Genomic DNA, 144,179 nt, shown 5'->3' with positions numbered 1-144,179 from the left:
GATGGCTCAGAGCCTGGAGCCTGTTTCCGATCCTGTGTCTCCCTCTCTCTCTGCCCGTCCCCCGTTCATGCTCTGTCTCTCTCTGTCTCAAAAATAAATAAACGTTAAAAAAAAAATTAAAAAAAAATAAAATAAAATAAACCATTTTCTGAGAAGACTGTGTGGAGCGGGTGTTATTTGACTCACGGGGCACATAAAGAAGATCATAAAGGGAGGGTGAGTCAAGCAAAAGAGGTGCCAATTGAGCGTGGCCTCTCCTGAGATGACAGTGGCCCCTTTGGTGCTCCCTTGGGAACTTCAAAGCACATCTCAGCCTTACCTTCAAAAGCACTCAGTGTGTATACCATCATGGAGCGCTCATCTTCCTCTAAAGCACAATAAAAAAAGAATGAGTGTACACCCTAAACTAGAAACAGCTCTCTTATGAATGTGTGCGCCTTCTGATGAAGAGGAGGAGAATAGACACTCACAGAATACTTTCCATGTGACATTTCCATTTTAAGACTTTTATATATCTTATCTCATTTAATCATCACAACAACTTTATGAAATAAGTACTATTATTATCCCCGTTTTTCAGATAAGGAAAAGTAAGAGAGAAGGTGTAAGCTTTTCTAAAGTCCCATAGCTTGTAAGATTAAAATCTGGGAAATAGGGTGCCAGATCTCCATTCGTAATACTGGCATGCTGGTCAATGCTGGTCTCATTGTGGGGTCCACCCTTTTCCAGGCACAGGCTCTCTGTGGGTGCCTCAGGCTACCATATTGATGGCAGCTTCAAGTCTGTGGCAGTTTGGTGGGAGCGCCAGGATTCACTCATCACAGAAGCTTGTTCTCAGAAGAAGAAGCTTGTTCTGGAGAAAGGTAATCACCTCTGCTTATCTAAAACTCTGGAAAGTGGCTGGCATTCAGAGACCTTAACTGCCATTTTAATTCCCCATCTACACTTGCATGGGTTGGGCCAATCAACTGAAAAGGACCCATGTTCTTGAACTCCACCTCCCTGCTGTGGAAGGAAACAGCTTTCTCTTATTCCCTCTTTTTTCACCAGCCTCACTATCTGGGAGAAGTTTGGAAAAGGAGTGAGTTCAGTCAGGTTAAACTTTGCACAAGAAAGATGCCCATCTTTTCTCCGGCCCACACTTGTGCGAAGTAGGTCAGCTCCACTTTTTCCTCAGGCTTCGACGGCAGGTTCCTTTACAACAGTCTGCAAACTTAACTATAAATATAGCCAGCTTTCCCTAACTTTCTGGCAACACTTAGGAGGTTTGCCTACCACATTCTCTGGATTGAAGCCCCTGAAACCAGTTCTCGAACCTTCAACCACAGTCACTGACACATTAATTCAGAGCACTTGTGGCCTCCTCAGATTGACCTTATGAGACATTCCATAGATCATGTTTTTCCTGCCAGCTCAGTATTAGCTCTATCAAGGGTACAACTGTCTTTTCTCTTGGGATGGAAATTGTATCTCCTCAAAACACTCTCAGTTTCTGGTAATCATTCCCATCACAAGCCAACTGGCCTTTCCTTAGCTCTCTCATCTGCTCCAACATGGTAAACCATGCCTCAAATGGCAGGCCCGGGCTTGGAGAATAATTTTCACCTTGTATCCGGGATTCTGACAATACAGCTCCTCAATCTTCAAGCAGTGGTTTAATTTTTAATAATTTTTTTTCTGAAATGAAAATCTTGAAACAATTGTTGGGCAGAGTTGCATTTATCCTAATTTCCTTCATCATCTTCTGGACAATCTTATATGTAGAATTGTGTAGTAATTTTCAAACTCTGACTCATTATAGCCCGCTAGACATAAATCACAAAGGATTTCTGAGTATACACCAGAGAATACTTGGTATACACAGAGTGTATTATATTTCTGAGTATATTACCAAAGTAATAAGTTGGTTGGTCAAGTACCTGATTTTACTGGGACTGAGGCATTGCCCAGGATGTGGGACTTTCACTGTTAAAATTTCAAAATAATTTGGCTTTAGTGCAAGGAGCTATAATCTATCATAGCTCTGATATGGACTGTACAAGATAATTCAGGGGGTGGGGGAAGCAACATATAAGGATTATGAGTCCACATATTTAGGTATGGGGGGGAAGTCACCTAACACATTATCAAGTGTTCTGGTAGAAATGGGGCGCCTGGGTGGCTCAGTCAGTTAAGCAGCTGACTTCGGCTCAGATCATGATCTCACAGTCTGTGAGTTCGAGCCTCACCTAAGGGCTCTGTGCTGACAGCCTGGAGCCTGCTTCTGTTTCTATGTCTCCCTCTCTCTTTGCCCCTCCCCCATTTGTGCTCTGTCTCTCTCTGTCTTTCAAAAATGAATAAATGCTAAAAAAAAAAAATTTTTTTTAAAAGATGGCATGATAAAAAGTAATTGAGAAAGATTTAACAAAGAAACTACTTAAAATGTTTAGGTAGGATTAAGGGAAATCAATGAGAAATATTTCAGAATCTCCACCCGCCCCCCACCTCCACCCCGCCCCCAACGCTGCCCTCATCCTGGGCTAACAAGAATGGGGAAGTTTCTAAAGATCTTAAGCTTGAGGGAGTAAGGGGAAGGAATGGTTGCCAGAATCCAACCCAGAGAGCCACCAGATGGGATCCGCTGCCTTCAGTAAAGAGATTGTCACCCCATAAGGAGGGATCCTTGGAAATAAATACCCCAATTCATTTTCCTCTCTTCCTCTGATCTCCTGCCAGTGCCTCCCGATGGCTGGACACAACTGGAATCCAGGGGCCAAGAAATCTATAGAAGCTGCCTAGAAAGGTTAGCCCCCTTGGGCACAGAACAGGGAAAAGAAAGGTGGAGAATAGATCCAAGGGATAAACAAAAATACAAGTAATCTTATCTGAAGGACCTATCCCATCAAAGTTGTAAGAGATTCCATCATTAGTGGAATTCACACAGAAGTTCATCGTTAACCTGCCTCCCCTCCTCACTCATGTCCGTCCCACCCAAGACCTTTATTACACAAAGCAAACTTTAGTCTACATTGTTTTCATGGTTGCTGCTGGGATGGGCATTGTCCAAGTTTGCCAGAACTTCCAACCCTCCCTTTGGCTGAGTTGTACCAATCTTGGGAGTTTTTACCAGAGTTGAGAACACAGACGAAAATGATGCTACCCAAATGTGCTCACCCTACAGAAGGCTACCACACTGCCAAGTCCTTCCAGAGGGCACTAGAGGGGGAAGGTCCCAGTGCCAGCTACCCACAGTACACTATCGTCCCTTTCCCAGGCTTGAGAATCTTCTTGCCTTGGCTCCTGCTTTTACATATCTTTTTACAAGTATACTAGCTCTTCTCCTCTTCCAGTGGAAACACCTTCACACATTTTCTTTAGCGGATTTGTGTTTTTACAATATAAAGAGAGGGCTTCCCGAGACAGCTTCTGTTGTCAGTCTTGCAGACTGGTAACTACCAAAATCTTGGCTTTCTTCTTGGAACAAGGAAGAAAAATATCACAGAAACAAACCCAGTTTGTCAGAATTCTCCCTGATTCTTCCATTGCAACGTAAGTAACATGCAGCTTGATTTACATAAATCATGCTGGAAATTAAAATTGTGTTGGGGTACTAGAGCCGAAGGGGAAATTGAGATTAATCCTACCATGTAAGATAAAAACCAGAAAAAAATATGTAAATAAAGGAAATCAGTATATAAAAAGACCGAAAAAACAGCCATGGCCTAGTCACTTATTTCACTCCCCATGTATTCTCTCTCTCTCCTCACTTTCATGTGTCTGAGCCTCTGAGTTTGATAGAAATGGAGGCATATGGGATGATAAAAGTAACCATATAGTGACATGGCTTCAACTATGATTTTCAAACAAACTTGCCTCTCCGAATGAACGTCAGATTACTTTCTGGAGCTGGTAGCCTCACACAAGCGACACAGATAAGAGCTGGAAGGAGCATCACGGCAGAGTTGAAGAGATGGGTCTGGCTTTAGACCCTGGAAGACTGAGTTTGAGTCTCTGTTCTATGACCCACTAGGTCTACGACTGCTCTTCAGTTTTGGTTTCTTCATCTGTAAAATTAAGATAACAATACCAACCTTATGGAGCTGGTGCAGGGATTAGAAATGATGAAGATGAGGCCGCCGTTGAGTTCCTAGACTATGGTCTATACCGAATAAATGATGCCTCCTAATAGTATTCAAGTAATTGTGCCACCATCACTGCTACAGATTACAAACGAAAGAAATATCTGAGAATGTGATGGATTAAAAAATGACCTGGACTAGAGGCAAGACCAAATGAAATTATAAGAATGGAAAAGGGCCAAAAAAAAAAAAAAAAAAAAAAAAAGGGAAAGGGAAAGGTCCACTGAAGGGAATAAAAAGTCTCTACCTGGGAGTATTTTTGTCTCTTCTTTCCAGTTTTTGTCTGAGTGGGGAATGGGAGGGATCCTGATCACAAAACTGACTCTCAATATGATTTTGGTCCCCATCTGGAGGAATAGCCATCAATAATCCCAATTCAGCATCTTCTTGACAGACTTGTATTTCAAACAACACTGTGGCCTATTTTTGGAGGTATGTATAGCTTGCTTAGGAGTATCCGTCGTAACAGAGGTCGAGAAAGTGCCAACTAATCTTAAGGGACCAGAATACATTGAGATCAGAAACTAAGGCTAAGGTGTGCCCAGTCCTACTTGTTGAGCAGCCATAATGATCTTATTTCCTGAGTTATAACGAGTGATGAGAGTAATGAGAGTTGAGTGATGGAGTGAAGTGTACATTACCTTCCAAGCAGATTCCTGCTCCTGTCTGGGTAATAAATCTGGGTAATAAAATGCCAGTTAAGCACATCTCCATGGGCCCTTCACAGAAGTCAAGACTCTATCCAACTCCCAAACAACCTCTTGCCCACAAAGATTGTCTTTAGAACCCTCCCAAACAGGAACACCTCAAAGTCATTTTGTCACATGATTAAATTTCTCACCATCTCAGGGTTAGATACCATGAAACCGAGATCCTTCTTGGTACAACTTCACTTGTGTTCTTTGGTTTACTCTTGTTAGAGATTAAAAAAAAAAAAAGCTGCCTACTATTTTTATACATTAATGAAATACAAATAAAATGCCATTATTCTTCTTTCGTAGAACCTGATAATGGGTTCCTTTAAAAGTCAGGTTCTGGGGCAACTGACTGGCTCATTTGCTTAAGCATCCAACTCTTGATCTTAGCCCAGGTCTTGATCTCAGAGTGGTGAGTTCAGGCCCTGTGTTGGGTTCCACGCTGGGTGTGGAGCCTACTTAAAAAATAAATAAAATAAAATAAAATAAAATAAAATAAAATAAAATAAAAGTCAAGTTCCATTCTTTAGCTTTAGGACAACATTTAATTTCATTATACTTATAGATTATGAACGTTGAATCTGAATAGAAAGTCCTAGAATTAAGACACAGGAGAATAGGCATAACCATAGACAAACAGCATAACATATGCCTTTACCATAACATACTTCTTCATATTGACAATCATCTCAAAGACATGTTTTTAGCTTAGCAGTGTGGTTTTTTTTCTTTCACAATGGCAAAATAATAATTATTATAATACATATACACACATACACACAAATCATCACCCCCAACCACCGCCAAAACAAAAGTAATTTCCTCAGAAAACAAACAAAACCTCTCCACTTAATTCTTGCAATATATATTTTTTTTAATTAGCCTACCTGAATTTGAGTTCTTTCTATTGATACTTCATATCTCTGAGTTTTGTTTTGTTTTGTTTTTTTTCATTTTCCATGTAACTCTCACTGTGGGGACTCCTAGTCTGGTATAACTTTACATTCTAAAACTTCAGCTTTCATCTTAAAAAACTCTAAAATTACTCCATCTTTACCAATGAAACCACTTGTTTACTTAATACTCCTTTTCATGTTAAATGGCATAAAAAGCCAAAGAGAAGAAGAAACTAGATTGAGAGCCAAGATGTTGAAAATCACTGTAAGTTGCTTAACCAGGAATACAAATAAAGGAAAGATTATTTTATGAAAACTATTTTTGAAAATATATTTCATGACTCAAAGTAAAACAGTATTAGGTGGATGTGTTTCTGGAAATTTGCAATAAGCTTGTGTGTAATTGTATATTATAGTAAAATACTATCTAGTTAGGACACAGTTATCCTGTCATAATAGAGTAGAACCTTGGTTTGCAAGCATAATTCTTTCCGGAAACATGCTTGTAATCCAAAGCACTTGTATACCAAAGCGAATATCGAGAACTATTGGCTCGGTTGTGATCATGTGGCTTTCAGCATCATGTACTACTCCCGTTGCAAGACATCGCTCATTTATCAAGTTAAAATTTGTTAGAAATGTTTGCTCGTCTTGCAGAACTCTCGCAGAACAACTTACAATCCAAGGTTTTACTGTACTTATTTTTGTTCAAATTTAACCATGTGACAAAACGACTTTGAGGTGTCCCTACTTGGGAATGTTCTAAAGACAACCTTTGTGGGCAGGAAGCTGGTGGTTAGATAGAATCTTGACTTATTGTGAAAGGCCCATAGGGAAATGCTTAACTGGTGTTTTATTACCTGGATTTACCTGGAACAGAAGTCCTCTCTGGAGTGTGTGCTCTGCCCACACTTCGCTCCATCACTCAACTCTTTGTTGTAGCTCAAGTTCACATTCCCCCACATCCTATGCTGAATAAAAGACTAAGACGAATAGTGATGGATGCAAAGAATTCAGGTAAAGGCAGAATTAAAAGGAGACTAGATGGGGTGCCTGGCTGGCTCGGTTGGTAGAGCATGTAACTCTTGATCTCGTGGTTGTGAGTTTGGGCTCTACTTTGGCTACAGAGATTACCTGAAAAAGCAAAAGAAAGCAGAGGACCAGAAGCAGTTTGCTCAGGGTGCAGTCAGATTTCTAGAGATCTAAATGTTTGGAAGAGGTAGCTATTACTCTCCTTGCTTATAAGTTTAGTTCATAATATCAAACTAAGTATACGCTCAGATCTACACTAGCAAACATTGCTCCTTCATGGTAATTTTGTGTATAGACATGTTTTTTTTTTCTTCTTTAACACTGTGAACTTATCATATGGAAGTCAAAAGTCTGATGGTGTGTGACTAGTCTTCCTCTCTTGTGGTTTCATTACAAGCTAGGTTTTTATCATTTTTGTTTTGTTTTGTTTTGAGAGAGAGAGAGTGTGTGTGCAGGTGCACGCACAAGTGGGGAAGGGGCAGAGAGAGAGGAGAGAGAATCCCAAGCAGGGTCCATGTTTAGCGTGGAGCTTGATGGCGGGGCTCAATCTCACGACTGTGAGATCATAACCCTAGTTGAAAGCAAGAGTTGGTTCTTAACCGACTGAGCCATCCAGGCGTCCCTAGTTTTTTCTGTACCCTCACAAATCTTCTCGTTCTTGTTCTCTATACCAAAGTTCCCACGTTGGGGGAGTATCACAGTAAAATTAAGCTGGTGTCTCCAAAAATGAAATAGACCTGGGGTACCTGGGTGGTGAAGTTGGTTATGCGTCTGACTCTTGATTTTGGCTCAGGCCAATGTCTCACTCTTTGTGAGATTGAGCCATGAGTCAGGTTCTGTGCTGACATCCTGACATCACGGAGCCTGCTTGGGATTCTCTCTCTCTCCCTCTCTCTCTCTCTCTCTCTGTCTTTTCCCCTCCCTACCTTGTGGGTGTGCGGGAACACATGTGTGCTCTCTCTCTCTCTCTCTCTCTGCCTCTCTCAAAATAAATAAATAAATTTAAAACAAATAAATAACAAAAATGAAATAGATCATTACAGGGAGCAGTTACAGATGCTAATGGTGTCTGACCAAGAGGAAGAATTTAAATTAAAGAGGAGAGGAGAAGGGGTTTTGAAAAGCAAAAACTGAGGAAGAGATCTATAGTGTACTTTCCCTTTTTTTCTTTTACTGGTTGAGGATTTATTTCCCAGAACTGTCATATCTACCAAAAACCAACACCAAAACCAAAAACAAAAACAAACCACCACCAACAAAAAAACAAAACCAAAAACAAACAAAAAACACCCCCCCAAAAAACAAAACAAAACAAAACAACAACAACCCCAAAATAAAAAACCATAAGGTATTAGGTCTCCTAGACAAGAGTTTAGATTAGATATCCCATGAGACTTCATTTCTTTCTTTTTAAAATTTTAATAATGTTTATTCATTTTTTTAAGTTTATTTATTTATTTTGAGAGAGAGTGCAAGCTTGAGCCATGGCCATGAGACTTAATTTCTGAATGACATACATTTTTTTTTGTTTTTTGCTTTGTTTTGTTTTTTATTTTTTGTGTTGCTTTTGAACAAGTAAAGATATAAAGGGAAGTAATGAAGAAGATGAAAAGGAATGGAGGAAGTCATTAAAACAGGAAAAAAAGAAAAGTAATCTGTGTGGAAAGAGACAGAAGAAAGCTTTTTCAGGAAGACGAGAATATATTTCATGCATAGTTTTAGAGAGTTAGTTCCAAACACTATAAACTAAAATTGCACACAGCTGTTTGGTTTCCTCTCTAGGGGTTCCCACCGGAAAGATGCACATCTTCTAGTGGCCAGAGAGCCTTCTCAGTTGATTTTTTTTTTTTTAAGTAAGTACCACGCCCAACATGGGGGCTTGAAACGGGGACATCAAGAGTTGTATGGTCTACTGACTGAGCCAGTCAGGTACCCCATTAGTTGATTCCATTTCTTTTTTTTTTTTTTTAATTTTTTAAATCTTTATTTATTTTGAGAGAGAGAGAGAGTGACAGAGCATGAGCAAGGGAGGGGCAGAGAGAGAGGGAGACGGAGAATCTGAAGCAGACAGCGAGAACTCACAGACAGCGAGATCATGACCTGAGCCGAAGTCGGAGGCTTAACCAACTGAGCCACCCAGGTGCCCCAAGCTGATTCCGTTTCTGAGGTGAATTCAGAGTGTTTACAGATTTTTATGCATGCTTCTTACATTTTACCAGATTCTAATTCTTAATCAAAGAGGAGAGTTGAAACTCTCCTCCATTAGCCCCAGTGTCAGAGCAATGGAGATTTTTTTTTTTTTTCAACCAGAATTGTGTAGTAGAAAGAGTACTTGACTAGTATAAAGAGACTCAGGTTTTGATTTTAGTTTCACCACTTACTAGGTGAATTAGTTTGAGAAAGTTGGTTAATACCTCTGATTCTCATTTGTAAAATGAGTGGGGTTGAAATGATTAATTTCTTTAAAAAAATTTTTTTTAAATGTTTATTTATTTTTGAGAGAGAGAGAGAGAGACAGAGCATGAGCCTGGGAGGGGCAGAGAGAGAGAGACAGAGACACAGAAGCTGAGGCAGGCTCCAGGCTCTGAGCTGTCAGCACAGAGCCCAACGTGGGGCTGGAACTCACGAACTATGAGAACATGACCTGAGTCGAAGTCGGGTGCTTAACTGACTGAGCCACCCAGGTGCCCCTGAAATGAATACTTTCTAATATTTATTTCCAGTTCTTATTTATTTATCAGACGATCTGTTTAAGTTCTTCAACCAAAAGTATACCAATTTGCTAATCTTTAGAGAAACATTAAGAATTTATCCCAATAGTTAAAGAGTAGTTTAGAAAAAAACAACAGAAGCAAACAAATGCAACAAAGTCTTTGAGAAGCTGTCACTTTTATACAAAAAGAGTATGTTGTAAGTAAACTTATTTTTATGAAAAAGTAAGTTTTTTATTAAAAAAAACTATTTTTTATATAAAAAAGTATGTTGAAATAATCAGGTTTTTTTAAACTTGCTTTTTCCATTTCTCAGTAATTGCTTCTCCCCTCTCAATAATCTCACATCTAGAGGAGCAACATTTTCCAAATCCTAAGTCCAGTTTCCCTTAGGAGAGGGTAAAGGCAATTCCCTACCTTACCCTTAGTTCTCTTAATGAAAAAGAAGAAATCCTAAACTATATCTTCACCTTGGTATGCCAATATACATTTTAAAAGAAGAGTGCAGGGGTGCCTGGATGGATCAGTCAGTTGAGTGTCTCACTTTGGCTCAGGTCATGATCTCCTGGTTCATGAGTTCAAGCCCCACATCGGGCTCACTGTTGTCAACACGGAGCCCGCTTCAGATCCTCTGTCCCCCTGTCTCTGCTCCTCCCCCCATTCATGATCTCTCTCTCTCTCTCTTTCTCAAAAATAAATAAACATTAAAAAAAAGATAAGAGTGCGTGTTTACAAGAGCAGTGGTGGCAAGGAAAGGATCTTGTAAATTAACTTTATTTACGTGCTCTAGAACTTATCAGTGACACTGTCATAGAACTATTCAGAATCATGAAGTTATGGTTCACATAAATTCTTTGGGTATTCTATGTCATAAGGAAGCTCAAGGGAGCCTGATAGGTAACATTATCTTAATGGGTTACCACAGACAGATGCATGGTCCAGAGTTCAAGGCCAGGATTTTTTTATACTAGCCTTCTGGAGAATTATTCAGGCTAAACTTCTCCTTGTCTAGGGGCACCTGGTTGGCTCGGTCGGAAAAGCATGCAACTCTTGATCTCAGGGTTGTGAGTTTGAGCCCCACATTGGGTGTAGAGATTACAAAAATTAAATACATAAACTTGAAAAAAAAAAAAAAAAGAAAAACTTCTCCTTGCCTAGAATACTTGCATCCACTAGCCACACTGAGTACTTTATTGTTTTTTTAAATGTCAATTTATTTCTTTTGGGGGGCGGGCAGAGAGAGGGAGACAGCAGACAGCCCCTTGCAGGGCTTGAACTCACAAATTGTGAGATCATGACCTGAGCCAAAGTTGGATGATTAACCAACTGAGCCGCCTGGGCACCCCCACCCTGAGTACTTTAACTGAGGCAAGTCCAAATTGAGAAGTGCTTTGAGTTTAAAATACACACCATAGTTTGAAGACAGTAACAAAGGGGGGAAAAAAACAGTAAAATAGAGAATTAATAATGTTATGTTGGTTAAATGTTGAAATAAAAATACATATTTTGGATATATCAGGTTAAGTAAAATGTATTAACATCAATCTAATGTTTCTTTTTACTTGCTTTGTGTGTGTGTGTGTGTGTGGCTGCCAGAAAATTTAAAATATATACATGCCTCATATTTGGGGCTCAAATTATATTTCAGTGGTACAGTGCTGGTCTAGCCCAACAGCTCCTTGGAATACAGGGGCCCTTGTGGTATTGATTTGCACCCTAGCTCCTAATGGGAACAGTCAGTAAATGTATGAAGGTACTAGTGAATGCCAAAGAGAGTCAGGGTATCTCCTCCCCTGGAAGGAGAACACTGCTGGAGACCAAGAAGAATCTTTGCTCTCAGAGAGCCTGGGTGACTCAGTTGGTTAAATGGCCAACTTCAGCTCAGGTCATGATCTCACCGTTCGTGGGTTTGAGCCCCGCATCGGGGTCTGTGCTGACAGCTCGGAGCCTGAAGCCTGCTTTGGATTCTGGGTCTCCCTCGCTCTCTGCCCCTCCTCTGCTCATGTTGTGTCTCTCTCTGTCGCTCAAAAAATGAATAAAAATTTAAAAAAAAAGAAGAATCTTTGCTCTCTGATTCATCTACTTTTTTATTCCAAACTGACCATTTCCCCCCCTCATCAGGTTTAGATGAGCACTTCACTGTTTTTCTGGTGTCAGATGTGCTAATATATCAATGCTTACATACTTTAAAGCTCTAGTTCCTTGAATGGCTTAAACTCTCCTTAATCTCCTTTAGTCAATTGATCGTATTTTCCTCCCTAGGGTGATATGCGGGATAGTCTCTTGGCAACCCAGCATTATTCTGAGCCTTTTCAAAGGCAGGAACTACATTTCCCAGAATTACCTTCTCTGAATGGTTCCAGGTTAGAATCTGTCAATGAGACTAGTTCAAGATTTAGTTCAAGACTGAGAAGGCAGAAGAGAAGGATGCCACTGTTTTCCAAAGTTAGTTACAGGAAGATGCATGGACAGATGGAAGTTCAAAGCTGCTTACACCTAAACTTGAACTCCAGCATCTATATTGCTGATTAAGACAGGTAGTATGGGTGGACACACTTTGAAGCTAATAAAGTCGAGACCGAAGGGCTCCTTTCTTGCATGGGCCCATTCTAAGATACTGAGGGTGGCTTTAGCAAATTCGCGTTCATTATTTTTTTCTTAAAGAGAGCTGTCTAAATTGCGTAAGCTTTACGGCTCCCCAAACCTGGCTGTAGCCTTGAATGGCTGAGCACCTCCTAGAGATCTTGTGACTCCAGTGACTTTGCAAGAGTTCCCAAGAATCACTGGCTTTCAGGCTGGATTCTGAGATCTTCAATGGAGCCTCTCAGATTTTCCCTCTCACCCCCCCAACGCTTCAGCCCTTCCGAAAGTTGTGGAAGTTCTAAGTCCCTTCATACTAGGAACAGAGTGGCTTTTATTTTCATGATCGAGACAGTCATTGCTTAAAAATGATTGCTGTCAACAATTAGATCACAATTCAGTTTTTGTTTGTTCCACTTATTCTCAAATTTTAAAAAAATGACATTTTCTTACAAAGGAAATGATAGTGAAAGAAATTATTTAACATCACATGAAAGAAAACCTTAGTGTAAACTTCATTTTGGTCAACACTGGAAACTCATAATGTAGCACTTTGTCTGTCATAGTGTGTGCTTAGAAAATATGTGCTAAGTGAGTATGGGAATTAACGAGTGAGTGAAGGAATGAAAGATTATGTGCATCTGAACCAAGCTGGTCTCTAGTTATGACTATTTAAAATTTTTTTTTAAAGTTTTATTTTATTTTTGAGAGAGGGAGAGAGAGAGAGAGAATTCAAAGCAGGCTCCAGCTCTGAGCTGTCAGCACAGAGCCCGATGTGGGGATCGAACCCATGAGCCGCGAGATTATGACCTAAGCTGAAGTCAGACACTTAACTGACTAAGCCACCCCGCACCCCTCTCTAGTTATGATTATTAAAACAACATAGATCGTTTGTTCTAAATCATTCTCTCTAGATTTATTTAGCACAATACCAAGAATTACCAGCTGCTCACTGCTTTCCTTGGATGAAAATGATGAGCAGTTTTGGGAGCCATGCCCGCACAGAATCTAGGAAATCCCAGGATGCATCTGTAAGTACGTATCCAATCTTCAGAGGTTGAGACCATACCTGTTCATTAGGAATTATTTTCCAGGGGTGAATATACACATACAGGTTTCCCCCGCTATCAGAATGTAGAGTGTTTCTATGAAAGCAAAATGGCGTAAAGTAGAGACACAATTATCCTTTATTTATACGGAAAACTTTTTGAGCATTCCTAGACCCAAAAAACAGCCTCTCTTGGGCTTTTATGATACTTTAGGACACATCTTGCTAACAGATGCGCAAAATAAATCAAGACAAAACACAGATGCTCACAGAAACAATTCAAAGCTATGGCAACCTAATACCGAGATGTTGAGTCCAGTTTTCAGGGAAGGAGCTTAGCAGGACCACTCTCCCTGCTTGGGGTGCATTCTGCCTCTACAATGACTTGTGCAAAACAAGCGCTGAATACTATCTTTGCTTTTCACCTTCTTTCACAGAAGCGAAATCCTCTTTGGATTTCTTCCTGTTAGTGAAAACAGGTACTAATGTACGTCTTTCGTAGAAGGCAAATGGCTTTAATATGAACATTTGCGAGTTGGGGATACTTGCATATATATATTTTTAAAATTTTTTTTAACGTTTATTTTATTTTTGAGACAGGGAGAGACAGAGCATGAACAGGGGAGGGTCAGAGAGAGGGAGACACAGAATATGAAGCAGGCTCCAGGCTCTGAGCTGTCAGCACAGAGCCCGACACGGGGCTAGAACTCATGGACCGCGAGATCATGACCTGAGCCGAAGTCAGCCACCTAACCGACCGAGCCACCCAGGCGCCCCTCTTGCATATATTTTAAGAAAGGGCTTTAGGATGAATTAGACTGGAGTTTGAAGAGCTCAAGCCCTCTCATCTTTTTTCTTGCAATCCATTTCTACATGGTAAATGGCAATGATAATCATTTTGTTGGGTAAGGAAGTCAATGGCCAGTCTTCGCCAGAATAAGTCCTCCTTGTGACTTAAAGACTAGAGTCTTTAAAATTAAGAAATACTTTAGTCATGCTTAGTATTTGACCAGGATTTTTTCAAACACACGCATTAACAATACCGAATGCTACATACTGAAGTCAAACCAAAATATGAATCTAACATTTAGATGTTTGTTATTTTTAAAATATAGCAGTACATGGAAAAGTAAAAAATTCCATATTCTGCTATTTTTCTAAGAATTCATTTTCTTTAATTTGTATGTTTTTCATGAATGGAGTAAGAAAGAAACAAGGCAGGGTATTTTCACAATTATGGATAATGCACGTGTTGATAGGTTTGGGAAAATTTGGTCTTTTTGTTTGTTTTCATTTAGTAAACATTCACTGTGTTCTAGCTCTGTTCTAGGCGCCGTGTTAGCCCTCAGGGATACAATGGCGAATCACACTCGCCAGCAACCGTCTTGATGTAGCCACAAAACAGACAATTCCGGGGAGAACCATTGGTAAATGATTCAGGAGATTAGGAACTGAAGAAAATGAGCTTTTGTTGGACTAGACATGAGAGTTACATAGGATAATCTCAACTACTTCCCAGAGTGCCTTTGAGAAACTCCCTCAGAGGAGGAAATGCACTCTGTGACTCTGCATACCTAGTCCAAGTAAACTCCCTCAAGAAAGAGCAGTACTAGAATGTGGACCTAGGTGTGCCTGCATCCTATAGGCCCAGAACACGAAATACTCCTAAATTCCAAATAGGCGCCGGGTCCAGGTCATTGTCCCTCTGGCCGTGTGTTTAGCCTGATTCTCTAAAAGCCAGGGGGACTCCTCAAACTGGGAATATCGTTTATTGGGTGATCTGTTTCTCCGTACCTCTCATCCCTGAGACTAAGAGGGCTCAGTTGCTTAAGCTTTCGCCAGCTGAGGGTTGCAATTGGAACAGACGGTAGGATGTGAATTTATTCAGTCTTCCCCAAGTATAGTATTAAACACATTTCAGCGGCTCGTTACTTATTGCCATGAAATTGGTGTACGCTCTGATATGGACACCGATTCTCTGACGTTTGCACCTCAGTTTCCTCACCTGGGGATTGCAGGTGCAATTATCCCTAAGCTATTTTCCAGGGGTAAACGGCCAGAGTTTTTTGTTTCAGTTCTGTATTGTCGTGTCGGAAATAGTTCCTGGTGCTTCATAAACGCCGGATGAATACACAGCAAGGGCTTAAAAGCAAGGGTTTGGGGGACGAGAAGCGCAGCGAAACGTGGAAGCCGCGTTTTCCTTCGCGCAGGGGTCAGTTTCAGGCGTCAAGATGCTGCGGGGGCGGGGCTCCGCTGTCCGGCTCCAACAAAGGGCCGGCGGCGCGTGCTCCTCGGAAAAGTCCAGCCTGCCGTGCAAGGCGCGGAGTTAGCCTGGCTTTCCTGGACTCCTCAACTCGGCCCCTGCGCTCCCGTCCCGGGCGGATTGGTGGCTCGGAAAGGGCATCGGGCGCCTTTAAATGCTAATGAGAGTCGTGCCCAACTCCGAGGCCAACTTTCCCCACCCTCTTCCCTCCCCGGCCGGTGCGCCGCCTAGAAAAACTTGTGCGGGGCCATTTTTGGGGCAGTAAGATCGAGCGAGGAGCCCAAGAGCGAGCGCGCAGCCCGAGAGCTCGAGCCGCCTCCGCCGCGAGACCCCACCTCGGCCGCCGCCGCCTGCGCCGCGAGAGCCGCCACCGGCCTCCCAGAGAGCGAGCCCCGGCCGCCGCGACCTCCAGCCGCGCCAACCGCCGACCAACCGCCACCGAGGTGCCCGAGTGAGAGCAGAGGAGGCGGCATGAGCGAGGCGGGCGAGGCCACCACCACCACCTCCACCAGCACCACCCTCCCGCAGGCTCCGGCGGAGGCGGCCGCCGCGGCCCCCCAGGACCCCGCGCCCAAGAGCCCGGTGGGCAGCGGCGCGCCCCAGGCCGCGGCCCCGGCGCCCGCCGCCCTCGTCGCAGGAAACCCCGGTGGGGACGCGGCCCCCGCAGCCACGGGCACCGCGGCCCCCGCCTCTTCAGCCCCCGCCGGCAGTGAAGACGCGGAGAAAAAAGTTCTCGGTGAGTCAGGCCCCGGAGGGTGGGGACCGCTCCGAGTGGGGCGGGCGGCCGGGCACGTGCGGGCAGCGCCCGCCGCGTTTCCCACCGGGGGCGCCGGAGTGACAGCAGGGGGTCCCCAGCGCCCGGGGCCGCAGCCCGCCCGCCCTGTGGGGCTCCCGGGTGCGCGCGCGCCGCCCTGCGCTCCTCCCCGCCCGGTGCGCGCCTCTCCCGGTCCCGGGCCGGCGAGCTGGGGTCTTGACTTTTGTCACCTTAGGCGCAGGCATTGTGGCACCTTCCCGTAGTGGGGGGGGGCTACCTCGGTCCAAAGAGGAAAGGAGTGGCGGTCTGGGAGCGAGGACGCAGGGCAGGGATGGCCGTGGATGGAGGGGAGGGACAGACACGTGGGACGGGCACCGTGGAGCCCTCGCTGGGGATCGGGGGTGAGGGGAGGATTTCCCCCGGGGGGGGGGGACGGGGTAAGTGGGGGCCGGGGGACGGGCAGGGCAAGGTGGAAAGGCTTCTTGCTGAGAAGGCTCAGGTGTCTGTCCCTGACGCCCTTCCCACATGGGCACGGGAAAGACGCCATGCTTCTGTCGGCCACATGCCGGCGAAGGGGTGTTGCAATCCTCTCCGGGAAACTTGGGTCTCGGTCCCACGTCCTCCTCCCTCCCTGTGCCCACTGCTGCGCTCACCAATCGCTCACGCGTATTCTTCTTCCCGGACTGTGGGAACGCGCTCGGTGCAGCAGCTGAAAAAACTTGGTCGATAGCGTGGGTATGACGTTTGTTCAGAACACCCTTATCTTGGGACTTGTAACTTAGCAGAGCAGGTGGGAAGAGGTCTCGTTCAGGTTTGTGCGGGCAGAGCCTTCGAATGGTTTTCTGTGGTCCTTGTTGGCTTCGTCGTCTTACTTCAGCGTTTTCAGCCCTTCTGGAACGCCCTGTGAGGCCTTAAGCGTGTTTATGAAGCAGGTGGGTGGTGAAGAAACCCTCCAAAGGGTGCGTGTCTATGTCAGTCGCTCTTTTAAACAGGAAAGTTAAGAGATGGTGTCGGATGCTTCGGAGACATTTCCAGTGTTTGGGGCGGGGCGGGTTTGATCTGTCTGAGCCTTGCCTGCCCAATTTCGTGGGAAGAAAAGCGAATAATGTGAAGAGCGTGTAATACAACAGTTCCATGTTCCCTACCTTGAGAGGCCGGTTTCCTTGTTTTTTTTTTTTTTGTTTTTTTTTTTTTTTTTTCCCGGGGCTTTTTCTCAGTTGCTGGGGAGCGGCATGCTAAAACTAACCTGTGTAGGTTAAGAGAGAAACTTGCCCTCCTCTGCGCTGACAGCCTGGAACCTGCTTGGGATTCTTTCTCTCTCCCTCTCTCTCTGCCCCTCCCCTGCGCACGCGCGCGCACGCTCTCTCTCTCTCTCTCTCTCTCTCTCTCAGAAAAAATAAATAATAGTAATTAAAAAAAAAACAAAACAAAAAAACCCCCCACAACTTGCTCTTATTTTGCTGGACTAAAGGGGTACTTCAGTCTAGTCAGTATTCTGATTATTGTTTCCAACAAATGTTTCTGGGAGCACTTCTGTACAGAGTGAGAGAGACAGCCTCCCGTTTTCCAAAGCAGAGTTAAGATATACTCTTAACGGTGACTTATTTTGTGGACAGGAACTTTTGCAGGTTTTCCCTTGATCCTTGTACCCTTCTGGATCTCAACTGAACTGCTGGATTTTAAACTAAAGCAGGCATCTTGAAAGATGAAAGGAACAGAGAAATTAGTTCTCTTAACCACCAACTGCTATTAAGCCTCTCCCGCATCCCAGGTGATGAGTCTGGAGGTCTTGTATCTTTCTGCTGTAACTCCCAACTCTTAAAATGAAGGATGGCCTTCTACATGACATTTCAACACTGGCTGTCCCTGCCCAGAGTGTCCTGCCATCTCCTTCCCTCTGCCAGGCAAACACAGGGGTGCCTAAAATGTGCCAGGCACAGTGCTGACTGAAATGGAATTCTGGTTTTGGAGTCTTCCATTTGAGTTCCTACAAACAGTCCTTAGCCTCAGTGGATAGCCGTAGGCCGGAGAAAGTGGTTTCCCCGGGTGAAAGAAAACTTTCCTTCTAATAAACATTATGGAAGCCATATGGTCTTCCTCTGTCCCCCCTTCCTCCTTGTGTATGTGACGTGAAGGTATGGTTTTAAAGCAAGAAGTGTGCATGAATGTGTTTGACCCTGTGAAATTGTTGGGAGTGTTGGTGGAATTAGGAAAATTTAAAAATCTACACTGAGGAGTCAAAATAGCCTTCAGCCTGGTTTGAAGTTAGACTTGAAAACCATTTTTCATCTTTTTTTTGCTGTTCTGTTAGTGCTGCCTTTCTAATCAAGATTATTCCTTTAAAAGAGTTCCTGTCTTTATATTGTCCTAGGTCATTAATTTTGGGGCAAATGACAGGAGGCACAAAAACTCTATCACTTGAAATAACTTAAAAGTGTGACATAAAAGCCTATGGTTTATCAAAAATGGGCCTCTTCTGTGTGTACATTTAGATCTAAAACATAAATTTTTTTTTTCTTCCTTGACCTTCAAATTTCTAATTAAATGGTTTAAAACCGAACATTCCAAAGGTTCAGTCTCTTTGTTGGAAAGATCTTCCTCACTTGGAATTAGAGCTGGAGATTGCTCAGTCAGTGATGGGCTCTGAATGACTTTGGAGGCATAGATAGAGCTGGGTTGTTTTTTTTTTTCTTTCCTTTTTTTTTTTTTTTTCTTTTTACAAAGAGAGCTAAAATACTTCCTTAAGCATATCAATATAGCAAAACTCAGAACTGGCTCTGTCCACAACAAAACGAGTCCTAATTACTATTTTAGTCTTAAATTTGAAAACTGAATCCTCATTGTTTATCCTTGGAAGTTATAAAGTTTGTATCTCATAGAGAAGCAGCCCTAGTAACAGTTAATGCTGTTGCTTTCATTCTCTTCTAAGCGTTTTTTTTTTTTTTTTTTTTTTTTTTGGTTAGGTACTGTATTGTCAGATTTCCCGTTTCACTGAGTCTTGATAATCGCTTTATGCATTTCCTGAATTTAGACATAGGCATTTCCTAGAGGTTCTGAATTTGACATTCACAAGTGATTCAAAGGAGTCTTCTCAAATCATACTCGACGGCTGACATAAATATGAATGTACAAAGTACAAGTTCCAGGACCATCCTGTTCATTTAGATTCCTTCTCTTCAATTCTGTTGAAGTCTGGCATGGTACAGAAAGGGCCCTACTCAGCGATGGAAAGTAGAGACATTCAAGTTAAAGAGGGAGATTTTGTAAAAACAAAAACAAAACCCAAAAAAGGATGAGTTTGATTCTCCCCAACTGCAGGGAGCAGGGTAAACAATGAAACAGAAGCCCAAATTCATCACTATGGTTTGGAAAGGCCTGTTACCTCCTGTCTTGGGGTGGTGAGTACAGAACGGGTTGAGACAGCCTCAGTTCTATTATTACTCTTGACTCCTCTGATCGGCCCCCATCTGGCGGCTGGACAAGCTACTTTACGTCTTTGTAGATTAGCTAGTAACAGGGAGCTACTATTTCACTTACTAAAGTTTGCCCAATCTCAAAGTGCAAAAGTGATGTGTTAGGGTCATTGGTACTTGACCTTGTTTGTCTGCCTACATTCTCATTTCATTAGACCCTTCTTTGGCACCGGCAAAACTTTTCCATGCGAAAACTTTAATCGTAAAGAACGTTGTTTGTTTTTTCCGTGATGTCTTTCAATTGGAGTTATTGCAGAAATGTATAGACTTTCCGACCACTCCTTATGACTGTACTGAAACGTTTAACGAGGAAGAAAGCTGTAGGCTTCTGGAAAGCATTTTCCTATGGTGTCTTCCCTTGCTCCATTTTCTTTTCCTAATATATTTTAGAATTAAGCCTTTAATGGTTTCCTCCGGTATGTTTAGGCTTTATATAATGCTATCAAGACCTTAGCGATATGAGCTTTATCTCTTTGTAGGTCAGATACTAATTTATCTGCTTAATCTTATTTTAGCCACCAAAGTCCTTGGCACTGTTAAATGGTTCAACGTCAGAAATGGATATGGATTCATAAATCGGTACGTGCTTGTATCTCCGTACATGTTTTAAATGCATGCTTGCTTTGTGGCACCAGCAGTTTATAGATCCTTGACCAGACTTTTTAAATGGCTTATGTAAGTTTTTTTGTTCATTTTGTTTTCAGTTGATGGCTGGAGTAAGTTTTAAGATTTGTAAGCACTGTGACCATTCTCCTTTCTAAGCTAGTGGTTATTAAATATTAATTAAAATACACTTCCAGAGTATGGATAAATGACATGTTTTTAAACATCCAGTCATTAAAAGAAAATTGAAGGTGAGGGAGATAAAAGAGACATGGCAAGGGCCTTAGGACAATTGAGACCCTATCTGTAATTTCACAGATGGAGAAATGGAGTCTTAGACTGGTTAAGCAACTTTCCCAGGGTCACACAACTAGTGAGTAATTGAGCTAGATCTGTAACCCAGGTCTGGCCCAAGTCCTGCGTAGAAAGTGTAGTGTTTTCTTTAAACGACGGTAGCTTCTAACCCTATAGGAAGGAGAACGCAGCTGTAGACTGTTGGCAGTCTGGTGATGTTTTTACGTGATACAGTCATTCGCTTTGCCCGCACCGCCCCCCCCCCTTAAAAATTCCTTAATTTCTTCCTTAACTGATTTGGTGGGGGGGTGGGGTGAGTTAGGGCAGGGTGGTGGGGAGGGTGCTGTTTTAGGTTTCAGTGTAAGGAGAGCCTAATTCACAGCTGTGCCCTGTCCTTTTACTGTCTTGCTTTGCTTTTTACTGGGAAGGAAATCTCGGGCTCTGATTACATTCCACGTGATTTAGGAGGTGATGAGAGGGAAGGGATGTTTCTGTAGATTCTGTACACTTGGATCTAAGCACTGTGGTAATATGGAGGAGTATGACAGGGATCTTGCAGGTTTGGAAGTTTTTATCAGGGACCGATTCTGGGCTTCTAGGTTGAGGAGAAACAAAGATGTTATGTTGCCTTTTTGAGGTCTTGGGATCTAAACTCATAAAACATCTGTTCTTTTAAGTTTTTCCCCATATCTAGTACTTTCATTTGTGAACTTTTTGTCTTCTAACAGAAATGACACCAAAGAAGATGTGTTTGTACATCAGGTAAGAGGGATAATAAATGCTACATTTGCTGTGTGAAGAGACGGGTGTCTGTGACCTGCTCGTGTCCCTTTTCCAAGATGAAGTCCTGTAAACCATCATTCCACTCTAAACTCTTTGCATGGTTTTATTCTGGCAAGAGAGCACACTTGCACATTTTAAGATCGGCAGATAAACTCTTCTGTCCCATCATTTTAGCCTTTTATTTTTGCAGTCGAACGAAGTAATACTCAGACCAGTTGCTAATTTTTAAAGCCTTTGACTCCTTAGCAGAACTCTGTTCCCGTGTTACCATCTTATTTTCCTGATCTTGTGGTTCCCCTTCCGTGTTTGGCTGGAACTGATGTGGCTTTTGCCTGGGTGGGTGTTGGTTAAAGCTCTTCTCCCCGAGTGGCTCTGACTTGAAGTAAATAGCGCAGCAAAGCAGATGGTTAGGGTGTGTGTAGCCAGGACATGAGAAAACTCCCCAATGCCCAGGATAATCCTCACTCCTGTAAAAATGAGGCATGGTTAGCACATGTCCGGGTCAAAAGGTCCACATCCCTTTGGATTCGGAGATGTAGGAGATGGGTAAAATATGGGAACCATGGGCTTCTTGGCTACTGATGTCTTTGTCTTTCTTTACATTCCTGGCCTAGGATGCTCTTTATTTCATTATGCAGCCTGGACTTGTTTTACAATACAGGTTAAAAGAAGAGACGCCTGCCCTCGTTGTTCTTTTTGTATATTTATTTAATTTCCAGCCAATTGTCTCATATCTGTGGGGAGCTTAGTGTGTAACAGGAAAATACAGAGTCAGGTACTAAGACCAGTACCTACCTGCAGGGCTCTGTGAAGCAGCATCTGGTTTTCTTTGGTTTTGTTTCCTTCTGTTTTGGGTCGTGGGCGAATTGGAGTGGGAGTGGTGACTGGGGAGAGTAATATCTAAGATTAAGCTCTCTATTGTGGTTTCTGCTGTTTACGTTTCTGCTTGACTGGATGTATTTCAGTTGTGCCTAGATAATTTGAGATTTGTTGTTGTTGTTGTTGAGACCCAGTGACCTTTAAAGTTAAAACAGACTGAAAGAAAGTGTTTCTTCTCATACCTAGAGGTTAACAGGTAGACCTTTGGGGTTAAGCAGTCTGTGTTTGACAGCTACATTATAGGGACCTCACAAGTTTGTGTCCTGGTGGCCAGCATCATTAGCCTGCAAGTCTGTGACCTGATTCCAGCCCCCATGAGGTTGCGTGGTGAGTCACCTCCATGTGTTGAGGCCTGCCCCGTTGAACAGGAAAAAGGGAACGAGCCGGCAGGGAGGGGCTGTTTTTGGAATGGCTGAATGTGCTAACTGCGCGCAGATATCCTGCCCTGAGCCGCCTTTCTTCCTCCGTGGGTGAGGTCTCTGTGGCATTGGCTCCTCTTTTTCCCTCCTCCCTCCCACTCAGAGTAAGGGAAGGGCTGGATTACACATGCCTAATCGCTTTATAAAATAAGGTTGACCTAGTTCCATAGAAACTCAGAGCCCCTTTAACTATTTAGAGATACCAGCTAAAGAAATGGAAATTCTTTGCAGGAATTATTCTCCCCGCCACTGACCGAAAAGGGGAGGCCTTTTCATATGCAGATACTGAGGTGCTGGTGTTTCATGCAGCAGAACATCTCCATTAAACTTTTAATGTATTATCACAGAATGTGCAGGGATGAGTGAGATATGAATGGTGTGATGGGGAAAGTATTGGATAAATATCATATGGATACAGTGCAGGGATATGGATTCCCCCTACCCACCCTGCCTACCCGCCCCCCCAACCCATGCAGGCTGTATCTTTATGTCTTCAGCAAAATCCCTTACCAGCTTCATTGTTTTCCTTCTCCATAAAATGGAGGAAGGGGGAAAAGAGGCCAGATTATGATTATCAGTAACGTTTCGTTCCTGAGGTAATTTTGTGTGTTCCATCAGGTGTATTTATCCCCCCTGGCATTTTAAAATTCCTTTTCTCTAGTCTTCATCATCCCTCCTCTCCTTCGCTTCTTTTAAAATTCTTTTTGAGATTCTCTTGTCTGTAGATAGTTTCTCCACCTAAAAAGAAAAATAAATAAATAAAAAAATAAAATAAAATAAAATAAAAAATATATGTGTGTTTAAGCAGGACTTCATGAAGGCATCCCCCCTTTCCCCTCACCCATAGAGGTACAGTCTAAATCTTAGATGCCTGATAGCTTGAGGGAACTAATATTTCCAATTTCATGATCAGGCTGTAACGGAGGTGGGTAGTAACTGCACATCCTGTTGAATCCACCTACCAAGATGAATTTCAAAGGATACCACAAATTAAGAAAATGCGGAACATAGTTTTGCCGTGTTTTTGTTTTGTTTTGTTTTGTTTTTTATTACTGTTTTGAAGATCCAGGTGAGTGGGAGAGTAATTTCAAAAAACAATAACGTATGCAGTAAACTTGCGAGATGAAATCTGTGGCCAATATTGACATACTCTTCATTTAGAATTTTCTGTTCTCTTGACAGACTGCCATCAAGAAGAACAACCCACGGAAGTACCTGCGCAGTGTAGGAGATGGAGAAACTGTAGAGTTTGATGTGGTTGAGGGGGAGAAGGTGAGACTATTGTGGCTGGGTATCGAAGTGTGCTAGCACACGGTTTTCTTGCATAGTGAGTGGTCTCGCAGCCCCTTATGAATTAACATTATTTTGGATTTTTGACAGAAGTGACTTTTAAGTAGAAAATTTTTGATTACTGAATACCGCTATAAATGTTCTTTGATTGATTATAAGAGGAGGTTGTAATTTCTCAATAAATGATGAAGAGCCCTATTTAGTTATAGAGGGAGAAGCTAATTTTTTAAAAGTTAAAGGACGTATTTTATTTCGGTACCAAATGTATATTCCAGTGTAGATTAAAATTTTTATAGTATTTTTTTAATCCCTGCACCCAACATGGGGCTCCAACTCATGACCCTGAGATCAAGAGTCAAATGCTCCACAGACTGAGCCAGCCAGGTGCCCCATAACACTTATAGTATTAAATAGATAAAAGTTGCTTTGGGGAAAAAGATATCTTTTTTAAAGTTTACTTATTTATTTTGAAAGAGCACGAGTGGGGCGGGGTGGGGGGTGGGGGGAGAGACGGAGGGAATATCCCAAGCAGGCTCCACGATGAAAGTGCAGAAAGAGAGATCACATGACCTGAGCCAAAATCAAGAGTCGGATGCTTAACCGACTGAGCCACCCAGGCTCCACATTTATTTAATACAGAAACTTAAATGATTTCTTTACTAATGTGATCTCTCAGCTGTGTTGCAAACCTGGAGTCAAATCATCCACCAGCAAATGCTGACCTATAATGATCTCTGTTATCCCATCCAACTCTTAAAATTTTGTATTGCCAGGTTAATTTCACCTTCATATGTTTTCAGAACTTGAGGTTTTACAAATAGATGTTGAATGTGAAATATATTCTTTTGAATCTCTTTTGTCTGATTTTTTTTTTTATGTTTTTGAAGCATTATTTTATCTTTTATCTCCTTGTCCGTAAGAGAATAAGAACGCTGAGTGTGTTTGAAGGATACTAAGACGGTCTAAAGCAGCACTACATTTGTGGAAACGATGTCTTCTTACTCAATCCAGGACTCTTGTGTTGCTGCCGAGATGGAAGAAGTTTCCCTCTCAATAGCTCAGTGCTGGACAGAGCCACTCGAGCCCATGAAGAGCTGTTCTCTTAGTGCCTCTTAGAATAATCTAGGTTTCAGTGTTGTTCTAGGAAGATAACATCTCATTTTTTTTTCCCATGGAGAAATATTCTTCCTGGTCTAGCATTACTTCTTTCACAGTCGCATTACATTTACCGGTGTGTGTTCTTTAAAGAGGTACATACCGTTTTTGAACTTAGCATAACCAAACAAGAAGGGAGAGTTTAGGTTATGTGAGCAAAGAAACTACATTTATAATCAGGACACCAAGCACCTTGCTGATCTTATTAAGACTTGGGTGTGTATTTGAGATCACAGTAGGAATTGTGGGTACGTTCTGCCAGCTTTAACATTCTGACTGTCCCAGGCTGGTTTTTTATGGGGGGCAGGGGTGAAAGGGGTTAGTTGAGTTAGCTTCTTTTGATTTTGAGGCCGTCTTTGTTTGTCTTCTTTCTCAGGGTGCAGAAGCAGCCAATGTGACTGGACCGGATGGCGTTCCCGTGGAAGGGAGCCGTTATGCTGCTGATCGGCGCCGTTACAGACGTGGCTACTATGGCAGACGCCGTGGGCCTCCCCGTAATGTATGTTGTCTCAGTGCCTGAAAGAGTTCCCACGTGTAAAACGAAGTATACATACCTGCAGCAGATAAATGTATCTCCTTCCGGAGGCACAGAATGATTTGGTTTGGGAAGGGAAATTTGTAGTGCCCAGAATTCATCCATAGCCACGGGTCTCTTTGGAAACTGGCCATTCAGAAGTTGTATCAGTTTGTACGTATTTGGCTGCAAGTAACAGACAACTATCTTTTAAGAGGAAGGGCTTAATTAAGATAGGCTGTGCCAGGGTCGTCAAAAGGGCTTTCTCTTTATTTGGCTCTTTTATCTGGCCAGAACCTGGTCATGTGGCATTCACTGGCAAAGGGGAACGGGATTTCCATGATTGGCCTAAAGCTGTTCATCTCTTGGCATGAGCACTGTTGACCTCTAAGAAAAGAAGTGTTTGGTTGGCAAGGAGAATGGGGGATAGCTCAGGAATAGGCAAAAAACCCAGCACTGACCGCAAAAGTATTAATTTACCTCGATTAAGTAGCTGGTTTATTCAGCGTAGCATTTTCCCATTATTTTAATTTTTTTTTTTTCAACGTTTTTTATTTATTTTTGGGACAGAGAAAGACAGAGCATGAACGGGGGAGGGGCAGAGAGAGAGGGAGACACAGAATCGGAAACAGGCTCCAGGCTCCGAGCCATCAGCCCAGAGCCTGACGCGGGGCTCGAACTCACAGACCGCGAGATCGTGACCTGGCTGAAGTCGGACGCTTAACCGACTGCGCCACCCAGGCGCCCCCCATTATTTTAAAGTAAAGAAGCAGTAAGTGATACTCCAGATTTTTAGTTCTCTAGATTGGTAACAATCCAGGCGAAAGGGTTTACAACCGGGTCTGTCTGGAGCTTACTTAGAAGGCTCAGTTTGAAGCACACTCAAGGCACCCAAAAAGAATCCCATTCATTTGTGGTCATGAGGAGCCTGTTAAATTTGAATCATTTTTTGAGGTTTCTAGAATTAGTACTTGGGATTGGCACTTACAGAATAAGACTCGAGATGCTTTGTGAGCCCTAGACTATGACTTTGTGTATCATCCGAGGAAACCTTTTGAAAAATCCCACCAGAAAAGAAAGTCTGCAAAATGAGAATGATTTATTGTTATGCTTTCATAGATTTATATCTTTCCACTTACCTTAATGCTTTCCCTCTTCATTCTGTCATCTTCACACCCTGCCTAAGTTGATTTTTTTTAATGTTTATTTATTTACTTTTGAGAGAGTGTGCACACATGCAAATGAGTCAGGGAGGGGCAGAGAGAGAGGGAGACAGAAATCCCAAGTAGGCTCCATCCTGTCAGGGAAGAACCTGACACGGGGCTCGATCTCATGAATTGTGAGATCATGATGTGAGCTGAAATCAAGAGTTGGATGTTTAACCAACTGAGCCACCCAGGCGCCCCCCCCACCCCCCCGCCCGCCCTCCAGATTGGTTTTTTATCAGCTACCTGATGACCTCTTATTTTTCTTTCTGTATTTTTCTTTTTTTATTTTACTGCTATTTTATTTTTATTCTTTTTAAGTTTCTATTTTGATTCCCGTTAGTTAACATAGGTGTTACATTAACATGTTTCAGGTGTATCATCTAGTAATCCAACAGATACATACATCACCCTGTGCTCATCGTGACAAGTGCCCTCCTTCATCCCCATCACCTATTTTACCCATCTTCCCATCCCCTCATCTAGTTTTGTATTTTTCATACCCGTGTTTTGCTTATCTTACTGATTTTTTTTTTAAAGTTTATTTATTTTTGAGAGAGCACACACATGCGTGGGGACAGGGCAGAGGGAGAGAGAATCTTAAGCAGGCTCCACACTCAGTGAAGAGTCCAACGTGAGGAGTCCAAGGTGGGGCTGGATCCCACGACCCTGGGATCATGACCTGAACGGAGTTGGACGCTTAACCGACGAGCCATCCAGGTGCCCCCCTTATCCTGTTTGATTGTTTTTTGTTTTTTGTTTTTTTTAGCATTTATTTATTTTTGAGACAGAGAGAGAGAGCATGAACAGGGAGGGTCAGAGAAAGAGGGAGACACAGAATCCGAAACAGGCTCCAGGCTCCAAGCTGTCAGCACAGAGCCCGACGTGGGGCTCGAACCCACAGACTGCGAGAACCCACAGACTGACCTGAGCCGAAGTCGGACACTTAACCGACTGAGCCACCCAGGCATCCCGGGGCTCGAACCCACAGACTGCGAGAACCCACAGACTGACCTGAGCCGAAGTCGGACACTTAACCGACTGAGCCACCCAGGCATCCCTCCTGTTTGATTGTTAATAAAAACCTGTGCTGGAGGTGGCGAGTAGGAATGAGCTACTGTAGCATTTATTATATAGCATGTTAACTTTTCCAAGTTCATCAGATTCACAGAACTCTGGTTGTGATGGCAGTCGACCCTTGAATAACACGTGTTTGAATTGTGTGGGTCCACTGACAGCAGGTGTTTTTTGGTAAATACAGTACATGAATATAAATGTATTTTCCTTATGATTTTCTGAATAACATTGTCTTTTCTGTGGCCTAATTTGCTGTAAGAATACAGTGTATCATACACGTAACATACAAAATAAGTGTTAATTGACTGTATGTTGTCAGTAGGCTTCCAGGAAACAGTAGGCTTTTAGTTGTTACATTTTGGGGGAGTTTGAACACATGGGTTTTTGACAGCATTGGTGCCCCTAACCTTCTCGTTGTTCAAGGGGCAATTGTATTTTGATTATTACGTGAATTCAGAAGTAAAAGCGGTAGAAAAACGTTAGCAGTTTTTCCTTAAAGACTTTCCTCCTCAGCTGGAAATTGCAAAGTCCTGCGTGTGAAAGCTCCTTAGAAAGAAAACTTTCAAAATTCTGAAAGTATGTGTAAATGAAGGTTTTTTTGTTTTTGTTTTTGTTTTTTTTATTGGGATGTCCTGACATCCTGACAGCTTATTGACTCTCTCTCAAGAGCATGTTTGGCAAGGGTGGTGCCATTATACCTGTTTGGAAAGGTAATTAATGAAAGATTTGGCTGTATAAAACTCAAAAAGATAGAGAATAGCCTAAAAAGAAGAATAATGCAGTCTCACACTTAGTATTTTGGTGTATGATTTCTATGCTAATGTTTCTTTTTTACTTTTTTATGCCAATGTGTTACGTAGTTGTCAATTGTAGCTGGTACAGGTTTTATGAAGTGTACAATGGCTGGATTTTTCTGAAATTACTGGAGGTGGTAGCTGAAACTTTCACCTTTTGGGAATTTAGTTGCCTGTGTGGCTGATTCTGGAGTGTTCTAAATCTTAAATACCCTCACCCCCAAAAGAAATGGGTCATTATTTTATTAGTTTTTAATTTATTCATTTTTGAAAACTATAATTACTTCTCTTGACTGCCTTCTGTATTCGCATATCTATATCCTTTAGTGTGAGATTTGAAATAAATTCTTTGAGGGATGTTTGGCTATTTATATTTTTATATAAAATATTAGTATGTGATATATAGTAGCTTAAATATAGGAAAATGTGGGGTCGGTAGTTTCCTTTGTTAATAAGGCCTATATTTAGAAACTGCCTGTGTCTATTACTTACTACTATAAAAGTGCAATTAAAACTTTATTCCAAAGCCTATAAAGAAAATCATGCTGTAAGTCAGTGGTTCTCAAACTTACTGGTTTTTGGACCCATTTATATGTTTAATTATTATCGATGATACCAGAGGTTTTATGTGTGTTTATATCTGTTAGCAATTAGAGCAGACATTTAAGAGATATTTAATTGATTGTAAATAAGCTCATTACACATAAATATAAATAACATTTTTAATGAAAACTAGGCTTTTATTTTTATTTATTTTTTGATATTTTTAACGTTCATTTCTGAGAGAAAGAGAGCAAGGGAGGGGCAGAGAGAGGGACAGAGGATCTGAAGCAGCACAGCCCAATGCAGGGCTCAAACCCACGGACCGTGAGATCATGACCTGTGTTCAAGTCAGACACTTAACCGACGGAGCCACCTAGGCGCCCCTGAAAACTAGGTTTTTAAATTGAGTGAGAAGAGTGGTGTTGCTTCATATTTTTGCAGATCTCTACTTGGTTTAATAGAAGCCAGCTGGGCTTTCGTATCTCCTTCTGCATTCAGTCAGCTAAGAGGCTCTGTGTCCCTTTGGCTGTTTGGAGCTTCCATATACCCATGAGAGAATAAGAGTGGAAAGGGCAAATAGTATCCTTGCACCATTATAAGAATCGTTTGAACTGGGTACCCGCCCCCCACCTCTGAAAGGTTTTTGGAGACCCCAGCCACACTTTGAGAACGGCTCTAGGAAGTAGGACTCTTAGGACAAAACTGTTAATGCCACACAATGTTTTTTTTTCTTGCTTTGCCCTGACTCTGCCCCATTGGATGGCAGATGTTGGGAGACACACATTAGCTGGAGCTATTAAACTGTTAACAACCTTGCACATGTTTTCTTTGGTTGTTCAACTGATGATTCACCAATTCTTTTTTTGAGAGAGAGAGAGTGAGAGCATGCGTGGGGGAGAGGACAGAGGGAGAGAGAGACAAGAGGGGGAGGGAGGAAGGGAGGGAGAACGTGAGGCAGGCTCCACGCTCAGCACAGAGACTTACGTGGGGCTCAATCTCAGGACTCTGGGATCATGACCTAAGCCAAAGTCAGGAGCAGGGCGCTCAACCGAGCCACCCAGACACCCTCCCCAGCCCCACCGTTATTCACCAATTCTAATGAGATGACTCGTCAATTCATTATAGATTGATTGCTTTTGCTTTTCTGCTTCTTAATATTTTATCTGCCCAGATCTACTTTAATCTTAATGTAGTTTATCCCAGGTAATCACACGATAACCTGGGTTAAATGCATTTTGTCCGTATAATAGAGGGGATTATTCCCTTTGGGGGAGATTTTGTTTTTCCTTTGGTGATATTCATCCTGAGCAGTATTCTTTGGTTCTGTCCTTGCTGAAACTTCTTCTGAATCTCTGTTTCTTTGCTTGCTAGTACGCTGGGGAGGAGGAGGAGGAAGGGAGCGGCAGCAGTGAAGGATTTGACCCCCCTGCCACTGACGGGCAGTTCTCTGGGGCCCGGAGTCAGCTGCGCCGCCCCCAGTATCGCCCTCAGTACCGGAGGCGGTTCCCGCCTTACCACGTGGGACAGACCTTTGACCGTCGCTCACGGGTCTTTCCCCATCCCAACAGAATGCAGGTAAAATTGCACCTGGGACTTTTCTTCAGCCGTCCTCACCCCTCCGTCCTTCCTCTTCCTCCTCCTCCTCCTCCAACACCAGCCGCTGGAAATCAGACCTTGCTTGTGGCTTCCTGATGCTCCAAAAGCTGTGAGGCGAGGCCTTTAGTCTGTTCTTTCGGAGCAGCCATTCTAGTGACATTTTCAAAAGCATAACCACAGGAGCCATGCCCGTAATTGGGCACCCTGGGGACCACGGGACAGTTTAAAGTAGAGAGACAGGTGGTTATGCGTTTTAAGACTTTGAACTCTGAAGTCAGCAGACTTGGATTTGAATCTTGTCTCTGCCAACTTGAGTCTGTGAGCTTTTGCAAAAACTAAGTTAATTCTCATCCATTGAACGGGCATAATAACGTGCCTCTTCCATGGGGTCATGGTGATTAAATCAAAGGCGAAGATATTTAGCTCGGTGTCTTAGGATAGAGGAAATCTATAGAGTTTTTAATTTGCATGACATGGTGTTAGTAAGAAAAGCTATTGTAGATGGGGATTGTTGATGAGTTATTATTCCCCTTTTTTGCTGAAAAATACTGACAGAGCTATTGTGAACCTGACCTATAATCGATAAACATTGTAACACCTCTGCAGTTCCCCAAGAAACTTGGAAAACTTGGCATAGGACGTGATTTTTTGTTACCACTAGCTATAACTTTTTCCTCTTAGTGTCCTTGGTTTTTGTTTTCTGTTTTTCCACGAAGTGTTTTGACTGAACGTTATGTTCAGTCTGTTCTTTGCTACCCATCTCTTATCCCATCATGCATGACTATGTTCTTTCTACATTGCTTCTTGTTATTTCTCTTCTACTCTTTAACAGCTGTCCCTGACGAATGTGCTAAAAATAACGAGTAGACTTGCATATATGGAGAGACTGGGTACATGGGGCATAGTAGGTTTCTTTAGGGCAGCACTCTGGGCTTCTAGGAAATGAGAACAGGAAGAGTCAGGGAGATTGTAATACACATTTATTTTTAGGGCATTAGTAGTACTTTCCTGAAATAATCTTTCTTAGTATTTTGCACATCCGCACGTATCTTTTTTTGAGAACACGATTCTTTTCTATGTGGTTTAAAGTAAAGTATATTTTACCTTAGGAATTGAAGGTTCAGAGCAAAGGGATTCTTTAGTGCTATGTAGAACATCGTTTGCAGAAGCTGGTTGAAAACTAGTTTTGAAACACATGTGCTTATTCTGATAATCGCATGGAGTTGTTTTAACTTGAGCTGACTATCTTACCCATTCCATATATGAAATAAAAGCTGTCCTTAGATTCCTTCAGTATTTTTAGAATCTTTCTAATACATCCCATGCTTGGATGTTCAGACACTAAAGAAGTCTGCTTAAGGCAATCAGTAGCATCAAATGAAAATCCCTAAAACTCTCTTCCATAATAGCTAGGCTAATGGTTTAAAAGTATAGTGAGATCTCTAGGATGTTAAATATTGAGGTCAAATAGAAAAGTCTTTGGAAACATTTTTTACTGTATAAAAACCGAAACTGACACAACAGGGGAAAAAAATGATAATATACAGACCAATAGAATTTCCCTTCTGTACAAAGGACATGATATAGCATGATACATCAGTGACCACACGACTTCTGGTTTTTCAAAGATAATACCTATCTAGCTTAATTTGAATTTAATTTCTGCTTGGAAATTAAGTCGAATCGGTTACTGAACTAATAGCAGTATTTTGCCGTCTCTGAGAAAAGAACTGTATGATAGAGAAAAGGGAGCGAGCATGAATTATTTGGCACTGATGAAGTGGCAGACGTTTGAAATCCGTTCTCATTCAGTCTTCCCTGTAGCTTTATGAAATTGGCAGTGGTTTCCATATTTTTGTTGGTGTTGTCACAAATGAAGAGATTTGCATATTCTAAAAAATGGGCAACTTGTACCTAAGGTCCTGCGGCAGAAAGTTGTAGAACTGGATTCAAACTCAGCCTCTGCTAATGCTCTTCCCGTTCCAAAGTTCTAGTAAACTCTAGCCCTTCACACATGCTAATTGCTTTTCCTGTCTGCTTTTTGTGGATCAAGGTTCCTGAGGAAGCAGCAGCTTGGCCTGTTCGGAGAACTAAAGGGAGGCTCCTGTGGTGACAGTGTGGGCGAGGCCGAGGGGGGTAGGACGTGAGATTAGGGCGATGTCTTAGAGCAGATAGAGCATGTCTGGTAGACTGATAAGGACTGCTGACCTACTCCAAATGTGATGAGAAGCCAGTGAAGGGATCTCAACAGGGAAGACACATATTTAGGAGCCCATCGGACTATTTATGGAAGCTAGACCACAGGAGGCAGCAGTGGACGTGGGAGAGACCGGCTGCTATAATCCCCTGTGCGGAGATGGTCCTGCCGTGGATGAGAGTACTAGCAGTGGGGGTGTGCTCAGTGGTCACATTCTGGCAATATTTTAAACCTAGACGTGACGGCATCTGATGATGGAGTGAATGTGTGGTGTGAGGCGTAAAAGATACCCCGGTGGTTTTTGATTTAAGCAAATACGGGAAAACAATAAAGATTGGGTTTAGGGGAAAGGTGAAAACCATCTGGAGATCTTCCCTTCCCCTCTGCCCCCCCCCGCCACCCCACCCCCCCCCCCCACGTTAAATTTTACCTCCGAGTGGAGATGTGAAGTAAGTAGGCAGAAAAATAAAACGCAGCCAAGAGGGAATATGTGGCTCGAGTTAGGAAGGTGTAATTTTAGATAAGGTGGCTACAAAGTCTTTGGGCTCATGTTTGAGAAGAGGCCTACGTGAAGCGAGGGAGCGAGTGTTTTAGGTCCTGGGAGAAGCCACGAATGGCCGAGGGAAGGGCAGGGACAGGGGCCAAAGGGAGCCTGAGGAGGGGAGACGGGACCAGGTGCGAGTTTGAAAGGTCTGGCGCAGGATGGGATGAACTCCAAAGTGGGTGTAGGTGGAACACTGATCCTAGGACTGAGTCCTGGGCATACCAGCTTCCTCCAAGATGAGGAAGATGAAGAGTCTGGGATGATGAGAAGGAGCAGATAGGGAGAACATATTTCCAGAAGGAGATGCCGTGTCAAGTACTGAGGAGGAGAGGAGGGAGTTAGACTGCGAGTGGATTCCTGTTGTTGGTAACTTGGGAGTTAGTGGTCCGGTAAGGGCAAGTCTGATTAGCATGAGTTCAAGAGAGGGAGAAGAGGTCTCCTATTCTCCTTTGAGGAGGTTTCTGTGGTGGTTAGTTAGTGGTGGTGGTTTTCCTTTCGTCTGTCTGTAAAGGAACTCAAATGGGGCAGTAGCTGGGAGGAGGCTGTGGGGTCAGAGCAGGGTTTTTGTTTTTGTTTGGTTTTGAGATGTAGTGAGTTCTCTCCTGGCCTCCCAAGCCCTCTCTTCACCAACAACTTTGTGAAAGCCGTTATAGGTGGACAGATCAAGTATGCTCTACGTGCACACACATATACCCACGTTTATATATGTGGAACTCATGCTGTGTGTGTACATATATGTATTTGTGTATGTGTGTTCCTTATTTCTGTCTCCAGAAATGGCCTGAAATCAGTGACTCCTTAATAACATTGAGCATACCTGTCCTCCAGTGTTTTGTCTCTAAATACCATTCTCCAATAAAAAGAAGCTCTCTTGGAGAAGTGGCTGATTTCAGAGCTGGGCCAGAGAAAGTACAATATGAGCCCAGAACATCTTGTTGTGCCAAAACGCAAGAAAGTACTCAAAGAATGTTGGAGACATGTCAGAGGGACAGGAGCCAGTTTGAAAGGGTTCCCATTGGCCAGTAATGATAGTAACAGATTATAACTCATTGAATAAAATAGAAAACCATGAGTCTATGCAGATATAAATACATAAATGGATATATTGAGAACTTGATGAGGAATGAAACATTTACACACTCTGAACGTACTGCTCCAAATCCTCACTAATTACAAAGAGGAGAAGAGTAAACGTACAGCAGAGTAGGCTTGCCAGATACTACCTTAACTACTTCTGAACTTGAACGTTGTCAGTAACGGCACAAATTGAAACCATCTGCCGCCCAACGGGATGCGATGCGAAGGGTGCGGTGTGACTTTATGGCTTCCCTGCCAGATACACAGGAGCTAAATCATGAGGAAACACCAAACAACCCCCAAGCTGAAGGATAGCGTATAAAATAACTGGCCTCTAATTTTTAACAGCCTCAAGGTCACGAAAGCCAAGGAAATGTCAAAGAACTGTTTCAGGCAAAGAGTTAAATTCAAGGCATGGTTCTGAATGGGTCTTGGCCATCAGGGACATTACTGGGACAACTGGTGATACTTGAACTGGGCCTGAGGATTAGATCTTGTACTTCCAACTGTTTTGTAAGTTTGTGATTGTATTGTAAGAATTGCAAAAGATGGGTGCCCTTTCAGCATGTTTATGCACCTGGATGGAAATGATGGAATAGAGAAGGGGGGAAAAGTACACAGTGAAGGGGAGGAGGGATAGAGAGTTTAAGTGTTCTAGGAGGTGAGAGAGGGGTTGGCTTTGGATATGAGCATAGACCACTTACGCAGGGTTAGGAGAGAGAAGAAAATGACAGCAAACACGTAGGTGGGTAGATTTGAGAGTGAAAGAATGTGGAAATCCTTTGCTGATGGCTTTTCTTTTCCTGGTGTAACATGGAGAAGTAAAGGATGTTAGTGTTGAGAAAAAAAGGTTAAGATGTGGCTGTGTTATAAAGAATTTTGGAGATGTCTGGTGGGTTTTCTTGTTTGTTTTTAGTTGTCTTTTCCTTTGGAAGTTGCACAGTAAATAAATTTTGTACCCCCAGTTTGAAAGAAGTTTATCATCAAGGAAGTATGATTTTGTTTTTTAAAAGATTATAATTAAATGCAAAGAGACGGAAGGAAGCAGTCAGAAGCGAAGGTGTTAAGAGGTGTGGGAGAACGTTTAAACGTAGAAACCATTAATGGTTGAAGGGATACCCTGTTCATAGAATTAGTGGATCTGAGTTTGAAAGGGGGAAGAGATTCTCATTGCTCAAATGTAGCATATCATTCTCTTTCTTTCTTTTTTTTTATTTAAAAAAAAAATTTTTTTTTAACGTTTATTTATTTTTGAGACAGAGACAGAGCATGAACGGGGGAGGGTCAGAGAGAGAGGGAGACACAGAATCCGAAGCAGGCTCCAGGCTGTGAGCTGTCAGCACAGAGTGCGACGCAGGGCTCGAACCCACAAACCATGAGATCATGACCTGAGCTGAGGTCGGACGCCCAGCCGACTGAGCCACCCAGGCGCCCCCCCCCCCTTTTTTTAATGTTGTATTTATTTTTGAGACAGAGAGACAGAGCATGAGCAGGGGAGGGGCAGAGAGAGAGAGCGAGACACAGAATCCGAAGCAGCTCCAGGCTCTGAGACGTCAGCACAGAGCCTGATGCGGGGCTCGAACCCACAAACCGCGAGATTATGACCTGAGCCGAAGTCAGACGCTTAACTGACTGAGCCACCCAAGCGCCCCTCATTCTCTTTTCTTTTATAATAATGGGTCCTTTTTTCTTTTTTTTCATGGTAAGAGATGAATGGAACATTTCAAAGTGTTTAAATTAGTATTATCAAATAAGACTAAGAGCTCTGTGATACACAAAAGTCTGTTGTAGTAGAAATAAGTTTTTCTTTCCTATCATTCACAAAGATCTAAATCATTGAACAGTTCACTGTTAAAGTTGAGGGTTCTCGGCTTGATTATGAAGCATTTTACTTTTTACTTAAAAAAAAAAAATCTGATGGGACACCTGGGTGGTTCAGTCGTCTAAGTGTCCGACTTCGGCTCAGGTCATGGTCTCGTGGTTCGTGGGTTCGAGCCCCGCGTAGGGCTCTGCGCTGACAGCTCAGAGCCTGGAGCCTGCTTCGGATTCTGTGCCTCCCTCATCCTCTGCCCCTCCCCCACTCACTCTCTGTCTCTCTCAAAAATAAGGAAACATTAAAAAAAATTTTTAAAAAAATCTGAATGCAACTGTGTGCTCTGTGTCTCTTCTGTCTGGTCGTATGACATTGACTTTCAGCTCTGACTGCCTTCTTGTAGGCTGGTGAAATTGGAGAGATGAAGGAGGGAGTCCCAGAGGGAACACAACTTCAGGGACCGGTTCATCGAAACCCAACTTACCGCCCAAGGTACCGGAGGTATGTGACATTGTTCCCTAACAGCCAGTTGAAGGACTTGAGAGAGACAGCATAATGGATGAGACTGTTGGGGGCCTGTTGTATGGATCTATTATTGGAAGATCCATTGGAAGAAGTGGCTGCTTCGACTGGAGGTCTAAGGATTAGAGGGACTCTGCAGTGTGTTTTCCAACGGCCATGGGACATGTCCCCCCTATTTAACAAAATATTTTGGTATCCTTGTGCAAAACCATTGGTTTGTATGGTTAGCTGTGATATGATATAGATGAATACTTAATTTTTTTGTTCTATTGAATGAAACAAACAAAATTAATTGATGGGTCGTTGTTCAGTGGCTGTGCCAGAGAAAGGAGGAAGTGAGTGCCAGCCAGCGTGTGGGGTACTGAATAGTCCCATCACGAAGGCAGTCTGGGGGTTAAGTCAGGCTACAGATCAAATTGTGTGTATGTTCCCACCTTGAAGTTAGTAGCTGTGTCTCCTTTGGGAGGTTCCTGGACTCTTAAGACTTACTTACCAGGTCTATAAAAATGGACATTAAGGAATATTTTACAGTTTTTAAAAGTACTAACGAATCTAAGCTAACGGTACCTGATATATATATAGTAAGCCCTCAGTAAATATTAGATACTGTTACTACACCACCAATGGTATTCATATTAGTGAAGGAGTAGGTTTTTGTGCTTCATGCCTTGTGAAAACTGAATTGAGCTCGACTCCCTCAGAACCTTTTAAAGCTCTTTGTATCATAAGCCTTCCTATTCCTTTTCCTGGTCCTTGATGTAAGTGAAGAAAGTAGACCTTCACTCCTGATCGATATTTATACGACCTGGAGGTTTGGCAACATGGGTTTATTGAAAGGAGAATATATTATTTTGGGAAAGGATTTATGCCAGTCTGTGTCCTTTTCCTCACAGGATTCATTCCAGTTGTAGACATAATGACTCTTAACGATTAAATACTAAGAACTTCCAAAATAAGAGGTTTCACAGAAGTGCCTTAACAAAAACAGAAAGGAGACAGTGGTTCCAGCCCGGTCAATCCCTGGCTGTGTGATCTTGGGAAAGTTACATTTGACTTTTTTCGACCTGTAAAAAGCAGCATTTCTCTATGGTCCAACCAAATACTTAACCTCTCAACACCTCTTGATTTTTCTCACTAGAAATCCAATGTACAGAATTAGCATTGAAATTAAATGTTTAACCCAAAAACATACCAGCACAGACTCTGGCACAAAGTTATGTTAGAGTTCCTTCCGTGTTTAATCCCTCCAGGCTCCACTAAACTCAGTTCATGGAGGGCAGGTACCAGGAGCCACTCTTCTTTTATAATTTTACTATCTGTGCCTATCAAGTGCCTGGCAGGACCATGATATGTGTCCAGAGTATGTTTATTCACTACAAATAGGTATTCAGGTGAAGAGGGAAAATGGTGGAAAAATAGGGTTTTTTCCACAAAATCTCTGCTCCATTTGCTGCAGTAGCCTGTGTATAATTCTTTTTCTTTTGTTTGTTTAATGTTTATTTTTGAAAGAAAAAGTGTGAGCGGGGGAGGGGCAGAGAAAGAGGGAGACACAGAATCCTAAGCAGGCTCCAGGCTCTGAGCCGTCAGCACAGAACCTGATATGGGGCTCGAACCCACGAACCGTGAGATCATGACCTGAGCCAAAATAGGGAGGCTTAACCGACTGAGCCACCCAGGCGCCCCAAGCCTGTGTATTCTAGCAATAAATACCGATCACTTGACTTTTTAACCTTCAAAAATAAAGATTATTCTTGTGGCCCCCTGTCCTGTTGCACTGTTGTCTTTTCTTTTGCATTCTTTTCTCTAGAGGCCCTCCTCGCCCCCGACCTGCCCCAGCTGTTGGAGAGGCTGAAGATAAAGAGAACCAACAAGCGGCCAATGGTTCAAACCAGCCATCTGCTCGCCGTGGATACCGGCGCCCATACAACTACAGGCGTCGCCCCCGTCCTCCTAATGCTCCTTCACAAGATGGCAAAGAGGTAAATCCAACCAGCCGGAAGGGGATGTTGCCACATCGTCCTTAATCACGTCAAACTTTATTTAGTGTTCCATCCTAAGTGTGGTTTGATAACCTGCCAACTGGCAATCATATAACATTTTATGTTATCATTATATTACATATGTATTTATATTTACAAATCATATAAATGTTTATATATTAAGGTAATATGTATATAGCATTTATAGGTATTCTATATATAATCTGTATATGAAAGGTAATATAATATTTTTAATATTTTAGTTAAGATCTATGCATCTATATATTATGGAGAAAGAATGCCCTGTACATAACATAAACAAACATTTGAGTTCAACTAGTTATTCTCTGAAAGGATTATGCATACTAATGGAGATTCAGAATTAAAATGTTGAAGGCTCTCCGAACGTAGGACAGCATGTACAGAGAGGAAGCTCTCTCTAAGCAAGTATTAAAAGCAATTGTGTATCAGAGACTTTGTTGCGGAGAGTGGTGGTGTTTAATTGCCATTTATTGGCCATTCTTCTCTGACACTAAATTTTCACTCCCACTTACGAATAGTTAATTTTGCAGAGTGATTTACCTTCGTAAGCAGGAAGATCCTAACTTTTGAGACCTTTTAGTCTTGAACTTTCCATTGTCACCTGGGTCGATTAATTTCCGGACTGTGGTTTTGTTTCGTGTCTTACTTAGACCAAGGCAGGCGAAGCGCCATCTGAGAACCCCGCTCCAGCCACCGAGCAGAGCAGTGCTGAGTAACACCAGGCTCCCCAGGCACCTTCACCATCAGCAGGTAAGAGCTCGGGCAGCCCGGGCCTTGAGTCGATTTTTTTTTTTTTTTTTTAATGTTTATTCATTTTTGGGAGAGAGAATCAGCATGAGCGAGAGAAGGGGAAAGAAAGAGGCAGACACAGAGACCAAAGCAGGCTCCAAGCTCTGAGCTGTCGGCACAGAGCCTGGCACGGGCCTCGAACTCACGAGCCATGAGTTCATGACCTGAGCTTAATGACGTGAGTCGGACGCTTAACCCACTGAGTCACCCAGGCGCCCCTGATATTTTAAGTATTGTTGATTTCAGTCTGAGCCAGTTCTGTGGTTCATCTGGATCAGCCATCATCTCCTTTAGGACTCCGGAGAAAGAGCAGTTTTAGTGGTTAAATATGGGATTTGACCTTACTTTGCTAGGTTTTGGGGGGCATAAGCATTTGACAGTTATTGATGGTCATTTTTTTTCTCTAGACATAATTTTTAATATTAATACCTCTTAACTTTTGAAAGTTTTACTTTTGTGACACCTAGTGGCCAGTTTGAACAGGAGACTGATCTACAGAATAAACTAGAGTATTTTTTTCCTTCCCTTCTCCCTTTGATAACTAACACAATTGATTTTGAGGCCGTGCAGTATAACGAGCGAGAGCCAAGAGGTTTATGTACTCAGTGCGGGAGCCACTACTCATTTGCTGGGTGATACTGAGCAGTTTGTTTATTCTCTGCCCCAGCAATGTCTGCTGCTGGTAAAACAGGGATACCAACTAGACTTACTCACCAAGTGTTGTTGCAAAGATTTAGTGAGATAACATGTGTAAGGTGCTTAATCAGGGCGTGGTGAAGCATAACCTCCCCGTACAGGTTAGCTTGTCTTTATTGATGTTTCCTGCATTTCTGTTTTCTTGGTAAAGATCTTAGAAACTTTCAGTATAGAGGTAGAAATAGAACTAGACTGACCCAATTGTAGAGCCACTCCTAAAGGAATTTATAAGCCATAGTTGTTTTCTTTCTGGGTTTTTCACCTACTAACTCCTGGGGCTTAAATTTTTGAATATTTTTTGGTTGTTGTCCTTTGCATTAAATAAAAAATACGCTTTTAGTTAAAAGAGGCTGTAAAACTCACAGCCTTCCATCAGGTAGACATTTGCTGTGCTGGGAATATTCAGTTTTATCTCTAGGTTGTGTGGACAGTATCATAGAAATAAACTCCCTATTTAAATTTGCTTGCATTAACTGACTTAGAATTATGTATCAGTCATTTGGCTATAACCTTCTACTTAGTAATGTTATTTCTGGGTATTGCTTCTAAGGTAATAATCCAAAGTACAGGGCAACAAATATTTGTACTATTTATAACTTGTCTAACGTTGGGAAGTGGCTCAGTGTTGGGTTTGTTCACGTTAGGAGATATCATGCAACCACCAAAATAATTATGAAGAATTATGGATGCCGTAGTATCATTTATTTGAAAAGGCGTCCTGATGGTAATTTTCTTTTATATAATTTTAAAAGAAATGTTGGAGAGAGAGAGAGTGCACATGAGCAGGGGAGGGGTGGAGAGAGAGGGTGAGAGAGAGAATCCCAAGCAGGCTCTGCGCTGTTAGCCTGATTCGGGGCTCAGTCTCATGAACTGTGACATCATGACCTGAGCCGAAGTCAAGAGTCAGATGCCTAACTGATTGAGCCCCTCAGACACTCGCTTTCATATAATTCTATAAAATTTTTACTATGTACTGAATGTTCTGGTTTACACAAATGTTGTATTAAATGTGTAGGGTTACAGATCTGTAGATGTGAGAATAGATTATGTGTAGACCTTCTGAAATACTGTCTCTTGAATTACATGAAAAGCATACTTTTTGCCTTTTTATTCTTAAACTCTTGGTCATTTTGTCACTCTGAGTTTGGTTTCATTTTTTTTCCAGGTGACCTAAGGAAATTAATGACCATTAGAAAAAGAAAGCACAGAGCAGACCGTGACCTTACCAACACCAAAGAGACATGCAAGCAATAATGTGGAAGAGTCATGACCAAGATGTGGACATTAGAACGTTTACTATTCTTTATGAAACAGACAACTATGAAAGGGAAATGTCAGCCAAGTTTCCTAGCCAGCTGAGATCCGGGAATGCCTGCACACAAGACGAGAGAGCAACCTCCCCAGTTTCAGCAACCACTAGGTTTATATTTTTTTTCCTGGTTTTTACTGTTTTGGTAATATGAATTCAAAGAAGAAATATTAATACCACATGGGGAGAACCCCAACCAAAGAAATCTGAAATATATAGTAAATGCTTTTTTTCCCCCCTTTTTTGTTCATTTTGGATGCTGGTGCTAAACTTCCAAGTGTCGTGATTTAAAAAGAAATTTTATGCCCTTCTTATTTATTTCTAGGATGAGGGGAGGATAACATTTTTGCTTTCTTACGTGACTTGCTAAAAATGTGCAGTATGGAGTTCCTCAAAAATAAAATTTTTACCCTTGAAAGGAAATGATGTATAATTGGAGTACGTTTTCCTGTGTTGGCATATGTTTTGTCTTCCCCCCACTTGACTCATGTAATAGTAAACTCCGCCAAACGGAAAGGTGCGTTAGTGCCATTTGGTAAATGTAGGCAATGAGCTTGAGATCGTGAGATTCCTCCTTGAATGTACAGCCGGGAATGAACAAGTTCACGTTGGGGTTTGGCAGTAGGCGTGCTTTGTTTGGTACTTTACCTCTTGAGTAATCTTCATTGAGGTGACCTGATGGCATTTAGGTTAACAGTTTTCTTTATATAAATGAAGGAATGGGTAGTTCTAACCTTGAACTCCCAGCCCGAGGTTTTCAACACCCAACTGCTGTGTTGTATGTTTGTAGGTCTTTCAGAAGAGAGGAAGAGGGGCTCTTTCCAACCGCATTACAGATTTCTTCCCGCAGGGGAATATGGTGCCTTCAAGTTGAGAAATGTTACACTATGTCAATCAGTGCTATGCAATTACTTCTTAGATACACTGCACAAATTACGGATCCTTTACATCAGGTACATTTGGAGCCCCAGGTTTGTGCCAAGCACTATTCTAATGGCTGGGAGGGAACAAACCAACAAGAGATTCTAATTTCCACGTGCTTGCATTTTAGCGATACAGGGAATAAACCAATATGTAAACGTGAAATAGAATGTCAGGTGGCAATAAATATTGTAAAAGAAAAAAACACGAGAAAGGGATAAGGATTGGCGTAATTGCCGGAGGCACCTTTATTTCAAACGAGAAGGTCTCTAAATAATGAGAGAATATGAAAATGGTTTCGTGAGGTAGGAGAGCAGTAACCATTTGAATGTCTAGGGAGAAGAATCCAGGCAGAGAGCAGATGTAAAGACCGCAGGGAGGGAGCATACTTTGGCCTGTTTCAGAAATGGCAAGTAAGGGGAAGTGGATAGTTCAAGAACCTTGGATTGCCTTGCAAGTTTAAAAAAAAAAAGTTGGTAATAGACACAAAAATGACAATATTCAAAGGTATAAGAAAGTATTTTATGGAAAAACATTATCCAAGTTCTGATTCCCTCAAGGCAATCAGGTAGTATTGTTGTTGTTTTTTTTAAATCTCTTTCCGATTTGTGTGTGTGTGTGTGATTGGCAAACTGATGCAAATTCAGGGAAGGGGGGAAGGCATTGTTTTTACTCTAACAACAACCATTAGGTAATGTCTTTTTTAAACCCTATGGGTAAGTTTACTGCCCAGCTGGTGCTCTTGTATAACTTTCCCCTCTGCTCCTGCTCATTTTAAACAATTTTATGATGGAGTCTTTCAAACATTTTTTAAATGTCTTAAAAAACACTACGCACTCCCTGGGTTGCCTGGGTGGCCCGGTCGGTGGAGCGGGTCCAACTTCGGCTCAGGTCACGATGTCACAGCTCGTGAGTTTGAGTCCCGTGTCCGGCTCTGTGCTGACAGCTCAGAGCCTGGAGCCTGCTTCGGATTCTGTGGCTCTGTCCCTCTTTGCCGCTCCTCCGCTCATGCTCTGTCTCTCTCTGTCTCAAAAGTAAATAAGTATTCAAAACCAAAAAACACTCTATACTTCCCGGCACTGAGATTTTTTGCCCATCTGGTATCTTTACTGTTATTCCTTTATCAGTATAGGTAGAGTCCTCTCATTTGTACTGGCTATTCAACGCTTCAGTTATATAGTATCCATAATTTTGTCAGCCTTCTTACTGGATATTGAAGCTTTTTTTAAAATTGCAATTATACTTTATCTCATAGTTCTAACATCCTTACCTCTAAACACTGTCGGTTTCCGGGTTACATTTATCCTATCGCTAGAGGGAAAAAACAATAACAACGAATGCCGAAGAGTTGGAAAGTCTTTAGCAGTGGACATAAGTACGACCCTAAGACACTGGTTGAAGGTACAGAAGAAAGAATACGAATTGGATGGGCCTGAAGTAGGTTTGTTTTGTTTTGTTTTGTTTTTGTTCCTTTACAGCAAGGGATCCGGGACTTGAATTGCTTTATCAAGAGACAGAGGCTATCTGGGTGAGAACATAGCCAGAGGTTAACTAGAAGGCTATCATCCGGTGGTCACACATTAGCTGTAATTGGTATAAGGCTCATGAGTTTTGCATGTTTGATAGAACAGCACCTGTTGAGAAAATCCTACACCCGAAATACTTGCATGCTTTTCATTTGCCAAGAGTGATGCTATGACAAATAGCTCAATTGACACGTTGTAAGGGGCTCCTGCATTTATTGCAAGGGTGCAATTTTTGAAAGTACTTTTGCTCTTAGTAGAATGGAAAAATGTATTTATACAGACTAATCCTTTGAGATTTTTGAATAAAGTTCATAAATCTCTAATAATGCTAAATAAAAAAGTTCTTTAAATCTTGGAGCCAATGCAGATTGAAACTTCTGGGAGCTTGTACTTGGTTTCAGTTGAAAAGGGGAGAAGACAAAATCTCTTGACTTCAGAGGAGTGATTTTGTATATTATGGCATAAGTGTCTTTTTTGTTTAATAGGAAAAATCTAGAAAGGAAATTGGCTGATATAAATCTCTATAAGTTAGGTAATCTCATCCAGCAAAGGTAAGACTTCATTAGTTTCATCATTCTCTTAGGGTGAAAGCAATTCATCTGACAAACGAGCTCCAGAACCACCCAAATTTTCACTATTAATAGGGCCACTAAACTGTAACGGGACTGAAATCCACACTGGGAATGTGACACATGTTGCCTACTTTGTTGATCCCTCCCTACCCTTCTGTGGTTTGGTGGGCAGTATTCTATTGAAAGGATTGTAGAATGGAGGCATTGTGATAAAAGAAGGAGAAATCACTGCTTTGTTATTACCATAGTATCTTTCCTTTCCTGCACCGATCTCACTGTTTAATTCATAGAAGATTTCACACTGGTGGGGTTTGAAATGACTCCTGTGCCTCCCGGGTGTACGGGACACCACTGGTGAAAGTCCCTTTCATCAGTTGAGGCAGAGCTTCTCGAGCAATAAAAATACTGGGAAAGTGTGTGGGTGTGTGTGTGTGTGTGTGTGCGCGTGTGCGTGTGTGTGAAGAAATTCTTAAACTATGAAGAAATTCTTAAACTATTTTCCGGAATGGCTGTTGCTGAATTGTGTCCCTCTCAAATTTATGTTGAAGTTCTAACCCCCCAGTAGCTCAGAGTGTAACCATATTTGGAGATTTGGTCTTTAAAGAGGTGATTAAGTTAAAATGAGGCCGTCAGGGTAGGGTCCAAAAGAACTGGTGCTCTTACAAAAAGAGACACATAGGGTTTGCGGGCACAGAGGGATGACCACGTGAAGAGGCAGCAAGAGGGCAGCGGTCTGCAAGCCAACAGAGGCCTCCAGAGAAACCAAATCTGCTGGCACCTTGACCTTGGACTTCCACCTCCAGGAATGTGAGAAAATAAATTTTGATTGTATAAGCCACTCCATCTGCGATATTTTGTTGCGGCAGCCTTTGCAAACTGATACCATTTTAATTTGAAACAGCAATGTATGAGCATTTCTCTACATCCTTGTCAGCATCTGGTGTTGTCCCTTTAAAAATTTTAACACTTCTATAGTACGTGTGTGGTGATATTCATTTTGGTTTTCACTTACATTTCCCTAATAGCTAATGATGTTGAACATATTTTCATTTGCCTGTTTGTCGTGTATTTATGCGCTGGAAAATGTCTCTGTGTCTTTTATAAAATTTTTTATTGCACTTTGTTTTTGCTTAAACTGTCTAAATTTTGAGAGTTCTTTATGTAATCTAGATATGAGTCCTTTGTCAAATATCTGATTTGTAAATGATTTTCTCTCAGTTTGTGGCTGGTCTTTTCACCCTCCTTAACACCACATTTTGCAGAGCAAAAGGTTTTAATTCTGATGAATTCCAATTTATTATTTTTTCTTTAGGGATTATGGTTTTAGTGTCGTACATAAGAACTCTTCACCTAGCCTAAGCCTTGAAGATTTTTTTTTTCCGTTTTCCTCTCAAGATAATTTTTGTATGAGATGTAAGATTTAGGGTGAGTTTTGATTTTTTTGCCTATGGATTTCCAATCATCCCAGAAACATTTCTTGAAAAGACTATTTAATTGCACTGCTTTTATAACTTTGCTAAAACCCAGTTGACCTTACTCATGTGAGTTTAGTTCTGGTGTCTTTCTTCTGTTCCACTGGTCTAGTTTGTCTTTCCCTCCACCAACCACACATTGCCTTGAGTACTGTAAATCTTACAATCAGGTAGCCTTCCTCCCACTTGATTCTTTTTTTTCAAAATTATTTTAGCCATTCTAGTTTTTTTTGCCTCTCCATGTACATTTTGGAATAATCTTATCTATTTCCACAAAAAGTCTTGCTGGGATTTTGGTAAGAAATGTATTAAACCCATAGATCAATTTGAAGAGAATTGACATTGAGTCTTCTAATCCATGAACATGGTATGTATCCGTTTCTTCAGAGCTTTGATTTCTTTCATCAGTATTTTGGTTTTTAGCATACAAAAAGAACATTCTTAGTGAATGTTCTATGGGCTTCTAAAAATAATTTTGTTATTTTTGGGTGGAGTGTTCTATAAATGTCAACTAGATCCTGTTGATGGATGGTGTTGTTAAATTTTTCTATATTTTTTGCACTGAGGGAACATCTAACTGGGACCTGTGGCTTCTGCTCCATGAACATGATACTGCTGAGTTTGGGGGGAGACAAAAGAAATCTGGGGCCCTTTAGTAACTGAGTTTGTCAAAAGACTTATGAGCCAGGCTGTGTGAAGTAAGGGCATGATCTTAGTACCTCTCCCTCTTTGAAACCTCCGTTATGGACTCATTAGACCTGACTTAAACCTATCTTAACTCCTTCAAATGTTCAAGAAACTGGGTGAGACAAAACACAAGATCATAAAAATTTTGTGAAAAAAAGTTAAGAAATTATAGTATCATTAACTTAAAAACTTTAAAGTTTCTTGCATAAATGAAGAATATGTTAAGTACCAACATTCTCATTGTTTTGGACCTTCACAATAATCCTGGCTAGTAGTTTTTTGTTTTTTGTTTTTTGTTTTTTAAGTAGGCTCCATGCCCAGTGTGGACTTGAACTCACAACCCTGAGATCAAGAGTCACATGTGCTACTGACTGAGCCATCCAAGAGCCCCCTGGAAACTTTTGTTGCTATTTAGTAAGGGCGTTGTGGATCTAGGTCACACAAATTTATTTATAAGGCTCAAACTCACAGAAATGGAGGCTACAGAGAGAAAAGCCTGGAAGTGAGTAGATGCAGGTTCAAGTCCAAAGCTGTCACAATCTTTAACCTCAGGCTACTCATCCAACATCATGGTCTCAAGGTGTTTGCCTGAAAAGAAGGAGTCGTATGGATCAGAGGTTTTCAACCGGTGGTCAGAGTGAGGTCATTTAAGAATTATCCTCGAGGCGCCTGGGTGGCTCAGTCGGTTAAGTGTCCGACTTCGGCTCAGGTCATGATCTCGCGGTCCGTGAGTTCGAGCCCCGCATCGGGCTCTGGGCTGGCGGCTCAGAGCCTAGAGCCTGCTTCCGATTCTGTGTCTCCCTCTCTCTCTCTGACCCTCCCCCGTTCATGCTCTGTCTCTCTCTGTCTCAAAAATAAATAAATGTTAAAAAAAAAAAAAGAAGAATTATCCTCAGCCCTCCCTCCACTCAAATATGCCATTGTTCTTTGCGTGTTACTCTGCCAAGGTCACACCTAGGGATGGCACGAAAGAATTGTATTTCACTGGCTGAGATTTGTAATCTATAGCTGTACGTAATTGAAGGACGAAGGCTCGTGGAGACAACAGTCAATGTAGAGTGTTCCCGGTGTGTGGGAACATTGTGCAGTAAGTATAACTCCAATAAGGGAGAGGCTGAGCAAGGACTGGACACCTTGCCTTCTCTGCTCACTTAGTGTCTCTTTAGAATACTGTGTTTAGATTGTAATGAGAGCCTTTCTGACAAGTATAGTTTGAGGTAACCCTGAAGTCATTCAAAAGAAAACATACTAGTAAAGGTTAAAAATCACTGAAGTCGTTTTCTTTTCTTTTTTTTTTTTTTAATTTTTAAAAAGGTTTGTTTACTTATTTGAGAGCAAGCGAGTGAGCAGGGGAGGGGAAGCGAGGGAGGGAGAGAGAGAACCCCAATCAGACTCTGAGCTGACAACCCCTGACACGGGGCTCCATCGATGCAGGGCTCAATCTCACGAACCGTGAGATCATGACCTCAGCCAAGATCAAGAGTCAGACGCTTAACAAGACTGAGCCACCCAGACACCCAAAATTCCCTTGACGGAGCTGAACTTTTCAGGCCTTTCCTTCTTTGCTTCTCTGTTTAGTCTTTTCCTTTTCTTTCTTCTTAGATATTCACTTTAGGAGTAAATTACTGCTCGTGCTGTGTGCAATTGCTGGTCATTCCCATCATCCCAAACAAGCAGCAATCAATGGATATTGAGATAGTGATTTAATTATAGCAGTACCATCTTCCCTTACATATATGACCCCAGTTCAAAGGTTGTAGACAAAACCCAGGAAGATTTTTCTAGCGCTTCGACTCTGCACTTCCCTTCCCGATCTCACTCCTCAGTGCCCATTTGTGTACTTCTAACGTAGAGTGTGCAGGTGGGGGGTGGGGGTGGGGTGGGGGGAGAGGGGTTCCCTGCCACAACTCTCAGGAATAAGTTCCCTGAAGTTCATGAACAGAAGACTCAGTTGTACAGTTTTTCTCATGATATTTTGCTAGTGATTCTAAGCAGAGCTATCTACATTTTAGATATACCATCGAGAGCAGTCATCTCTCTGTGCTTTTAATCATTCATTCTAATTAAAAAATCAATTTGAGGGGCACCGGGGTGGCTCAGTCCGTGAAGCCTCCGACTTGGGCTCAAGTCATGATCTCATGGTTCTCGAGCTCGAGCCCCGCTTGGCCTCTTTGCTGACAGCTCGGAGCCTGGAGCCTGCTTCAGACTCTGTCTCCTTCTCTCTGCCCCTCCCCCACTCCCACTGTCTCTCAAAAATAAATAAACATTAAAAAAATTTTTAAAAATCAGTTTGAATCCATTTTTTATTTTATTGTTTTCAAATTCTTTTTTTATTTGGGGGGGGGGGAGAGACTGTGAGCGGGGAAGGGGCAGAGAGACAGAGGGAAAGAGAATCCCAAGCATGGAGCCTGATGTGGAGCTTAATCCCATGAACCGTGAGATCGTGACCTGAGCCAAAATCAAGAGTCAAATGTTTAACCGACTGAGCCACCCAGGCGCCCCTGAATCCATTTTTTAAAGTAAGCATATACCCTGGTACATATATATTTTGAGTATACAAACCCCATGTGTGTACATATGAGTATCCACTCACAGCATGTGTTATAAAACAAAAAACAAAATTGAAAGATGAAATATTTTGCAAATATTTTATTAATGTAACAAACTTCTTACCAAAGTACTTTAATATTAATCAGTATAGTGATTTAAATGTTTCATTATTTATAAATGTGTCTACTTAATCTACTTTTTTGTTCAGTTTAATTTGATAGTTGATTTCGACGGTTGTAACAGCAGAAAAGAATATACAGTTTCGAATGGAAGAAAGTATTTTGGCCCCGTCATACGTATTTTTTTACTTCATCGACCAATTATTTAAATGTTTTTGTTGAAATTTATATAACTTCCATTTCCCTTGTATCAAAATAGTTTATGTAAACCAGTTAGAAATTGTTACATAACTTCCAAAATAAATGGAAACCACTTAGAATAATTTGCAGAATTTAGAAAATTCTTTTAAGTTTTATAATATGTAAATATGAGAGTATGCTATGCGAGACATTTTTTACTTCAGCAACAAAAACACCAGATGATGAATAGTGACATTTCCAAAAACCTATTTTGAACCCAGCAAAGGTTCTTTTCAAAGAAATTCCATTTTCACTCACCGCGAAGAATTTTGCTCACTGTAAAAAATCACTTTCCCTTTGAAGATGTTCATTTTTTTCTAAAACTATCTGCTAGGTAGCATATTCCTGCCAGTCACTTATCATAGAAAAGAATAAATTTAGGAAACCTGACTTTATGTAAAAAGAAAATAGTTAATATTTTATTTTATTTTTTAAAGTTTATTTATTTTCAGATAGAGAGACCATGTGCGTGCGTGCACGTGCGAGTGCAGGAAGGATGGTGGGGGGTGGGGGGATGAGAGAATCCCAAGCAGGCTCCATGTTCCCAGCAGAGTCCGATGTGGGGCTTGAACGCTCGAACTGTGAGATCATGACCTGAGCAGAAACAAGAGTTGGATGCTTAACCGACTGAGCCACCCCGGTGCCCCAGGAAAATGCATAATATTTTAAATGTGACAATTCTCTTAAGTACTTTGACAGTTGTTTAACACTAAGCACCTGGGTGGGACAATTTTTTTTTCTTTATTTTCCTTTTTTTAATTTGGAATTTCCTTTTAAGTCTGGTTGACATCCAGCGTTGCACTAGGTTCGGGTGTGCTTCACGGTGATTCAAGTTCTTTATGCCATGCTCACCCTAGGACAGTTTTAGGTATTAGTCCCCTTCTTATTTCAAAGTATTGCTCTGTTTATACCATTTAGTGGTTTGGGTTTTATAAAACAAACCACATTGATACCACAGGCGGCATCTTGTTAAACCCGCACGAACACATCCATCTTGCAAATGATCGACTCCGTTCTTTCATGCATAGCCCTCCTTTGCGTCGGGATGCCTCATCTTCCATATGCACTAACACGGACGCTGTGACACACAGACGCGGAGGGTGCCGTCATCGCTCTTCTATATGAAAACGGAGTGAATGTTAGTGAAAGGCTGGCCTTCACGTGTTTCAGGATAAAAACACAAGCAAATCTTGGTATTTTCCTCCTAACTTAGATAGCTTTCACTAATGTAACCTCGGCACCCAGCATTGTAAATCTGTGGTCTTCTACCTTTATTTCAAGACATACTATTCCCCATGTGAACAGTGGCTCTGGAAAGTTGGAGGTGCAGAGACATGTACTGTGGGTCCCGCATGATGTACCAGTAACGACACATGCTCACGTCATCTGATCAAGGCGTATTTCCCCCTAGGTTCCTGCTAGCTGCTATAACGACCAGTCTGAAATTTCAGTGGCTTGATAGATTACATTTTTTCCTTGCAGATGTGCTTGGGTGGGTGGCTCCCCTGGGCAGTTTTCCTCCCAGGGGCTCCTTAGGAAGAGTATCCTCCCATGCCATGGTGCTGTCATCTTTAATATGTGGTCTCAGCTTGTCCCACTGTCATCCAGCAGGTAGATGGGGAAGTGAGAGGAGAAGTCTGTTTTGGATCGTAAGGGAAACATCACTGATGCTTAGTCCATGGTCCAAGAGCTAGTTACGTGGCTGTGCCTAGATTTAAGAGGGCTGAGCAAGGCCTTAACTGCATCGGGAGAGAGGAAATGGTTTAGGTGAGCAGATCTGACCATAATCTCTGCCCCAATTCCAAAGCGTGATGTGTTAGGAGATGAATCTGGGCTTTAATCATGGTCTGATTGACTATAAGATCTATGCTTTTCTCTTTATGCTATGTTGCCCTGCAAAGCAAAGGAAGGACCAACAAAAAAGACTAGTTGGTTCTTCGTGCTGCACTTGGTAGGGGCCTAGTCAGGTCCTCAGCTCTGCTCCCTCATAAACCTTCTACTTGTTAGCTCACCAAGCATTGTTTATTGCTGTGTTTACAAAATATGATTTGTTACAAATGACATTTTAATAATCTAAACCTAAAAACTTCCTTAGGCTTAGTGATATTTTTCTCCTCCCTATTCTAAGATGAATTACAATGATATATGACACAAAAAGATCAAATCAGTGAAACATTGAGAAGAGAACGAGGTGAAGGACTGATGAGGTTCGATTCAAGACTGAAGCAGAATTCAGTACGTTAGCCATGAAATCATATACATAATAGGGCAGACAACGAATTTGGTTCTAAGATTTGTAGCAACTATGGTTCTAAGATGGAAACACAAATAGTTATAGGGTGCACTGAATCTATGAGAAGAATTAAATCATTTGCTTCAAAAACATGTACAACCACAATAAATATTCAAACCAGAAGAAAATATAACCCATGGAATGTTGGTTCATCCATTCATCTATTTCATGATGGATGAATACTTATCGAGTGACTACTATGTGTCAGATACTATTTTAGTTCTGGGGATACATCTGTGCAAAGAATAAAATTCTGGCCTTATGTAATTAAGGAAGAGAGATGACAAATAAATGATGTTTTAGTACGTGTGGGGCTGCTAAGTCCTAAGAGGGGGAAATGGTAAGGGGGATAGAGGTACCAAGATGGAGTGCGTGGAATGGTCATGAAAGGCTTCACTGACCAGATGACATGTGAACAGAGAACCGAAGGAAGTGAGGTGATTAGCTGTGCAAAAATCTGGAACGTTCTAGAAGCAGTAAATGGCAAGGACACTGGTCTGGGAACATGTTTAGAGTTTTTGAAAGTAGGAAGCTGGGGAGGTGCAGTCAGAGAGGTACTATGGATCTTGCATGATGTAACAGTCACAACATGTTCACATCATCTGATCAAGGCATATTTTCCCCTAGGTGATGCTGAACGCACTTGACAAATTTCACTCGTTGGTTTTTCTTTTTCTCTACTCTACTTAGACCACTGCATTGGTATAACATAAATGAGTCCTTAACAGGATTTGGGTTTCCTAATCTCAATGCATTTCTTAATCACTTCTTAGAGACTTTAGATATTTATATATATTTTAAAGTTGAGTTTTTTAATGTTTATTTTTGAGGGAGACAGAGTGCGAGTGGGGGAGGGGCAGAGAGTGAGGGAGACACAGAATCCGAAGCAGGCTCCAGGTTCTGAGCTGTCAGCACAGAGCCCGAAGTGGGGTTCAAACCCATGAATGGTGAGATCATGACCTGAGCAAAAGTCAGACGCTTGACTGAGCCACCCAGGTGCCCCTAAAGTTGAGTTTTATTAATTTTCAGATATTTAAGTACAAGTATGTACTTAATAAAGCATTTAATTTGGAAAGAGATCTTGGTTCGGATCCTGACTCGGAAGCTGACTTTCTGTAACCATGGAGGAGCCACAATTACCGGGTCTCAATTACTCTACAGTAAAGAAATACACGTTCGAGGCACCTGCGTGGCTCAGTCAGGTATGCGTCCGACTTCGGCTCAGGTCATGATCTCACTGTTCATGGGTTCGAGCCCCAAATTGGAATTCGTGCTGACAGTGCAGAGCCTGCTTAGGATTCTCTCTCTCTCTCTGCTCCTCCCTGACTCATGCTCTCTCTGTATCTCAAAATTAATAAACTAAAAAAAAAAAAAGAAATACGTGTTCTTCACAGTATCCATCTTCTCTGCCCCATAAAGCTGTTCTAGGGATCGAAGAAGATGATGAATCTCAAAGTATGTTGAGACTTGAGTTTAAGACCGTTACTTCTTCTGATCTGCTTCCCCTATTCGATAAACCTGTGCCAGATATTTTGCTAGGGTCTAGATATAGTGATAAATTGTGGTGTCTGCTCTCAGGGGGAATATAGCCTAATAGAAGAAATAAAGAAACTTCTAGCAATGAAAAGCATTCTGGATGCTAAGAAGATGGAGAAGGACAGTCTGTGTAGGAGAGGATTCGAAGTGAAGGTTGGGAACACTTCTCAGAGGTGAGCTGAATCCTAAAGAACCAGGAAGAATTGTTAGAAACGTTAGGAGAGGAAGGGCAGTGCAGGCATAGGGACCAGAGCGTGCAAATGATTGTGGGGTCAGAGGACGTAGTACTTCTCATTTATTTTTTCTTATGGTAGGGAATGTGAACAGTATGACTGAAGGTTATTGAGGCTGAGGAAGAAAGAAGGTGTTTATGGAGATGTGTAATCAGTAAGAGATTTCATTCTTCAATAGTGTCAAGATTCCAGATGGGAAGAGGTGTTCCATGGCAAAACTTGCTTGTTGGAGAAATCATTCTGGCAGCAATACGAAAGATGAGAGGGTGGTGAGGCTGAGGGATGGAGACTCGTTAGAAGACTTACAGAGATTCAGGCAAGAGAAGAGGGGGTGAACTCAGTGGAAAGGGGAAAGAGGAATGATAGAGATGTATAGGTAGGACTGTCCTTGGTGCCATCTGTTGAGCTGGAATGGGGTAGAAAGAGTGATAAGCCTCAACGCAGCATTTCCCAGCTTAAAATTTGCACAGTTAAGTGGATTTGGTACTCTAAACTTGAAGCTTCTTAGAGAGACCGGTAGCTTTTTGGAAAATCATATCCAGAGAGTGTTATCAACTAATTGGGGTCAACCTTTAGAGAATTATTTAATGGCAGGTTTTAAAACCCTGTTCTTTTACTGTTATCAGTGAGGTACATAGAAATATATATATATATAAAATATATATACAGTCAGCACAGAGCTCAATATATAAATATTTATAAACATATATATATATTTCTATGTACTTCACTGATATATATGTATATACATGTATATGTATATGATATATATATACCTCACTGTATATATATGTATGTGTATATATATATATATATATATATATTTTTTTTTTTTTTTTAAGTAGGCTATACACCCCATGTAGAGCTTGAACAACTCCAGGATCAAGAGTCGCACATTATACTGACTGAGCCAGCCACGGGGCTCTCCAGGTACGTAGAAATTTTTAAATATTTATTTATTTAGAGGGCACAAGTGAGCTAGGGGCAGGGAGAGAGAGAGAGACGGAGCTCACCTGAAGCGGGGTTCATGTATTTTTTCCTTGAAGCAGGGCTTGTGTTCACCTGGTGTGGGACTTGAACTCATGAACCACAGGATCATGATCTGAGTCAAAGTCAGATGCTTAACTGACTGAGCCACCCAAGCACCCCTCATTTTTTTTTTTAAATCTTTTTCAACGTTTTTTATTTATTTTTGGGACAGAGAGAGACAGAGCATGAACGGGGGAGGGGCAGAGAGAGAGGGAGACACAGAATCGGAAACAGGCTCCAGGCTCCGAGCCATCAGCCCAGAGCCTGACGCGGGGCTCGAACTCACAGACCGCAAGATCGTGACCTGGCTGAAGTCGGACGCTTAACCGACTGCGCCACCCAGGCGCCCCTCATTTTTTTTTTAAATCAACTTGTAGTTGACCATGTCTCAATGATACAGCCAGAAAAGTGTAAGTCGGAGATTTGATTCAGGATTATTTTTAATGTTTTGCATGAAGGGGACTGAAATAAGATAAAATTTAAAACAACAACAACAACAGCAACAAATGTACAGCCCATCAGAGCTTGCACAAGTAGAGGTTAATAAAAATCTAGATTGTTAATACTATCAGATAGTATTAGTTAATATTTATATAGTGCTCTTGATTTTTGAGTACTTTCAAGTGTATTTTCTTTCTTTCTTTCTTTCTCTTTCTTTCTTTCTTTCTTTCTTTCTTTCTTCCTTTCTTTCGAGACAGAGACAGCATGAGCAAGGAAGGGGCAGAGAGAGAGGGAGACAGAGAATCCCTAGCAGGATCTGAAGTCAGCACAGAGCTCAACAGCTAGAACTCAGGAACCATGAGATCATGACCTGAGCCAAAATCAAGAGTCTGATGCTTAATCTACTGAGCCACCAAGGTGCCCCTCAAATATATTTTCTTTCTTTTCCTTTTTTTAATGTTTATTTATTTATGAGAGAGAGAGAGCAAGAGAGAGTGAGAGAATGTGATAAGGAGAGGGACAGAGAGAGAGGGAGACACAGAATCTGAAGCAGGCTCCAAGGCTCTGAGCTGTCTGCACAGAGCCCGGCCCGGAGCTTGAACCCACAGACCGTGAGATCATGACCTGAGCCAAAGTCGGACACCCAACCGACTGAGCCACCCAGGCGCCCCTCAGAGAGCTCACCTGCAGTAGAGAAGCCTCTAGAGAACTAAAGAACCTCAGTGTGTAAATTTATTGTACCCATATTACATTGCCCCTACCTTCTTTCTGTTCAGGTACCCCTTTCTGTTTGATATGCTATCGGTCCTCAACAAACTGGTCCCCTATTTCAGTTATCTGTGACCCGCGTTTCTTTACCAGAACTTGTATTAAGTGTTAGTATCCAATTTGGAATTACTTCAGCTGTGTATTTTCTTCAGTGTTTCCTGTGATTATAAATGCCACGTGGGCAGGTCATAGAACTACTTCTGTTTATGCTACGTCCCTAGAAGAGAGCCCAGAATGTATTTAGACAGTATGTGCTAATGACCGATTACCTACTAATGACAGTTTTGTTTCCACTTATTCCTTCGCGATTTCCCAGCAAAGGCTTGAGGTGGAGATTATCCCAGGAGAGGACTCATCAAGCTCAAATTGTCCTCGAATCCGGACTATTGCGAGCACCGACGAAGGCTGCTGCTATGAGGTCGGACATGAGGTGGCGCTGTTGCGCTTTATCATGACTTTTTTTTTTTTTTTTTTTTTTTTTCCTGGGCTGCCGTCTCCTTCACAACGGACCGTGTAGCGATCTCTAGAGGAGGAACACAGTAAGCAGACCAGCAGCAAGTGCAGCTTTTACAGCTTCGGCAGAGGTTTCCTGCTGGCTGGTGCACGGTGAGTCCCGGAAACCTCAGTTGCCCGCAGACTTCCCCTTGTGGGGAGCCCGCCCCAACTCCATCCTTTGCGGGCAGCCACGCCCCACAGTGGGAAGGAGGGACTGAAAAGCATTTCCTTGAGGCTGGCACACCTTGTCACATCCAAACCGATCATTTTCTAACCCCCCTGGCTGGGCCGGTTCCATCTGAGAGCAGAGTGGCCGGAGGAGGGACACGGTAGTGAACTGGGGTTCAGGGGTAGGGGGGGTGGGAGGTGGATAGCTTGGGCGTTTGGGAGGGAAAGGGGGGAGAAGGCCAAGAGTGGGAAGGTTGTGAGAGGCGGTTCGAATTTTATCTGAACGGGCAATGATCACCAGGTGAACGAACCTGTATTTCTTTGGAAGGAACATCTTGTGGATTTTGACTTTTATGTTTTTATGATTGTACGATGTGATATGCTGTTCGGTGTTGACCGGATTTTTGCTTTCTTCTGAATTTGTCTTCTCTTTTTCTGTGTCTCTTTCCCTCCTACCTACCTGTCAATGTCATCCCCATTTGTCTCCTTTTTCCCGTTCATTTCTTTTTTGAAAAAAGATTTTTTAACATTTATTATTGAGAGACAGAGAGACACAGAGCACGAGCAGGGAAGGGGTAGAGAAAGGGGGAGACACAGAATCTGAAGCAGGGTCCAGGCTCCGAGCTGTCAGCACAGTGCCCAACGCCGGGCTCGAGCTCACCAACCCTGAGATTGTGATCTGAGCTGAAGTCCCTCGCTTAACTGACTGAGCCACCCAGGCGACCCTTTGGTTTCTGTGACTGTGGCGTCTTTCTGTTAGGAATCCCCATGCCATCTGAGTTTCTCAGACGTTTCAGACCAAGCTTTCTTCTTGCTACTTAGCGAGAACCATCAGTGGTTGTGGAAATCAAGCACCAGAGCTCCTGTAATGTGCAGCTCACACACACAGTGAAATGCACCTGGAAATGGTGACTTCGACCTGATTGACCCTCCTCAGTACTCCTAACACTCAGCGAGGGGCCATCTGGGTCTTTCAGTGAGACATGGGGAGATACCATTGATCCTTGAACATCCCGGGTTTAAGTTAGGTGGGTCCACTTATGCATGGATTTTTTCAATAAGTACAGTACAGTACTGTAAATGTGTTTTCTCTTCCTTATGATTTTCTTAATGGTGCTTTCTTTTCTTTAGCTGACTTCATTCTAAGAATCCACTGTATAATACGTATGATATGCAAAATATCGTATGCATACAGTGTTGCTCGATTGTTTATGTTATTGGTAAGGTCGACTGTAGGCTATTAGTAGTTAAGTTTTGGGGGAGTCAGAAGTTTTACCCCTGTTTTCTGCTGCACAGGGGATCGGTGTCGCTAAACCCTGTGTTGTTCAAGGGTCAACTCTACGGGCATACTTTGGAGATATTGTGGGTTTGCCTTCAGACCACTGCATTAAAGTGGAATTAATATTGGAATGAAGTGAGTCAGATGAAATTTTTGGTTTTCCAGTGCAAACAAAAGTTATGTTTAGTCTGTACTGTAGCCCGTTAAGTGTGTAATATGCCTACAAAAGTCATGTGTATACCTTAATTAAAAATTCTTTCTTTCTTTCTTTCAAAATGTTGATTTATTTTTGAGAGACAGAGACAGAGTGTGAGCAGGAGAGGGGCAGAGAGAGAGGGAGACACAGAATCTGAAGCAGGTGCCAGGCTTTGAGCTGTCAGCACAGAACCTGACGCGGGGCTCGAACTTAACCGCGAAATCACAACCTGAGCTGAAGTTGGACGCTTAACTGAGTGAGCCACCCAGGCGCCCCCCCAAATACTTTTTTTTTCTAAAAAAGGCTGTCATCTGAGCTTCCAGAGAGTCATAATCGTTGATGGCAGACCACTGTAATGAATACAATAATAATAAAAAAGTTTGAAATATTGTGAGAATTAGCCAAAATGTGACCCAGAGACACGAAATGAACAAGTGTTCTTGAAAAAAAAAATGCAAAGTTGCTACAAACCTGCCATTTGCAACAAAACAAAACAAAACAACCTGCAATACCTGTGAAGCGCAACAAAACAAAATGCTTTAGGACCACACGCCTGTGTTGCTTCTGTGAAAATCATACACTCTTTCTTTAGTGCCTTCACTATTAGCTTGCTAGGGCTGCTCTAACAAATGGCCACAAATCGAGTGGCTTAAGCAACAGAAATGTATTGTCTCACAGTTCTGGAGGCTGAAAGTCTAAAATCAACAGCCATGTTGCTTCTCTCTGAGCGCTGGGAGGGAAGGATCTATTCCAGACCCTTTTCTTTGGCTTGTAGATGGCTGTCTTTATGTTGGTATGGCATTCTCCCTGCATATGAGTCTGTCTTCAAATTTCTTTCTTTTTATTTATTTATGTATTTATAATGTTTATTTTGAGAGCACGTGTGCGTAATTGCAAGTGGGGGAGGGGCAGAGAGAGGGAGAAAGAGAGAGTCCCAAGAAGGTTCCGAGCCACCTTTTGAGACAAAGAGAGGGAGAGAGACAATCCCAAGCAGGCTCTGTGCTGTTAGTGGAGAGCCCGAGGCAGGGCTTGAACCCACAAACCGTGAGATCATGACCTGAGCCAAAACCAAGAGGCCAACGCTCAACCGAGCCACCCAGGTGTCTCCAAATTTCCCCCTTTTTAAAGGACATTGGTCATATTGGATTAGTGCCCACTTTAATGACCTCCTTTTATGTCTCTATTCCCTCTGTTAAAGACTATTTCCAAGTAAGGTCACGATCTGCGGTATTGGAAGCTAGGACTTCAGTGTATGAACTTTGGGGTGCACACTTCGATCTGTAACAGTTCCTTGTTCTTTCATTATGTACATACTCAGAGTGAGTTGAGTGTCACATAGGGAGTTTTGTGATTCTACGGCTCTGTTTTTGTTTTGTTGTTTTTTTTTTTTAATGTTTATTTCTGAGACAGAGAGAGACAGAACATGAATGGGGGAGGGTCAGAGAGAGAGGGAGACACAGAATCTGAAGCAGGCTCCAGGCTCTGAGCTGTCAGCACAGAGCCCGATGCGGGGCTCGAACTCACAGACTGTGAGATCAGGACCTGAGCCGAAGTCTGAGGCTCAACCGACTGAGCCACCCAGGCACCCCACTACGGCTCTGTTTTAAACTGAGGGTGTTAGTTTCCTATTGCTGCGGTAACAAATCACCCCACATTTGGTGGCTTAAACCAACACATGTTTTTCTCTTACAGTTCTGGAAGTCAGAAGTCCAAAAGGGGTTTGCATGCCTTCTGGAGGCTCTAGGAGAGAATCCCTTTGCTTGCCTTTTTTTCAGCTTCTAGACACTGCTTGCATTCCTTGGCTCAGGACTCTCTTCCTCTATCTTCAAAGCCACGTCAAGTGTTTCTCACAGTTCATTTGCCGGCAGTGACACTTGTGCCTTTTTCTTCCATATTCAGGGTCTTTATGATTACATCAGACTCACGGGCTAATCTAGAATAATCTCCTCATTTTAAGGTCAGTGGGTTAATTCCATCTGCAATCTTAATTTCCTTTTGCTATTCTAACACTATTACAAACTAACATATTCGGGGCACCTGGGTGGCTCAGTCGGTTAAGCATCCGACTTTGGCTCAGGTCATGATCTTGCCGTTCCCGAGTTTGAGCCCCACATCAGGCTCTGTGCTGACAGCTCAGAGCCTGGAGCCTGTTTCAGATTCTGTGTCTCCCTATCTCGCTCTGCCCTTCCCCCACTCACTCTTTGTCTCTCTCTCAAAAATAAATAAACATTAAAAAATTTAAAAAAAGAAACTAATATATTCATAGTTCTGGAGATTTGGACATAGATGTGTTTGAGGGGCCACTGACAGCCACACTGAGCTTTGAATAACTGGGTTTTCTTTATTGGGTTTATTGTCCTGTTTTCACTCTGAGGGATCAGTGTTTTGCTTGCTATGTGTAGCAAGGAACTTTATATCCCTTTTATAAGAGAAAACCAGCATCCTGTCTAGTGATAGAGCTAAAAATGTGTTCCCATTGAGCAGAAACCTGGGTAGCATGATGCTTCTATCGAATACTATTAAAAACGACTCCCCATCCCTTGTACTTTTAGCATTACAGCTTAATTCTTTATACCCAATTAATTTGTATAGGTTATTTTTTTGATAAAAGTGTCTTTCTAGGGGCGCGTAGGTGGCTCCAGGCAGTTAAGCGTCCCGACTCTTGGTTTCAGCTCAGGCTATGACCTCACAGTTCGTGGGTTCAAGCCCCTCCCTGGGCTCTGCGCTCAGTCTCTTTGCCTCTCAAAATAAATAAATAAACTTAAAAATAATTTCTTTCACCTCCAATGTTATTTTTATAGGTGAATTTAGCTGTGTATTTATCGAACAGCCGTATGAATTTTGACATGTGGGCGGACGCTGCTTTAGGCAGAAGAGACATAGCAATGCAGAAAGGAGCTGGGGTCCTTAAATTCTTGTTGTTGTGAAGGTGTCCCTCTCACTCCCTTCTCATCCTTCCCCCAGTCTCAATTCCCCACCACATCCCTGGCTTTAGATGTGGCTACTGCTCTGTGCCTATGTCTGGGCTGTACTAACGAAGGACCTAAGGAAGGAAATTGCCATGCCCTCAAGGAAACTACCAACTGTTTGGGAAGAAGCAGATAATAATAAGCAAGCCAATGAAGCACTGAGTCAGCTGGTTCAATGCTCTATATTAGCATATCACCTCTTGGACATGGTTTCTAACTGGGAAAAATGAAAGTAGAAGGGAATGAGCACACACATACCAAAAAAAAAAAAAAAAAAAAAAGTGGCTGCTTGCACAGACATCAGCGTAGACCGGAATGAGTCCTGTCCCGAGTCCAGGGACCTGAAATCTGGTTTAAGCTCTTGCACTCTTTTTGCAAGCAAAGAACAAGGGACTTACTTCAGTGTCCTTCATTATTATTATTATTTTGTTATTATTATTGTTATTATTTCCTCTCTTAACAAATGAAGGGTTGAGGTAGACTGGGAAACCTCCGGGGAGTCTTCCAGGCTTAAAACAAAATGAGTCTTTTATTTTTGAATTTCTCACAATTTCTCTGAGTTTCTGAAGCAGAATAATAATGAGGGGACAGGTTCGAATTCAGCTGGGGAGATGGTCACCTCTGGGCCAGAAAGGAAACTGGGGATGGGGTGCAGGGGTTTCTATCCATCCCTTGACTTCAGCCTCCTTTCCTGAAGGTACTCTTACCCGCTCAGCTCAGGTGGCCTTCACTACTTTTCTCCTGTCTACAAGGCCAGCTGAATTGGGCGGTGTAGATTCCTGTCGCCTCATGTTGTGAACGCCATTTCCTAAGGGTGAGTTTTCAGGGAACGGAAGGATCTCCCTAGGCTCATGCCTCCTTTAACCCTCATCAGTCTCTGTTGTGGCCCGACTTCTAAGAATCGTCGCCACCCACAACTCAGCCAACCATCAAGTCAATACAGCTAATTCTCAGTAATGGCCATGATCAAATCAACTTGAAGACAGTGATTGCATGTTTCAAACCTGCACTTTTAAGATTTTTATGAACTAAATTACTGGCAAGAATTATAAATGAGAAAGGAAACCTGTTTTAATTTTCCTTCTGTTATAGCCTCAGCCATAGTAAACTGCCCCATCAGTATATATTTGTAGAGCAGTGGTTTTCAATGTTGGCAGGTAACAAAATAGAAATATGGTGCTATTTCCAGAATACTGATCTAAATTAAAATTATGACATGTATATAATTCTAGGCTCTGTCAGAAATCTACTAAGAACAAATTGTAGCAGATGCTGTAGGGTAAGGAAAAAAAATATGTTTCAAACTGTACATTGTGGCCATAGGTAAATTTCAATAATACACATTTACACAAAATACACAATACACAATACACAATTACATTTACACAAAATACACAATACACAATTACATTTACACAAAATACACAATACACAATTACACAAAATACACAATAATACACAAAATAATACTCATATTTTAAGCCAATTAGCTTTCTAGAGAACTCTTCCAAGTTATTACCTTGTGTGTCATCAGTTTTTTTTTGTTTTTGTTTTTTTAGTGTTTATTTATTTTTGACACAGAGAGAGAGAGACAGAGCATGAGCAGGGGAGGGGCAGAGAGAGGAGGAGACACAGAATCTGAAGCAGGCTCCAGGCTCCAAGCTGTCAGCACAGAGCCCAATGCAGGGCTCGAACTCACAGACCGTGAGATCATGACCCGAGCTGAAGCCAGACGCTCAACCGACTGAGCCACCCAGGTGCCCCATTGTCTCATCAGTTTTGAGTGATTTAGCCAAATGCACTGTATTGTTGGGTAAATGCAGAGTTTTGTGTTGAACAACTCTAGGAGACACCATTTATTTTCTATTCATATTATGCTATCGACTCAATGTTGAAAAACATCTGCCAAAGACGATAATTTGGAGTTTGGAGAAATTGATCCCAAGCTCTTCTTTTCTGACAGAACTCTCTATCCAAGCCACCCCCGGTTTGTGTCCTTTGGGTCAACTTCTCCAAAGTCCCTCTTACGTCAGATGGGGCTGTCTTGCCTAAGTGCTCAGTCCAGGCCTCAATCTAGTGCTCCTTCTGGCCAGTTAGAGACTAAAGCAGCAGGAAAGGACTTGATTTATCTGAGTAGTAGAAGTGACAGGCTTGCTTCTGGTTCAAGGAAGGAGGAGGAGGCGTAAGAGAATGCCAAATATTTACCTCCATTACCTTGTTTTCCATCAGATACATAATCAGATTCCACAAATCCAGCCAGTCTGGTCTGAAGCTGTCCTGCGTCCTACCTCTGTGGTCCTTCCTCGTAGGTCTCCATGCCCGATTCCTTTAGCGTTGCTGGGGGCTGATCATTAAGTGTGCGTCAAAATGAATTCCGGCAGAGGAAGAAGAAAGAAGCAGAGTATCCCCTAAAATATTCATAAAGCCTGGAAGTGCCAACAATTAAAAACACAGCCAGAATGGGAAGTCTCGAGTCTTCAACTTGGGGCATGCATGGGGTAGAGATTTCCAGAGGCTCGTCCAGACACATAAAGAGCCCAAAGACCTGGCAGGCAGAAGAAACTATGAAAGCGTATGCACATTATGAACTGTACAAACTGGGATCTTTTTCCTTACCCTCATCCCTCCAAACCCCAACTGGAAAAAAGGGGGATCAAATATCCAGCCAGCCTTATGAAGGGTGGAAAATTGTAGGGAAGGAGCACTAGGTGGAGATTCAAGACACATGAGAGTAGTCTTAGCCTGAGTGTTAACTGGCTGTTGGAAGATACCTCAAACTGTGCCTGAGTTTGCTCATCCATAAGTTATGGAGCTGAGGGGTTTTTTTTGTTGTTGAGTTCAAAGGGCTCTTCCGGTTGTTTAGGATTCTGTGGCATTGGTGGAGCACGTGTTGCATTTCAGAGTGTGCTTGTCAGGCAGAATAAGCAATGGAAGGCAGGGTTGCTGTTTTCATTGTTTCTGTAGCAGCGAGTATGGCCCAGAGGAAACAGCAGTGGTTACTTAATTTGCAGCATGGGAATAGAATGGCTTTTGGGGGGCGCCTGGGTGGCTCAGTGGGTTAAGTGTCCAACTGCAGCTCAGGTCATGATCTCACACTCCGTGAGGTCGAGCCCCGCGTCGGGCTCTGTGCTGACAACTTGGAGCCTGGAGCCTGCTTCAGATTCTGTGTCTCCTCCTCTCTCTGCCCCTCCCCTGCTCATGCTCTGTCTCTCTCGGTCTCAAAAATAAATAAAAACATTAAAAAAAATGGCTTTTTGATATTGAGAGTCGAGATTGTTGTATCTTCATCCCTTCTTGAAGCCCAGCCATCTCTGCTACCACCAAGTGACCTTGATTTCACTCCTTGTCCTTGTCCTTGTCCTCACCCACATTCCACTCTTAGGATGAGTTAATAATGGATTCATGATGAAGGGGTTTCATATCCAATTAGGTCTCTGATTTATCTTCTGACCCTAAGCGAGTCCCCTTTCCACTCAGACCTTAGTTTCCACATAATGGAGTTGCTAAGGTAGCCATGGATTATTCTGCACTGGTTTTCTATTATAAAAATGAAGATGGGGCACCTGGCACTTAACTCACTTGATTAAGCGTCCGACTTCAGCTCAGGTCATGATCTCGCGGTTTGTGGGTTTGAGCCCCACGTCTGGCTCTGTGCTGACAGCTTGGAGCCTGGAGCCTGCTTCAGATTCTGTGTCTCCCTCTCTCTCTGCCCCTCCCCTGCTCATGCTCTCTCTCTGTCTCAAAAATAAATAAACATCAAAAAAAAAAATTTTTTTTTTAATGAAGATGGGGCACCTGAGTGGCTCAGTCGGGTAGGCGTCTGACTCTTGATTTTGGCTCAGGTTATGATCTCATGGTTTGTCAGTTCGAGCCTCGTGTCGGGCTCTGCACAGACGGAATGGAGCCTGCATGGGATTCGCTCTCCATTTCTCTCTCTGCCCCTCCCCCATTTGTATGTTCTCTCTCTCTCTCAGAATGAATAAACTTTAAAATCTATCTATCGATATATATAGATATATATCTATATAACTATATAACTATCTATATAACCATATAACTATATATAACTATATATCTATATAACTATATCTATCTATCTATCTATCTATCGATATATAGATATATATCTGTATAACTATATAACTATCTATATAACTATATCTATATAACGATCTATAGATAGTTATCTATCTATCGATATATATACATATCTATATATATCGATAGATAGATAACTTTGAGAAATATACCAACTCTATAGGATTGGGAAGAAAGAAATATTAATAAGCCAAATGTGACTTTATAATTATCTGTAAAGCATCACTTCTTCAGCACATCACATTTATCTTTCCAAGTCTGCTCTCCTTGGGCTGATATTGAAATTGATTGTTTTTAATTCACTGAGTTAGCACTGACCATGGAATGGAGGCAAGCTGATTTCAAAACCAAAGTATGAGCTTACGTTATCTACAAACAGATGGGCAATAAAGATTTGATAGTATCAGCAAGGTTGCAGGTTGTGGGTTTATAGGTATTCAAAAACTATGTGAGATAAGTCACTCACCAAAAGGAGTTGAACGCTGGGCTAGAACTCTCTGTGCTAGATGGAGGTCCTTATAGTTTTACATGTGAGTTACAGGATTTAATAGTGGTATTAGGGACTGCTCCTTTGCGCCTTTCATTTAAGCTCAATCAATAACATTTAGGGTGCCCAGGGAACAGTGTTCTCTATAGGTTTGATGTGAAGAAGCATTTATGGATAGGAATTTAGAGATGTGACTCTGGGTACCAGAGTCCCACCAAATTCATGGCAATGTGAAGAATCAGATGAACTCGGGCCCGTCAAAGAAAATAAACTGGGTGCTGATGCTAAGAACTACAAAATGTGCTCTATGGTGTGTGCCTTTATCCAAACATGAGGAGGATCAGAAGTGGCCTTTTAGTATGCTATGGTACCATATATAAATAGCATGCTTGGCCAGACTCTAGGAGGCATGTATTGTCCAACCTGTTCTAGAATGGATCTTCTCAGAGACAGAGCATTCTGTGACATTGCCGAATCATACACAAATTCTGGTTTAACCTTTAGAGGCCATGGAACTGTTTGTCATCATCAACAACAAATGAGACTTGCACACTGAAAACTACAAAATATCATTGAAAAAATTAAAGAGGATCTAAGAAGACTTAATATCGTTAAGATGGTAGTACCCTCTCAATTGATCTGTATAGTCAATGTAATCTCTACCCCAATTTTTTTTACAGAAATGGCCAAGCTGATTCTAAAATGCACATCGTAACATAAGTGTCTTAAAATATCCAAAACAGTCAAAAAGAGAACAAAGATGGAGGAGTCATGTCTAATGATTTAAAAACTCACTAAGTTTTTTTTTTTTTTTTAATTTTTAATGTTTATTTACTTTTGAGAGACAGAGCATGAACGGGAGGGGCAGAGAGAGAGGGAGACACAGAATCCAAAACAAGCTCCAGGCTCCGAGCTGTCAGCACAGAGCCCCACGCGGGGCTCGAGTTCACGAACCGTGTGATCATGACTTGAGCCCTAGTCAGATGCTTAACTAACTGAGCCACCCAGGTGCCCCTAAAAACTCACTAAGTTTTAAAACTAAGTAATTAAGACTGTGTACTATTGGCATAAAGATAGACATATAGACCAATGGAACAGAATTGAGGGTCCTGAAATAAACTCATACCTATGGCCATTTGATTTTCTTTTTTATTAAAAAAAATTTTTTTTTAATTATTTTTCTTTATTTTTGAGAGGCAGAGAGACACAGTGTGTGTGGGGGAAGGGCAGAGAGAGAGGGAGACACAGAATCCAAAGCAGGTTCCAGGCTCTGAGCTGTCAGCACAGAGCCCGATGCGGGGCCCAAACTCATGAACCATGAGATCATGACCAGAGCCAAAGTTGGATGGATGCTCAACCGACTGAGCCACCCAGCCGCCCGGGCCATTTGACTTTCTATATAGTGCCAACACAATTCATTGTGCAGATGCACTGGATATTAACATGCAAAAGAATGAAATTGATTGCCTACTTCACAACATTTGCAGAAATTAACTCAAAATAGGTCAAAGATCTAAATGTAAGATCTAAAATCATTATTCAGCCATAAAAATGAATGAAGTACTGATTTATGCTATAACATGGATGGGATGGTTAATTTTTTTAAAAAAATTTTAATGTTTTTATTTTTGAGAGAGAGAGAGAGAGAGAGAGAGCAAGCAGGGGAGGGGCAGAGAGAGAGGGAGACGCAGAATCTGAAGCAGGCTCCAGGCTCCGAGCTGTCAGTACGGAGCTGATGTGGGGCCTGAACTCATGAGCTGTGAGATCATGACCTGAGCCGAAGCCGGACGCTTAACTGACTGAGCCAGCCAGGTGCCCCAGGATGGTTAGTTTTATGTGTCAGTTTGACTGGGCTGAGGAATGTCCAGATGTTGAGGAAACATGATTTCTGGGTGCCTCTGTGAGGATGTTTCTGGAAAAGATTAGCATTTGAATCAGTGGACTGAGTAAAGGAGATCTGCCCTTGCCAGTGTGGGTGGACATTATCCAGCCTGCTGAGGGCTTGAGGAAAGCAAAAAGATGGAGGAAGGGTGAATTTTCTCTCTCTTGAGATGGGACACCCATCTTCTCCTGCCCTCCACCATCGGAACTCCTGGTTCTCCGGCCCTTGGGCTCTAGGACTTACGCCCATGGTCCCCCGCTCTCAAGCCTTCAGCCTCACACTGAATTGTACTACCAGCTTTCCTGATTTTCCAGCTTGCAGACAGCAGGTTGGGGGACTTCTCGGCCTCTGTAATCTCATGAGCTAATTCCCATAATAAATGTCCTCCTATATATTTGTCTATATATCTACATCTTTATATCTTATTCGTTCAGTTTCTCTAGAGAACTCTGATTAATACAATGGGTGATCTTAAATGCATGCTAAGTGAAAGAAACCAGACACAAAGCTACAGATTGTATGATTCAATTCGTATGAAATGTTCAAAATAGGTAAATCCAGAGACAGAAAATAGGTGATTGCCAGGCGCTGGGGAGAGTGGGCATTGGGGAGTGACTACTATTGGTACAGATTTCTTGGAGGGGATGATGAAAATATTCTAAAATTAGATAGCAGTGATGGTTGTACGATTTTGTGACTATAAAAACCACTGATAATACACTTTAAAAAGGGTGAGTTCTTGGGGCCCCTGGGTGGCTCAGTTGGTTAAGTGTTGGACTTCAGCTCAGGTCATGATCTCACGGTTTGTGAGTTGGAACCCCACATCGGGCTCTGTGCTGGCAGCTCAGAGCTTGGAGCCTGCTTTGGATTCTGTGACTCCCCCTCTCTCTGCCCCTCCGCTGCTCACACTCTGTCTCTCTTTGTCTCTCAAAAATTAAATAAACGTGAAAACAAATTTTTTTAAAGGGTGAGTTCTCTGGTATGTGAATTATATCTCAGTCAAAAAGAAAGCAATATTGAACGTAATTCTAATTTTGAAAAAAAAAAAAAGAAAAAGGAAAGAAAAGAAAAGAAAAAAAAGGTTTTCCAGAATCTGCTAGGAAGATGATATAATGTCAGAAAATAGATTCCATAGCCATACAACCTGGGAGTTCCAAATCCCTGTTACTAGCTGAGTGGTCCAGAGCAAGTTACTTTACGTCTCTGTGACCCAGAGGTCATTGGTGCCATTGTAACTATATGCCTACTAGGCTGTAATGGGAAGCAAAAACCAGTATGAAGGAAGCTGTGCTGCATGTAAGTGACGGTTAAAGAGGGGCAGAGCAGGGCAGGGTCCAAAGCAGATTGCTTCATTGGTTTATTGTCTGAACTCTGCTCCAGGCTGACTCACGGAAAGACACTGGGTGTAGTGGAAAAGGAGGAAGAGATAATATGGATCCAAGATACCATATCTATATTTAACCTTTCCTGGCCCTGGAAAAGATCCAGAACTATGTTAGGAGAGACACATAGAGGAGGGCACCAGAGCCAGGGATGATGAAAAGTATTGGATAAATTTTTTGTTGCTCAGTTTAAATAAATATTAGACAAAAATGTTGAGGGTTTTCCTCTGGTTTCAGACAATAAACTTAAGATTTTGTTCTCTTGTCCAGTCTCTACTGGGACCTTGCTTCATCTTTCAATTCAAAATGAGATCAGACAGGGGCACTTGGGTGGCTCAGTCAGTTAAGTATCTGACTCTTGATTTCGTCTCAGGTCATGAGCTCATGGTTTGTGAGTTCAAGCCCCGCATTGGGCTCTGTGCAGAAAGCATGGAGCCTGCCTGGGATTCTCTCTCTGTCTCTTTCTGTCCCTCTCCTGCTCATGCACTCTCTCTCTCTCAAAATAAATAAATAACCTTTTAACAACAACAAAAAAAGATCAAACAAATCTTTAAAGTTCATGTCACTGCCACATTTTTATTCCCAGGACAGATCAAGAAGCTAGGACAGTGGCAGGTGTTTGTAGCAAGATTCACATTCCTTTGTTTTTTTAATTAATTAATTAACTAATTAATCAAAGTTTTATTTAATTGTAGTTAGTTAACATATTTGCAATATTGGTTTCAGGAGTAAAATTCAGTGATTCATCACTTAAATACAACACCCAGTGTTCATCATAACAAGAGCCCTCCCTAATACCCATCACCCATCTAGCCCATCCCCCTCCCACCTCCCTCCATTGACCCTCAGTGTGTTCCCTATCTTTAAGAGTCTCTTACCGTGTCTCTCTCTCTCTTTCCTCCTCCCATGTGTTCATCTGTTTTGTTTCTTAAACTCTACATATGCATGAAATCATATGGTATTTGTCTTTCTCTGATTTATTTCGCTTAGTGTAATACATCTAGCTCCATCCACGTTATTGCAAATGGCAAGATTTCATTCTTTTTGACCACATCCCTTTGTTTTAAACTGCTTTCTGCATCTTTGTAAGATGCACTTCCCATTCATGACTTTTCTTTAGATCTCACTCTTTCTGTCAACATACAGCAAAGAAGGACTATATTACATAGCCATTTTGAGGGAATGATAGAAAGGTGTCACATTTCTTACTTAAAAAAAATAGAGAAAAACTCTGTTGTTGACCTTTCCTCTGGTTTCACACTTCTGAATTCTCTTCTTTATGTGAGTATATGTTATATATCCTTGGTTTCATCATCGTTTTCCTTTCTTGGATTCTAAATAAATAATTATAATGCCTTGTATTTTTACTCTATATATTTCATGGTGTTTTACATACAAACCTCAGACCAAGACATGTTAATTAGCTTGCTTAAGGTCACACACAAGATGGTGCTAACCCAGTGTCATAACTGAGATCTCACGTCTCCTTTGCCTGTATTAGGAGAGGGTTCTTTCTTTTCATTCTACATTTCTCCTAGAACTTTCCACTGAGAAATAATCTAGGTGAGGAAAATATAACCAATTCCAGGGCAGAAGGCAGCTGAAGCCAACGTGAAGATCAGTGCTGGGGCCTCATTATACTGGAGTCCATGCTAGTGTAGAAATAGTGTTATTTAAAGTTCATTTGATCACAGGGTTTTCTCCAAAGTGCATCTCATATCTGCATTAATCTCTGTCTTCCTCAAAATCACTGGTATTGATATATGAGAGGAGAAAGAGTATGATTAGCAAATGATAGAGCAATAAGTTAGTAGAACTGGCTTGAAATTCTCTGAAATACCAAAGCCTTAACACCAGCTTAACAGATCTCCAAATCATTTACTATAGAAATGCTTTAATGGTGGGAAGCAAGGTACATCAGAAAAGAGGGCAGTGGACCTGTGGGGGCAGGGGAGAGGGAGAACGTGGTAATACGACCTTGGATTTCTGAATTTCATCAATTTCTTTTATTCTAAGACTTTAAAGTCTTGTCCTATGTTTTATCTTATTTGTCTTGCCAGAATGTCTGATTAGGCAGTTCAAGGATTATGATCCATTACTTTATGGATCAGGAATTAAAACCCAGAGATGTGATAACACCTGCTCCAAATGATAGCGACAGAAAGGGAGAGAGAAACAGAGATAATGTTAAGATATGGCTGCCAATTTAGAACTGTATTAAACTAGATCCTGATGAATTTTAAATCTGCTTATATCACTTTACCTATGAACATAAGAAAAACCCCTTTATTAAAAACTTTCATGAACGTAAAATTGATACATTTATTCTATTGTATAGCTGTATAAAAATTTGGCAGTCCTCTTTGCATTAGAGTTTTCCAGAGAAATAGAGCCAACAGGATGTTTGTGTGTCTATGTATGTATGTATATGCATGTATGTATGCCTATATGTATGTATGTATCGTCTATTGAGATCTAGTTTGAAGAATAGATCTGAGCCTGGATGGCTCAGTTGGCTAAGCATCCGACTCTTGATTTTGGCTCAGGATATGATCTCACGGTTTGTGAGATTGAGCCCTGTGTTGGGCTCTGCACCGGCAGTGCAGGGTCTGCTTGGGATTCTCTCTCTCTCTCTCTCTCTGCCCCTCCACTGTTTGTTCTCTCTCTTTCAAAATAAATAAATAAGCATTAACAAAAATTAAGAATCTGTGGATAGTTGGGAAGTCCAAAGTCTTCAAGGTAGACCAGCAGGCTGGAGACCCAGTGAAGTGATGCAGTTTAAGTCCAAAGGCAGTGTGCTGGCATAATTTCCTCTTCTGGGGAGGTCAGTCCTTTTCTATTAAGACCTTCAACTGATTAGATGGGCCATACCCACATTACGGAGGGTAATGTGCTTTCTTCAAAGTTCCCTGACTTAATTGTTAATCTCATTTTAAAAATGCCTTCACAGAAATATCTAGAATAACGTTTGATCAATTATCTGGGTACCATGGCCTAGCCAAGTTGACACATAAAATTACCCATCACACACCTCTTCATGAAAATTTAATTTTATTTCTACTTTTAATTTTAATACAATTTGCATAATTGTATAATTATAATAGCAATTTAAAAACAATCATTATTTATTAATAATTATTATTAATCAATAATAATAACAATCAATTATTATAATTATTAAATAAAATGATAATTTTTTTTGCATGTTCAGAAACATCTTCCATTAAAAAAATCCTTTTATGGGGTGCCTGGTTGGCTCAGTCAGTGGAGCCTGCGACTCTTGGTCTCAGGGTTGTGAGTTTGAGCCCCATGTTGGGTGTAGAGATTACTTAAAAATAATATCTCTTAAAAAATCCTTTTATAATTGAGTCTTAGGAGAGAAATTACTGGGTCAAAATTATGAACATCATTCAGACTCTTTTCTTACACTGCCAAATTCATTTCCATAATGTAGAAATTTAGATTTCCTGTTAATGTGTAAGAGTGGGCTTTTTAAAATAGGGTTCTTCAGAACATCAGAAGTCTCTTTCTTTTTTTTTCTTAAATGGAAATACAAAAATTTCACATCTTGGTTTTACTTGAATGTATATTATATAATTATTAGTTAAATTGAACGTCTTTAATCTTAACATCACCCTTCTCCCATATTTGTTAAACACTTTGATTTGATGTATTGGTTTTCTTTTGATTTTCACTGTTTTTTTTTAATTTTTATTTTTTAATTTTAATTTTAATTTTTTTTGAGAGAGAGATAAAGAGAGAGAGAGTCTGTGTGAACAGGGAAGGGGGGCAGAGGAAGCGAGAGAGAGAATCCCAAGCAGGCTTCACACTCAGTGTGGAGGTTGACACGGGGCTCGATCCCATGACCCTGGGATCATAACCTGAGCCAAAATCAAGAGTCAGACGCTTAACCGACTGAGCTACCCAGGTGCCCCATGTTTTTCACTTTTCATGACCATTTATTTATTGTCATCTTATTAATTTTCTTACTATAGTTACTAAGTTATATAGAATTTCCGTTTTTATGCATTGATCCTTTCTTTGTGGCTTTACTTTTTCTGTTGGAAGGATTCTTCTATTTATTTATTTATTTATTTGTTTGTTTGTTTGTTTATTTACCTTATGCATTTGTATCTCTTTTGTTATGTATTCTTTATTTTTATTTTTAAATTTACATCTAAGTTACTTAGCATTTAATGCAGTAATGATTTCAGGAGTAGATTCCAGTGATTCATCCCCTACGTGTAACACCCAGGGCTCATCCCAGCAATGGGATGGGTCCCTTGCTCATTTAGCCATCTTCCCATCCACAACCCCTCCAACAGCCCTCAGTTTGCTCTCTATATTTAAGATATTTAAGAGTCTCATATGTTTTGCCCCCTCCCTCTTTTTACATTATGTTTGCTTCCCTTTCCCTATGTTCATCTGTTTCGTATCTTAAATTCCACATATAAGTGAAGTCATATGATATTTGTCTTTCTGTAATTCCGCTTAGCATAATACCCTCTAGTCCCATCCACGTAGTTGCAAATGGCAAGATTTCATTCTTTTTGATTGCCGAGTAATACTCCATTGCATATATATACCACATCTTCTTTATCCATTCATCTGTCAGTGGACACTTGGGCTCATTCCATATTTTGGCTATTGTTGATAGTGCTGCTATAAACATGGGGGTGCGTGTGTCCCTTCGAAAACAGCACACCTGTATCCCTTGGATAGATACCTAGTAGTGCAATTGCTGGGTCATAGGGTAGTTCTATTTTTAATTTTTGAGGAAACTCCATACTGTCTTCCAGAGTGGCTGAACCAGTTTGCATTCCCACCAGCAGTGCAAAAGGGTTCCCGTTTCTTCACATCCTCGACAACATCTGTTGTTGTCTGAGCTGTTAATTTTAGCCATTCTGACTGGCGTGAGTTGGTATGTTATTGTGGTTTTGATTTGTACAGGAATCTTTTCTTTTAATCTTACCTAGTCCTCACCAATCCCATATAACGTACAATGTTCGTTTTTGTTTCTTAAAACATATAATCATTTGTCCAACTAAAATTTATTTTTGCACAGGAATGAAGCAAGGATCTAAATTATTATTGCCAAGCAAGTAACCATAATATGCATATGATGCATAATCCACATAATGATAATCAATCTCAACAGTTCGCAACCTGGCTGTAATTTAGTGTCTCCTGGGAAGCAGTCCCTTTTTTCAGCGCTGATAAGTGAAATCATACTTCTGGGATACATAAACATCATAATTTCTTCTAAGTGAACCCCACATGGGCATTTTTTAGAAAGCTCCCTACAAGAGGCTAATGTGTAGCCAGGTTTGAGAATCTGCTTGTTCTGTTTCATGCTGACTTCTTTATATTAAATCCCTAAATATGTCATTTATTTCTGGGATATTTATGTGCTCTATTAAGCTTACTCTCTATTTTTGAGTATCACTGTGTAGGTTAGTGTGTGTGTTAGGCTTTGTAACATATTCAGGCCTAGAATATGCTTCTTGCCTCAAATCTTGTTTTGCTTTTGGAATGAGAGATTAATGCATGCTGGGATATCACTAGTTCTTATCCTCATCTTGCTGGAGCCCTAAGTTTGCAAAACAAAAACAAAAACAAAAACAACTGTAACAAGTCCTTATTGAACTTCTCAACTTACTTACACATCTTAGAAAAGCTACCTAAACTTTCTCCCCATCCTCATTTTCTGTTTATTCTCTGAACTACCCCCCTCTCTAGCTCCGCTACTGCTTATTCTTTCTAGGACCATGAGTGATCTCCGTTCTGCCTGTATCCATTGGGCCACTTCTCTGAGAGAGTGATTTGAGATAAACTAACTAGGTTTTGGAGGTAAATTCTAGGTAAAGGTCAACAGTTCGGTGATACATTCACATGTAGGTGAGAGTAAGCAACTTGGGTTTATAGTGTGGCAAGCAGAACAGTAGGGGCAAGAGGTCCAGGGGCACGTGGGTGGGCGTGAAGTAGAGTATGGATGGGGTGATGGCCATTATTCAGGTGCAAGGCCATCAGGGTATCTATCAGGAGGGGGGTGGCTTTCCATTTGTAGTAGGACGTCAGTAACCAGACTATATTGTGCAATTCTAATCTCATGAAAGAGGATTGATTTAGGCAGAGAGGACAGTGAGGGCCTATCCACTTGTGAGACATTCAGGATAGGACTCCAGACTTGAGAGTACTTGGGTACTCAGCATGAGTACCTGGACAACCTTACGAGAAATGAGCGACCTGTCTTCTCAAACTAAGGAGGGCGGCAAGAAGGATAGGGAGAAGGAGCCGAGACTATTGATTTCCTTACTGCCTCCATCCAGATTAGTTCAGGAATTTTACCCAAGACTGGGTAAAAATGTAGCCAGCAGATAGGTGGTGTCAATGGAAGCAGCTAGAAGGCGTTGAGACATTTAGGGACAGAAGGTGAATTAATTAACTAATTAATAATATACCACCATGTAGCATTCTATCTGTTTTATACCTTAGTTTACAGCATTGTGTTCTTGATCCGTCTTGTTTAAATCTCCCGTCCTCAACATGATTGTCAAATTCAGAGACCTCTTAGCAGGTATAATACTTAGACTGTCCAATCGTACGTAGTTGCTGTATGAAGTTTTAACACCCACGTTCCTTTATGATTAACTTCATCTTCGCATACAGGACTACGTGGAGTTAGATCTACCAATATTATAAATATCTTGACAATAGGGGTTTTGTTTTGTTATCTGGAGTTATATACGCTTACCTGATTGGTACAGCTATGTGACTACCTCCCAACCTGGGAGACAGGTGAAGAAGGGAGGGGGGAGGAAGGGAGGCACTACTTCATATTGATTGTCAGTAATGGGACCAGCACTATGCTAAGTATTATATGTAAATTATCCTGGAGAGCCTTCCACAGTCTCGGGAGAGAGATATCATTGTCTCCGCTGACAGATGGACAAACGGAGGCTCAGAAGGTTAGCATGACTTATACACAGTCTGGAAGAATGTTGGACCTGAGATCCAAATAGAAGTCTGACTCCAAATCTCCTTCTCTTGCCACTTACCCAAAGGAAAGTACAGGCAGGGCAGGGATAGGAAAGAAGCTTGTGAGCTTCTGGGGCTGCTGGGATATGGGTAGAAAGAGGCAGGTCTGCAGGACCTTCAGAATTTGAGAGGCAAGGTCGTCTCACTGGTTGAGGGGACTTGCTCATTGCCCTGCCCCCTTTTCTGGCGTGACTCATTCTTTGCTGCTGTCTGTGGTTCTTCACTGCCCTCAGGAGAGAAACAGGTGTCCCGCTCCCTGAACTAGGAAGGGAAGGCATGGCAAAGTCAGGTGTCGTGCCTCTGGACGCTTGATGAATCATCTATCAAACCGGAATTGGCACCTCTGTTATCATAACACCAGCTCAGTGCTGATTCCATCTTTCCCAGCTTCCAGACTGCTCAGCTCTGAGGCACACTGAGCCACTCTTAAGGAGGGACTCTGCTGTTTGCTCCTTGCTGTGCAGAATGAGGTTCCCGGGGGCATCGTTTTCATCTCGCCAGGCGTTTGTGGTTGTGTACCTGGGATTACCTTCTCTGTGCAGGATCTTTACAGGGACCCGCCTTGTGTGACACAGCACTTCACACATTTCCTGCTTGTGACATCCCCTGTCCATTGTCTCTCTGCCTGCCCCGGTCCGGGACTCATTTATCAGAGAATGAGACAGCGTGTGTACGTGTGTGTGCGCGCGTGTGCACGTATGTGTGTTCCCGCCATCTTTCGCAGAATGCCTTCCTTCTGTCCTTTTTCAGTGTGGCTCTCCCGTCTGCCAGAGGGCAATGTGCTAGAATGGGCGGGAAGAGTGGTAGAACAGGGTGGAGCTCCTCACTTACAGGGGAAACTGCTAAGACTTCTCAAGTTCCAGAAGTCCCCCCACTGCCCCTGAATGAAAAGTCTAGCAGAATGAATAGCAGAGAGGGGGACTGATCTTTGGAAATGCACTGTGCCTGACCACAGCAGCAGTGAAGTGTTTGAGAGAAGCCCCAGGGAGGCGTCTCCTCTGGCATGTCCAACGGGTAGGAGAAAGGAGACGCAGATAGAAAAGAGGCGATTCTGTGTTTGGGGGGGGGGGTGGTAGTTGTGTGTCCTTGGCTTTTCCCTTATTGAGAACCCTTTTTCGGGGCGCTTGGGTGCCTCAGTCAGTTAAACGACTTTGACTCAGGTCATCTTCGGGTCAGTGGGTTCGAGCCCCACATAGGGCTCTGTGCTGACAGCTCAGAGCCTGGAGCCTGCTTCGGATTCTGTGTCTTCCTCTCTCTGCCCCTCCCCCACTCTCGCTCTCTCCCTCTCTCTCAAAAATGAATAAACACTAAAAAAATAAAAATAAAAAAAAAAGAGAACCCTTATTCTGGGCTGGGGAAATTGTTGATTGGTAATCTCGGGAAGAGAAAACAATCAGCGAGATAATGTCTAATTTGGGATATATCATTTCTGGGTTTTTGAGGTTTGCCTGTGGTAGATGGAGAATTATGGAATTGAGAACGTGAAAAACAGAATGATAATTATAATAAAAATAAAATGTATTGAATTTGGGTGACACCTCAAAGGACCTAAAATTAATCTCTGCATAACACAGTCAGTCAAATTGTTACTGCGATTCTTACTTAGATGTTAAGGGGCCTGTCTGTCTTGCAATCACAGTACTCCTCTCCAAAGCAAATTTTTTGGAAGCTTCCAGGATACAAATTAGGCTTCTTCATCTCTACTGGGTTGTACATGTATTTTAGGAATTCCTGCAGACACGTTAAAATAAGAAGGAAGACTGGGACGCCTGGGTGGCTCAGTCAAAGTGAGCATCTGACTTAGGCTCAGGTCATGATCTCACATCGGCCCACATCGGGCTTACTGCTGTCAGCTCAGAGCCCACTTCGGATACTCTGTCCCCCTCTTTCAGTCCCTCCCCCGCTTGCGCTCTCTCAAAAATAAATAAAACATTAAAAAAAAAATAAGGAAGAAAAGCTGATAACACTCAGTCTCCTTATTACAAGACCTTTGTTGAAATAAGGTCAGGATCCCAAGCACCATGGGAGCCTCTCTTCTAATGGTTTCAAAGTGCATTTCAAGCCCTGGGTCTCTAGGAAGGTGTGGGAGGGGGAGGATCAGAACAATCACAATCCTTCAGTATCTGAGGAGAACAGGAGGACAAGGGATTCCCTCTGGGTGACCTCCCCTTCTCTCTGCCTCATCCACCCTAGGAGATATCACCCGGCACAAGGCAAGTTGTCTACACTAGTCAAATCCTCTGGATCGAAAGAGGCTCACCTCTCCAGTGTGCCTTTGCCTGTACTCTTTGTCCTCTGGCAAGTGTGCTTCAGGAGGAAGGTGGGGCCTTGGGCGCTGCATGGTGCTCCCAATTCTCAGGCCAGTGCCCTGTCTCCTGGGAGTTCTAGCTCCTTCTGGACCTTCATGCTCACAGTGAGAGATCGCCAGTCCTGGAAACTAGACCCTTTCCCTCAAAAAGGGATTTAGGATGGAGATCAAATCCAGGAAAATGAACAGACAAAGAAAATGATCCAAGATTCCATAATCTGGGGAGTACTGGGGGAAAGTTTCTGATTCTACCTTTATTTTCTGGATACAGTTTGAAGACAGACATGCAGTCGTTGTCTGTGGCCCTCTAAGACCTTGGAGCACACACTTAACAGGCAGATTCTCCTCCCCTGTGCTTTCCAAATTCTGTTGCATTTGTTGGTGAAGTTTGGTTTCTGCATTACGGTTTCTATGATTCTTTTGGATTCGGACATAATTTCTTCTTCCATGTGAGTGACAAGTACAGATGTGCAGTAAAGTGGTTTAAGGAATATTGGGTTTGTAATTAAAAGACTGGGGCATGACACATTGCTGTGGCATTTGCTTGCTGTTTTTTTTTTTTTTTAACCTGGGCTTATTCAGAATTGAATCTTTTTGAATGTTTTAATGTTTATTCATTTTTGAGAGAGACAGAGACAGAGTGTGCGCGGGGAAGGGGCCGAGAGAGAGGGTGACTCCAGGCTCTGAGAATCGGAAGCAGGCTCCAGGCTCTGAGCTGTCAGTCAGCACAGAGCCCAACGTGGGGCCCAAATTTGTGAACTGCGAGATTATGGCCTGAGCCAAAGTCAGACACTTAATCAGCTGGACCATCCAGGTGCCCCCCAAATTTAACCTTTTCAGACCTCAGTTTCCCCGTTGTGTGAAAGTGCCTAGCGTCACACCTGGCACATTATAGTTGCTCGACATATGTTTATTGGAGCTGAAAATAGGAAGGACGGCTTGCTGTTCAGAATGTTAAAGACTAATTTTGGAATCCTGTAGATAGATCTGAGCAATTCTTTTCGATCTCATTTCCAATTTAACACGTTCATTCCATTAAATGGTGTTTTGTTTTGTTTGTTTTGCTAGGACATCTCATGGATGAGGAAGAAGGGGGAGGGGAAGAGGGGAGTGAGCTGGAAGGCAAACTGCCTCAGTCTGGGGCTGCTACCTCTGTATGTTTTACTCTCCTCACCCAAAGCCTTTGGGTCCTCTGCCCCAAGGTCCATAGCTATTAATAACTCCCTTACCCAGTGTGGCATTCATCTGAGTGGGTGGGTCACTTGTCTTTATAAAAACAACATGGCTGGCAGATCCATTTGTGTTGATACACAGGTGGTAAGGTTGAGGGTGGAGGCTGGTGTAACATTTAACCATATCTTACGGGAATGGGACCAGATGTTATACGGAGATCAGTCAAGTGATTTCTCACAACACTTAGGCAGTTGGAGTGCAGGAGAATGTATCTAATTTTTAAAGTTCTGTTTGTACCCATTCATCAACCGATGGACATTTAGGTTCTTTCCATGTTTGGCTATTGTTGAAAGTGCTGCTGTAGACATTGGGGTGCAAGTGTGGTTTATACACACAATGGAATACTACTTGGCAATGAGAAAGAATGAAATCTGGCCTTTTGTAGCAACGTGAATGGAACTGGAGAGTGTTATGTATGCTAAGTGAAATAAGTCAGACAGAGAAAGACAGATACCATATGTTTTCACTCACATGTGCATCCTGAGAAACTTAACAGAAGACCACGGGGGAGGGCAAGGAAAAAAAGTTAGAGAGGGAGGAAGCCAAACCATAAAAGACTCTTAAAAACTGAGAATAAACTGAAGGTTGATGGGGGGTGGGAGGGAGGGAAAAGTGGGTGATGGGCATTGAGGAGGGCACCTGTTGGGATGAGCACTGGGTGTTGTATGGAAACCAAGCTGCCAATAAGTTTCATATTCAAAAAATAAATAAAATAATAATCATAAACAAATAAGGTTCTATTTGTAGATGTATTTTGGTAAGATGAGTTTCTTCTGGACACCCATGAGTAAATTGCTGATCATATCTGGGAGACTATTGTGCTCACTGGACAGAAGTGTGGCTCGTGGGGGTTGCACTATTCTTGGAAATAGAACTGTCTTTGTGTGTAATGAAACAGAGAGGGGACGTGGCGTTATGCTTGCACCGTGCCTATGCATGAGGGTTTGGAGAGTTTATGTTAAATAGTTAGCTTAATTTCAGTTATAGTCATTCGACTCCAGACTCTAATCGTGCGAAGATTTGAGCTGCACTGTACTCCCCATTTCATACTCCTTTGTATCTCTTTCTTCATCGTGCTGTTTCCTCCTCTCGGTTCTCAGTTCAAGAAGGGAGCTACACTTTTCAATATGCCGACAGAAAGAAGAAACTGAGAAGAGAGAAAGTAAAGAATGATAACCACAAGTGAGGCAATAATATTGTTTTAATGAGAGGCCTGAGGGGATTTGACATTGTAGATATAGGTATGTGAAAGCTATAGGCAGCCAATGTACGTATGTTCCAGCCACCGAATAGAATGATCAGAATAAACAATTTCACAACTTTTCTAGATCCTTGATTCCAGTGGCTTGAATATAGTAAAACCTAGTGATACATGGTACCAAGGAGAGAACTGTGGGGTAATGTTTTACATGCGTGAGGATTTTACAGTCTAGGTAAGGAGAAGAAGCAGTAACCAGTATTATTTTTTTCTTTTTGAAGATTTTTTAAAATTTATTTTTAGAGAGAGAGAGAGAGAGAGAGAGAGAAAGTGAGCAGGGGAGGGACAGAGGGAGAGGCAGAGAGGGAATCTGAGGCAGGCTCCATGCTGCCAGCGTGGAGCCCAATGCGGGGCTTGAACTCATGAACTGTGAGATCATGGCCTGAGCCGAAACCAAGAGTTGGACACTTAACTGATTAAGCCACCCAGGCACCCCTTGAAGATTTAATTTTTAAGTAATCTCTACACCCAGCATGGGGCTTGAACTCACAACCCCAAGATTAGGAGTCGCACACTCTACCGACTGAGCCAGCCAGGCGCCCCTATATATTTTTTCTTAACACAGTCAGAAAATGGTCTAGATATAATAGAAGGGGATAGAGTATTCGTCATATTGTACAGAAATGTTGGTCAAGAACATTCTTCTAATACATAGGTTAGAAGCTAACCAATAGGAAAAGTTATCCTAGAAGGTTTGGGCACCAAGGCATGTGTTTTCTCACGTTGACACACTGGGCAGGCAGTCGTGTGGTAATTGAATATAAACTGCAGAGAAGAGAGCGATGTAGAGAGGAATATTGTCGCTACGGGCAAATATGAGCATCTTCTGATATAAATGCTTTGGTGGGCTCTAAGTGGTAAGGTAAGTGTAGGCTTCCATGCATATGTGGGTAGGTATGGTTGGGTGTGTACACCTTAAAAATTCTAGACTCATGTGGTATGTTCCATAGGTCTCTAGCCAAACTGTAATAATTGGAAAGAGCTTATCATACAAAAACTATCTACTGAGTGGGCCTCACCATAGCCCTATACATTTGTTTCCTTGCTCCAGCATCTGATCACATTGGGCTTCTAGTTGTTAATAAACCTAGCTTCTTTAAAGTATCCATGCACAGGGGCGCCTGGATGGCTCAGTCGGTCAAGCGGCCGACTTCGGTCGAGATCAGGTCATGATCTCACGGTCCGTGAGTTCGAGCCCCGCGTCGGGCTCTGTGCGGACAGCTCAGAGCCTGAATCCTGTTTTGGATTCTGTGTCTCCCTCTCTCTGACCCTCCCCCGTTCATGCTCCGTCTCTCTCTGTTGCAAAAATAAATAAATGTTAAAAACATTTTTTTTAAAGTATCCATGCGCAAATAAAATTACACACAAATGAACCTTGTTCAGGAAATGTAATAGAAGGTCATATTGTATCCAAATGACCACACTGTGCCCTGTAATAAGTGTGATATGTAGGTGCCAGGGTCTAGGCGTGGATTTGAGTCATTGGGTGCGGGTATGTTTGACCACGTGTCTGTAGTTGAGTCTGGCCCACCATGAGCAGTTCTAAGTGAGGATACATGTGCACACAGGCCTTTACATTTCTTCCTTCACTATGTATTAGTGGGTGCATGGTTTGGCTTCTGGGCAGAGCTCGCAAGTCGGGGCTGGCTGCTGACTTTTTCTTACTGGTACTGTGGTTAAGAGAGATTATGTTCACAGAACATTCCCCAGAGAGCCAAACTCGTTTAACTGGCTGCTCCCTGGATGAACACAATTACATCTGATAATGCCCTGAAAGGGAAGTAAGAGGAAAGGAAAACAAGAATGAGAATGGCAGTGAGAAATTTTCAAACGGCTTTTGAATTCACCTGACTGAGCCAGTGTTTTATTATTTAAGATCTCCTTCTCCGCCTTCTCAAGGCTCTCTGATTCTGGCCCCATCCCAGGGCTTTTCCTTCCATGGGGTCTTGTGGAATTGTGGAAACGTTCTCAACCACCTTTCACCTTGCCTTTTTGGCTTATAACCAAATGAGATGGATGTTGTTATCTTATAATTCATTGAGTGCATAGATCCCTTTTTAGGTACAAGCCCACAGATAAGCAGGTGCCTCTCCTCTGTGCTATTTTCTTCCTGGCTACTCCTCTGTTTGCACGGGCTTTTGTCAACAAACCACACACCTGTCTTTCTTCTGGGTGGTAAGAAAACTGTTTAACTCTCATCTCCCCATAAAGAAGAGTGAAAAGGGGGTGTGGCTGGAACTGGAAGGTCTCTTTGTATGTGTTTCCAGCACTAAGTGACTCTGCCTCCATAAGTCACATTGTGGTTATTAGGACCAACAATAAAGCACAACAGACAATGTAGTAAAAGACCACCTAATATGGTGAATAGCACATATGTACAATATAGTATAATATTATATAAGCTACAGCTCTGATTCATAAAGTTTTACCTCGTTATCAAATCACTGCAAAACTAGATCATAAACTTAGGATCACCTAGACAGTGAAAAAAAAAAACCACCACTGTTTTTTTTCCAGGTCAGTCAGCATTGACTAGAACCAGGGAAGACTCTTGTTTACCAAGGGCAAAATAAGGTTTGTAGATGGATATGAAAGAGTGGTAACCACCAGTTCTCTTCAGAAAGAAAGAACCAAGTTTTTGGAGGTGTAATTTCAAATATATGCTGATGATATAGAATTAAAAGTGATGTACATAAAGCATCTGTGGCCCAATAAGCAAGAAACTAAGAACTACCGTTTACTTGGAGGAGAATTGGGACTGGGATAAATGGAGAATGACGGGGTGGGAGAAATATATTTATGGTATATCATTTTACCTTATTATTTCATATATATATATATATATATATATATATAAAATATACCTTATTACCTTATTATTTTATATAAAATAAAGGTAAAAATATATAAATATAAAATATAAATTAAGGTAAAATATAAAATAAAATAAGGTAATATAAAATATAAAATAAGGTAAAATACCTTATTATTTTATATATAAATATATATGTATATATATAGTTTTAGAAAGAGAAAGAAGATGGCTTGGTTGCAATAATCCCTTTAATCTATCTACTTGTTAGAATGAATGCCTGTGTCTGTCTATATATAATGGGCAGGGGAAGGTCCAATTAAAAAATAAGTAATACCCAGAAAAAAATTAAACCTGCTTAGGATTTTTTAAAAAAATGTTTATTTATTTATTTTGAGAGAGAGAGAAAGAGAGAGAGTGGGGGGAGAGAGAGAGAGAGAGAGAAGAGAAGAGAAGAGAAGAGAAGGGAAGAGAAGAGAATCCCAAGCAGGCTCTGCACTGTCAGCACAGAGCCTAATGTAAGGCTCCATCCCACAAACTGTGAGATCATGACCTGAGCCAAAATCAAGAGTTGGATGCTTAACCAACTGAGCCACCCAGGCACCCCGAACCTGCTTAGGATCATAGGGCAGGTAAATCATTCCCATATTGCCTGTGGACCACAATTGCTCAGACAGGTACTATGGACTCAAACATTGGAGCAGCGGTCTTGGGTAGAAGGGAAGCCTTTGAAATAATTTGAGAAATAATGGCATAAAAGGATGAAGCCAGATCAGGGCTATACTTCCTCTATAATAGAAAAAAGGGAAAATGCCAGGAAAAAATAAAGTTCTTCACACTTGAGTATCAGGCAGATGGATAAGATGAATAGATGACTCAGAAAGTTCCAGGTAGTCATGTACTTAATACCTAATGATCTATAGAGGTGTCTTAAAACTCTCTATGCTCCATTTAATGTTTTTTAGAACAACTCAGTCCTTGGGAATTCTTCTCAGTGGTGCCCTGTGCATTCTCTGAGGGCCAAGCATAGAAGTGGACAGCTGTGTGGCTGAGATGAGAGGGTCATGGCACGAATGCTATTGGAATGCAGTCTCAGTGACAAGCTGTGTGGTAAGGACAAACACCGCAGATGCCTATCTTCTGATTCTAGGATGACAGAGACTAAGGTCTGAACAGATTCTAGAAGGAGGATGAGATGACTTCTAGTAGAAATGAAGACGGTGTTGATAAAGGAATGGGCACACAGGAGGTCATTTTCTTTTTTATTTAATGCTTATTTATTTATTTTGAAAGAGAGAGAGAGAGAGAGAGAGTGCTCAAGCTGGGGAGGGGCAGAGAGAGAGGGAGAGAGAGAATCCCAAGCAGGCTCTGCACTGTCAGCACACAGCCTGATGCAGGGCTCAGTCCCATGAATCATGAGATCATGACCTGAGCCAGAATCAAGATTCAGATACTTAACTGATTGAGCCACCCAGGTGCCCAGGTCATTGTCTTTGAAGAGGGGGGCAAGTGCCAGAGATCCAGATGTTGCATCCTTAACCCCAGCAGGAAAAATGGAGGATGAGGCACAGAGCACACTTGATAGGATGAGAAGCAGGGACACTGGGGTCTCTGATTAGAGAGCTGCTCCCTGTAGTGGTTCCACTGTATGCAAGTAGAGGGGAAGAAGGAAGAGATGATCATTTCATGTATGAGGAGCTGAGAACGGGTGGATAGGGGAAGTTGAGTGAATATCAGATTGGGGTTCTTTTTCAATCTCTTCTTTTCCTGCTTGATTTCCTACCCAGTTGTCCGGGAGCAGCAGTATGAGATCATCATCATCCCAACCATTCTGGTGGGCACTTTCCTCATCCTTCTTGCAGTCATCCTGTGGCTTTTTATCAGAGGGCAAAGAGCTCAACAACACTCTCCTGGACTCCGAGGTAAAACTCAAAGTGGGGCTGGGGAGAGGCTCAGGGAAGATGGAGATTACAGAAAATAAGACCCAAGTGTCAGTGAGCCCACGTCTATAAGGTGAGGTCCCCACTGTGGGAGAGGAGGTCTGGGGCCCCTCTTGTGGAGTTGAATGGAAGTGAGCTCTTCTCTAGGAAGTCATGAATAGCAACTCAGTATGTGCTTGGTAGTTGAAACTACAATAGGCAAGAGAAGCCTCATGTGGCCTGTTTCTGTCTTCTTTTCCTACTGCACTATCAACTATTTGGCCATGTGAGTGTCTACATATTGGGAAGGAAGATTAGTAGGTAAAGCCTAAGGCCTTGTTACCAGCCTTGAAGGATGACATTTTACTATGTAATACATCCCAGCCCTGCTCTGTGCTCCTGGACTATGTGATGAAGAGGGGTAGCCTTCATAGCAGTCTCTGAAGTGTTAAGTAGGAGATGATGTCCTGTCCTGAAGCATATAATGCGAGAGATTTAGCTCACATGAAACTAAGGGTGAAAAGAAGGAAAAAAATTCCTGACAGTGATCAGAAACTGTATAGTGGCTGGTCTTCAATCCCTCTCTACATTTTATCCCCACTGTCTTTGAATTCACTTACAGAAAAACTTCTCAAAGGAGTTGTCTAAACTCATTCTGATGACTTCTACTTGTCACATTCTCCGAAGCTTTTATCCCCACCACTCTGCCAAAACAATTATTTCCAAGATCACCACTGACAGCTATATTGAGTCCTCATCGTGGCCTGTCAAAAGCATTTGACACAGTTTTGTACCTCCTCCTTCTCGAAACACTTCATTTTTCCTTTTAAATCTACAGTCACTTCCTAAACGATCTCCTTTTCAGTCTTATGGATTCAAACACTTTCTCTGATCTGAGTCTAGTCCCCCTTGAACTCCAGATTCCTATATTAAACCACCCATTTTGTAGTTTGGATCCAATGCACATCTTTGTAATATGCCCAGAACAAAGGCCCTGCAATTCCCTCACAAATGTTCTCCCCCAATCATCTTTTCTACTAGTAAATGGCAAGCCCTGTCTTCTATGTGTTCAGTCTAAAATCTTGAAGATTTCCTTGACTCGTCTCTCTCTTGCATTCCATGTCCAATCCTTTAGCAAATCCTGTCAACTCTATCTTCAGGATAAACCGAGGCAGCTCTCACCTCTCGTAGATCCTTGTAATGCACGCCTAACTGGATTCTCTACTACCACTATCCCTTTATGGTCTGTTCTCCACAGGACAGCAGAATTATTCTTTTAAGGCCTAAGTCAGTCCTGGCCATTCTCTCCTTGAAACAAAATAGAATGTTTTTTCTTTTTAGAATTAGAAAAGCCAAAATTCTTTCAATAACCTTCCATGACTTGGGCACTCTCTGGCCTTGTCTCATATAATTCTCCAGTTATCCCATATGGTTCCAGCTGTACTAACTTCATTTCTCTTCCTTAAATATATTAGGCATGCTTCTTTCCTGATGCCTTTGCTCTTACTGTTCCCTCTGTCTAGAATATCCTTCCCAATACAAGTATAGTTTGCTCTTTAGTTGCTTCCAGGCATTTCTCAAATGTCATCTTATCAGAATTCCCTTTCCTGACCTTCAAATGTAAAATAGCATCATTGGTGTTTCTGACTTTGCTATTTTCCTTCATAACACTCATCACCTGGTTTGTTATTATCTGCTTCCTTTCTCCTACCATTAGAGGGTAATCATAAGAATCTGGACTTTGCCTATTCGCAACACCTAGAACAATGCCTGGCACACAACATGTGATATTTGTCGAATAGATGGAATGAATGAATGGAGATTTAATGAGAAGAATGAATTTCTCGTTTCCAATGGAGAAAAGTTGACTAAGAAAAGGGGAAAATACCAGAAGATTTTTTTTTGACTGAGGCTGTAGGAAATATGCAATACTTAACTTTGGGAACATCTTAAGGGAGGAAGAATAACCATGGCTTGGAGTTGAGGAGTTATCCATACCGTCTTCTCCACCTTTAAAAGCCATTTGATCGACTTAATCAATAGCCCCTACTGGTAGCTACCACTACCTTTAAGTACCTGGAGGTAGAGTACCTATTCAGGAACTTCCTTAATTGTCTCCATGCTATACTTATACTGAACTATAATCCCAAGAGAGACAGAAAGGAAATGTCATTGCCACTTTCCAGAGATCCATCTTGAGTTGTCTTAGAAGTAATGGGGTTATTATAAATATTCTAGAAAGGTTGGTATTGATGCTGGTTCACAGAGAAGACTCAGAAGTTATCCTCACATTGGGCAGAGAGAAAATTGCTAAAGGGACTTCCTTGCCAGTTTGTTCCAGGTTCTGTCCTCCTGGAGTCCCTGGGGTAGGGAACCGGTGGTTGGTATCATCTTTTCGTTCTAGGCATTGCCCCTGTGCCTCCATCTAGGGGCTTAAGCTTGGAGGCAGCAGGTCATGGAGGAAGCGTGTTTGTGCCACTTAAAGAGACATCGGTGGAAAGCCTCCTACAAACCATGACTCATGCTCTGGCTAAGCTGCAAGTGCCCCGGGAGCAATTCTGTGATTCTCTGGAGCAGATCCACAGTGGTAGTTATGGAGCCATCTATCGAACCAAGATGTACACTGGGGACCCTGCTAAGCCAAAGAGTGTTGTCATCAAGGCTTTGAAAGGTAAAAGGAGAAGTGTTTGACTTCCTTTCCCCTTTTTCACGTTTCCACTGCGAGCCCTCAACAGTGAATGCTGACAAGCTTGCCGACATGAAGACTAATCAACAGATAGCTGGGATCACCATTGTGTGCAGGATAAGAAGGGAAGAGGAAGTGAAAACTTGAGGCCGAAATGTTTTCTTTAGGGACCTTCCCTAGCTCAAGCTTGCTTATTGAGGCTGCTAGAAGTCAGTTTTTCATATGGATATTACTTGCATGAGGATTTTGAAGTTGTTCCTTCTTTTTCTGTACTATCACTTTCCCTAATACTGTTTTCTTCCCTTCCTTCTTCCTCCCTCCCTCCTTTCCTTCCTCCTCCCTCCCTCCCTTCCTTCCTTCCTTCCTTCCATCCTTCCTTCCTTCCTTCCTTCTTTTCTTCCTCCCTCCCTCTTTCCCCTTTTTTTTTCTTTCATATGGGCCAGTAATAGGGGCTAGATACAACAGAACAAGGATAGGATAAGCAAGAATACTAATCAAAAGGCCTAGGCAGTGATCATATTTGAATGTGAACACTTGTCTATTTAGGCAAATGAAAGCCTATCCAGTTCTAAAACCTATGATTCTATGTTAGCTTTGACAAAAAAGCAGTGACATTGAGGATTATCTTCTAATTAGTTCCCTTTCTATTTACTTTTTGTCTATACTTACTCTCCTTTGGAGCTTTGCCATCTGAGGTTGCTTCCTCCCTCATACCTCCCATTTTATTGGTAATGTTCTGATTACTCACTTCCCATCGCTCTCCTGTCCTCCACAGAACCAGTTGGGCTCTATGAGGTGCAGGATTTCTTAGGGCGAATCCAATTCTATCAGTACTTGGGGAAGCACAAGAACCTGGTACAGCTGGAAGGCTGCTGCACAGAAGGGCTGCCACTCTATATGGTGTTGGAGGATGTGGCCCAAGGAGACCTGCTCAGCTTTCTCTGGACCTGCCGGCGGGTAAGCGGTAGCGTAGAGGTGTTAGGAAGGAAAGGCTTGACCTGGCTGATTAGCTGTTCACATGTCAATTAGCCTGGCAAATGACTAAGCAGAGTGACATTATAGTAACATAACAGAATGACTGAGTATCACCATCCAATAGAACTTTTTATGATGATAGAAATGTTCTATATCTGCTCTGTCCAAAATGGTAGCCATTAATCACATGCGGCTATGGAGCACTTGCAATGTGGCTGATGTGACTGAGAAACTGAATTGCTAATTTTATTTAATTTTAAATAATAAACTTTTAAATAGCCACATGTGGCTAATGGCTACCAGATTGGGCAGTGCAGATTAGAATATGAACTCTACGCTTTGCATCGTACTAGCTGTGTGACTTTGGGCAGGCCACCTCTCTGAGCCTGAATTTTCTGAATCTGTAAAATGGGGATAAAAATAAATTATTATGAAAATTAACAGAAATTATGCATGTAAAAACTCTTGTTAGTACTGCTTGTAATTTTGTTGCTGTTAGTCTTAAGTGTGTCTTCTATTCCGTAACATTGCTCTAGTATGCCAGGGTGGATGAGGCAAAATCAGCTTGAAAGTTTTTGTACTTTAAATTCTTATTAAAAAAAATTTAAGTGTTCAGAAATTTCCAGACTAAAATGCAAGTTCTTTTCCTTACAATTTTCCTACTTCTCTATATATTCGTCTTTCTGAAGTGCTGCATTTTCCTAGTTAGTTCCTCACTTACCAATGGACAAGTTCAATATTAATCAAGCCTCCTCAATAGACTGATTATTTTACTACTAATTGTGTATGATAAAGGGACCCTGTTTTCATCCAAACGAGGTACAAACAGGATGATGTGCAAGTCTTTAGGCATTTAAATCTTTTTAAGAGGTTATCTGTAACTTGTTCTCTGCTCTAACTTCACTAGCTTCTATTTTCAAAACAATTATGCTTCTCTATTTTAGACCATTGGAACATGCTTTCCTCATTACACCAAACTTCTCCCTTCTCTTTTTTGCATAGTCATTGTCCACTCATCCTTCAGATCTTTTCTTGTCGCCATCATGTGCTATTTTCCATGACTTTCATGGTGCATATATTTATGCATGATTATTTGATTATGATTCACACGTGTTTGTCACATTGTAAGATCCGGAAGGCAGCAGATATGTTTATTTTGCTCCCTCTTGTGTTCTGAGGTCCTAAGATGGAACATGGCACATATTAGGCATTCAATGATGATGTGTTGGATTAATGTGCTTAATTATCACTCTCTCTCACACACACACACACACACACACACACACACACACACACTATCCCAGGAAAATTGTTGCTTTATCCAGGGGATAGTCTTATATATATTTGTCTTTCTTACCTGCTATTCTATTCTTCCTTCATTCTGTGATTCATCTACATTCTGTATTGTTTTTCCAGGCCAGTAAATCATTGTACTTCTCTGCATATCTGAGAATCTCTGATATTAGCCTCTCCTTGAATCTTAGTCCCTATGTTTTTGTATCTTTTCTTTTGCCTTGATACTTGCATTTAAGAACTCTGCTTATTAAATTCAACACCCCGAAAATAAATAATCCAGTAAGAAATGGGCGGAAGACACAGACATTTTTCCAAAGACATACTAATGGCTAACAGACACATGAAAAGATGCTCAACACCACTCATCAACAGGAAAATACAAATAAAAGAAGCCCATGAGATACCACCTCATGCCTGTCAGAATAACTAAAATTAACAACACAGGAAACAACAGATGTTGGCAAGGATGTGGAGAAAGGGGAACTCTCTTACACTGTTGGTGGGAATGCAAACTGATGCAGCCACTCTGGAAAACAGTGTGGAGGTTCCTCAAAAAGTTAAAAATAGAACTAACCTACAATCCAGCCATTGCACTACTAGGTATTTACCCAAAGGATACAAAAATACTGATTCAAAGGGGCATATGCACCCCAATGTTTAGAGTAGCACTATCAACAATAGCCAAACTATGGAGAGAGCCCAAATGTCCATTGACTGGTGAATGGATAAAGAAGATGTGGTGTGTACAAAGAAATATTACTCAGCCATCAAAAGGAATGAAATCTTGCCATTTGCAATGATGTGGATGGAGCTTGAGCATATTATGCTAAGTGAAATAAGTCAGTTGGAGAAAGACAAATACCATATGATTTCACTCATATGTGGAATTTAAGAAACAAAACAGATGAACATAGGGGAAGGGGGAAAAAGAGAGGGAAGCAAATCATAAAAGCTTCTTAACTATAGAGAACAAACTGAGGGTTGCTGCGGTGGGGCGGTGGGGGGGGAGACGATGGGCTTGATGGGTGATGGGTATTAAGGAGGGCACTTGTGATTAGCACTGATGTAATATGTGGATGATGAATCACTGAATTCTGTACCTGAAACCAATATTGCCCTATATGTTAACCAACTAGACTTTAAATTAAAACTTAAAAAAAGAGAATATCTCTGTGTCTCTCTCTCTCTTTTTTTTTTTTTCAAATCTGTTCATGTCATTCTGATATAATGCTTTTATCTTTGTCTCTTTAGGATGTGATGACCATGGATGGCCTTCTCTATGATCTCACAGAAAAACAAATATATCACATCGGAAGGCAGGTCCTCCAGGCTTTGGTAAGGCTGGGCAAAATGACCACAGATAGTATGGATGTTTCTTGTTAGCCTGGTATTTGAAATCATATTACTAATATTTATATTTCCAAATGGGGTATACATTATAGAGAAAATCAAATGGAAGTTAGGGGGCAGAAACCTAAGCACTGATAAATTGTTTTCACTTCTTTCTTTATGAAATTATTTAGATAATATACTACAAGATGGTAATTCTGGGAAGAAAGTAGTCAGCTTAGGGTTTGTAGAAGGAACAGGACAGGTTTTAAAAGGTTTCTCAGTCTTGGGGCACCTGGGTAGCTCAGTTGGTTGAACGTCCTACTTTGGCTCAGGTCGTGATCTCGCGGTTGGTGGGTCTGAGCCCCGCATCGGGTTCTGTGCTGACAGCTCAGAGCCTGGAGATGGTTTGGGATTCTGTGTGTGTGTGTCTCTCTCTGCCCCTCCCCCGCTCATGCTCTGTCTCTGTGTCTCAAAAATAAAATAGACATTACAAGGGTTTCTCAATCTTAAAGGTCAAAACTCAGGGCCAAGAGTTAGATGCTTTATATTCTTACTTTCTCATATATACTAACATGAAGAGATATAAAATGGCAAATAATGAGCAAGTTGGGAGGAGACACAGGAAGAGAAACCAAATGGGTGAAAGGCTGCAGAGCCACAAGGAAGTGTACAATTTTGTACCTGAAAAACAAGAAAGACTAGTTCAGGACACGTTTGGTTGGAGACTTGTTTTGATACCAAATGTGAGAGGAAATACATAAACTTCAAAAAGAACAAGGAATAGTGGGAGAGAAGATATCAGAAGGGACAACAGTGAGATCATTCCTTCGTTTTAAACCAACTTAGATAAAGAGGTAAGAGAAAGCAAGATTTAAGAGAAAAAAAAATGTACCTTTGTCAGGATTAACCAGGAAATTTAGATGACAATTTCTATGAAGTTATTTAGATAATAGCGTTTAACATTAGCATTTGGTATAGAAAATCAGCATCTGTGAGGCTACTTGTTTAAGTGTTTGGTATATCTTGCCCCCTCGAGATGTGAAATGTACTAGGGATATAAATGGAATCTGGGAAAGCTTAGAAAAGAAGGAGTGAGGTGCGAAAGAGCAGTAGTATATATGTATAAATGAATATTGTCTACAGTGTTTGGAAGGCCTAATTGGTATGTCCCCTTGATAAAGTCTGGGTGTCAGAATACAGCCTACCTTGTATTCTGAGCCACAACTGTGGTGGTGCCCCACGGGGATGCGTTGACCAGGTTACCAGGTTCAAGATTACCAGTTACAAGGCAATATCATACTATCTTTTTTCTTAATTTTAACAACCACAAAGTCACGACATTCTTTAATTCTTTAATAATTTCTTTGCTCTAAAACTTTGCCTCACGGGGACAGAAAACTGCCAGTCACTGGTTCCTTCATCATCAAGGACTGGAAATGACCATCTTACCCTCTTTTTTTTTTTTTTTTTTTTTAAATGTCATTCTTGTTTAGCAGTCATGGACCTCAATCTCTAGCTCTTTGGTCATGTATAGATTTTCAGCTTCTTATCCCTTGAATAGCCTGATGCTGGGGGGAAAGGATTGCAACAAATCAGCATCATCCAGATGCAATGGTTTTTAAATGCTTTGTTGGCTGTGCTAGAATCATTGTGACACTTCATAAAAATAAAGATTACCAGGTTCCTCTTCCTAGATTTTGGTTAAGTACAGCTGGTGTGGAAAGTGTGTGTTTTTCAAAAGCTCTCAGGCAATTAATTCTTATCTGCAGCCTGGCTTGAGAATTATTAGTAGAATTTGTGGTACTTCCTATGAATTAGAATACCTCGTTCTTGGGGCGCCTGGGTGGCGCAGTCGGTTAAGCGTCCGACTTCAGCCAGGTCACGATCTCGCGGTCTGTGAGTTCGAGCCCCGCGTCAGGCTCTGGGCTGATGGCTCGGAGCCTGGAGCCTGTTTCCGATTCTGTGTCTCCCTCTCTCTCTGCCCCTTCCCCGTTCATGCTCTGTCTCTCTCTGTCCCAAAAATAAATAAAAAAAAAAAACAAACAAACAAAAAAAAAAAAAAACGTTGAGAATACCTCGTTCTGGTTACTACCACTCAAAACGGTGTGGCTTTACGTAATCATTTAGATTTATCGCAAAGATATTTCCCTAACTCACCTTAGTTATTTTAGGGACAAAATGAGATGATATAAAGCTCTGTGTAAATTCATTATTATGGCACTCAATTTCACTGTGTATATATTACCTTGTTTGGGTGATTGCTGCTAGAAACTTGAAACCGGCTTCCTTTTCTGATAGCTAGCTGGGTCCTATCTGAGAGGAATGTAAAATCAGGCAGGAGTCAGAGCTTGACTCAGAGCGGGTGATCATACTTTCCAAACCTTATTAAAGCTATCCGGATTATTTGTTCAGTTTGGTAATCCTAAACACAGTGCAAAAATGTGCGATTCATTAGAGTGCCTTGGAAGTGATATGTCGTTATCAATGAGGCTTGTTCAGAGTTGAAAATGTCCTTGTCTTTTTGAGGATTCCTAGGACTGTTTCTCCTAGTCTGTGACTCGAGCCATGACCTCAGACAGCTGATCCGTCTTTATCTTATGCTGACAGGAATTTCTCCAGGATAAGCATCTGTTCCATGGGGATGTGGCAGCCAGGAATATCCTGATCCAATGTGATCTTACTGCTAAGCTCTGTGGATTGGGCCTGGCTTATGAAGTCCATGCCCGAGGGGCCATCTCAGCTACTTACCCCATACCTCTCAAGTGGCTCGCCCCAGAACGGCTTCTGCTGAGACCAGCTGGCATCAGAGGAGATGTGTACGGTTTGTTCCTGCCCTTTGGACTTCTTCCCTTCTTTTTTCTTTATTTATTTTGGGGAGAGAGAGAGAGAGAGATTGAGCGTGATGGGGTGAGGGGCAGAGAGAGAGGGAGAGAGAATCCCAAGCGGGCTCCCTGCTGTCAGTGCAGAGCTTGATGCAGGGCTTGATCTCTCTAACCGTGAGATCATGACCGGAGCTGAAATCAAGTCAGAGCCACCCAGGTGTCCCAGACTTCTTCCCTTCTTGACCTAGGTGTCCTCCAGTCCCTGACCATGACTGTGTCTATTGTCAGTTATGTCTACATGTGAAATCTCTATTTAGAAGTCAGACAGACTCTCAAGGGGAAATGTGTGTTTTGTGACAGAGCTCATATTGGGCATTTGGCTACAGTCCTTTTTAGTGTCTTTTTAAGTATGACTCCTGTATTAGATTAGCAGCCATAATTAGGAAAGAGAAAAGAAAAATGAAAAGATTATTCATACCAATATCCAAGGATTTAATCTAGTAGAGTCCCCTTTATCTGAAGGAGGTAGGTCCACTTAATCAAAAGCTGTTAAACTAGTAATTATTAAAATAAAAAGAAATATACATACTTCAAATAATTTATTTTGGCTTAAAACATATAAATATGTATGTATTGATTGGTCTTTTAGGGGAGGGCCAAGGCTTTTTCTATGAGGATGGACCTCCTAAATGAAGTTATACATTGTATTTCTTGTGTAAAAGCATTCATAATACATTATTTTTGAGTTTTTGCGTGCGATGATTCTGAGTGAGAAATTTGAAAAAAATTGTGAAGCAATTTGACTGCAGACATTGATTATTATTTTTTCCAATTTTCTACTGTTGGCTCTCCCACACAATTGGACAACACTTTCTTTTTAGCAGCTTATTTTTACAGAATACTTTCAAAGCATCCAACCTAGTTTTCAGGAGCTAATGCATTTTTTTTTGCATTGATATTTAATTCATTACATAATTACATTGATACATATGATGGCGTAAACAGTATTGTAAAGAATCATGATTGGTTTTTGGTAACCAGATAACTCAGCAGCTTGGAGAAGCACAGAGAGGTAATATAGAATATCTTACTAGCCTGAATGTTGTGAGCAGCAGAAAAAATTTAGAACATCAGTTAATATGGTGAGTCAATCAAAAGACTTCCACTGCTGTTTCACTCACATCTTCTTTTCAGTAGGGGTCTGGGAGTAATAAGTTTAACTGGGAAATATTGCTTGTTTAATGATGATGTTATAGAATAGTGAAATATACATCTCTCAAATCATATTGCTCTGGCAAATATCTATTCCCATTATGTGTAACGCTTGCTCTGTTAATGTGTTTCCTAGGTTTGGGCAGTTAGAGCTATTGAGGAAATAGTAGATAAATGATTAAAGCCTCACTGGGATTTGTGCTAAGAATAAAGGTTAGAATTTCAGCAGGAAGAAATGGAAAGGATGAAAAGGATGCACAGTGTCATTTCTTTTTGTTTGCGTAGATGTGTTTGTGTGTTTCCATAAATATACACACAGTGTAGCAAATAATAATAAACATCCATTAATGTGAAATGTAGAAGAAAGGAGACATAAAGCCAGTCCACAAAGAGATTAGACTTGAAGGGGATTGAGCAGCAGTGCTTTCTAATTACGTTGCTTATGTTATCAGACACCCTTAATTTCCCCTTCATTGTCTTCTTTATAGGGTTCTTATTTGAAGACTTCTGAGAGTTGAAATGAGCTCTCTTTAGGAAAGGCAGAAATAGAAACTAAGTAAATGGCTTTGTTTCTTTCACAGCTGGTCCTTTGGGATCCTGCTTTATGAGATGGTGACTCTAGGTAAGGAGGGTCCCTAAAGTAGTATGTACCTGGATGCAAATATCCAAGTATGTTTATTTGAGTGGGGGGGTGACATATTCTATGAGGAGAGGTTTCCCTACAATCTCAGGTTTTAACTGGGCTGACATGAAATCCCCCTCATCCTTTTAGCTTTTTTTTTTTTTTTTGCTTTCTTTTCCTTAACACTTTACCAATTCCAAAGCATATTTTAAAGTCCAAAGAATAATTCCAAGGGTGATTTTGTATAAACATAAATGTATTGTCCTGAGATGTATTAATCCATTTGATTGAGAAAATGCAGTATTTTCCCGTGCTTGGGGAGTAGAGGGCACGTCTCATTTCTCACTTTGCTTTGTTACTTTTGTAAAGACTCAACATTATCCTAAATTTTCAGGTTTTTTCCTCCCAAACACCTTTTCTACCCCCCAGACTCTCTAAGCTGTGTCCTTACTTGATCACCAGGGAACACTTATATTGTCTCTGGTATTTTCCCCTTGGCTCCACCTTTTGCAGGCAATTAGCCCCGGTGCATGAAGAGTCATGTTATAGTTGGTATTCTAGAGGACCTAAGGTTCCCTTGCTGCTCTCCTTTTTTTCCATGCCAACAGGGGCACCGCCATATCCTGAAGTTCCTCCAACCAGCATCCTGCAGCATCTCCAAAGAAGGAAAATTATGAAGAAACCAAGTAGTTGCACGCATACCATGTAAGTGGCTTTTAGGACCTACTCTCCTCTCATTACAATGCCTTTTTGATCCCCATCGATCTTGCCCTTCTAAAGTGGCTCAGATGATCCCTATCTGTCCTTTATGTGCTAATATACAGCCTTAGACATACCTATGCGGTAAAATACATCTGCTCATATGTCATATATATTTACATATGTGTATATGTGTGTGTATATCTGTGTACACACACACACAATGTTGAAGCAACTACTGAGAACTATATGAGGGTTCTAAGTAGATAAAGTTTAGCTCTTTCAGAACCTTCTAAAATAGGTAAGGAGGGGACCAAATCCAACGCAAATATAGTAGTGTTTTGTCTGTCTAAATGTCAGTATCAGTCAGAGACTGCCAGCCTCAGCTCTAATATGGCTGCCATAAAATCCATTCCCCTAGTTACTCACTGGCTCTCATTAGCATTTAACTTTTAAAAACTATGGACTATCTATTTTTTTCCAATTCTGATCAAATTAGAAGTCAACCAGAAGAAGGAGGGTAGGAAGAAATTAGAAAGATGGGAGGAATAGCCAATAATGTCAGCAGAAAGGGACAGGTGGTGAGCCAATGCAGAGGCAGAAAATGGAAAAATTAAAAATTACACACAGAGTTTCAAAACCAATGAAGTACAAAAAGGGCTTGTTAAAGAATATAAGGAAAGGTTAAAATATTTATAAGAAGTCAGGGGAGAATATATTAATATACATTTCTTATAAAATTATTGGCATTTATAAATTTTTCAGCGTTGAAAGGGTAAATTTCCATCACCTGAGTTTCACATCAATGAACAGTGACTGTATCAAGCAGATTATAAGTGTTAAATATCATAACTATATATATATATGTATACACACACACACATACACACTCACACACATGCATATATATATATAGTATAATAATACTGCTTGGATACACTGGAATGATTGTTGAAAACTTTCTTGTTGACTTTTTTAATGTGTAAAAAGCTGTCCTTTATATTGGCGGGGGGAGACACTGAACCAATAAAGTATCTGATCTTCAAGAATTTAGTATTGGGATGAGGAGATATCTAAAAGCAATATGAAAATCAACATAAAATGGGAGGCCATATAAAAGAATGATGAAAAGTTCAGACTCAGGTCATAGAGTCAAAAAGACACATGTTCACTCCTAGTCCTGCTACTTTACTGAACATTGTTGACTTTTCTTGAAATACGTATAATGATAATCCTACCTCAATGTTATTGTGAGGCTAAAATAAAACAATGCATGTTAAGTTCCACTACCATGCCTTATAAAATAAGTAAGTTCTTGCTAAATGTTATCAGTGTTATTAAATTGGCATCTTTTACATTGTACGACAGTGAGGAGTGTGGGAGACGCAGTGTGGGCTGAGGTTTTTAAGGGAAGGTTGAACAGAAGAATTGAGACCTAAAACAAACCTGCAGGAAATGATGACCATAGAGGGTATTCGAGGAATTGGGCATAGCACCAGCAAAGACAGAGTTGGGTGTTAAAAACTACATCTAAGGCATTGCAAGACACTGACTTAGCTGGAGGAGAGGGTTCAGTTAGCCAAGGTCTCTGAGGCAGAGAAGCTAGCAGGGAGGATGTCAGCTTTACATGGGAGCCACTATAGGTTCTTGAGAGGGATGAGACATGAAAAAAGTGTCTGATAACAGACATTATTCATTCTTTGTAAACTGGGCTGAAGAGAAGACAGCTTAAGGTGGTAAGTACTTTTATCTAGATTAAGGCAATTTCCTGGAGAAGCTAAATAATAAAAGAGGGAAATGGCCTGGGTTAATGAAAGGAAATATCTAATTAGCTAATTACTCAAAATAATATGAATCATATTATTCTTATTGTATTCTTCTTCTTCTATTTCTTATTTTCCTGGCTTAGTGTAGCTTTTACTGGGAGACACCCTATAGCCATGGCCTGTCATGCTACAAGTCAGTAACATCTAAAGATGAGAAACACTTAACTTGTGAGAGTTTTTGGTAATAGAATGAAAACAACTGCTTTGTCATACCGATTCCAGTTTGAGAAATCCTCAGTCATTCCTACTATAATTTTTTTTTTTTTTTGGAGTTTACTTATTTATTTTGAGAGAGCAAGCAGGGGAGGGGCAGAGAGAGAGAGGGAGAAAGAGAGAGAATCCCAAGCAGGCTCCGCATGGTCAGCGTGGAGCCTGATGCAGGGCTCCAACCCACGAACCGCAAGATCATGACCTGAGCGGAAACCCAAGAGTCAGACGCTTAACCGACTGAGCCCCCCAGATGCCCCCAGTCATTCCTATTATAAAAAGGGCCCTGATGAGAAGATGATGTTAAGAGATTTAGTATTAGGAAAAGAAAGGAATATTATTCCCTGGGAAGAATATGAGAGGACAATGAGAAGTAGATTAAAGAATCGCGGGGTGGTGGTTGTTGTTAAGTTTTACTGGAAGAGATGTGTTCCTCAAATATTTGCCTTGTCAAGGAAGTCGGTTTCTCTTGCTCCCCTTTCAGGTACAATCTTATGAAGTCTTGCTGGCGCTGGAGTGAGGAGAGCCGCCCTTCACTCAAAGAGCTACACTCACGCCTCGAAACTGCCGCTCGATCTGCCAATGACAAGGCTGTGTTGCAAGTGCCCGAGCTGGTGGTGCCTGAGCTGTATGCATCTGTCGCAGGTATCAGCCTGGAGAGCCTCTCCTACAGCTACAGCATCCTTTGAAGATCCTCGGGCACGAAACATTGACGGGTGATCACATCCTATTGGAAAGAACTCCTCCAAGGACAGAAAACGGCTTTCCAGCGGGGCATTAAGGGAGAAATAGGACCTTCCCCTACACATTTCCCTGGATACCTGAAGTGATGCGAGAATAGGCTCTCCACACCGTCTACCATGGAGACTGAGGAGTACAGTTTCATCTCTGCTGTCTCAGTCCTGAAGATCCAGGGTAGACTGTGGTGGATAGTAGCGTTGCAAAGAAGGGCTTGGAAATCTCCAGTGTTTGTCTGGCATTGCACTCATAAGCTGGCCCTCCCACCATAGGCTGGTTTCCTCTTGAAGCATACCTTTACCTAACTTATTACAGGGCCCAGAGAAGTTGCAGTCAGCTGAGGGAATAGAAAGCTGACAAAGAAGTTGATGAGAAAGAGAATTAAAAGGAGTATAGATGTGGACCAAGGTCATCCTTCAAAGAGGTGGTGGAGGAAGGAGATAAAGTTCTTCAATCCTGGTCCATCCTTGCGGGACTGGAGGAGGACCAGGAAGGAAAACTTCTGAGCTTCCCTTTGGGTACAGATAGGAGAAAGATGGTCTCCTTTTATCTACTTATGAGACAAGTGAACTTTGCTGGAAATACTTTTAACTAGAAGCTGGAGGGGTCCTTTCATGATTAAGAACATTCAACATCTATTGTTCATCTGACTAGCTTCCTGGTCCCCATAAGACTAGGGAAACTGAGCCTAGAGAGTCCATTAGGCTGGCAATGAATATACAGTTGACCCTTGAACAATATAGGTTTGAAATGTGTGGGTTCCCTTACACATGGATTTTTTTTCTTGATAAATGCAGTGCAATACTGTAAATGTATTTTCTCTTCCTTATGATTTTAACATTTTCTTTTTTCTAGTTTATTTATTGTAAGATTACAGTATATAATACATAGAACATACGAAATATGTGTTGATTGACCATTTATGTTTTTGGTAAGGCTTCTGGTCAACTGTAGGCTATTACTAGTTAAGTTTTGGAGTCCAAAGTTATATACAGATTTTTGACTGTGCAGGTGTCGGCGCACTTAATCCCTGTGTTGTTCAAGGGTCACCTGTACTATGTACTTAATAAGTAGGAAATGTGAATGCTTAGTAGTCCAGAAGGTCTTTAAAAGGGTTAGAAAACTATGTCATCTGAGACAGAAGGATGGTAGTTTCTGCTTTTCAATCATTCACTGATGTACTGTGAAACTTCATTAAATTAATATTTATTGGGTAAAAATAGGATTTTCTAGTAGATAGCTGCCCAGATCTCTATAATAGGGAGCATGAAGGTAAATAAATGGAAATTAATGTCAACAGAAAAATTCAAGAGATAATCTACATTGCCAGAACACTGATTCCTCACGTGTAAATGGGGATAATACCTACCTCACAGGGTTGTTGTGAGGACTGAATGAGAATATATATATTTGGACAATATTTGGCACATATGTGCTCAATAAATGGTAGTTTCGTTATTTTTTCCCTTCCTACTCATATCTATTTCATTTAAAATCTGCTGTAGCCAAAAGGAGAACCTCAGTCTGCCAGTAACACTACAAGGCAGGACATGCATAAAGGTGGTATGATACAGGGACGCCTGGGTGGCTTAGCTGGTTAAGCGTCTGACTTCAGCTCAGGTCGTGATCTTACGGTTTGTGGGTTCGGGTCCCGCATTGGCCTCCGTGCTGACAGCTCAGAGCCTGGAGCCTGCTTCAGATTCTGTGTCTCCCTCTTTCTCTCCCCCTCCCTTGCTCACACTCGGTCTCTCTCTGTCTTTCAAATAAATAAGTAAATGTTAAAAACATTTTTTTAAACAAGTCTCACATGACTAAAATAATGAGGTCATCGTTTTTGTGTGAGCTTCTGGATGATGATAGTAGCCTCCTACTGTTTAAAAATACTGAAAATATCATGATGATGACAATTTATCTGAACAAGTTATCTGTGATTTTAAAGAATATTCTGGGTGCTCTGGAGGGACATCTAAGGCTGCCATAGGAAACATAGCTGGCAGCTGAAAATTTTGTAGAAGTTGGAATCCTGATGGAGTCATGATGAGTCATTCAACTGAATAATGATTCTTGCATCTGTAGGAATACCACAATGATTCCTCAGGATTTAAATGGGTGTTAAGCTGCAATAGGGAGAAGGGAGATAGAGTGGCTTGGCACAAAATGATAAAGTCCTATGGAATCTCGTTGTTTCTTGCCTGTTCACATAAGTCAGATTTACAAAATACTCATGTATTTATTCAAATGTTTTTAAAAAGGTGAGTGTTAGGGCCAACTGTGCCAGGCATTGTTCTAGATGTTGGATAAAACAGAGGGCTTTTGATTACAGTCTGGAAAGAGACTGTATGTATATATTTGTGTAGGTATAATTATAAATTATGGTTAAGCGCTATGAGGAAAAAGTATAGGATAGTAGAATGAGATATAAAATGAGGGCCTCCCTGAAGAGATGGTATTTAAACCCAGACAAAAAGTGAGGAGAGGAACCATCCAGGAGAGGGACTATATGTGTGAAAACTCTGGGGCAAGGAAAAAAAAAAAGCATAATTTATTTGAGGAACTGCAAATAGGCAAGTGGATGGGGACATACTGAAGTTAGGAGAAAAGTGGTGCATAATTAATGGGAGAGCTGCTCTTTCATACTGCATGTTAAAATATGTTCTGGTAGGAGGGAAATCAGCAATCAGATGATTGCTATTTAAAATTTGACCCATAATTTTATTTGTTTTTCTGGATACAGGTTTGGAAAACTGGATTCAGTAATTGTTCATTCTAAGAAAACTGGGTCTTTTCCTCACTTGGCCAGGCTCTTTCCAAAAGGAGGATTATATTTCTGGCATTTCGACTGGTCAGACAGTCATGGTATTTCCGAGCTAATGAATGGAAAAGAGAATTAAAATATCTACCATTCAATTATGTTGAATCTGGGATAGCCTTTGTATTATTGTTTTGATTCCCTCCTTCCCTTGATCCCGTTTTCCCAATTTATGCTTTATTGTTCAAAACAGCTTCTAACACAGCCAGGAACTGAGCAAACATCCACCTGGATACAGTGTCGAATTCAAAGTTGAAAATGTGGTTTAACTTAGAATAGTCTGAAACAATAGTTTCAAATCATGCTTAGGCAGAACACTAGTGTTTTTCACGGTAGATTTAGGTATTTTATTATTAAAATGGAATAATTTCTTCACCATTTTTAAAGAAAAAGTAAGCTAATGGACAGAATCCTCTTAATCTTAACCTTTATATAATAATTTTTATTAAATTTTTGCTTTACCATATCTCATTTGAACAAATAAATAGGGCAAGTACAATGGAAAACTGGGGATTTTTAAGTATAGCTTAATTTAGAGACTGTTTTTACTTGTTTTGAAAATAAGGGTTAGCGGTCGTGCTTTGTGTTAGAAGCATATAATATTGTCATACACTGGAAAAAATTATTAGTTTGAATGATGGAATTAAATATATCATCATGTCATAATAATGTAGCAATAGTGTTCACCATATATGAACATATCTGAGAAACAATGATGTGAAAATTTTGGTATTTCTGCAGGATAGTGTTTCTCTTACTAAAAAAGCAATACCACTGAGTGATTAAAATGACATTATGTTAAAATTCCATAGAGAAGGTATTATAGAAGAGAGAAGAGAAAGGTGGGTGGATGGAATAAAGGTTGAAATAGACCATCTCATTCTGACAGTAAAAAAAAAAAACTTTAAATTACCTTAGACTGCTGTTTTAGATTATATAATATTCTTGATTTATTACTCTGGTCCATTTAATGGAAGGAGATAGTCCTGGAAGCTTTTGTTATGTAAATACAAAAGTAAACTATTCAAAAGCTACTGATTATGAAAAGAAAAGAAAGGAAAGGAAGAGAAGAGAAAAGAGAGGAGAAGAGAGGAGAGCAGCCGAGAGGAAAAGAAAGAAAAGGACAACAAAAAACCTGTCCTCTCTAGTGTTTATCTCACGAAATTCATAACATATTTCTGAAAATTATAAGTAGGAATAACTTGATAATTTTAAATAGTGAGGCAAAAGGCAAAAGAAGTGTGAGGATAAACCAGATTTGCGAGACCAAAAAAAGAAAGAGTTTTAGATGCAGGGAAAATCAGAACGTTTAAAAAAGACTAAATTAACACTTAAGAAATAACCATCTCTGACCATAGCCCTCTGACTTGATTCATTACCATGAAGCTGAAAACACTAAACTTAAAATTCATTATTTTATCAGTGAATATTGTGTATTTGACTAAATCATGAAGCCTTATTTTCAACTGGAGTTGGAAATAAAACGTGTATTTCTTAACTGCTTCAGAAGGGTCTTTTAAAGCTAACCACAGATAGGTTACATTAGCGAAGACAGAAATAATTCTTTACTTGGCTTCATTTAGGCCGCCCTAGACATTTATTTTCATAAATGAACTGTGGTGATACTAGTAAGTATACTCTAATTTGAAGCCTACAGCAACTGGGATTCAGATTTGTCAATGTTTGAAAAATATTTTCACTATTTCCAGCCCAACTAAAAGTGTATGAAATGGTTCTTTTATAACTTCACTGTCCAACATGGTAGCCAATAGACGCATGTGGCTATTTCAGTATTATTTTAAATTCATACCCATGAAACCTTTATTTTATATATATATATATATATGTGTATATATATATATATATTTTTTTTTAACGTTTATTCATTTTTGAGACAGAGAGAGACAGAGCATGAACAGGGGAGGGGGAGACAGAGAGGGAGACACAGAATCCGAAACAGGCTCCAGGCTCTGAGCAGTCAGCACAGAGCCCGACGCGGGGCTCGAACTCACGGACCGCGAGATCATGACCTAAGCTGAAGTCAGACGCTTAACTGACCGAGCCACCCAGGCACCCCCCATGAAACCTTTACAAAGAAAAAAAATCACTCCCTATTCTCACTAGCCACATTTCAAGTGCTCACAAGCCATTCAGAACATTTCCACATCTGCTTCGTATACCATCCAAGAAGACCACTTTGCAATGCTTATCATGATACAAGAGAGAATGATACAAGAGATTACTTTTTCATATATAAAGGATTAAGTGAATATATTTTCACATTTCACCTTAAAAACCGACAGGGGTTAGAAAGGATTAGTCTTTAGCACAGAAGTCTTTTTAGGGGATTAGAAACAGTAATTGGCCTACAGATAAAGATCTTACTACCGCATTCCACATGCACTATTGGCATAGTCATAGTTCTGGAACCGGTAGCTCTCTTACGTAAGCATGAAGATGAACATTGGCATGTGAGCCAAAAATCTGATGGATATGTACTGGGGAATGTAAATATATTGAATGAGGCTCCCGGCACAACAAACAAACAAACAAACAAACAAACAACCCAAATGGATTATTGCCTATATTTTCAGAGATACTATGGAATACGTGGTCAGATTTCTATGGGTTATTCTTGTAGTAAGTACAGTGAACAACTGATCTCGGTTTGCCTGGGTCTTTGCAGGCTTTACAGCTGAAAAGTCCCACATCGCAGGAAACTCCTTAGTCCTGGGCAAACCAAAACAGTTAGTCACTTTAGTGTTAAGGGATAGTGCTTTATGTCTCTTGTATATTTTCCATAATGGCAGCAAATAATAGGAACTGAATAACTTTTCTATATTAACATTTATACAATGGTTAATATAGATTTCTACATTGACAGTTATATAAGTGTTAATATAGACTCAACATAATCTGGCCCAGTCTGCCTTTCTAGTCATTCCACTTGTATGAACTTTATGTTCTTTTTTTTTTTAATTTTTTTTAATAATTTTTTTTAATGTTTATTTATTTTTGAGACAGAGACTGAGCATGAATGGGGGAGGGGCAGAAAGAGAGGGAGACACAGAATCGGAAGCAGGCTCCAGGCTCTGGGCCATCAGCCCAGAGCCCGACGCAGGGCTCAAACTCACGGACTGCGAGATCGTGACCTGAGCTGAAGTCGGACGCTTAACCGACTGAGCCACCCAGGCGCCCCTGAACTTTATGTTCTAACTATAGTGAAGTGTTTGGCTTTCCAGAATCAGGCACTTTCATACCACTGTGCCTTTGTTCAGGCTATTTTCTGCCCTGAATGCTTTCCCTCCCTTTGACCATACACTGAACTTACCCAACAAGGTCCAATTCATATCGTACATCTACACAGCCTTCCTTGATACTTCCCTTTCTTCAATTTCCCCTATTCCCCAATAAAGTGGCTTGCTTCTTCTGCTGTACTACCAGCATTTAAAAATTTGCTTTCTTTTCTTTTTTTTTTTTTTAACAACTGATAATCAAGTTATTAAAAAAATTGATTTAAGCATCTGCAGTGGTGAGTTCACCCTCAACTCTTGGCTCAATACTCTTGGAAGTAATCTTGTTTAACAATCTCAAAAGGACTGTGCAAATCAATGAGTCACTTGTAGATCCTCATCTGAAAATGATCCTGAGTCTTAGAACCTTCACCACAAGGAATTTTTCTTGTGGTGAATCTAGCAGGCATCTGAACTGGTCCTTTCACTTTGAGATTCTTTCCCTTTGCATCTCTGATCAAGTCAGCATATACCTTCTCCAAAGATTTTAAGTTGCGTCTGGTTATAATAATTCTAATTCAGTGAATTAGAACCTCTGGTTCCACGGGTGTCTTTATGGTGTCTTTAAAAGCCATGGCTGTGGTGCGGCTTCTTCATGACTGGTTCCTTGGAGAGAGCTAACAGCAGTGAGCTGGGAACAGGAGCGGGCAAGTCCAAAGCTCCTTTGTAGCTGTGACTGTATCTTCCTCAAAAGAGCTAAAAATATTCTTATAATATTTGCTTCCTTGTGCTAATACGTGACTACATGTTTGCTTTCTTTTCTAGACTAAACTTGTAAAGGGCTCTATCATTATTACCAGTGTCTGTCCATTTCTGGCACGTAAGAAATGCCTGTATGTTTTTATAAACTAAAAAAAAGTTATTGTTTATTTATTTTTGAGAGAGAGAGAGAGAGAGAAGACAAGCGGGTGAGGGACAGACAGGGAGACACAGAATCTGAAGCAGGCTCCTGGCTCCAAGCTGTCAGCACAGAGCCCGACGTGGGGCTCGAACTCATGAACTGTGAGATCATGACCTGAGCCGAAGTCCAATGCTTAACCCACTGAGCCACGCAGGCACCCTTGTTTTCATAAATTTTAAAGCTTATTATATATGTATTATCTCATTTGATCTTCTCAACAAAGATTGACAAAGTTGATCATAGGATATTCATTCAGTTGGTGAACAAACAGGTGTGGACAGTGACTAAGTAACCAAGGTTAGTAGAGCATAAGTGATGGGAATGAATCGCAGGTCTTCTGACTGCCACTCTTTATTTTAAATACTGCTGAGGGTTAAAGGTCACCCAGCAGAATTACTCGGTTGGTAAAAACAGGGTGATCAATATTTGAAAAGTAGACTCCGTAAACGTTCCCCTTGTCTTTCCACCTCCTTCAAAACCCATTCCACACTGGAGCATTCTTTCCCCTCCCCAATGTAATTCTTTTCTGGTAAGAAACGTGGGCTAAACCATTTGATCTTCAGTCAAATTGCCAAAACTCCACAGGCTACTGAAGATTAACCCTTGCTGAATGGTACACGTTTTACTATTAAAAGGAACTCTTTTATACCGTGACTTCAGGGATCTTTAGTTTCAATGTGTCTTTCAAATTTCATACCTCTTGTTTGATAGGCTTCTAGCTGTCAGCTAGCTAGCAACCGTGGTGCAAAGGGGGAAATCTCCGGTTAGGAATCTAACTGCAGGAAAGGGTTGTAGTCCAGGTCAACCATTCGGATTCTGGCTTTATCTTTCCTCACTCCACCAGTGAAAGGCGAATTCACGTCACACCCCCCCCCCCCCTCGTGAGGGCAGGGTGCTGCGAGAATTAGAGACCCAAAAAGTAAAAGCGACTTGCAAACCTGAATTCTCAGCCCATAAAAAAATACTATGACATTTTCACACTTCTGTGTTTTGCTTGTAGCACACGATCTACTTAATTTTGGGGGGAAAAAAATGTTCTTCCAACCTTGCGAAACCAAGTTCAGGTCTCCCCAGCGCCTCCGAGTCTCTCCCGGGGGAACCCGCCTTCCCGCTTTCCTCCGGTCACCGGGGACCAGAAAGGCACGCCCGCCGCGACGCTTTTACCCTGGGCGATGACGTCACTACCAGGCGCCGGGCGGCACGTCGGCCAGGCCTCGGGCAGGCTTCAGGGGGACGAAAATGGCTATGGCCAGTGATTTCTACCTGCGCTACTACGTAGGGCACAAGGGCAAGTTTGGACACGAGTTCCTGGAGTTCGAGTTTCGGCCAGACGGTGAGCAGGGGAGCGGCGCCGCCGCCGAGCGCGCTGCGCGGCTGGGGGAAGCGGAGCGCAGAGGACGCGGAGGGGGCGGGGTGGGCTGAGCCGTCCGCGGTGGGCTGGCGAGCCTGCGGTGGGGGCCGGGGCCACTAGAGCCGAAATACACACGAACGAAAGTCTATCAGAGGCGTACATTGGTTCCGTGAAGAAAAGAAAATTGATCTGTGTAAATTAATTCAGAAAAATCGAACCCTGCCAGATACTGAAAACTTGGGGGTAAGCAGAATCCTGCATCCAGCGCACCGGAAGGGACCTGAAAAGGCATCTCGTGTACTTGACGTCATACCTGAACATTTTGAAGAACATCCCATCGTGCCGGGGTCCAAGGGATGCTGAAGGTCTTCCGGTGACCAGTTAATTTTCGGACTCCCCGTTCAACCATTGTATTCATTCAGGCCCTGCCTCTCAAGCCACGTGTGTAGGAAAAGGACCTGCTCTAAAGAGGGGAGCTCCTCAGTGTAGAAAAATGAATGTAATGATGTGTTTAGGGTGCTTAAATACAGTTGTTTGCCATAGGATGTGTTAAGAATACAAAAGAGGGGGATGGTTAGGGCTACGTGTAGGAGGCGTCAAGGAAAGCTTCCTAGAGAAGGTAACAGTTGAAATTGCAGCTGGTGCGCAGGGCTACAGGAGCACTTGTCTCCCGGGTTCCCAAACAGACCAAATCGGAGGCTCATTGTTGACACATCCAAAGGTAGAGAATCTACTGATGGTGAAACAAGAAAGTTTATTTCAGAGAGGCCAGCACCGGAAGACAGCGGACTAGCTTCTCAAATACGTCTCTAAAATGCCAAAAATACTTCCAGGTTTATGTAAGGAAAACGTGGGGCACAGGTGGGTGGGTTGTGTGCAGGTGGACCTTGAATTTTAAATTGATCATTGTCTTGGATTTCAATCCCAGTTGAGGTCTTGCTGGCTCGGGGCAGTCCTTGTTGCTTGAGGGGGTAGTTTTGGTTCCCATTAGGAGATACTTTGCCCTTAGGGTCTTCTGCAGGAGCCGAGAGATAAGCTGGAAGGAGGAACCTAACTAAAAAGTTTGAGATCACAATGGAGGCAGCCGAAGCCCTCTTTCAAGATGAGTCTTTTTTTTTTTTTTTTTTTAGTTTTTTAACATTTATTTATTTTTGAGAGAGACAACGAGAGAAAGACGGGACGAGTAGGGGAGGGGCAGAGAGAGAGGGAGACACAGAATCCGAAGCAGGCTCCAGGCTCTGAGTTGTCAGCACAGAGCCCCATGCGGGTCTCGAACCCACAAACTGAGAGATCATGACCTGAGCCGAAGTCGGATGCTTAACTGATGGAGCCACCAGGAGCCCCAAATGAGTCTTTAAATGAGAATAGGATGTTCTGGGCCTGTGAGGGAGAAAACCATTCAGACTGCTGAAAATAGCATGAGCAAAGGGTGAACGGTCTGCTGCCGTGTAGGTGCAACATAGTCTATCTTTTGACAGCCCCGTATACTGAACTCTCCTGGCAACCTGGGCAGTCCACCCACCTAGGCTTTTCCTTCTTTGAATACGTGTTATGTGCTGGGCAACAAGTAAATACAAAAATTGAGGATACAGTAATGAATAAGACTCTTTAATTTCCATGAAGGAGTTATGTCTTGGTGGGCGACACAGACATGAAACTAGCCATAAAACAGCATGGATATTAAGTGGTGCGATATGTTTTGGGCAAAGTTCTGTGGGAGTGAAAGAGTGGAGAAGGGGCGCGTGGGTCGGTTAAGTGTTTGACTCTTGATCACAGCTTAGGTCTTGATCTCAGGGTCGTGTGAGTTTAAACCCCATGTTGGGCTTTACGCTGGGCGTGGAGCCTACTTTAAAAAAAAAAAAGAAAAAGTAGAGAAGCCTCGTATATTAGGAAAGAGGAAGAGAATCAGACGTTGAAGGAAGACCTCAAGGTAACTACAGCCATGCAATTTAGAAACTGTAATCACTTTATTCTCCCTTGTTCTCCCCATGTCTCTTCTCAATTTAGCTAAGGAGCCAAATTTACCTGAATACTCCATCTATTCTTTTTTTAGGTGATAATCTTCTTAGTGTCTTTGCCTGTGAACAGCTTTCAGCTTGCCTATATCCTGTTTAGCCAGTCACGTAAATTAAGCAGTCTGATACTATCAGGGAAATTTCATGCCAGGACGGTGGTTCTCATCCAGTAATCTGCCATCACACCATTCTACATACTTCCTTCATTAGTGAGGGGATCACCTCATTAGGGTAACATCAGAGATCAGGACCATATTACATCTGTCCCTGAGCAACTGACTACAGCCATAAGGCGAAGCATGCATCAGGGAGTACAAAAGTCAACGATGGATTAAAATTAACTATAGGTCAGCTAACAAACTGGCCTACTTTTTATCTAGAAGCATTACATAGCATATGCATCCTAGTGACAGTGCTAAAATATTAGCATTGCCATATTGTATAGAGAACATTTTGGAGTAGTAGGGAAAGCGTGAGTATTGAAAGAAGGTGGATCCAGATCCGAATCTTTGTGTCCCTGGGCAAATAACTGAACTCTTGTTTTCTCAACCATGAATAGATGAAGTACCGATTAGATTAAATGCTCTGGGTAAATCACTTAGGACCAATGAAGACATAAAACATAGGCTTTAAAAGAAATGTTAGTTCCTTTTTCAGATTCCCTGTCTAGTTCATGATAATAGCTTAAGCAAATGAGCCTTAAAAGTAACTCTCCTAAAGGGTGCCTGGGTGCCTCAGTTGGTTAAGTGTCGGACCCTTGATCTGGGCTCAGGTCATGATCTCGTGGTTCGTGGGACTGAGTCCACATTGGGCTCTGTGCTATCAGCTTGGGATTCTCTCTCTCGGCCCCTCCCCAGCTTGTGCTCCCCCGCCCCCAATAAATAAATAAACTTTAAAAAAAGGCCCTCCAATTATATTGAAGGCATGAAATATTTATTTATTTATTGGAAAAAAAATTTTTTAACGTTTATTTATTTTTAAGAGAGAGAGAGAGAGAGACAGAGCATGAGTGGGGTTGGGGCAGAGAGAGAGGGAGACACAGAATCTGAAGCAGGCTCCTGGCTCCAAGCTGTCAGCACAGAGCCCGACGTGGGGCTCGAACTCATGAACCATGAGATCATGACCTGAGCTGAAGTCGGACGCTTAACTGACAGAGCCTCCCAGGTGCCCCAACGGCATGAAATATTTAAAAATTATGTTGAGTACTTAAAAATTCTGTTGAAGGTATGGAATATTTGAAAATGACTAACTTCAGCTTTAGCTAACTTTTTTTTTTTTTACCAGCAAATACAGATCTAGCATTGATCTTATGCTAAAAAGGCAGAAACTTTTAATAAAAAAAGTGGTAGTATAAAATGGTCTTTACCTTCAAAATTGCTTACAGTGTCATTTCTTTCTTTCTTTATTTTTTTTTAGCAGTTTTTGCTGTTATAGATTGAATTTTTTTCCACTCCCCACAGGAAAGCTTAGATATGCCAACAACAGCAATTACAAAAATGACGTCATGATCAGAAAGGAGGTAAGTTCTTTTTGAATGTCTAATTTTTTACATTTAGACCATTTTCTTCAGATCTTTTTTGAATTTACAAAACTACATCTAAGGCTATATTACTATAAAGAAGCCATTTATAGATTTAAAAGGGATTCTATTTAAATTAGATATAACTGTAGCATGTGTAACATCAAAAGAAGCAATCTGAATATAAATTGTAGACCCACCTTTGAACATATGATTTAATTCATTTTGTCTTTATGTCACATTCACTATTTAAAACTAATTGATAGTATTTAAACACAGTATGAATTTTATTTTTTTAAGTTTTTATTCATTTATTGGAGAGAGAGAGAGAGAGAGAGATAAAGAAACCAAGCAAGGGAGGAGCAGAGAGAGAGGGGGAGAAAGAGGATCCAAAGCGGGCTCTGCCCTAGCAGCAGAGAGCCTGATGCGGGGTTCAAACTCATGAACTCCTGAGATCATGACCTGAGCTACCCAGGTGCTAAACACAGTGTGAATTTAAATAAAAGGCTCAAAAGTTAGGGATAAGAAAAAGTTCAGAACAGTAGCTGTGATGTCTACTTGTATTTGCCTCTGTTCACCTTATAGATTTTCCCTTATCACCATTAACCACTCAGCTAATTGAGTCCCATGTTATGAAGTCCAGAATCCAGGGTTTTAAAAGGAGGCTAGTGTAAATTACCTTTTTTTTTTTTTTTTTTTTTTTTAATTTGGAGACAAATGTATATTCAAGGAAAGGGCAAGAGAATGAAGAAGAATCCTATGGATGAGTGATTCTCTCTCACCTTGTAATTTTGGAATCAGCATTCGATTCTTCCCTGATACTCCCTTTGAATATTTAGTGTTTGTAACATTGTATGATTATTTCATTCTGAGTTGGAGGAAGAAATAGACATGAGATTTTTACTGGAACTTATTTTCAGGCTTATGTACACAAGAGTGTAATGGAAGAACTGAAGAGAATCATTGACGACAGTGAAATTACAAAAGAAGATGATGCTTTGTGGCCTCCCCCTGACAGAGTTGGCCGACAGGTTGGTGTTTAGTGGTTCTTTAAATGCATACGTCTTAAAAGTTGGTAATATAATTAATTGTTACGTTTCTCCTTATTTATTTAGAATAGACCATTGGTTCTTTGGTTTTCCATTTAGTAGGCACCCGGTAAATCCTGTTTAATTTTGTTTCACTTAGGCTCATTTCCTGTGCTACCTCTGAGTAGTGAAGGAGTCAATGTGTAGCTCAAGATTTAGACCCCTTTCTGACCAGTCCTCTCTCTAGCCTCCCCAGTTAAAGCTATGATGTTTTCACGCTGTTATGAATAATTTCTATTGTGTATTACTTCTATTAGGAATAAGTACAGTGTTTGTTAAATTCAAGACAGGATTCTTATTGACTGTAAAATTTACTTTCTTCATTTTTATAACTTTGAGAACCCTTGTCTGCATCCTTATGCCCAGGAGAGGGATTTGATTGGTGTCTTTGTTCGAACTGACCATTGCTTTTGCCTCATATTCCCTTTAGAGTAATTAATGTTTCTCAGAGGGCTTGTGAAGAACTTTGAAGGTTTCATTTCACTCTGTAAAAAGATAGTTTGATTGGGTCTTTTCAGCTCTTGAAGACATGAGATACAATTCCTGGAGAAAGAAACACTTAATTTCACTTTTTTATGTTCCTAAGAATTATACTTTATGTCACCTTCTTTGACTTTATATTACTTTCTTCTAGAAGAAAATGTGGAGAAATCGAATAGATGCTGACATTCTATAGCAGTCACTTAGCTCTTCTGTTTAAAGAAACATTATTTAGGAAAGCAAAGGTAATAGTTAACAGTATTTATTTTATGCATTGAAACACTTTTAAAAAATAAATTTAAATCTCAGTTTGCTTTATGCAATGGGTACATTTGTACTAAAAAACAGACAACAGCAGTAAACCTTTTATCTCTTTTAGACTCTGGGAGAACCCAGTATTTTATGTACCCACTTGATGATGTGTTTATGTTTTGGTTAGTGGGGAGGGTTGAGCATGTTCCAGAGATCATCCATTGGATCTTTAAGTCAAAGATTTTATGATTGATTGAGAGCCTTAGGTAATTCTCCATGTTGTGTGTGCCATAAACTGTGTGTAATTAGGTCTTTTGATCAGACATATAGCTGAGATTGTCTTTAATGGCATTTGTTATTTAACCTGATAAATCACTACAGACATAGCCTCTTAATCATTGGTTTTAGATTTGCAGATAAAATATAGAGAAAAACTTATCCAGTAATTATGGCACACTGAGAATGTCTACAGTATGTTGTATTTGTTTTAGTAGTGCTTAATTTTAAATGTTTTGTGAAGTCAAACAAGTGTGAGTCTTTCAGTGTTAACAGCCCAGGATTCAAATATGAGTACTATCACTTATTAGTGGTTGTAAATGTTGATGTTTTTCCCTATGCTTTATGAATCTTGTATTTTGCATTTGTCAAATACCCTGATAAGGGTATTTTAGGGATTACAGAGTATGTTTTAAAGTCCCTAGCAGCAGGGCCTCATACACAGTAGATCCCAAAGTGGTGCTGTTAATACTCTGCATTTCTGGTAGAATGGTTAAGTGTGCTTATATTTATTTATTAAAAATAGGTTTTTACCCATATTATTATTTTTACAACATTGTGCTTCAAAGTTATTTCTTTAGTTTTTACGGACATAAGAAATGTTCATGTGTCATTCATATTTATAGTGTTTTCTTTATGAGATCTCTGGAAAGCAATTCTTGGTTGATCCTAATATTGGGGACTCCTGAGCATTCGATGAGGTTTTTATTTTACAGACATAGTTTATGTCTAACAGGTCAAGTTCCTTTTCCTTTTTCTTTTCTTTTTTTTTTTTTTTTTCTCCTCTATGACTGCTAGAAAACTCGCAGCTACAATCGGGACCTCTAGGTAACAAGAATACAGACACTTCTGAGATGGAGTTTTATATTAACTACATGAATCTATTTTGTTTTTTTCAGGAACTTGAAATTGTAATTGGAGATGAACACATTTCTTTTACCACATCAAAAATAGGTTCTCTTATTGATGTAAATCAGTCAAAGTGAGTATGTTAAAGTATTTTGACTAAATTGACATAATTAATTAGAGAGGCTCATTTTAGAACAATAGCCAGTTTTTTAAGATTATTTCGGTGGCATCCTATCAGTTTATTATGCAGATGTAATTCTAACTTTTATGTCATTAAAGACTTGCTATCAAAGTGGTTAGTGTATTTTTGTGATTATCAAAAGAATGTTAATCTGACAACTGTGTACAATAATGACCACGTTGTAATAGCTATTTTTGGTAAAAGTCTGGGTATCTTTTTACAGAGTTTAAAAGAAATCCTTATTGGATTATATCATTCATTATCACATCATCCTCATCTTTGAATTTAATATTTGAAAGAATTTGAAAAAAGTCATTGTAACTTAAGGATGGTTTTAGCTTCCTCTGTCTTTCCAAGTTTGTTTCCTCTGGGCCTTTGTAGGACATACTGTTGTTTTTGTCTGAAAAATTTCTCTACTTGGAGTTACTTTTCTCTCTTTACCCCTCAAAAAGTTTTCTTAGTATTTTGTCCTATCACCCTAAATTGTAATAACTTATTTATTTGCTTTTCTGGCTTGAATATAAACTCCATGAGAACCTTGCTATATCTCCAAAGTTAACACAGTGCCTGGTGCAGGATAGGTGCTTGGTAAATATATGTTAGAGGAAAGGAGAAAGGAATGAATGTATAGTAACTATTAGATACAATAAAGACCGACCAGATACTTTTAAACTATCACATTTATGTCCCCACAGTGGTGAGGATGTGGCTGGCGTTCATATCCTAAGTGGGATTTTAAATTGGTACAGTGTTTTTTGGAAAGCAGTTTGATAATTGTGCATCAAAAGGTGCCAGCATTTTAAATTCATCTTTGACTTAGTAATTCCATTTCTGAGCATCTATTTTAGGGAAATACTGTCAAATAATGAAAATGCTTTATTAGTCATAAAAATGGTCATTGGAGTCTTACTTATAATTGGGGAAAAATCCAACTGTTTAACAAAAAGAGAATTGTTAATTAGAAATCATTTGCGAATTATTTTTCATGTAATGGAAAACAACGTTAAAAAGGGTACAAGGAACAGGGGTCCCTGGGTGGCTTATTCGGTTAAGCATCTGACTTTGGCTCAGGTCATGATCTCCCGGCTCATGAATTGAGGCCCCAAGTCGGGCCCTGTGCTGACAGCTCAGAGCCTGGAGCCTGCTTCAGATTCTGTGTCTCCCTCTCTCTGCCACTCCCTCACTCGCATTCTGCTTCTCTCTCTCTCTCTTTCTCAAAAATAAACATTTAAAAAATTTTTGTAATCAAAAAGGGCCAGGGAATGCTTTTAGTTATGAAAATAGAGAAATGCCAAAATATTCATAGTTTTTCTGTAAGGAGTGACATTTTATAGTATTATGAGTATTATTTTTTCTATCTTTATAATTATATCTGCTTTATACATTTTTGCTATGTATAGTTCTTACTTTGATAAGAAAATAAATACTTGAGTATGAAATGAATACTGGTGAATAAAATTTATATTTTTTGTAGAAAAGATAGAGAAAGGAAATGAAAATTATTCAGTATGTTCATTTTAGTTGCAGCAAATCCTTCCTTTCTCCTGGATTCCTTTGTTTTGTTTTTTATTTTGTTTTAGGAATTAACTTACAAAATGATATGTTTCATTTTAGGAACAAAAAAGTAACTTTTACCTTTTTAAATTTTAGGGATCCTGAAGGCCTTCGAGTATTTTACTACTTGGTACAGGACCTGAAATGTTTAGTTTTTAGTCTTATTGGATTACATTTCAAGATTAAACCAATCTAAGTTGTATGTTTTTTTAAAAGCTGTTTTTATATTTAATTAAGGGATGGGTTTGTCATTTACAATATTGGGATTTTTATAAATGTGAAACTCTTGTTTTGTATGCCCACTGAAAATAAGAAAATACATAAACAGGCTTAATGGTTATTCTCACTTGGCTCCAAGTGGTTTAGATAGTCCTCACACATATTAAATTCTGTAAATGAAAGCAACTTTTTGTTGAGATTTTGCTCCAATAAAACATATCAAAGCCTGGATGGAGAGTGGTTTTTTTGTTTGTTTGTTTGTTTTGTTTTTGTTCTTTTTTCCAGAAGGGTATGTCTTTTTATTCACTTTAAGATAATAAAGAATTGTTATGGTAGGACATCCTATGGCAGAAGTTCTTTCATGCAGCCAGAGTTTCATCCATTAAAAGGCAATTACGTGTTACCTTTATTACTTCCATACCTAATGGGACTTAATTTGTTGGTGCCTATAGAAGTTGTTTACAGAAGGTTCTGGATTTTTTACATTTATCACCAACCCCCCAGGAATTATAAAAATTTAAATACTTTTGGTATAATCAATCATGCCTAAAGGGTTACAAGAGTAAAGTCAGCACCCCAAGTTAAACACAGCTTTTATTCTGCCTTATTCCTTATTTTCACAGTAAATTTTGTAAATAAGATATTTCACAATATATTTGTGTTTCTGTAGGAACTAAATGAGTTCTCAGCATGACAAATTATTAAAAATTTAGGCTTTTACACACACATGTGTGTGTGTATTTTAATTTCTAATGACCATAGTTTCCACTCGTGATTTTCAGTTCCCTTCAACGTCTTTCTGATAGACTTGGTCTTTCATTATTTCTCTTAGTAAGCATGCCCCTGGTATTGTTCTTTCTCCATCTGAACCCCCACTTTTTAAAGGGGCAGTCCTTGTAGTGACGATTCACTTGCCCCGGGACAGTGAGGATGACCTTATTGGGAAGAATTAGTCTCTGAAGGTGTGCAGTACTCCTGAGCTACATTATCTAGAGAGGTTCTGGCCAGTAAACTTATTTGAGATAATGGAGATGTCCTCTATCTGTAGTTCAGTAAGGTAACCACCAGCTACTATGTGTGGCAACTAGTACCTGAGATGTGGCCAGAATAACTGAATTTACAGTCCTATTTAATTAAAAACATTTTTTAAATTTTATTACGAAAAATTTCAAGCATAGAAAATGTTAAAAAAATTGTAAAATGAACACCCGTATGTCAAATCTAGAGTCTATAATTTTTTTTTTTTTTTTTTACTGAAGTAAGGCTTATAAATCCTGTCCTGTTGATTTTTGACTTAAGAATGGAATAACTAGTATAATTGGTATCAATAAATAACTTTTTTTTAGTCCTATTTAGTTTTGGTTAAATTTATTTATTTATCTATCTATTTATTTATTTATTTATTTATTTATTTATTTATTTATTATTGTCAAGTTAGCTAACACACAGTGCATACAGTGTGCTCTTGGCTTCGGGAGTAGATTACCATGATTCATCACTTACATAAAACACCCAGTGCTCATCCCAATGAGTGCCCTCCTCAATGCGCATCACCCATTTTATCCATCCCCCTGTTCTCCCACTCCCTTCCACCCTCAGTTTTTTCTCTAATTAAAAGTCTCTTATGGTTTCCCTCCCTTTCTGTTTGTATCTATCTATCTATCTATCTATCTATCTATCTATCTATTTTTTTATTTCTCAACTTCCACATATAAGTGAAAACATGATATCTGTCTTTCATGGACTGGCTTCTTTCACTTAGCATAATATTTTACAGTGCCATCCGTGTTGTTGCGAATGGCAAGATTTCATTCTTTTTCATTGCTGAATAGTATTCCATTGTGTGTGTGTGTGTGTGTGTGTGTGTGTGTGTGTGTGTGTGTATACCACATCTTTATCCATTCATCATTTGATGGACATTTGGGCTCTTTCCATAATTTGGCTATTGTTGATACCATTGCTATAAACATTGGGGTACATGTGCCCCTATAAATCAGCATTCCCTAATCCTTTGGATAAATTCCTAGTAGTGCTATTGCTGGGTCATAGGGTAATTCACATTTTAATTTGTGGAGGAACCTCGACACTGATTTCCAGAGTGCCTGCACCAGTTTGCATTCCCGCCAACAGGACAAGAGGGTTCCCCTTTCTCCACATCCTCACCAGCATCTGTTGTTTCCTGAGTTGTTCATTTTAGCCACTCTGACCGGTGTGAGGTGGTATCTCACTGTGGTTTTGATTTGTATTTCCCTGATGATGAGCAAAGTTGAGCATCTTTTCATGTGTCTGTTAGCCATTTGGAGGTCTTCTTTGGAAAAAATGCCTATTCATGTCTTCTGCCCATTTCTTCACTGGATTATTTGTTTTTTGGGTGTTGAGTTTAGTAAGTTCTTTATAGATTTTGGATACTAACCCTTTTTAAAAACAACTTTTTTTAATGTTTATCTTTATTTTTGAGACAGAGAGCACAAGCAGGGGAGAGGCAGAGAGAGAGGGAGACACAGAATCAGAAGCAGGCTCCAGGCTCTGAGCTGTCAGCACAGAACCAGACGCGGGGCTCGAACTCGTCAACTGGGAGATCATGACCCGAGCCGAAGTCGGACGCTCAACTGACTGAGCCACCCAGGCGCCCCTGGATACTAACCCTTTATCTGATATGTCTTTTGCAAATATCTTCTCCCATTCTGTCAGTTACCTTTTAGTTTTGTTGATTGTTTCCTTTACAGGGCAAAAGCTTTTTATTATGATGAGGTCCAGTAGCTCATTTTTGCTTTTCCTTTGGAGAACATGTCAAGTAAGAAGTTGCTGCGGCCGAGCCAAAAGAAGTTGTTGCCTGCTTTCTCTTCTAGGATTTTGATGATATCCTGTTTCATGTTTCGGTCTTTCATCCATTTTGAATTTATTTTTGTGTATGGTGTAAGAAAGTAGTCCAGTGTTGTTCTTCTGCATATTGTTGTCCAGTTCTCCCAGCACCATTTGCCAAAGAGACTGTCTTTTTTCCATTGGATACTCTTTTCTGTTTGTTGAAGATTAGTTGGCCATACATTTGTGGGTCCACTTCTGGGTTCTTTATTCTATTCCATTGGGCTGTGTGTCTGTTTTTGTGCCGATACCATACTGTCTTGATGATTACAGCTTTGTAGTAGAGGCTAACGTCCAGGATCGTGATGCTTCCAGCTTTTGTTTTCTTTTCCAACATTACTTTGGCTATTTGGGGTCTTTTGTGCTTCCATATAAATTTTAAGATTGTTTGTTCTAGCTTTGAGAAGAATACCGATGCAATTTTGATTGGATTGCACTGAATGTGTAGATTGCTTTGGGTAGTATGGACATTTTAACAATACTTGTTCTTCCAATCCACGAGCATGGAATGTTTTTCCATTTCTTTGTGTTTTCAATTTCTTTCATAAGCTTTCTATAGTTTCCAGCGTACAGATCTTTTACCTCTTTGTTTAGGTTTATTCCTAAGCATCTTATGGTTCTTAGTGCAATTGTCGATTCCCTGATACCTCTGTTGTTTCATTATTGTTGAATAAAAATGCAACCGATATCTCTACATTGATTTTATGTCCTGCAACTTTGTTGAATTCATGTATCCGTTTTAGCAGTTTTTTGGTGGAGACTTTCGGGTTTTCCATGTAGAGTATTATGTTATCTGTGAAGAATGAAAGTGTGACTTCTTTGCCAATATGGATGCCTTTTATTTCATTTTGTTGTCTGATTGCTGAGGTTAGGACTTCCAACACTATGTTATACAACAGTGGTGAGAGTGGATATCCCTGTCATTTCCTGATCTCAAGGGGAAAGCTCTCAGTTTTTCCCCTTTGAGGATGATATCAGCTGTGGGCCTTTCATATATGGCTTTTATGATGTTAAGGTATGTTCCTTCTATCCTGACTTTCTTGAGGGTTTTTATTAAGAAAGGATGCTGTATTTTGTCACATGCTTTCTCTGCATCTATTGGCTGGATCGTATGGTTCTTACCCTTTCTTCTATTAATGTGATGTATCACATTGATTGATTTGTGAATATTGAACCAGTCCTGTAGCCCAGGAATGAATCCCACTTGATCATGGTAAATAATTCTTTTAATATACTGTTGAATTTGATTTGCTAGTATCTTGTTGGGAATTTTTGCATCCATGTTCATCAGGGATATTGGCCTGTAATTCTCCTTTTTAGTGGGGTCTTTGACTGGTTTGGGTATAAAGGTAATGCTGGCTTCATACAATGAGTCTGGAAGTTTTCCTTCTGTTTCTATTTTTTTGGAACAGTGTGAGAAGAATAGGTACCATGACTGGTTTAAATGTTTGGTAGAATTCCCCTGGGAAGGCATCTAGCCCAGGACTCTTAAATGTTGGGAGATTTTTGATAACCAGTTCAATTTCTTCACTGGTTGTGGGTCTGTTCAAGTTTTCTATTTCTTCCTATTTGAGTTTTGGTAGCGTGTGAATGTCTAGGAAGTTGTCCATTTCTTCTAGGTTATCCAGTCTGTTGGCATATAATTTTTCATCGTATTCTCTAATAATTGTTTGTATTTCTGTGGTATTGGTTGTAATCTCTCCTCTTTCATTCGTGATTTTATCTGTTTAGGTCCTCTTTCTTTTCTTTTTGAGAAGTCTGGCTGGGGGTTTATTGATTTTGTTTATTTTTTCAAAAAACCAGCTCTTAAATTCATTGATAGGTTGTACTGTTTGTTTGTTTTTGGATTCTATATTGTTTATTTCTGCTCTAATCCTTATTATTTCTCTTCTTCTGCTGGCTTTGGGGTTTCTTTGCTGCTCTGTTTCTAGTTCCTGTAGGTGTGAGGTTAGATTCTGTATTTGGGATTTTTCTTGCTTTTTGAGATACGTCTGATTTATGATGTATTTTCCTTTTAGGATTGCCTTTGCTGCATGCCAAAGGGTTTGGACTGTCATGTTTTCATTTTTATTTGCTTCCATATATTTTTAAAGTTCTTTAATTTCCTGATTGACCCATTCATTCCTTAGTAGGATATTTTCTTTCTTCCTTTCTTTCTTTCTTTCTTTCTAATTTTTTAAATTTATTTTTTTAAATTTACATCCAAATTAGCATATAGTGCAACAATGATTTCAAGAGTAGATTCCTTAATGCCCCTTACCCATTTAGCCAATCCCCCCTCCCACAACCCCTCCAGTAACCCTCTGTTTGTTCTCCATATTTAAGAGTCTCTTATGTTTTGTCCCCCTCCCTGTTTTTATATTATTTTTTTACCCTTCCCTTATGTTTATCTGTTTTGTCTCTTAAAGTCCTCACATGAGTGAAGTCCTATGATATTTGTCTTTCTCCGACTAATTTGGCTTAGCATAATACCCTCTGGTTCCATCCATGTAGTTGCAAATGGCAAGATTTCATTCTTTTTGATTGCCGAGTAATACTCCATTGTATATATATATACCACATCTTCTCTATCCATTCATCCATTGATGGACATTTGGGCTCTTTCCATACTTTGGCTACTGTTGATAGTGCTGCTATAAACATGGGGGTGCATGTGTCCCTTTGAAAACAACACACCTGTATCCTGTGGATAAATGCCTAGTAGTGCAATTGCTGGGTCGTAGGGTAGTTCTATTTTTAGTTTTGTGAGGAACCTCCATACTGTTTTCCAGAGTGGCTGCACCAGTTTGCATTCCCACCAGCAGTGCAAAAGAGATTCTCTTTCTCCGCATCCTCGCCAACATCTGTTGTTGCCTGAGTTGTTAATGTTAGCCATTCTGACAGGTGTAAGGTGGTGTCTCATTGTGGTTTTGATTTGTATTTCCCTGATGATGATGCTGGTGATGCTGAGCATTTTTTCATGTGTCATCCCTGGTGATGCTGAGCATTTTTTCACGTGTCAGTTGGCCATTTGGATGTCTTCCTTGGAGGAATGTTTATTCTCGTCTTCTGCCCATTTCTTCACTGGACTATTTGTTTTTTTGGTGTTGAGTTTGATAAGTTCTTTATAGATTTTGGATCCTAACCCTTTATCTGATATGTCCTTTGCAAATATCTTCTCCCATTCTGTCGGTTGCCTTTTAGTTTTACTGATTATTACCTTCGCTGTGCAGAAGCTTTTTATTTTGATGAGGTCCCAGTAGTTCATTTTTGCTTTTGTTTCCCTTGCCTCCAGAGACGTTGTAAGTTGTTGTAAGAGTAAGAAGTTGCTGCGGCCATGATCAGAGGTTTTGCCTGCTTTCTCCTTGAGGATTTTGATGGCTTCCTGTCTTACATTTAGGTCTTTCATCCATTTTGAGTTTGTTTTTATGTATGGTGTAAGAAAGTGGTCCAGGTTCATTCTTCTGCATGTCGCTGTCCAGTTTTCCTGGCACCACTTGCTGAAAAGGCTGTCTTTACTTCATTGGTTATTCATTCCTGCTTTGTCAAAGATTAGTTGGTGTCATCTGCGAAGAGTGAAAGTTTGACCTCCTCCTGGCCGATTTTGATGCCTTTTATTTCTTTGTGTTGTCTGATTGCAGAGGCCACGACTTCCAATACTATGTTGAATAACAGTGGCGAGAGAGGACATCCCTGTCTTGTTCCTGACCTTAGGGGGAAAGCTCTCAGTTTTTCCCCATTGAGGATGATATTAGCGTTGGGTCATTCATATATAGCTTTTATGATCTCGAGGTATGATCCTTCTATCCCTACTTTCTTGGGGGTTTTTTATCAAGAAAGAATGCTGTATTTTGTCAAATGCTTTCTCTGTATATATTGAGAGGATCATGTGGTTCTTGTCATTTCTTTTATTGATGTGATGAATCATGTTAATTGTTTTGTGGGTATTGAACCAGCCCTGAATCCCAAGTATAAATCCCACTTGGTCATAGTGGATAATTTTTTTAATGTATTGTTTGATACGGTTGGCTAATATCTTGTTGAGGATTTTTGCATCCATGTTCATCAGGGAAATTGGTCTATAGTTCTCCTTTTGAGTGGGGTCTCTGTCTGGTTTTGGAATCAAGGTAATGCTGGCTTCATAGAAAGAGTTTGGAAGTTTTCCCTCTATTTCTATTTTTTGGGAACAGTTTCAAGAGAATAGGTTTTAACTCTTCCTTAAATGTTTGTAGAATTCTCTTGGAAAGCCATCTGGCTCTGGACTCTTGTTTTTTGGGAAATTTTTAATTACTAATTCGATTTCTTTTTTGGTTATGGGTATGTTCAAATTTTCTATTTCTTCCTGTTTCAGTTTTGGTAGTATATATGTTTCTAGGAATTTGTCCATTTCTTCCAGATTACCCATTTTATTGGCATATAGTTACTCATAATATTCTCTTATTATTGTTTTTATTTCTGTTGTGTTGGTTGTGATCTCTCCTCTTTCATTTTTGATTTTCTTTATTTGGGTCCGTTCCTTTTTCTTTTTGATCAAACTGGCTAGTGGTTTATCAATTTTGTTAATTCTTTCAAAGAACCAGCTTCTGGTTTCATTGATCTGTTCTAACGTTTTTTGGGTTTCTATAGCATTAATTTCTGCTCTAATCTTTATTATTTCCTGTCTTCTGCTGGTTTGGGGTTTTATTTGCTGTTATGTTTCCAGCTCTTTCAGGCATAAGGTTAGGTTGTGTATCTGAGATCTTCCTTCTTTAGGAAGGCCTGGATTACTAAATACTTTTCTCTTATGACCTCCTTTGCTGCATCCCAGAGGTTTTGGGTTGTGGTGTTATCATTTTCATTGGCTTCCATATACTTCTTAATTTCCTCTTTAACTTCTTGGTTAGCCCATTCATTCTTTAGTGGGATGTTTTTTAGGTTCCAAGTATTTGTTACCTTTCCAAATTTTTTCTTGTGGTTGATTTCAAGTTTCATAGCGTTGTGGTCTGAAAATATGCATGGTATGATCTCGACCTTTTTGTACTTGCTGAGGGCTGATTTGTGTCTCAGTATGTGGTCTATTCTGGAGAACATTCCATGTGCACTGGAGAAGAATGTATATTCTGCTGCTTTAGGATGAAATGTTCTGAATATATCTTAATTCCATCTGGTCCAGTATATCATTCAAAGTCTTTGTTTCCTTGTTGATTTTTTGATTAGATGATCTGTCCATTGCTGTGAGTGGGTGTTGAAGACTCCTACTATTATGGTATTACTATCAATGAGTTTCTCTATGTGATTAATTGATTTATATATTTGGGTGCTCTCACATTTGGTGCATAAATGTTTATAATTGTTAGGTCTTCTTGGTGGATAGACCCCTTAATTATTTTTTTTTTAATTTTTTATTATTTTATTATTTTTTATTTTTTAAATTTTACATCCAAATTAGCTAGCATATAGTGCAACAATGATTTCAGGAGTAGATTCCTTAATACCCCTTACCCATTTAGCCCATCCCCCCTCCCACAACCCTTCCAGCAACCCTCAGTTTGTTCTTCATATTTCTGAGACTCCTCTATTTTGTCTCCCACCCTGTTTTTGTATTATTTTTGTTTCCCTTCTCTTATTTTCATCTGTTTTGTCTTAAAGTCCTCATATGAGTGAAGTCATATGATTTTTGTCTTTCTCTGACTGACTAATTTCACTTAGCATAATACCTTCCAGTTCCATCCATGTAGTTGCAAATGGCAAGATTTCATTCTTTTTGATTACCGAGTAATACTCCATTGTACATATATATCACATCTTCTTTATCCATTCATCCATCGATGGACATTTGGGCTCTTTCCATACTTTGGCTATTGTTGATAGTGCTGGTAAAAACATGGGGGTGCATCTTAGACCCCTTAATTATGATATAATGCCCTTCTTCATCTCTTGATTTAGTAGGATCTTCTTTAACCTCCATGTACTTGGAGGCTTTCCAAATTTTTTCTTGTGGTTGATTTCAAGTTTCAAAGCATTGTGATCTGAAAATATGCATGGTATGGCTCAGTCCTTTTATATTCGTTGAGGGTTGTTTTGTGACTCAGTATGTGATCTTTTTTGGAGAATGTTCAACATGCATTTGAGAAGAATGTGTATTCTGCTTCTTTTCAATGAAAAATCTGAATATACCTGTTAAGTCCATCTGGTCCAGTGTATTATTTACAGCCATTGTTTCCTTAGTGATATTCTGCCTAGATGATCTTTCCATTGTTGTAAGTGGAGTATTAAAGTCCCCTACAATCACGGTATTGTTGTCTATACATTCATTTATGTTTATGATTAATTGATTCATATATTTGGGGGTTATTATGTTCAGGGCATCAACATTTACAGTTGTTAGCTCTTCTTGATGGATAGACCCCTTAATTATGATATAATGCTCTTCTTCATCTCTTGTTATAGTCTTTGTTTTAAAATCTAGTTTGTTTGATATAAGTATGCCTACTCTAGCTTTCTTTTGACATCCTGTAGCGTGATAGTTCTCCATCCCCTCACAATCTGCAGGTGTCCTCAGGTATAAAATGAGTGTCTTGTAGGAAGCATAGAGATGCGTCTTGTTTTTTTATCCATTCTGATATCCTATGTCTTTTGATTGGGGCATTTAGTCCATTTACATTTAGAGTGATTATTGAAAGATACGGGTTTAGTGTCATTGTGTTATCTGTAGGTTTTGTGCTTGTGATGTTGTCTCTGGTCCTTTGTAGGTTTTGCTGCTTTCCACTCATAGAGTCCCCTTCAGGATGTCCTGCAGGGCTGGTTTAGTGGTCATGAACTCCTTCAGTTTTTGTTTGTCTGGGAAAGCCTTTATCTCTCCTATTCTAAATGACAGCCTTGCTGGAAAAAGGATTTTTGGCTGCATATTTTTCCTAGTCAGCACACTGAATATTTCCTACCACTCCCTCTGGCCTGCAAGTTTCATTGGACAGGTCTGCTACTACCCTTATGTGTCTACCCTTGTAGGTTAAGGTCTGATTTTCCCTAGCTGCTTATGAGAATTCTCTTTTCATTTTTGTATTTTCTCAGTTTCACTATGATATGTCATGGTGTTGATCTGTTTTTGTTGATTCTGAAGGGAGTTCTCTGTGCCTCCCGGATTTGGATGCCTGTTTCTTCCCCAGATTAGGGATGTTCTCAGCTATAATTTGCTGAAATAAACCTTCTGCCCCTTTCTTCCTCTTATGGAACTCCTATGATATGAATATTATTTTGTTTCATTGAGTCACTTAGGTCTCTGATTCGCCCCTGTGGTCTATTAATTTCTTTTCTCACCTTTTCTCAGCTTCTTCCTTTTCCATAATTTTATCTTCTATTTCACTTATTCTCTCCCCTGCTTCTTCCATCCTTGCTGTCACTATATCTAGTTTATTTTGCATCTCATTTACAACATTTCCTAATTCATCGTGACTATTTCTTAGGTCCTTGATCTCTGCAGCAGTATATTCTCTGCCGTCTTCTATGCTTTTTTCAAGCCCAGCTATTAGTCTTATGGGTACTATTCTACATTCTTGATCAGATATGTTGTTTCTATCTGTTTTGAGCAATTTTCTGGCTGTCATTTCTTCTTGGAATTTCTGTTGAGAAGAATTCTTCCCTTTCATCATTTTGGCTAGTTTTCTGTCCTTTACATGTTTTAATAGCTTGTTATGTGTCCTGCACTTGCGAGTACTACTATATTAAAAAGGACTGTCCAGGGTCTGGCACTTCAGGAAATGTTTTTGGAGTATGTTATGTGCACTCCGTTGTTGTGCCTTGGCTGCTGTATCTCACTACTTCTAGTGGTGTATTGGACCGCCCACCAGGTATGCTTTGATTTTTCATTGAAGCAACCCTGGAAAGGAGGACAAGGTGGGGGGAAGAAACCTTATTGCAAACTAAGAGATAAATGATTAGGGTGGATAGAGAGAGCAGTCAGAGAATCAAATAATTTATAGGGCTTAATCCAGAAAGAGATGAAAATAAAGAAGAAGGAGATACAGAAAAGGTGTAAAAAGAATATGGCAAAAGGTCTGATTACACAAACAACCAGACCAAGAAAGAAAAAGAGAGAGAGAGAGAGAGAGAGAAAAAAGAAAGAAAAAATATGCATAATAAGAATCGACTAAAAATCAAATCAGAAACTTTAAGTCTGAATCCATGGGAGGAAGAAAAAAATTAGGAGAGCAGAAAGATAAGGCAGGGAAAAAGAAGAAAGAAAAAGAAGAAAAAAAAAATTAAAAAAAGAAAGAAGAAAACAACAACAACAACAACAATAACAAAAACAGACTCACATACAAAACCACAGGACTGTTGTCCAGTGGTGCCTTGGACCCCGTGGCTGTGCTCGTCTGGAAGAGGGGCCTACTGGTTCCGTGAGTGTCAATCTCACTCCTGGAGAAAAGCCATTGCTAGCCTCGGAGGGGTGAGGTTTGGTGTTATTGGGTCCTGCCTCCACTGGGTGCCCCCTGCACTGGGTGCCGCTATCTCGTTCCCTTAAGCCCCACTGTGTTGGTGACGGGGAGGAAAATGGTGACACCCTAGTCCTCCCCCTGCACTGGGTGTCTCGAAACACACTGTTCAGGCAGTGCTCCCTGAGCAGCATGGGCGGGAGCAGGCCGGGTTTGTCCGACTCCCCAGTCTCCCTGCGTCCTGGGCACTCTACTGGGATTCAAAACTCGGTGGTTTAAAGGATCCCACTCTGCACGGACCGAGAATAGCACTACTCCGCCCGGTGGACAACAGGCCTCTGGCTGGCGCCTGCAGCGTCTTGTTCTTGAAGCATTAGTAAACCCTCTTCTCACAGCACTGCATGGAGGGGACAGCTTTCTTGCAGTGCGCCCCCAGAGCATTACCAAGCCGGGGGCTGGCTCTCCTCCCCACCAGGTGCACGCAGAGCAGCCCGCAGGCAGTGGCTCTGGTCCGGAGATAGTCCTGCAACCCTGAAATCTCTGATCTTCACTCCTGGGCTGCTTGCAAAGTAGAAACTGTCTCTCATCTCTCTTTGTATTCTTGTTTCCTGGACCGTGGTCCAGAGAGGTTTTTCTCTTATTCAAATACAATCCCACACTTCCATAGCCTCTTTCTGCTCCTTTTGTTTCTCCACCGACAGGGTTACCTCCCTCTTCCTTGCCTCCGCAGCCACCCGATTGGTCTCTCCCAATTCACAAACACGCACCTCTGAACTGCCAAGCTTCTCTCTAGCTCCTGGAGAGGTTTCTGTCCAACTGCAGCCTGGATTCCTGGAATTCCAAGTGATCTCAATACTGCCGAGTTTGAGGGAGGAGGGAAGTTCTGGTATCCCTCTTGTTGACTCCTCCCTCTTGATTAAATTTAGGTAGCCAGTGTCCCTTGTGGCTATCCTTTGGACAATGTAGCTCTAAAGCACGTCTTGGTAGCCTGTTTGCCTTGGAGTACCGTCTGGTCTTTCGCACTGCATAAACAGGCATGAACACGAATGGGCATCCTCTTCAGGTTTGCTCTGGAACGTCACCTGATCTCCACGGTGCAAGACTATACTGTCTTCACCTGCTGGTCTCTTATGAAAATAAGCATATCTTCTTAAGTTGTAGACCTTGGTGGATATGCAATGTAAAGTCATAAAGTCATGTTATAATTTTCTTAGACGTCAGTCTCCAGGAGGAAGGGAAAAACAAATTGCTCTGTTAACCTTCTATAGGGCCACAATTTTTGGTTGCTCCTTGAGAGAATCTTTATTCTGAGTCTCCTGAGGAAGACATTGACTAAAATGATGAAGATTGAGGGAGTTGGGGGAAATAGTCCTTAGATTAAAAAAAGCCTCTAATGTATTAACTCTGTTTTCATTCTCTGACTTCCCTCTAGTGCTGACTCACTTGTTATGCTCTGTCTCCACTATCTACTGTGTTTCTCATGTTCAAACCAAGATTGGAGGATAGGTCATTAGGATAAATACTTTATATTGTTTCTGGCTTTCATGTACCCTGTTTGAACTGGCTCTCCTTGATGGTAAGTTGCTAGCGGACAAGGATCACTAAAAACTAAATTGTGTGCTAATTTTATGTGAAACCGGATTGTTATAGCACTCAGGTCAGCAGATACATGTTCCCTTTCCCCTCTCCCCATAAAAAAAGAGACCTCTTACAATAATCAAAGTATTCCTAAGTATTGGTTCTGTGCCCCGTCCCTCCTTTTGTTCCTTTTTGGGATGGAGTGTCACCACCCAGCACCTAGCACAGTCTTTTCCATAGAGTAGGTGCTTTGTAACAGTTGATTGAGCTTGTTGTCTTTTGTACTTCCTGCCTTCAGATTATGTGCCTTTGTAACTTAGTCTGAGGTGGAAGAGACTCATTTCTGCCACTGTGCAAACCTTCCAACTGCCATGAATTTTGCATACACACATACCTCTGCCACAGAGCTGTATATTCAAATACCTCGGAACAGGATGTGTCTTTTGGATGTGGTCCCACTGCGATTCTAATTTTCTCATGTATGGTCCAAGTAGAGCACTTTAACTTTGTTCAGCCAAGGAATAGATAAATGGCCCCGCAAAGAGGACCAGCGAGAATTCTTTATTTTGAGTTTCTAGGTTTTGCACCTCTGCTTCTTACAGTTAAGAGTACATGCAGATACTTCATCGATGTCAGACTGAGTTTATTCATGTGGACATTTTTAATGTAAATGAGAGCTGAGATTATTTTGTGTATCCATCATTAGACCATTTTGTTTGAGACCTGTGAACATGGGTTGTGCTGTAAGTTCAACCAGTGATCCCTGTGATTTTTTTTTTAAAGATTTTTTGGGGGGGAGCAATTTTCGGTTCACAGCCAAATGAGAGGAAGGTACAGAGATTTCCCATATACTCTAGCTGCCCACATGCACAGCCTTCTCTGTTATCAGCATCTCTCAGCAGAGTGGCACATTTGTTATATTTGATGAGTCTCCACTGACATATCATAACCGCTTAAAACCCATAGTTTGTTTACATTAGGGTTCACTCTTGGCAGTGTGCGTTCTGTGAGTTTGGGCAAATGTATAATGACCATATATCCATCATTCTGGTCTAAGAGCTAGTATTTTCACCACCCTAAAATTCCCCTGGGCTCTATTCTATTTCTCCCTACTCTCATCCCCTGGCAACTGCTACTCTTTGTATTGTCTCCATAGTTTTATCTTTTCCATAGTGTCATAGTTGGAATCAGACAATATGTAGCCTTTTCAGATTGACTTCTTTTACTTGGTAATACACATTTGAGTTTCCTTTATGTCTTTTCATGGCTTGATAGTTCATTTCTTACTAAGTTTCCTTCGTGTCTTTTCATGGCTTGATAGCTCATTTCTTAGCGCTGAATATTCCATTGCTTGGATGGACCACGGTTTATCCTTTTATCTAGTGAAGCACCTCTCAGTTGCTTCCAAGTTTTGGCAATTGTGAATAAGGCTCCTATACACATCTATGGGCAGTTTTAATAGTTGGCTTCTTAGCATTATATGGTAATGAGCTAGAATAGAAAATCCACAGAATTTAATAAAAATAAAGAGCAAAGGTAAATGAATGGTTTGAGGGTGAGCTTAGAGTCTGAACTGTGTGATATAGTGGAGGGAACACTAATTCAAACATCTAACTTCTTAATTGTGCCACTACTTTGCAGAGCTATTTTCCCTTCAACCCATGAACAGACTTTATCCTTTAGTGGCACAGAGCCCAAATAGCAACCTGAAATCCTTTTTTTTTCTTTTCCCATAATTTTTTCATGCTTACTTATTTCCTGAGACGGTCTTCTCATTTAGGTATTTAGAAATTGGAGGAAGGATGGGTACTGTTTGATTGACTGCTGGAGGGCAATTGGGCCAATATCAAAGATTTTGACTCTAGAGTGTTAGAACAGTTTTTATTGTAAAGACAAGAAGGACAAATGAGGTACTAGTCAGGGGAACAGGAACCTTCAAATGAAGTCTTTTGAGTTTTTACAACAAGAGCCAGAAGTCGCTCAGTGTCATGAAGTTTAGGCATTAAGTCTAACAACCGTGGAGGTGGGAATCTTGGCTAGGTGAGGTCCACTTCTCAGGAGAGGGAGGAAGACCATCTTTTCGTAGGAACTAGTGTTTATGCTAGACATACTTCACGTTCAAGAGGAGAAACAGCATGCTGCTGTGAAATGATAAGCTGCTGAGGTTTGACGGTGTGACCAGAAAGCTGGAAGGTGTGACTAGAAGCCGTGATCTAAGCTCCTAGCTGACAAAGTGAATATTGCCAGTAGGGGTTGAGGTAAGTTGTGTGGTTTCCCAAATGGAAAAAGGCTTTGCAGCCAAGCAGCCAGGAAGTAAGTAAACAAATGCTTTGTATATACATATGTTTTATGTATTATGTGTCTTTTGAGCAAAAGTGAATTCAGAAGACCTCTCACTGGCTTCTCTCTAAAATGGAAAAATCTAGATTTTATAGTCAATTTCTCTTAACTCGAACCCCCTTGCTCATCAAGCACACATGTAGGCATTGTATCTCTTGTCTGTGCTGCAGTTACGATAAGGGACCAGACAGACATGGTAGTCACAGAGTTTACGTAGAGAAGACAGACAGGTATGGAAGTGAAAAAAGGTAATCTGCAGCTGTCTAGGCTCCATCGTGAGAACTCTCCACCCTTTCATCAGCTATAAGGATGTAAATCAAAACAGAATAAAGGCTCAGCATTACTAGTGTCTCCACAGGGACAGGAAAATATAAATAGCTAGATCTGAGGGCACAGAATGGTTTTCCTAGGGCGGTAGTAGGATGCCGCCCACGTTTTTCCAGTACTAATGTGCCTGACCGCCCCTTCCCACCTCCTTTCTTCCGAGTGTCTACACTCCAAACCTCACATGTTAAAACAGAGAAACTAGCTCAGCCTGTCAGGACTTCTGGATTGCAGTCCTGGCTTTTCTACTATTTATAGAACCTTGGGAGAGAGAGGGAAAAAATGACTATTTATTTTGAAGTCTGAGAAATCCTATCTGTAGTGCTAATCTCATTGAAGTCTTCCAAGTCTATCAAGTGAGTGATATTCTCATAGAACATGGGAGGAAACTGGCTTGAAGATCGCAAGTGACTGGTTCACATTTTTGCAGCTAGAAAGGATTTGAACCTTGGACCTCAAATAATAATATTTAACATCTAATGAGTGCCTACTGCGTGTTTACCAGGTCTGGTTGGCACTTGATAGACCCGGTCTCACTTAACTCTCATAACAACCTGAGAAGGCAAATATTCTCGCTATCTTACTATGATGAACCCGACGTTTTATAGAAAGGTAGTGACTTGCCCCACATCTCACAGGGAAGCTAGTGCTGGTATTTCAAGCCACATCTGCCTGCTTCCAGAATTCATGCTTTGTAGCATGAGGTTTGTTGCAAATCCAAGCCCTTCTGAATCCATATTCTGTCAGTGCTTTATATTCAGTCAGGCCTGATTTTAAACATGGGTCAAGACTTAGCAAGAACGTGGGTGTCGGCAAGTCAATTAACTTCTTAACGTTAGTTTCTTCATTCGTAAAATGGGGACAGTAATAAACAGTTCTCAGCATTGGAAGGTTTTGATATGGTTGGATGTACAGTGGGTCCTCCAATAAATGATAGTGTCTCTCTCTGCCACTTTTTTGATCACCATGAATACTTCTCCCACCCCTGCTCCCAATGTTCTCTCAGCAGAACTGGTTTTATTTATTTATTTATTTATTTACTTATTTATTTTTGGTGCTAGGATAGAAGGCTAAGATCTTTCTCTGTTTGGAGATGAACAAAGTCGAACCAGGAGTGGGGTAAAGACAAGAAAATGCCCAGCAGCATGTATTCTTGAAGTGTCCAGAAACTACCCATGCAACTTTGCTTTGTCTTATTGAATTAAATTAGTCTCTGGGAGGTATTTCAGCTGAGTGCCTGCACATGATGACAAGTGGTGATTCAGAGATTCAGGACCGCTTTGGGGACAGACAGGGACCAAACACCGGCAACATAACCTAGACATGGTGGTCCTAGCGGTGAGAACAGTCAGTAGCTGTGTTTGTAAAGTAGCATGGAAGTGAGGTGGACAGCATGAGCAAACTGAAGAATGAGAAATCCTTCTAAAGGACAATGCTTTGGTTGTGGCTCGACGTGGTAAGGGAAAAAAAGAATAAGCAAGGAATTTGGTCAGAGTCGGGTGAAATAAGGGTGAGTTGTCTCTGCATAACCAATTTCTGTTTCTCATCCCACCTCACTCCTCTCTGCCACACCCCACGTTAACCATAATCATGTGATGTGAAGGGCAACGTCGGTTGGTTTCATAGAGCTGTATGTCAGAAGACTGACAAGGACTGTATTACATGACAATGAACTTCAGGGAGATTTGGCTGTATTCTGGTAAGGTCTGACTCATAGAAACAGTTGCAGAGATGAATTTCCTTTAGCTGGAAGGTTGAAGATCTTCACGAAGTAAGGTTCACGCACAAAACTCGAGTGGAGGAATACTTCAATAGTATCTCTTCTTAAAAGATCAAATGTGAGCATTTTCTCACACACCTAGTGATGTACAAATGGGAGCAACTTCACTGGAAGGCATTTGGCAATATGTATCAAAGTTCTTTAACGTATCGATCCCATAATTTTATGTTTAAAAATTTTTTCTAAGACAGTATTCAAAAATAAGGCCAAATATTTTTTATGTTAGCAAAAAACATGGAAACCACCCAGATGCCCAACCGTAGGGGATTGCCTGAATAAATTGTGATATAATCTGTCTGGGTAATGACTATATATGGTTTTTAAAATCACATTGTAGATGAATATTTTTTAAATGAGGAAACATTTATTAGGAAATAATCAAAAACATCATGTATGGAACGATTCCAACTTTGATAATAAACCCAGTGTGTGGATAGAAAAACTAGAAGAATATACGCCAAAATTTTTGTAGTGGAATTATGGACATATAAAAACAATTTCTAAAATACACTTATCTGTAGTACACTTAAATGGAAAAAAGAAATAATACATTTTTTTCAAATAGCAACATGGAAGACAAAGTTTCTAACAGGCTATTTAAGAGTTAAAGAATTTAGTTACTTAGAATTTAGAACAAAACTGTGTTCATTTATATGTTCAGTCCTCAAATAATTGATTTTGACTGTTATTTTGCAAAGAGTTCGAAGTGGTTGATTAGTTGAAATGGAGGAAGATATACCTCAACATCAGCCTTTTGATATAATTTCCTTTCACCACTTTGGTCAAGAGGAGGGGCACTAATTTTTTTAGTGTGAGTACCATTCAGAGAAAATTCATTTCTGTCTTCTGTCTTATAGCCCTGACACACACAAGGGATCCAGGATTGGAAAGGCCAGCTTCTTCCACCTCATTTCTGGATCAGTGTTCTCCACCTGCATCACTGCCTGGCATAGACACAGGTAACATTTGCTTTTGCTTTCTCATAGCTTTGTTATCTGAGTATCCTACTAGTCCCACTTATAAAGAAAAAATTCTCAGGAAAAAAGATGCTAGGAATATGGCATTTTATTACAAGTGGCTTGGCATGAATATGGGATTGCTAGAAAAGAATTTTCTAATGATCACATCAGAACTGCATGAACTCTAAAGGATATGAAAACTACTGCAGCATTCACGGGAAGCTATTTTCTTTTTCTCAATATGCTGCGTGTTTTGCTTTATGTTGAGTTACTTACATACTATCCATCTTAAAGGACTGAATAAGTGAAAACACTCCTGTTCCTTAGGAAATTAGGGAAAATGTGAAGAAGTTAGAAAATTTTAGAAATTAAAAAATTGAAAAAGGATATAGTTACATGTGCAATTTGTTTTCCACGTTTTCTGCTCCTTAGATATCATCTCTTCACACTGATTAATATAAGAACCAAGGTAAGTTTTAGACGTTTACTATTTAATAATTTCTTGTTATATTGATATTAATATAGATCAAATCCTTTATAGATATTAACTAATGACTGCCTATTGACAAATTTTATTTTCACAGAGGCTTCTGTGGCAACATCATACACTAGAAAATTATTTCTAAAATTCAAATATACATGGAATCATTTGGGATTAAAAATACAGGAGTCTTGGCTCCAACTAAGAGATTTTTTTAATCGTTATTTTTTAATTAATTTATTTTTGTTTTGAGAGAGAGAGCACGTGCAAGTGGGGGAGTGGGGCAGAGAGAGAGAGAGAGAGAGAGAGAATCTTAAGTAGGCTCGATGCTCAAAACAGAGCCCGACATGGGGCTACCTGGGATTATGACCTGAGCCAAAATCAAGAATCGAATGCTCAACCAACTGAGCCACCCAGGCACCCCTAAGAGATTTTTATTCCACACACCTTGCATGAGGCACTGGAATCAGATTGTTGAGCAATCTGTGATGTTAACCCTTAATAATTCTTTTGCAGATGGTTTATGGGATGTATTTTGGGAAACACTCTAGTAGAGTCATGTCATAACTGAAAAGAATGCAAGAACTTTGTAATATTTATATATAGATCTGAATGTGTATATTAAGGCTTTTTAAGGCAAGATACTTATATTTTTTCAGTACTTCAGAAACAGAATTTTTGTTTTTTGAATTGATAGTTTTAAAACGGTCTCAGTAATTTACAATGGTGCCTCAAATTTGCCCAACATTTGTATATGTACATTGAACATTTGGAGTTAAATTGGCTGGGTGAATATGACAGCCTATTCAGTGTATTGGTAGATTAAAAAAAAACACCTTTCTGTATTTCTAATCATAATGGCAATAATCACTAGAAGTATAAATGAGTTTAACAGAAATATTGAAAGGTTTTCGCTTTCCTATATATATCAGGCTCAGTCCACATGCTTTGTGCACTTGAAGGAGTTAAACACACCTCCCCTTACACATACAGATATACACACACACCTCTAGGTATGTTTCTTGTATATTTCTATAGACTGACACAGTAATTTTTCTTTTGAAAGAAATCATCCTGTTGTGAGGTTTTAATGCAAAACACGTTTCCCTTCTTCCTGTAGAGATGAGCGATCAGAAAGTGATTTATTCCACCCTGAGATTTCTTCAGTCTCCTTCAGAGTCACAAAATAGAATAAGGCCAGGTGGGACTCAAAGGCCTGGGAAAACTGATGACAAAGGTACGTGTCTTAAGCATCTCTTTCAAACTTTGACGTTTGAAAAAAAAAGTTCCTGTCTGTCCTTCAGGTTCTCAAATGGTGATAGGAAACGATAATGGCGTAGGTAGCAGAGCAAGTCTTTTTTTTTTTTTTTCTTTTTAAGTTTGCGAGAATGGAGAAATTGATGAATTCTTTTAGATTCATAAAGCCAATAAAATGTTTTTATTCAAATTTCTGATCAAGAGGAATTTTTGAGGCTATTAAAAGTGAAGGACAGATTACAGTCTCAAGAAAACACTGCATTTCCTAGAGAAATAAAGGTCTTAGAGACTGCTTGAAAAATGACAATATTTGTTAGAAACAATGTTTTTATTCAGATAGAAGGTGTTTTAGGTGTCTTAAATATTTACCAAACCTTAACGGCAATGAAGAAACAGAAGGAGCATTCATTTTTTTTTCTGTTCTCTTTTCTGTTCTACCTTCAAATATTGTCACGAGCTCTAAAGTGAGAATGACTTTTACTGTTTTAATTTAGTGACAGAGATACAGTTTTCAGATCAAGGACCTCAAAAATAGGAGGCTAAATATAATATTGTCTAGGGAAAAATAGAATTGATGAAAAAGAAAGGAAATTTGATTTCTAGAAATTAAAAAAAAATTTTTTTTAATGTTTATTTATTTTTGAGAGAGAGAGACAGACAGAATGCGAGCAGAAGAAGGGTAGAGAGAGGGAGACACAGAATCCGAAGCAGGCTCCAGGCTCTGAGCTGTCAGCACAGAGCCCGATGAGGGGCTGGAACTCATAAACTGTGAGATCATGACCTGAGCTGAAGTCGGACGCTCAACCAACTGAGCCACCCAGGCGCCCCTATTTCTAGAAACTCGTTTAAGGATAGATCCCAATCACATTTCCAGTTTCAGAATATCCACTGTTGGCTACCAATTCCTCAAGAATATTGACTGCTTTTTTGTTCCTCTTCATGATTAGTTGTGATCACAGGAAAGAGTATACAATGTCTGTGTGGATTCTTATAAATGTGTATTATGTCTATTGCCTTCTGTGCTTCTTTTTGAAAACTTGGTTAGATTTTTTTAAATTGAAGGATAGTTGACATGCAATGCACCTTAGTTTCAAGTGCACAGCATAGTCATTGGACAGCTCTCTATTTAGTAAGGGAAGTACTTTTAAAATCCTATTGGACTGTTCTTATGTGTAATATTTCTACAAGTGGGTGTATATCATCAGAAGTCTGAGACCTTATTTTTATTTTTCATAAAAGGGGAGAGGGGCAGAGAGAGAAAGAGAGAGAATCTCAAGCAGGTTCCTTGCTGAGCCTGACACAGGGCTGGATTCCATGACACTGGGATCATGACCTGAGCCAAAATCAAGAATCAGATGCTCAACCGACTGAGCCACCCAAGTGCCCCAGAAATCTGAGACTTTAAAACTGTAATTATTAGGTTACGAATTTAAATCAATTGGTATGATATATTTTTGTAAAAATTTTAGGGAAGATTGTCTCTTTGTTTCAAATGGTATCCCAGGCTAAGGTTAGTAGGGGCCATGCTCTGCCCCTGATAATTATCTTTCTTTTTATTTAAAGAGTTTTCAGTGCCCTGGCATCTCATTGCGGTGATTCTTGGGATCCTCTGTTTACTACTATTGGTGACAGTTGCAGTGTTGGGGACAAAGAGTGAGTAATTGAAATATATCCTTCAAGCCTGAGTAATAGCAGGGACCGCTAATTGTGCAAATATTAATTGTGCTCCGTTAATTGTTCCCCGACTCCCATCAGGGAATGTCCCAGGTGGCTCCTTCTGGGTGATTTTTTCCATAGACATGTCACAGTGCTATTTTCATGTTACTTACCTATTCCAGTGACTCTGTGGTTCAGTGAGTTGTCTTACTGTGTATAATACATGATAACATTCCTCCAGTTACAGGACTTAGTCATATTCTGACTTCTGAGTTTAGATCACTGTGATTCTTAAACATTCTTCAAGAAATAGCTGTTCAGAAGAAATTATGACTTTCTTGTGATTTTTTTTTAAGTATTTAATGAAGATATAGTTTAGTGGAAAGAGTGATTCTGTACATGGACATTAGATGATCTTGAATACAACTTTTTAAATGTTTTTTTAGTTTATTTATTTATTTTGAGACAGACAGAGACAGCGTGAGTGGGGGAGGGGTAGGGAGAGAGGGAGAGAGTGAATCCCAAGCAGGCTCTGAGCTGCCAGTGCAGAGCCCCACATGGGTCTTGAACCCAGGAAACTGAAAGATCATGACCTGAGGCCAAAACAAAGAGTCAGATGCTTAACTAGTTGAGCCACCCAGGTGCCCCTTAAATTCAACTGTTATCTTTTATTTGAATTTCTTGACATTTTTTGAGAAAATTACTAATATGTTACACTCAGATAAATGTACATATTTAAATCTTTCTCTCTTTTCTTCTGTGTATATTCTATCTCCTCTAATAACAATGATGCTATTTCCTTATGTGTCTCAGCACAGTTTTTCATGCTCAGATGTGTTGTTAAAAGTTGATTGACTGATTTTTACTTTGGTACCTATTTATAAATGATGCACTAACTTTTAAAAAGAAACAAAACTGAATTATAAGGTGTTACCATCATAATTTTATTTATTTATTCTACACTCAGGTTACTAACAGTGTGAAATTTGGTGGTTCCATTTCTATGGTTAGTTTATTGAGGTGTTACTTTCTAAATGTCAAATTACTCATTTAAAGTAATGAAATGGGTTGGTTATCAAAGTGAGACTTTCCTTTGTCTTACATTTTAACAGTTAAGCCGTATGAGTACTTTTATATTATATCTATGCTGTTAATTTTAGTTTTTCAGTATATTCAAGAAAACCATCAGCAGAGGGAAAAGATAAGAAATTTGAGTCAAGAGTACCAAATTGTGCAAAATGACAGCTACTTCAAGGAGCAACTTTTGACAAATAAGATTTTGGAATATAACAGTCGTGAAAATGAAAGTCTTCAGCAGAAAATGAAGCAGGATTTTATAGAAAGGACATGCCAGAGAAAAAATATAGGTATGAAGGGAAGGGAAGATTGCATGATTTTCTTTTATTTCTTCCCCTCCCAGAAGGTTTGAGGCTAAATAGACAGGTTTACGATCTATGCTAGTGATCTAGGTTTACCAGGCAACTTTTTATTTCTACTTCTGAGATGTAATATGAGTGTTCGGGTTTGCCTGTATCAAATATGAGACAGACCCCAGGAGCCATTTGGATTAGTAGGGCTCTATATTTCCCCCAAACTCAATGACAAGCCCTGCATTTCTACTGCTCCCAGAAGGTGAAATCGTGTGTCAGCTTCCCTGAAAACTTGGATCATTTTGGACCTGTGGGCAAATTAGGCACTCCGCTTTGTTGCTGACATGAGATATGGAGGTTATAAGTAAAAATGTACTTCGGCTAAAATGGGCACAATGCCTTTCATTTGGATGCTCTTGGAAAGATGATTGTGTGCATGTGTTCCCATTCTGCCTTGAGTTGAGATATTTGGCCTGTATGCTCTCTGCAGTGCTCCTGCAAGTTTTGCCTAAGTGTTGATGTTTGTGCAACTCGGTGTGATAATACCATTAAAAACATCCAAGAGATAAGAATATTAAATCTCACATAATAAACTCTGTTATCATGTATAATGGTGGAATGAACTGACCTGGTTAATTAACAACTATTAAATATTTGTTTAGGATTTGGAGTTTACAAAGATTTTGCATATTTAATATCATTTCAATATGGTAGGTTGTAGGAATTTATCTTCTCTGTTATTAAAGAATCAATGCTATTTCAAAAATTTGATACATTATAAAATATATGAGGAAAAGAAAAAAATCCCAAAGAATGTTTCTTTTATTTAGAAGACATTCCAGAATCTTTTTATTTTAAAAAAATTTTTTTATTATTATTATTTTCTAATGTTTATTTATTTTTGAGACAGAGGGAGACAGAGCGCGAGTGGGGGAGGGGCAGAGACAGAGGGAGACACAGAATCTGAAACAGGCTCCGGGCTCCGAGCTGTCAGCACAGAGCCAGATGCGGGGCTCGAACCCACGAACTGTGAGATCATGACCTGAGCCGAAGTTGGACGCTTAACCGACTGAGCCACCCAGGCACCCCCAGATTCTTTTTAAAAACTTACTTTTATTGTTTTAAAAACAGCTTTCTTGAGGTATTATTAACATGCAAAAGTTGCACATATTTACTGTATATCATTTGACAAGTTTGGACATATGCATATATCTGTAAAATCATCCATAATCAGGGTAATAGACATATCCATTACCTCCAAAAGTTTTCTCATGTCTCTCTTTTTGGGAGTGGGTAAGAACACACAAGATTCACCCTTTTAACAAGTTTTTCAGTGCACACTTCAGTATTGTTAACCAAAGGCATTTTGTTGTACCACAGATCTTTAGAACTTAATCATCTTGCACAACTGAAACTGTATACCCATTGAACAAAAAACTCCTTACTTCCCCCTCCTGTAGCCACTGGCAACCACCTTCCAGTTTCTGTTTCTCTGAATTTGACTATTTTTTGTATCTCATATAAGTGGAATCATGGAGTATTTATACTTCTGTGATTGGCTTATTTCATTGAGCATAATATCCTCAAGGTTAATCCATGCTGTTGCCTATGCAGGATTTCCTTTTTCTAAAGGCTGAAGAGTATTCTATTGATTGTATATATCACATTTTCTTTATCCATTCATCCATTGAGGGACACTCGTTGTTTTCATATCTTGGCTGTCGTGAATTGTGCTGCAAGGAACATGAGAGCTATCTCTTTACATTCCAGAATCTTGATGAACATAATATTGTCATTATTGATGATACTAAGATTTTACTTAGTTATGGAGGGCTGATAAATATATGGCTCTGCTTAATGGAATAGCAGGTAATGTTTCACCTTATATGTTGCAGGCAAACTCTATGAAAGCCACTGGTCCTGTTGTGGAATAAAGTGTTACTATTTTATTCCTGAATATAAAAACTGGAAGGGATGTAAACAGACATGCCAAAGCTATAATTCATTTCTTCTGAAGATAAATGATCAAGATGAACTGGTAACATGGACTGTTACATTTACTTTTATTTTCTTGCACCAGGTCTCTTACCCAGGGACCCAAGATAATGAGGATGTGGCAATCCAGACAGAGGGACCTTCAGTTATCCTCTGGGTTGTATCTGTTGAGTGAGCACAAGTTGTGTAGTTAAGAAGGTTAAGGGTTCTGGAAAACCCTGCCTACTGATGGGCATATATGATGCTGCCACTTACTAAGCATTCTTATATTATCTATTCATGATGACCATTAATATTTCCAAAATGGAAAACCCCCTTGAAGATTCACTTTGGGGTTTTGCATTCATTTCCTTTTCTAAGGCATCTGCAGGAGAACAGCTCACTGAAAAGCATGGCTCTCCTTCAATGGAGCTCTTAACCCTTTGGTATTTGCAGCCTGGAAGCAGTGGTTATTTATCCTTCTAAGGTGGCAACTAAGTACCTGGAGGCAATCTAATCCAGTAGGTACTATTAGGAATCCAGGAGCCAGACTGCCTGGTATCAGGCAAAATCCAGTTCTGCCACTTTCTAGCTAAGTGACCTTGGGTGAATTACTTAGCCTCTGGGTCAGAGTTTTTCCAGCTGCAAAATGGAGATAATAATGAGTAACGTAAAAGTGATAACAGTTTTACAGATTAGCCTAATGGTGATTTTCATTGCATCTGTACATAACATTTATTTGATCAATATTCTAATATATTGTATCGATGTATATATTTTTAAAATGAATTGTAAAAAGAGAAAATAAAGTGACAATATCAAAATTATCTTTTAAATTTATTAACAATAAAAACTATCCACATACAAAGAATGTTTTTTACTGAGAAATGTTTTCAAAGATCAGTCTGAAACGTCTACTTATCACTTAGGAAAACAACACAAAATTTATATGCAAATCTAATAGATGTTTTAAATCACAACATAAAAAAATTTGTGATATGAAGTCATAAAATTTTTTTTGTTTGTTGCAGTAAAACCCACGTAAATTTAAACCTATATTTTAAAATACACTCACATTTGATCAGACATTATATGTCACTTTGATATATTACATTTTTTGACATAGCAAATATTTCCAAATACTACCCCTTTTCCCTTCACCCTTTCTAACTACTAAACTATAGCAAGCCTTTCTCAGCTCTGATGCACAACTTCTTATATATACTTCTTATTTTAATAAATTTGTTTTGAAAATTCCTTTCTTCATCTAAGAATATGTAATGATCACTGTCAGTATCCTTAAATATTTTTCTGGAGCATGATTTTGAGTAGTTTCATAGTGTCATAAATTATTTAACAAGTCTATTATTAGATACCTAAATTTACATTTTTTTCGTGTTTTAAATAATCCATGAGACTGGCAGCCATTTTTGTTTTTTATTCTATTAAAAAAATTTTTTTAAAGGAGTGCTCCATTTTTTTTTTTTTTATTTTTAAGTTTACTTATTTATTTGAGAGACACAGACACAGCGTGAGTGGGGAAGGAGCAGAGAGGGACAGAGAGAATCCCAAGCAGGCTCGGAGACTGATGCGGGGCTTGAACTCATGAAACCACAAGATCATGACTTGAGCTGAAACCGACAGTCAGATGCTTAACTGACTGAGCCACCCAGGCACCCCAGGAGTTCTCCATTTAATTTTAATTTTAATTTTAATTTTATTTGATTTTGTTTGAGAGAGAGAGAGAGAGAGAGAGCATGAGCAGGGGAGGAGCAGAGAGAGAGGGAGAGAGAATCTTAAGCAGGCTCCATGCCCAGCATGGAGCCCAACTTGGGACTCAATCTTATGACAGTGAGATCATGACCTGAACTGAAAACAAGAGTTGGATGCTTAAACGACTGAACCACCCAGGAACCCCTTGGCAGCCATTTTTAATACTAAGTAAATAATCTATGATAGAAAATTACTTCAGAAGATAAAAGCACAGGGATGGGCGGGAAGAGAGGGTTTTTTAGGAAGTAGAGATGAAGTATGGTATGGAACATAGCAGAGTACCAGCCACAGAAATAGCTGGGACCTTTATCTGGTTTTTTCATTTATCTAACCGATGGGAGCTAGTCACATGATATGTTTTGTTTCCTTTACAGACCTTCATTCAAACCCAAACTTATAGGAATTACTACTGGATTGGATTATCATATAAAGGAGGAGAAAGAAAATGGAAATGGATTGACAGTGACCCACTTTTGGGGATGTAAGTCTCTGGAATGAATGTATTCCAGCTCCAACATTGGTGTTGGAATCAGGATGTATCTGTATCTAAAAAGAATCTTGTCTTGTTTCCCACAGTTTTCCCACAGAGGTCATTGGTAAGAACAAGTAGAGTGATTAAGAAAATGTTTTAG

General features: G+C 40.6%; 4 protein-coding genes and 1 pseudogene across 6 annotated transcripts in view; 4 read left to right on the top strand and 1 right to left on the bottom strand.

Annotated features, from left to right (window-relative positions):
• Positions 1-15,588: 15,588 nt before the first annotated feature.
• On the top strand, positions 15,589-42,120 carry YBX3 (Y-box binding protein 3). 2 transcript variants are annotated; one of them, XM_042991761.1, is made up of 10 exons: positions 15,589-16,079; positions 20,086-20,149; positions 21,196-21,229; positions 23,731-23,820; positions 25,370-25,492; positions 30,498-30,701; positions 36,757-36,854; positions 38,683-38,854; positions 39,547-39,646; positions 41,547-42,120. In XM_042991761.1, the coding sequence occupies exons 1-9, from the start codon at positions 15,815-15,817 to the stop codon at positions 39,610-39,612; spliced, it is 1,116 nt and encodes a 371-aa protein (XP_042847695.1). In that variant the 5' UTR covers positions 15,589-15,814; the 3' UTR covers positions 39,613-39,646; positions 41,547-42,120. The 2 variants fall into 2 exon arrangements, with proteins under 2 accessions (XP_042847695.1, XP_042847696.1); XM_042991762.1 differs by lacking the exon at positions 30,498-30,701 and having other exon boundaries at positions 15,592-16,079.
• Positions 42,121-56,813: 14,693 nt separating this feature from the next.
• Positions 56,814-101,436, top strand: STYK1 (serine/threonine/tyrosine kinase 1). The gene is made up of 10 exons (XM_007076332.3): positions 56,814-56,901; positions 84,648-84,792; positions 85,470-85,604; positions 88,006-88,272; positions 89,063-89,244; positions 91,810-91,893; positions 94,498-94,706; positions 96,506-96,546; positions 97,155-97,251; positions 99,763-101,436. The coding sequence occupies exons 2-10, from the start codon at positions 84,747-84,749 to the stop codon at positions 99,965-99,967; spliced, it is 1,266 nt and encodes a 421-aa protein (XP_007076394.1). The 5' UTR covers positions 56,814-56,901; positions 84,648-84,746; the 3' UTR covers positions 99,968-101,436.
• A 4,905-nt stretch (positions 101,437-106,341) lies between these two features.
• LOC107179074 lies at positions 106,342-106,693 on the bottom strand (annotated as a pseudogene).
• A 1,506-nt stretch (positions 106,694-108,199) lies between these two features.
• On the top strand, positions 108,200-117,032 carry MAGOHB (mago homolog B, exon junction complex subunit). 2 transcript variants are annotated; one of them, XM_007076322.1, is made up of 5 exons: positions 108,200-108,352; positions 111,846-111,904; positions 112,825-112,935; positions 114,900-114,982; positions 116,681-117,032. In XM_007076322.1, exons 1-5 carry the CDS (start codon positions 108,259-108,261, stop codon positions 116,778-116,780), a joined length of 447 nt encoding a protein of 148 aa, XP_007076384.1. In that variant the 5' UTR covers positions 108,200-108,258; the 3' UTR covers positions 116,781-117,032. The 2 variants fall into 2 exon arrangements, with proteins under 2 accessions (XP_007076384.1, XP_015390414.1); XM_015534928.2 differs by having other exon boundaries at positions 108,282-108,352; positions 111,802-111,904.
• Positions 117,033-134,942: 17,910 nt separating this feature from the next.
• LOC102971457 (killer cell lectin-like receptor 2) overlaps positions 134,943-144,179 on the top strand; it is a 12,701-nt gene continuing 3,464 nt past the window's right edge. Inside the window, exons 1-6 of the mRNA XM_007076323.3 lie at positions 134,943-135,036; positions 136,638-136,754; positions 138,338-138,427; positions 139,591-139,797; positions 141,696-141,838; positions 143,922-144,028. Of these exons, the coding sequence (XP_007076385.1) occupies positions 136,640-136,754; positions 138,338-138,427; positions 139,591-139,797; positions 141,696-141,838; positions 143,922-144,028 (662 nt within the window). The 5' untranslated portion in view covers positions 134,943-135,036; positions 136,638-136,639. The remainder of the gene's footprint in view (positions 135,037-136,637; positions 136,755-138,337; positions 138,428-139,590; positions 139,798-141,695; positions 141,839-143,921; positions 144,029-144,179) is intronic.

This window comes from Panthera tigris, chromosome B4 (genome assembly GCF_018350195.1).
Source record: "Panthera tigris isolate Pti1 chromosome B4, P.tigris_Pti1_mat1.1, whole genome shotgun sequence".
Taxonomy (NCBI): Eukaryota; Metazoa; Chordata; class Mammalia; order Carnivora; family Felidae; genus Panthera; species Panthera tigris.
This window is presented reverse-complemented; position numbering and strand designations above follow the sequence as displayed.

What these genes read in the sequence shown, in the direction of transcription:
- YBX3 (XM_042991761.1), top strand. Translation starts at nt 15,815, where the DNA reads ATGAGCGAGGCGGGCGAGGCCACCACCACCACCTCCACCAGCACCACC. An exon ending in CGCGGAGAAAAAAGTTCTCG is followed by an intron (nt 16,080 to 20,085) that starts GTGAGTCAGGCC and finishes ATCTTATTTTAG; the next exon opens with CCACCAAAGTCCTTGGCACT. An exon ending in CTTCACAAGATGGCAAAGAG is followed by an intron (nt 38,855 to 39,546) that starts GTAAATCCAACC and finishes TGTCTTACTTAG; the next exon opens with ACCAAGGCAGGCGAAGCGCC.
- STYK1 (XM_007076332.3), top strand. Translation starts at nt 84,747, where the DNA reads ATGGCACGAATGCTATTGGAATGCAGTCTCAGTGACAAGCTGTGTG. An exon ending in TCTCAGTGACAAGCTGTGTG is followed by an intron (nt 84,793 to 85,469) that starts GTAAGGACAAAC and finishes TTTCCTACCCAG; the next exon opens with TTGTCCGGGAGCAGCAGTAT. An exon ending in GGCAGGTCCTCCAGGCTTTG is followed by an intron (nt 91,894 to 94,497) that starts GTAAGGCTGGGC and finishes TTATGCTGACAG; the next exon opens with GAATTTCTCCAGGATAAGCA.
- MAGOHB (XM_007076322.1), top strand. Translation starts at nt 108,259, where the DNA reads ATGGCTATGGCCAGTGATTTCTACCTGCGCTACTACGTAGGGCACAAG. An exon ending in GTTCGAGTTTCGGCCAGACG is followed by an intron (nt 108,353 to 111,845) that starts GTGAGCAGGGGA and finishes CACTCCCCACAG; the next exon opens with GAAAGCTTAGATATGCCAAC. An exon ending in CTGACAGAGTTGGCCGACAG is followed by an intron (nt 112,936 to 114,899) that starts GTTGGTGTTTAG and finishes TGTTTTTTTCAG; the next exon opens with GAACTTGAAATTGTAATTGG.